At 47.8% G+C, this 137283-nt stretch overlaps 9 protein-coding genes across 12 annotated transcripts; 6 read left to right on the forward strand and 3 right to left on the reverse strand.

Moving 5' to 3' along the window:
• Positions 1-5651: 5651 nt before the first annotated feature.
• CAP1 (cyclase associated actin cytoskeleton regulatory protein 1) lies at positions 5652-22271 on the forward strand. Of its 2 annotated transcripts, none has more exons than XM_065421569.1 (13): positions 5652-5708; positions 12661-12786; positions 13305-13405; positions 14134-14211; positions 16140-16283; positions 16366-16451; positions 17599-17704; positions 17826-18003; positions 18715-18905; positions 19140-19263; positions 19374-19456; positions 19990-20133; positions 20889-22271. In XM_065421569.1, the coding sequence occupies exons 2-13, from the start codon at positions 12684-12686 to the stop codon at positions 20970-20972; spliced, it is 1422 nt and encodes a 473-aa protein (XP_065277641.1). In that variant the 5' UTR covers positions 5652-5708; positions 12661-12683; the 3' UTR covers positions 20973-22271. The 2 variants fall into 2 exon arrangements, with proteins under 2 accessions (XP_065277641.1, XP_065277639.1); XM_065421567.1 differs by having other exon boundaries at positions 12674-12786.
• Positions 22272-23571: 1300 nt separating this feature from the next.
• Positions 23572-34127, reverse strand: PPT1 (palmitoyl-protein thioesterase 1). The gene is made up of 9 exons (XM_065421663.1): positions 34007-34127; positions 31712-31821; positions 30048-30175; positions 29508-29578; positions 28324-28426; positions 28129-28219; positions 27311-27409; positions 26303-26374; positions 23572-24119 (listed from the first exon to the last, which is right to left on the reverse strand). Exons 1-9 carry the CDS (start codon positions 34116-34118, stop codon positions 23997-23999), a joined length of 909 nt encoding a protein of 302 aa, XP_065277735.1. The 5' UTR covers positions 34119-34127; the 3' UTR covers positions 23572-23996.
• A 1628-nt stretch (positions 34128-35755) lies between these two features.
• Positions 35756-44957, forward strand: LOC135893663 (sodium-dependent phosphate transport protein 3-like). Its single transcript, XM_065421523.1, has 12 exons — positions 35756-35877; positions 37247-37404; positions 38456-38661; positions 39032-39265; positions 39545-39632; positions 40354-40440; positions 41346-41464; positions 42862-43023; positions 43385-43517; positions 43605-43752; positions 44190-44280; positions 44826-44957. Exons 1-12 carry the CDS (start codon positions 35756-35758, stop codon positions 44955-44957), a joined length of 1680 nt encoding a protein of 559 aa, XP_065277595.1.
• Positions 44958-51237: 6280 nt separating this feature from the next.
• On the reverse strand, positions 51238-55085 carry LOC135893664 (elongation factor 1-alpha, somatic form-like). The gene is made up of 8 exons (XM_065421524.1): positions 54962-55085; positions 54493-54662; positions 53898-54077; positions 53259-53555; positions 52635-52785; positions 51997-52253; positions 51668-51902; positions 51238-51359 (listed from the first exon to the last, which is right to left on the reverse strand). The coding sequence occupies exons 1-8, from the start codon at positions 55083-55085 to the stop codon at positions 51238-51240; spliced, it is 1536 nt and encodes a 511-aa protein (XP_065277596.1).
• On the forward strand, positions 53813-67456 carry LOC135893665 (elongation factor 1-alpha, oocyte form-like). 2 transcript variants are annotated; one of them, XM_065421527.1, is made up of 9 exons: positions 53813-53840; positions 55535-55556; positions 62006-62153; positions 62654-62833; positions 62928-63224; positions 63580-63730; positions 63815-64071; positions 66281-66515; positions 67335-67456. In XM_065421527.1, exons 3-9 carry the CDS (start codon positions 62010-62012, stop codon positions 67454-67456), a joined length of 1386 nt encoding a protein of 461 aa, XP_065277599.1. In that variant the 5' UTR covers positions 53813-53840; positions 55535-55556; positions 62006-62009. The 2 variants fall into 2 exon arrangements, with proteins under 2 accessions (XP_065277599.1, XP_065277598.1); XM_065421526.1 differs by lacking the exons at positions 53813-53840; positions 55535-55556 and adding an exon at positions 59904-59982 and having other exon boundaries at positions 61999-62153.
• A 4956-nt stretch (positions 67457-72412) lies between these two features.
• LOC135893922 (cyclic GMP-AMP synthase-like) lies at positions 72413-77758 on the forward strand. The gene is made up of 6 exons (XM_065421892.1): positions 72413-72728; positions 73890-74167; positions 74400-74631; positions 75078-75332; positions 76064-76160; positions 77302-77758. Exons 1-6 carry the CDS (start codon positions 72413-72415, stop codon positions 77756-77758), a joined length of 1635 nt encoding a protein of 544 aa, XP_065277964.1.
• Positions 77759-79217: 1459 nt separating this feature from the next.
• Positions 79218-86958, forward strand: RPL11 (ribosomal protein L11). The gene is made up of 6 exons (XM_065421660.1): positions 79218-79319; positions 80376-80526; positions 81085-81191; positions 82335-82466; positions 83737-83847; positions 86884-86958. Exons 1-6 carry the CDS (start codon positions 79314-79316, stop codon positions 86911-86913), a joined length of 537 nt encoding a protein of 178 aa, XP_065277732.1. The 5' UTR covers positions 79218-79313; the 3' UTR covers positions 86914-86958.
• Positions 86959-91964: 5006 nt separating this feature from the next.
• Positions 91965-103855, reverse strand: LOC135893899 (kelch-like protein 31). The gene is made up of 3 exons (XM_065421860.1): positions 103747-103855; positions 94719-95937; positions 91965-92697 (listed from the first exon to the last, which is right to left on the reverse strand). The coding sequence occupies exons 1-3, from the start codon at positions 103853-103855 to the stop codon at positions 91965-91967; spliced, it is 2061 nt and encodes a 686-aa protein (XP_065277932.1).
• A 4916-nt stretch (positions 103856-108771) lies between these two features.
• On the forward strand, positions 108772-129259 carry ELOA (elongin A). 2 transcript variants are annotated; one of them, XM_065421669.1, is made up of 11 exons: positions 108772-108928; positions 114887-114943; positions 117830-117948; positions 118847-120062; positions 120644-120758; positions 121367-121522; positions 122224-122321; positions 125315-125495; positions 126081-126192; positions 127010-127161; positions 128818-129259. In XM_065421669.1, exons 1-11 carry the CDS (start codon positions 108857-108859, stop codon positions 128877-128879), a joined length of 2340 nt encoding a protein of 779 aa, XP_065277741.1. In that variant the 5' UTR covers positions 108772-108856; the 3' UTR covers positions 128880-129259. The 2 variants fall into 2 exon arrangements, with proteins under 2 accessions (XP_065277741.1, XP_065277742.1); XM_065421670.1 differs by having other exon boundaries at positions 121370-121522.
• The last annotated feature ends 8024 nt before the right edge of the window (positions 129260-137283 follow it).

Raw genomic sequence — 137283 nt, forward strand, 5'->3', positions numbered from 1 at the left:
AGCTGTAGACCCCAGGGCTGTCCATCTGGAACCATTAAAGTGAGTTAAAAATCTCAAGAGCAAAAATCCATCTGGGGAAGGTTTACATCCCGCCCGTCCCTTGATATTTAAAATGATACCGAAATCAAGAGTGGTCATGATGTTAGATGTAGCCACATGCCACGGCTTGGCAGTCTCCAGTCATTGCTAATGAAAAAGAAGCATCGGAATGTAAATGGAGGTGCCTCTGAGACAGGGGTGGGCAAACTTTCTGGCCTGAGGGCCGCATCTGGGTATGGAAATTGTATGGTGGGCCATGAATGCCCGGTGGGGGAGGGGGACTCTATGGGGTGTAGCATGGGGGGGCTCTAGAAGGGATGTTACTGAGGTGGGGGGGGGCTCTACAGGGTGGTACTGGGGATTCCTAGGGGCCCTGCCAGCAGTGACACCAAGGCTGTCATACCAGGCACCGTCACAGGCACAGGCACCCTAGTTCGGATGGGTGTGGCCCCTGGGTGGTTTCGAGGCTCTCGAGGGTGGGGCCGTAGGAGACCGGGAGGGGATTGGGCGCGCTGCCACATGGGGGGAGCTGCCACGGAGGGGCGGGTTTCCAATCCTGCAAACAGCGCAGTGAAGTCGCGCCTGTGCAGTGTGGCTCTGCATGCCAGAAGATGGTGCTCATCAAGGGAATTGTGAGTCGGGGAGTGCCAGGCAGGTGGAGCGAGGCAAGCCCCCCCAACCCCGCTCACCAGCGGGAGCTCGAGAGCCGGATAAAAACGTCTGATGGGCCGTAGTTTGCCCATCCCTGCTCTGAGATGATAGTCTGGGGTGGTGACTGGAGGTAGAAGACAGTCTGTTCTGGATGCAGCTCAGAATAAAATCCTTGTTAACCTTTGGCTGGTTGGAGTAAGAGTCAGGCCTGTTAGCACATCAGACCATGTCAATAAGGGTCTGGCTACACTGCAGCTGGGAGCGCACCTCCCAGCATGGGACCTGGGTAGACAGACACGTGCTTGGGCCATTTGACCATGATTTGGTCATACATATGTTTGAAAAGGTTTCTTAGAGTAGATCTACATTGCAGCTGGGAGCATGCCTCCCAGCCTACATCCATGCTGCTATTTTTAGTGCATTAGCTGGAACAGAGCTACCACTTCTCTCTACCTGGGCTGGGAGGCTCGTATGACCAAACCATGGTCAAATGACCTTGGCATGTGACTTGGAGTAATGCATTCCCCAGTTCTAGGTCCAGCTCTTACCCAATGGGGCATTCTGGGTAAGTCAATCACCCTGGGTCATTTTCCCTAACTGCAAATGTGGGGCCTACTTCAGTGCCTGTTGAGAGGATTAGCTAGTTTGTGAAGTGCTCTGGGAGTGAAGATGTAATGGAATACCGCACTTAATACAAGGCAATAAAGTGCTTTGAAGGTGTGATAAGGGCTATTGCTTTAGCAAGGCCCTATCCACAATAAACTCAAGCTAGTTACAATTATATTGGAAAATGATCTGTCAGGCCCAGTTCTGCTCCCAGTATGGGCAGAGCTTTCGACTTGATGTTACCTAACAACTAGGTTTTTCCAAGACAAAGGAGCAACTGATAGTTAGCCAAGATACTAGTCAAGGCAGAAAGGATATAGCAGAAATAGAAGAGGTGTGGAGAAGAGCAATTACAATGATTAGAGGCATGGGGGAGGGGCTACCAGATGAGAACTAACAAACCCAAGGAGGCTTTGGTTCAGAGCAGAGACAAGCGAGATGAAAGGTAAGAAAGGTGAACACAATAGAGAATGGTGACAAGTGCTCCTACTCCTCCTGCCCTATTGTAGCAGCAAAAGAGGGGCGCTCAGTGACATTAAAATGCAAGCAATTAAAAGGGAATAAAAGGAAACTCATTTTTAAAATACAATCTCAGATTAATCTGTGGGTCAATCTTGCTGCTGCAGGATATTATTGACTTTAGCAGGACTGAGAAAAGGGTATGGATAAGAGCAGTATCTACAAGCACGATGGTTAGGATAGAAATGACCATCTATCCTGATGCTTCAGGACATGTGATGATAACCAGCTAAGGTCAGGAAGAAATCTCCCCCTCCCCAAAATGGGATAGAATAGGGATAATGCAACAACTAGCCAGCTGCATTACGGGGAAGGGGATTCACTGTCTCAAAACTTTGGGCGTTAGCCAATGCTGGAGATAGGATATTGCACTACATAGACTATTGGTCTGGTCTGTTGGCACTGAGATACTCTGGTGAGGGATGAATTAGTTTAGATCAGACCAGTTAGACAGACAGACAAATATGGGTGGTGAATAGGTGGCAATTCCTATTTTTAGGGACCAGCCAGGGAGCTATTAAAAGGCTAAGATTTACCACGTAGAAACTAGCCTTTGTTCCACCCTTATTATTCATTGGTAGTAGCAATTCTTGGGTGGCTGCACAGAGTGAACCGGAGTCACCGGACCCACCAGTCATAAACAAAAGTTACTGCAAGCCATTAACACCAATCTGCAGTAATCACCCAGTGTCCAGTCACGCCAAAGTACCTGAAAGCCAGCTTCCCATACCCTCTCTCCTTGCTCTACGGGCCTTACCTGGCTCCACTTTCCCAGTTCCTTTCTTTCTACCGGAGCTGCTTGCTTGGATGGTAGGGGATCTGTGCTGTCAGGACAATTTCCTCTGTCTTCACATCAGAAGCATGGCTGCCCCTTAGCTAAAATTTTCCTCTGTCCTTTGCTGCTGTGACTAACCACCCTGCTCAACTCTAGAAGTGATGGCACTTCAGTGCTAGGAGGGAAGGATTCCTAGCTCTATGATTTGTAAAATGCTTTGAAAAGAGAACCCCTATGGAAATGTAAGTTATTATTAATTATTATTATTGGAGGCTCTCAGCTTCCAATTCCTATTTGTGTCAGGCTAATTGGTCCCCTATGGAAATGCCTTCCCACTCTGCAAACAGAGGAGGGATAAGCAGCAGGGAGCAGATAAACAAAGATAAGGTTTTAGTGCAAATCTTCAGCCGTTAAAGGTGGGGAAAGAGAAGTAGAGAAAATGCATCAGACAGCAGCAGGGTCATCCCCGTGTAAAAGGCTTTTAAAAAAAATAGTGTGTGAAGTGAGCTGTGCAAGGTGGCTCGCACGACAGCTCTGGAGAATGAACACCTCTTTATTCATCAGACAGGTACAGCGTGGGCAGCTGCAGTGAAATCTCCCCCTCCCCCCACATGGACCTCAACTCTGACTGCAAAGAAAGACCTCTAGGGATGAGAGGGGAGTTCAAATTCCATGTCCTGATTAGTCTTCAGACTTTCTGCTGAGACTGCCAACAAGGGACCCCAGACATGCCAGATGTGAAGGGGCCAAGTGGAATCTGAACCGCTGTCCCACTAGGCAGGGCCGGCTCCAGCATTTCTGCCAAGAAAAAAAAAAGCCGCGATTGGCGGCGGCAGTTCAGCGGCAGGTCCTTCGCTCCTAGAGGGAGTGAGGGACCTGCTGCCCCCGAATTGCCGCAGGTGCCGCCCCTCTCCCTTGGCCGCCCCAAGCACCTGCTTGTTAAGCTGGTGCCTGGAGCCGGCCCTGCCACTAGGATCAGGACTGAGTCCCTCCCCCAACTCATTTCACATGGCCGCCAAACAGAAACAGGTTTTGGTCTCTACCGAGCTGGGCTGGATTTAAACTGGCAACCTAGAGAAAGGCTCCGATCCTCATTCTCACTCCCCAGGGTTGTCACTTCAGGAAGTCAGGTCTGAAATACATCACTAGATGTCAGTATAATCACATTGACAGGACACACATACTGTCAATCCCTTAATTCATAGGAATAAAACAAATCTAACCCCCCTGCTTCCCCCACCCCCACTCAAGCGTCCTGGAGGCCGAGCACTGATGTCCAGTCCAATTTAGGAGCTCTGAGCGAGCATTACGGCTGCTACTTTACAGTTTCCACTCTGCTGGGAGGCTACTGCACCAGACGTTACCATCTATGGTAACAAAGAGCAGAGGACAGGAAGCGGTGGTAAAGTCAGCAGATCTCACTGGGTTTTCTCCTCCTTCCCCTCCCGTCAATGTGTCCCAGTGGTGTGATGCTGGATATTTTTCCCCTCATGCACAAGAATGAGGCTTAAAAAACTGTTCCATCTCCTCCTCTAAAGCCTTGACTTGAAGAAGCAGCTGGGAATGTATTGCAGAAGGGCAATACTCAGACAGAGCAGGTTGCAGGGGATGAGTAGGGCAAACTCCCCTGTTCTATTCCTGACTCATTTTGTGATTTCACTTGACCTCTCTGACTCAGTTTCCCCATCTATAAAGCAGGAATAACTATTTATCCTCCCTTGGAGATCCTCAGCTGAAAGGTGTTCTAGAAGTTCCATGTGTGATTAATTACAATAGTGCCACTAGCATGTATAGCACTTTACAGCTACAAGAATAAAGGAGACTTGTAGGGAGCACAGGGGCTGCCTCCCACGGGAAAATATTTCACAATTATCAGACATTTGGTGTAATGCAATGCATTCCAAAGGCCAAAAGTATTTGCTCGGCAGAAGTATAATTATGAGCAAGCAATAAAAGGCATCTCTGGTAGGGAAGATTTAGCTGCACCCAGAGAAGGGGAATGAACCCCAGGGACAAGCAAACCCCCATGCTCTCCCCCCCACCATCAATGTGGGGGAGCAGAGGCTCATTAAGGTAACACATATGGTAATAATAAAGAGCTTCTCCGGGTTTCCCACCACTGTCCCTGAATTTGCTTCAGACTAAGCTCAGCTCACCGGGTGACTTTCACTTGCCTAGGTCCGTGAGTTCCACCTGTAATAGGACTTGTAATAGCTGCTTTTGGCCTGAGATAGGTTAGGAAATGACTTCCCTCCCCAGGCACAGGTGGTTAGGAGGACACCTTTTGTCATTATCATCAAGGGTCTTTCTAGGCATTTCCTAGCACAGCTGGGCCTGTCCCTGCACCCTGAAGAGCTGCCCCAGGCAAGGGTGCAGCTAATTTGATAGCAAACTCTTCAGCGACTGTCTCTTATACTATGTTTGTACAACTCACAACACAATGCAGCCCCAATCTCAGTTTGCACCTAGGCACTACCACAGTAAGTATGATGGAGGGGGAACACCTATGCTGTTCCTTCCACAGCCTTCCAGGGTCCATCCTTCAGCTTCTCACCCTGAGTCTGAACTGGCAGTGTTTTCCCTAGGAGCCTCCCCAGGCAGGGGCATCCCAAACATCACTGCCTGAAGGTCCCCAGCCTAAGACCCCCTCTCCCTGCTCAGACTCCATGGCTGGGGGCAGGTGGGCCAATTTACAGCTCAGACCCCATCCCCTGGAAGGTCCCACACTATAGTCCCCCAGCTCAGACCCCACCACCTGGGGAGCCCCAGCCTGTAGCCCCCGCAGCTCAGATCCCACCCCCTGTGGGGCCCCAGCCTGTAGCCCCCCAGCTCATACCCCACCTTCTGGGGGTCCCATGCTATAGCTCCACGCCCTGGGGGCTTAGTCTATAACCCCCACCCCCTCCTCCTTGAATGGGCGTGGTAACCCCGCCGACCACGCCCCATCTCATTGGCCAATCCCGAGCCGCCGTCCCGGAGAGGGGCGTGGCACTCCTCCGGCCCGCCCCCGTGCGTAGTTCCGGTGAGGCTGGAGGCCGGAAGTGGAGGGCGGGGCGGCGCGGGGGCTGCTGGGCGGTGTCTCCAGGCGGAAGCGGAGGGAGCAGCGAGCGGAGCAGAGGTGAGTGAGGGAGCGGCAGGGCGGGGGGGGACCCGCCCGGGCAGGGCGCGCGGCCGCTGGAAGCCAGGGGCAGCCGAGAGCCCCCGCTGCCCGGCCCGATGGGGGGAGGCCTCGCGGGGGTTAAAGCCCCCCACAGCCTGGGGCACTCGGCTGCCCTGGCTCCGGCAGGAGCCGGCCTCGGGCTCTCCTGGCGCCCTGCCCTGGAGCTGGGGCAGGGCTCCGGCAAGGGCCGGCCTCGGGCTCTCCTGGCGCCCGCAGCGTGAGCAGCCGGGCTGCGGGCGGCAGGGGTGCCCGGGGGGGGAGAGCTCCATGGGGGGTGCCTGAGAGTGGGTGTGGGAGCAGCCCCCCCCCCAGGTCCAGGGCGGGGGGAGGTGATGCCGGAGGGTGGATGTGGGAGCAGGGCTGCACCCAGGTCTATGGTAGGGAAGGGGGGTGTGGGAGAAGCCCCCCCCCCCCGGTCTATGGCGACGGGGGGGGAGGGAGATGCCTGAGGGTGGATGTGGGAGCAGGGCTGCCCCCAGGTCTATGGTGGGGAAGGGAAGGGGTGTGTGGGAGAAGCCCCCCCCCAGGTCTATGGCGACGGGGTGGGGGGGATGCCTGAGGGTGGATGTGGGAACAGGGCTGCCCCCAGGTCTATGGTGGGGAAGGGAAGGGGGGTGTGGGAGCAGGGCTGCTCCCAGGTCCAGGGCGGGGGGGAGGGGGATGCCTGAAGGTGGGTGTGGGAGCGGGGCTGTCCCCCAGGCCTATAGTGGGTGTGGGAGCAGGGCTGCCTGCCAGGTCCATGGGGGGGGAAGCGGGTGTGTGGGAGCAGGGCTGCTCCCAGGTGCATGGCAGGGGAAGGTGACTGAAGGAGTGTGGGAGCAGGGCCGCCCCAGCTCCATGTGGGGGGGGGGAGACAAGGAGATCAGGACTTTCTGTCCCAAACCAAATAACTGTCTCTGAGGTGCTTCTCTGAGCGGATTCTTTTAGCCACACGTTAAGAATTGATGAAGTTTCATTGGGAATATCATTTTAGGGGAAATACTTCTGTTTAGTCATCACATGAGCTGCTTTCTCTGAATAAAAGGGTTTGCATGGAAGTGGGAGAGCAGTTGTGTGTGTGAAATCTGCTACTCTAGAAACAAAACAAAGTTAAACAGGGTCACTTAACTATTCAATAAGCAATAAATATTCATATGTGCACTTCTCTTGCTATGGTCAGTTTAATAAAGACTCTTACTTACAGATGTCATCCATTAAGACAGGAAAAGAGGTTTGAGCTTCTCTGACAACTTCCTGCCCTAATGGTTGGCAGTAAGCAACACTTCTGTTGTCAATAAAATAAACGGTCTGAGCTTAACAGGAAGAGTGCATCCTTTTGATTGTTACTGAAATAAGTAGATCCAAATACTTCGCAGGGGAGTTGCTAAATTCGTGTGTATTCTTAAAGCATTTTTCAGTCCTCAGATGGAAGGCTTACTATACCAGTGTAAAGTGCGCTGCAGAGCTCTAACGTAGGTCTGATTTCCTCCATTTAGCACTGTTCTATGAATTGAAGTAGGAGAAAATGTAAGTAATGGTGAAAAAATCCTATGGTGAAAATCTTGTGTGAAATCTGGCTCAAAATCTAGAAAGTGGTGATCCCACTCTGCCCCCCCCCCCCATGCTTGATTTCACTTTAGTTCTTCTGAATGCCAGTTCTTCACTATTGACCTATAGTCATTAAACTAAAAGATGAATAGCCATGTGAAATACCCAGCTTTCTGCAGATGTGTAGTGTGATAGATTGATGTATTAGAAAGCAAACCAGAGGTGTAGACTAAAGAGATTGGCATCTCCTGAATGACTCATTCAGACAGGAGAGGTGAACTTTAGCACTGTGTCCAATTTCCAACTACAGTACTGCATATGTCCTTTAGTACTGCAGTGCCAAAAGAATTTTCCTTTATTAAAGGACAGGCCAGCTACATCAAACCACTGGTACCTCTCTACATGTCACTCTGATGTTCCCTTTCTCTTGTTCTCTGTACTGCTGTTTTCTCCTCTCACCCTTCCATTTCACTATGAAATTGATATTATCTTAGTTTTAACTTTCCTGATCAAAATGCAACTGATCATGTCTTCACTATGCTGCTCCACTGTCACATAAAATTGGAGCAGTGGCTCTTCTGTGCTAAAACACAGGATTTGTCATGCCAGCTTCTGGTACCATGCTAGAAGTTGCCAACATCTGGATTAGAGACACATGAGAGTGAAGGATTGGATTGTAGGAAATTAACCTTGGAAAAGCACTCTGTCCTGTTGTAACAAAAGTTAACATTCTTCTCTCAGAAAATCAAATGGGAGAAAAGTTAAAATGGATCTTTGTGTGATCTTGGGGACTCTAGAATACTTCTCAGCTTCTAAGGAGCCCTTTGTGTTATGGTTTATCAGCTTTAGACAAAGCAACTCTACCCAAGGAAGCCTATTCAGAACTCCTTCACTCCTGGATCCATGACACACCGCAGAGTACAATCTCAAACTAGCTTAAATGTTGAGGTTCCAAATTATTTGTAGGATTAGGTGTAGGTTACATACTCCGATTTTAAAAAGAGGGAATCTGTGCTAGACTATTCACCCTGACAGGAAACGTAGCAAGGTACTTGACAAGTGCAAACAAATGCCAGGTAATTCTAGTGAACAAAGATTACTTCAGAGTCACTTCACTCTATTAACACAATTTCTTTCTACTAAGTTTATTTGGCACTTTTTACCTAGGTAAAACTTCTAGTGACTTCAGTGGACGTTGTTACTCAGGAGTGCTGAATAGGGTCCAAATAGGTGGTTGACTTTATCTGTTGTATCTAACAGAATATCATTATGGGATAACTTTCTAAATCAGAAATAAAAAGTTGTCATTCTGAGATATAGGCCCTAAATATCTTCATTTCAGAACCAATGTCAAAAAAGTATTTAGACTAGAGAACCTTGGGTCTTGGCAGCCATCAGGGACTAGCAGTAGCAGTGTATTCACTGCTAGCCCTGGCAACTCCCAAGATGCGTCAGACCCTAAATCAGTCACTCTGATTACTGTTTTGCTCTCCTTCAAGTAAAGCCTGACTCAAATGGTGTCCTGAACAGCTAGATAGAAACATCTTCTTAAGCTTTTAGAAGATACAAATCTCGGAAATAGTATGAAACCTCTCAGGAGGTCAGCTGAGAGTGTCAATTTAAAGTCTTGTATTTTCTCAACTTAATTGTCCCATTTTAGCTCCTCGGGACTGTGGAAACAGGAAGTACTCATAATGCTGTTGGCAACATGAGGCTCACAATGTCTCATACTTTTCAAAAAGTGAATCTGAACAGAGGTTCACATCTCTTTACTTGCATCTGAAGAAGTGAGGTTCTTACCCACGAAAGCTTATGCTCCCAATACTTCTGTTAGTCTTAAAGGTGCCACAGGACCCTCTGTTGCTTTTTAGAGGTTCACATCTAACTCTAAGCTGTGGGGGACTATTGAGAGGTTATAAAACTAACATTCAGTTGTACTGAAAAAATGATTAAACTAGATGACGACAACATTAAAGTCTCATATCTTGACCAGCCAAGCTAGAAGTACTTCCACAAACCAATACAGATTATATCCGGACCTGTTAACCAGACCAAGACCAGTGCTTAGTAAAGTTATCAGAGAGACTGTCAATCCCTGACTGACGCTTCCTAAAATAGAAAACTCCCTCCAGTGCAGTATTGTTTTCCTTGGATTAATTAGCAGTTATATCTCTTATTGTTTTGAGTCCTGTACAAGGCAGATTGCTAGGTATAGTTGGAAGGCCTGTGTCTGTGCCAGGGTGTGTTGACCTTCAGGCCCTGAGAAAATTATCTTAATTAATGTTGGCGAGTAGCTTAAAACCAAAAATATTTTCAGATATTCTGGAGGTGAATTGATCTCTCGGCCAGAATAAAATGCGTGGAGGTTCAACAGGAGTTCTTAACTGGCCTAATAGAGCTAAAACTAGTTATAGTTGGTTCTTGAAGACTTGACTTGTAACTATTCACAGAAAAACAACATCTGAAAAACTTCCCATGTAAACAAGATGTAAACCTAAATCCTGGAATATAGCTCCAATGTTGGAGTCTCCTCTGAACATCAAACTCTTGGTTATCCGAAGGGCTAGCCCTGATGTTTGACTTAAGATTTCAGTTCAGAAAGACTTTGAAGTTATCCAGGACACACAGATTGCAGTGGACAAAAATTATCTCTAATGTCCAAGATAGTGGAATCTGTTATTTGTTTGTATCTCATTGCATTAAAGAACTTTAGAGAACCAAGTTAATCTATAAATCGTGGATTCTATAATTACATTTTGTTTCAGCATTTCATGTTATATTAGATGACTGCTCAACCAGTGCAATAGTACAGTCTTTTTTTCCCCTCAGAGTTCTAGTGTTTGGTTTGCAGATTCTATTCTTATCAACATCAGTATGATTCTTGTCTGTATAATGAGATGTCTCTTTATTTAAATAGCACCCTTGATGCAATTTACATCTGGAGGGTAGAAGACAGTGTGCAGCAAGAAGAGTGAGCTATGCTAGGTAGTTCTGGTGAAGGCTGGCTGAAGTGTAGCAGGCTCCTTCCGGAGGTCACATCGCCAGCAATTGTCACTTGGTGCAGTGGCAGGAGAATCAAAGTGATTACTTTATAAGCTGTGTCCTAATGCAGAGGGTACCCATGTCTATCGCCACGAGAAGATGAAATTAATTCACCATCTGTTATGCGGTGCTAGGTTCACAGAAGTGACCTCAAATGCCATGCATGTAGGGTTTTCCTGACACGGGCTACAAGCTGCCCAAGAAGATTCTGACAGATCAGTGGTGGGAATGAGGGAGTCCATCTGAAGTTCTGGGGGAACTTTAATAACATCGCTCTGGTTTCAGCAGCTCGCCTGGGAGGGATGTTGTGCATTCTGCTGTGTACAGGCCTGCAACATGTTGAATTCCTCAGGGTTGGAAACTGCCCTCCATCTGGGCTCTTTCATGTTATTCATAATCCCTATCTGAAATGCAGACGGAGACTCAGGGTAACGGGTCTGATCAGATTAGAGCCCCATATGGACTGGAGTAGGGTTCAGTGGTGCAGAATGGCAGCTTTGTCTGCTTGCTGTTCTGTAAACCTGAGATCCTTTTGGAAACATGCTTCATTAAAACATGTATGGAACTCGCTTCCCTTAGTTTCTGGAGTGCAGCATCCACAACTGATGGCAGATTTGGGGGGGTTATTTTTGTTCCTTCTGGAATACAGGGTGGGAGGGGAGGGGTCAAGAGCTGCAGCTTCTTTGTACAGAGTGGGATTCATGTGTACCTGGGGTCTCCTGCTGAGGTGGAGCACTGCGCTCCTGTGCTTGGTATCCTGCATCCTAGGAAATAGAAGAGAGTTAATCATGAATGTAGGCAGCATGATCAACATCACACACGCGCCTCAAACTTCTCTAACTCTTTCTTGCTGTAACTTGTCTAGTAGCTGCTGATCACCTTTCTGTAGTGAACTAGAGGAGATGCTGTTCCAAAGAGGAAATTGCTCTCTTCCTCTCTGAAGTTGAGTAAACACGCTAGGGTGGAACATTGCATCAGACTCCCCCCCCCCCCCCCCATACTCCACCCCCATCCCGTCCTCCTTTCTCCAGTGTTTCAGTGGGTCTTCTGCTGATTCTTCAACGAATGGAGGGATGAGTGACCTTGTTTTTCCTAGTGACATCACTGTTCCTTGTGACTAATGCTGGATCTGGCCTGCATCATCCATGGGACAGGGGAAAATAAACATTTTATAGCACAACTAGGGAGGCTTGCAAACAAAAAGCAAAATTGGTTAAAATCCAAGTCTGATTTATGAGGCAGATCTATTCTCAGCTTTTTAAATATAGCCGAACAAATCTAGTTTCCCTTTTGAGTATGTTCGCGCCAGTGACTGAAGGTGAAATTCTTCCTGTTAAGGTTCTGAGCTCTGGAGGCCGTCTGCAGTAAAAGGAAGTTGTGTGTTCAGGCTGCCATCGTGATTCATGCTTCAAAATGTCTTAATGTATGGTGATAAGATGGAAGTGTGTGGCTAGCTGGTTGCTGACCCCTCCCTGCATTCCCTTTGCGTTAGTGTTCAGAGGGTGAATTCTGAAGCTCTCTGGTGCTGAGCAGGGCAGGAAAGTTTTATTATACTTCTCCAAATGAGAAGCTTAAACGACTTGTGTGCCTAAATCGCCCTGGTCCATCGCTGGGAGACTAGTTCCCTCAGTATAGATACAACAGCATATAGATAGAAAGTATTAACAGGGGACACATTGTTTCAGAAGCAGCTTGGTATTCTTCTCTTGTGCAGCTGCTTGTCTTGGCATGTGCCAGAGCATGTCTTGGTTTAGCATGCTAATTCCGTGGGTTGAGACATTGCTGGAGTCTTGGAATTCAGGGGTGGGTGTGGCCACCTCAAATGTATTTGCGGAATCAAAACCACCGAATCTTATCTGCAATTAACTCTTCCTAGCGAAGCCGTTATACGTGTAGAAAAAGAACCGACCCTTTGATAGCAATCATACAAGAAGTCAGTTATGGTCATAATCAGAGCTGTGGTCAGTTTTCCTGTAGTCTATAAAATTCTAGGCAGGGTCTTACACCTCACCTACCGCCATGGTATCTGAGCACTTACAACAAAATATCTGGAAGTTCTCCTTGTCCGTCTAGCATGGATGTGCTATGAATTACTATGCAGTAGACACTATTTGGTAATTATGGATTGGCCAATGGAGCCCTCTGGCAGCTGGGCTATCAAAAGAGTTATCTGAACAATGGGTAAGCGTGCTACGGAGTCTAAAATGCCTAAACTGGATGATGTGAGGCTAGAATAAGATTCCCCGTCTGATTGGGGAATGACTAACATTCAGAATGCTAAGTAAGCCCATCAGCCTATTGAGCATTCCGTTGATGTGTGCGAGGAGCTAATTGTGAGTAGTCTCTCTCTGCAGGTGGTGAGCAATGACTGAGATGCAAAGCTTGGTTGAGCGGTTGGAGAAGGCTGTGGGTCGCTTGGAAGCTGTGTCCCAAAGCCCTGGCATGTATGGAGATGGCTCTTCCAAAGGTAGGGACCCTCTGCTGCAAATCCCTGTATCAATACTGGACACATTGCATGGTTGATGTTGATTGTACTGGACACTGAAAGTACCGATTCTGGAAGGCAGATGCTCTGCAGAGCCTGCAAGCTGATGTTGTGTAAGCCTGAATAGCTGTACCAGGAGGGGAAGTGAGTTTCACGCAGATAACATGGTGACATACACACAAATGCAGGGGGGGGGGCAGTGGTTACTGTACTGTTAAAACAAGAACTTCCTGCGGGTGCAGTACTTCCCTTGTCTCCTTACAGCCAAGCTACTTCTTTCTTACGCAAAGGTACATTTAGACCAGCATCCACCTGCATGCTTGAGGATCAGCAGCCGCCGCCACCATATATACGCTCTGACTTGCACAATCCTACTCACAAAGTGCTCTGCAAAACTTCAGTGTAAGGAGGGTGGCAGCATTTGCTGAAAATACTCCCAAATGCTTCCAGTCTGAGTCCATCTGCTCCCCTTAACGCTGCGCCCTGTTCTGTTTCCGCAGGAATAGCTGCGTATGTGCAAGCTTTCGACACTCTCCTGGCTGGTCCAGTAGCAGAATATATGAAGATCAGCAAAGACATTGGTGGCGACGTTCAGAAACATGTAAGGATTTCGCTTCCTTTTCCCATGTTGTAAATATATGGCTGACCACTACTCTAGACTTTTAAGGGCTGAGTAAGAGAAGTTGTTGAGCTTTGCCTCCCTTTCCCCACTCCCTAGAGCAAAGCACTAATCTTGGAGGATTCAACACAGATGTAGGTCCCTGGATAACCCACAGGAGATCTCCATCTACCTCTCTATTGTGTATCCCTCTAAGTGGGAACAGAACTGCCCCGTTTCAGTGTTGGTAAATTTTTGTCTATCCTGACTCATCAATTTCTATTGAACGTCTCTCCAAAAACAGGGAGAGATTAAAACCAGACCAGATGGCCCAGAATCAGCTGTCTTCACAACCAAACCATGCAAGGGAGGCCAAAAAGATGGACTGGCCCCTGTAAATACTCCTGATATCTACATGTAGTTACATTGTTCTGTCTAGCTATGTTCTGTGGCCCCCATTACCATAGTATTTGACCACCTCACAATCTATTATATATTTATCTTTTCAATGCCCCATTAGGTAGGGAGCACTATTATCCGCATTTTACAAATGGGAACTAAAACCATGAGAGGCCAAGTGACTTGCCCGGGGTCACTCAGGACATCTGTGATGGAGCAGGGAATTGAACTCTCATCTCCTGAATCCCAGGCTAGCACACTGACCACTGGAGCTTCCTTTTTGTCTGTGTAAACAATATGTAACTGTTTTTTTCCCCCCCCTTCCTTATAAGGCTGAAATGGTCCATACAGGCCTGACAACTGAGAGGGTTCTCCTGGTGACAGCATCACAATGTCAGCAGCCATCAGCGGTAAGTCTGGAGAATCCTAACAAAGGTCACTCAGAGCTGCATAGGTCTTGGCTAATTGGGAGGAAAACAGCGAAAGCTGAGGAATCTGGGCCCTTAAAATTGCTCCTCAAGAAACCTATCTGGAGTGGAGGTGACTCCTTTGTCCATGAGTTCACACTCTTCTGATCAGAATAGCGTGTGCAGAGTCTAGTTCCAGAAACTGACTCAAGACTCACTGAAACTAGTAGAAAATGTTGAGTATTTTATGGATTTGCCGTAACTACCTAAAGCTTGTACAATGCACAGGTGGCTCCTTCTCATACCTGACAGCCGGTACTTGGCTCATATTTCACTTGGCATCAATACTAGATGCAGTTCCTATTTGTTAAGCCACGAATTACAGAACAGAACCTGTGAGATGGCAGCGGCACTGGGAATCGAGCAGACAATACTTAGCATTATACGGTGTTTGTAAGTCCTCAAAGCACTACACGAAGATTCTTACCTAGGTAGCATAGGTGTCTGGCTCGATGCTGTGATACCTGAATAATGGCTAGAGTCTTAAGGTCAGTTTTCCTTAGTAAGCAGATCAACAGTTCCCCCCATGCTGCAGCTTCTCTGCCTGGGAGGGGAGTCTGATCCTGCATGCTTTGGTTTTCTTCTACTTCGACTTCTCTAGTGATATGTTATGCACCTTTGCCCGTCCTTGCAATGTCCCAGTGGGAGAACTACCACCTCTGCTAAAGCTACTTCAGGATGTCAGAATTTCTGTGCTGCTTTCCCTTTCATTGCAAAGTAGAGTATCGCAGTTCAGCTTCAGGGTTCTGTTTCCCTCTTAAACCAGACTGCCTAGGACACAGAAGTCTGCATAGAAGGCCTTCAGCCCAGGAACCCATTTACCAATTCAACAGATCTGAGACAAGTAAGCCTTGTTTAGAGTGGCTTACTCGTAGCCTTTAATTCCTAGATAGCTTTTTGTAAAGGACGTCTAGTCAATTCTGGAGCAGGCACGCCCTTGTTTCAGATGCCAAATACTTAAATTCTCTAAAGCTTGTTTACTCAAGCATACCCTTACCCGATCATGGCTCTCGATCAGAGCTTCCCAAACAGTAGCCAGGAGTACTTGCTGGTGGTCCGAGAGAGTTAGCTGTCCTCCTTTCCATCTGCAACTGAGCAGATAGGAAAGAACAACAAAATGAAGCGCGCAAACAGACTCTTCTTAAAGACACAACACTCTTTGCACTTAAAGAGCTTTAAAAAAAATCTGCCTATATTCTACTCCGTATATATCGCTGCTGACCCAGTGAGAGGTATGATCACAAATGGAAAGGAGGTTGTCCATGAGACCATCTCCGATATGGTTCATGCTCTTAACGTTTGTCCTCTAGTAGAACAGACCAAACCAAATGACCTGGGAAAGCTGCTTCTGAGCAACTGATCTCCTATGTCCAAATCTCTGAGTAGACACCGCAGAGCAAGACACTTAGTGAATATTTAAGCATAAAAAAAAAATTGAGTTGAATTCACAGAAGTAACTTGATTTAAAGTCCAACTCTCTTTCTCTTTAACTCACCCTGTCAAGTTTAGATACTGGAGCGACTTGGTTTGTAATGAACCTGTAACGTGTGCCCGAAAACCAAGACAGCAAAGCAATTTGAAAGGCATCTGAATACTACAGAATCTCTAAAAGGCTATTCCTGTCTTCATTATTGATGAGATTTGTCTCAAAGTGCCTCTTGGCTTCTGCGTTAGTCACAATTTCTGGCCTACTTCCATAGCACTAGTCCAACACAAAACTCTGACTTCGCTACAGGAGAGCGTGGGTGGGGGCTGTAACTGGAACACCGGCAGTACAAAGCTTGTACAAGAGCTGTAGTTTAGGCTTGTGCCAGCTGGATTCCATCTAAGAATGGCTCTCTGTTTGCCACCCATCCCCTTCTGTGTCGCAGAATAACTTCTCAACGCTACTGAAACCCATTTCAGAGCAAATCCAGGTGGTGCAGAACTTCCGGGAGAAAAATCGTGGCAGCAAACTGTTCAATCACCTATCCGCTGTCAGTGAGAGCATCCCGGCGCTGGGCTGGATGGCTATGGTAAGGTCCTTGGGGTGGGGTGGGGGAGGCTGGGATTGCTGCTGCAACAGGCCCTGGTTCTAATATGTTGTGTCTTCTCTAGGCCCCAAAGCCTGGCCCCTACGTAAAGGAAATGACGGATGCGGCCATGTTTTACACCAACCGGGTCCTCAAGGAATACAAGGATGTGTAGGTTCAGCTTCGCTCTGCAAAGCGGGAGGGATGCAGACAGCTGAATACTGAAATTTCAGTTCCTTGATCTAACTGTGGAGGGGCATGTGGCCCCCCCTAGCACGCAGTCCTGAAGGATTAAGATAATAAAATACCTTGGTTCCAGAGATCAGCATCTGCTGGTCTGGTCTGGTATTGCACCTTACTAATGCACCATTTAACCTGAGAGAACCCTGCCTGCTTCAGCCAAGTCACTTAAAGTTAAACAATACCTAGTTCTTACGTACGAGTCTTTCATCAGTAGACCACAAAGTGTTTCACAGTCTTGAATGTAGTTATCCTCCCAACGCCCCTGTGAGGCAGTGCTGTTATCCCTATTGTACAGATGGGGAACTGAGGCACAGAGACTAAGTGGCTTGCCGGAGGTCACACATACTGTCTGTAGCAGAGCAGCGAATTGAAGCTGAGTCTCCCAAGTCCTAGCTAGTGCCCTATCCCCTTCATTGGTCTCCAGAATGCGGAAATCAGACAGCTGTGAACAAAGCCCTAATGCAAGCTGAACCAGCAAGAACGATGACATCTCTGAAGCCTTGCCTAGTACACTTAATACCACTCCTTTCCTTTAGCAGTGGCAGGGTGTGTTTAATACACCTCAGCTTCAGAAACAGCTCCATTCCCATAAATATATTGACTTTGACAGGTTTTCTTAGATTTATGATATTGGGCAAATCGATGGTAGCAAGTGCATTGGCATCCCTCGTGTGTCCACTCCATCCAGTAACCCTCTTGGCTTTTTTCCCCTACGCAGTAAGACATCTTTCCAATATGTTCTGCCAATTCAGCATCACCCAGTAGGGTTTAGTTTGTTGCAGGTGTTTTGTTCTGCAGTCTGTGGACCTCTGACTAGGTGCGGAGGGCTAGCATTCAACAGTAACTGGCTTACTGACCCGAACGCCCCACTGTCTAATTGCGCACAGTAGCCCTCAGGGCTGGGGATTGTAGCCGTTTGCTCTCTCCTTGCATTGGTGTTGCTACTCAGCTCCAAATAATCTTTGCAAGCTAGGGGACAGGGAAACTTAAGGATCCAGTTACAGCCACATGGCTTCAGATCTTTCTTAGAGAATCACTTGCACTACTTAGCTTGTCTTGATCTTTGTCCCCTTAGAGATAGGAAACATGTGGACTGGGTGAAAGCTTATCTGAATATCTGGGCAGAGCTGCAGACATACATCAAAGAGTATCACACCACTGGGCTGACCTGGAGCAAAACGGTGAGTGCTGACTGTATGTTGGCAATCAATACTTCATAACCTGGGGAATCTAATGTTACGGGGACTGTTGCAGCAAGTAGTGATCACACAAGTTTAACTCCCTCTCGGGCATCTCTTACAGGGTCCTATAGCAAAAGAGGTGGGCAATGCACCTGCAGCACCCCCAACTGGTGCTGCTCCTCCACCACCTGGTCCTCCCCCCCCTCCTGCTCCAGGCCCCACAAACTCCGGTTCAGATGACTCTGTTTCCCGCTCAGCGCTGTTTGACCAGATCAATCAGGGAGAAGGCATTACCTCTGGTAAGGAAACTGGGCAACTGAAGGCTGGTGGTGGGCAGCCATTTGGCTAGTAGGTCAACGAAAGAAAACATTCTAGGTTAAGTCTGCATGGGGTTCTGGGTCACTTATCTGCAAACCCTAAAAAGCTACCTCTGGGATGCAGGAAGAGTTCTCTTACTTAATAGCGTTCCCAGGATGAATGGGCTTGGACTGCTCAGAACATCAGATATACAAAAGAGCATGGTTAGGCTATTGTAGTTTAAAAACTAGCTGGGAGGTGGGGGAGGAGACTTTTGCATGTACAAACCTGCACACAAATTACCATTTGCATGTTCAATGACCCAGTGAAACGTGGGTGAAACAAAACTCATGAAAACTTGGTCCTAGATTTACCTCTTCCCTACAGAGAGTGGAACAGCTGTGGAATACTGGCTCTAGTTCTAAACATAACACTTTAAATCTAGCTCTCAATCTCATATCATTAAATGCTAAAAGCACTTAACTTTCTTCCAGGTCCCTTTCTTCATAGCAATCATTCATGTTGCCCAGTTCAGTGTAGATTATAAACTCTTGAAGCAGAGAACTTGTTTTATGGGTCCTCAAAGATTTCAGCAGACTGCTGTTGTAATAGCTGCTGACTTCTGGTACTTGTTAAACTTGGATCTTGCGCACCTAGTAACTTAGCATTAGCCAACCAAATGATGTCTGGAGTAACAGTGGTTTCTCTTGTAGCCCTGAAACATGTTTCAGATGATATGAAGACTCACAAGAACCCAGGGCTGAAGAATCAAGGTGGCCCTGTCCGAACAGGACCCAAACCATTCACCGCTCCCAAACCCGCCTGTGCAGCTAACCCACCCAAAAAATCATTCCCAAAGAAGGAACCGGCGATGCTAGAGCTGGAGGGCAAGAAGTGGAGAGTGGTGAGTGTCCATGTGACAGCCCAGACTGGCTGCTAGAGTGATGGGAATTCAATAGCAGAAGATGGCCCACAAACATCTTTCCTTTGAAATAACTAGAAGGTGTCAGCTTGAAGGAACAAGCCCTCTCTGCAGCCTTGTGAATTCTTCAGAGGAGAGGTGACATGACACCTCCACACTTCACTCTGTAGCTCTTTAGGGAAACAAGAGTAACTGGTATTTGTCACCCCTTTTCAGGAAAACCAGGAGAAGGCCTCCAACCTGGTGATCAGTGACACAGAGCTGAAGCAGGTAGCATATATTTACAACTGCACGAACAGTACACTCCAAATCAAGGGCAAAATCAATTCCATCACAGTGGGTAAGTGCTGTGGTCCAAATGGGCTGGCCTTCTGTATGCTGGCACATCAAAGGGCTGGATCTGGAATGGGGGGTTGTAGCTCTATGAGCTCTTTTCTTTCTCCCCTGCAGATAACTGTAAGAAGCTAGGTCTGGTGTTTGATGATGTGGTGGGCATCGTGGAGATCATAAACTGCAGGGACATTAAAGTTCAGGTAACTACCCACAACCCTCCTTCTGACTGACTGCATAGAACTCTGCCCTGCGTTGTGCGGTGGTGCCTTTACAGGTTCACTTTGCAGGACACAATCTAACGAAGCCTCTCTAGAAAACACATCAAACTCCTTCCATGCAGGGGTTTTCAAACCGCACTGGATCAAGCTGTCTAAGCTGGGTTGCAGAATGGAAAACAAACTCCTCATACTGAGCATAGATTCTGGATGGATTAGCCACCCTAAGGAAGGCAGTGTAATCTAGTTGCTAAAGCAAGGGGCTGAGGGTAGGAGTCTGTTCTAATTTCTATCCCACCATTCGATTTGTGGTGATGGGCAAGTTGCTCAACCTCCATTAGCCTTTCATCTGACCTTCTGTGGAACAAAGTTAATACTTGCTTCCCTCCAGAGATATGGTAGAGTTCAGTGTAGAAGACTTAATCCCTGGAGGATAATGTAAAACAATGAACTATAGTGGTTCCCTGGGATAAGCGGATGCTACTGTAATCACCTCCCTGCTGTGTTTTCCTCACTAGGTAATGGGTAAAGTGCCAACAATTTCCATCAACAAGACAGATGGATGCCACGTGTATCTGAGCAAGAGCTCCCTAGAATGTGAGATTGTCAGTGCCAAGTCTTCAGAGATGAACGTCCTCATCCCCACAGAGAGTGGTGACTTTGTAAGTGTTTCCTCTTCCCGAAATGAGTGGGGAGAGCTGTGAGGGGCGGAGTGAACAGAGGGGCGGGGCTTGTTTAATGACAGGAATCAGAGCGATTAAGAAGCATGGCATCGCTTCAGGTCACATCTTGTTCCATTGTCTTACTGAGACAAAAACTAATCCCTCCCAGGGAAGGATGTTCATTGAAGGACCTGCCAATAGAGCCCTTCTCTGATAGCTAGATACTGCCCCAGATTCCACCCTTTACATGATGGATTCTTGAAACCCATCAAACTTAAGATGTAGGTGTCTTCCCTTGATCTGTCTTCTCTGAAGCCAAATTCACAAGCTCCGAACCAGATGGCGCTCGCTATGAAGACACTGTTGTTGGAAGTAACGCTTGACCCTCCTAGGTCCAGTGGGGAATGAAATGTGGCTATGGTAACAAAGTGTGATATTAACTTTAGACTTCTTCAGTTTAATCTTCTAGAAAAAGCTGTGACTTGCTAAATGTAGCATCTACTCACCAAACCAGTTCTTGATCTTTATTTGGAATTTAAATCAAATTTTGTCCGTCCTTTCTGCCCGTGTCCCAAATGACATGTCTGCAGTGCTCAAAACACTACAGAGCAATACGGAAAGGGGGGTAGTAGCTTCCTAGCGCAGTGCAAATGATTCTTTGTCTGCCACTAGGTTTGTCAGGCTAGGCGGGACAGGAATAGTCTCGTCTTTCATATAAACCAGACTTTTCACTACAGATTTCTTTCACTCTCCAGAACGAGTTCCCTATCCCTGAACAGTTCAAGTCCCTGTGGAACGGGCAGAAGCTGGTTACCAGCGTGACGGAAATTGCTGGCTAAGCAGAATGGCATTGGGACTTGTGCCTCCCCTTGCCCTGGCTGTGGGACAAATCTGCTTTCAGACGATTCTCTTAGATTTCCTGTACCTTTCTGCTCTCAAACTGCTTCTCTGTCTTCTACCTGAGAGACACAGCTACATGCCTTCGCTGAAATACCTCGGGCTGGGCTTTGGTGTAGGGTGGCGGGTCAGTTGATCATCTGCATCTATCAGCAGGAAGGTGCATCACCCCCCTCCTTGTCAGATCTAACCTCACCAATCAATCACGTCTGACTTCTGGCGAACTTCAGAGCCAGGATGGGTGGTTGGCTTTCAGATTGTTCCATGGGTTTGGTATTGTGATATCTTCAGACAAATTGTTCATGTGGGAAAGGAATGTTGTCCGTCTTTGAATTGACATAATGGTGTCCTTATCAGGGTCCATCGTTCCCAGCTTGGTAAGTTGAGCTGGCAGGTGTGTTTCAGGAAGGTACTGGGAGCTGCTACTAACTCCAGCTGTGTGTACTAATCAGTCAGTGGCATTACAAGATGTGGGGAATGGCTTTGCTGGACCAAAGGCTGAGGACTGGGCGTGTAGCATTCCACCTTAAGTTTCCTTTTCAACGCTCCTATTTGCTCTTTGTAATTCTCTGTGCCATGATGGGGAGCTTTGCAGTAAACAGGTGCCACGGAAGACTGCATTGGAGTAAATGATCTACTCTGCTGTCTGTCCAGGGTTAGAAGCTGAAGTGTCCACTTCCCTATGAGCCCTTCTCCAAAAGGGATCTTCACCCAAGGGGTTCCTTCTAAGCAGCTGAACTCAAGTTCAGTCTTCCAAGACAGTTCTTCTGAACCTGTCTCTCCTTCCTAGCGAGGGATGCTTCTTCATTCCCAATTCAGTATTTGTTTTGTAAACAAGAGTTCGACTAAGTCAGTTCCATTGGTCATCCTCACTCATGCTTAGTTACTATAGAATGTGAAACTGTTCTCAGCCTCTCCCCTTCCCCTGTTGCTTGGCTCTTTACTCTGCTGGAGGCTTGCAGCCTCTTTTCCAGGGCCTGCATTGACCCTAAAGGGAGCTGCACATGCTTGCCCTTCGTTTCCCCCTGTCTCTGGTGACATCCGCATATCTAACTGCATTTCCTCTGTACATTGTCAATGGTTTTTTCTCTAGGATGAAACTCACAAAATATGCAAATTTTTTTTATTTTGAGACTGTCCTGTAACTTGTACTCATCTTCTCCTGAGGCTTGTGGAAAAAACTTTTCTTATGTACTTAAAATTATACAGAAGATAGAATAAAGTTCATGCCAACCTGCTCATTACACTAGCCCTTGTTTGCTGTTCAGAAGGGATATACTGGAGTGCAGCTAGGAAACTTCTTGTTGCTAAAAACATACCTCAGGTTGTTGAGAATGCGGATTGACACCCCCACTGCCACCCCCTGCTGCTCAATGGGCTCTATGTTAGTGGATAGATCAGAATTGTGTGTGGGTGCAAAGCTTATTGCAGGACCAGCCACTAAATGGAAAGCACTGACACGCCTAGTACTACTTTCCTTTTTTCAAACTCCTACTGCTAGCTCCCTTGCTGAGGAAGGGAATCTGTCACTGTTAGGGCAGTAAGAGAGGTTATCCCGTAGTTCATTAGGCAGCTGTAAAACATTCTTTATTAAAGAGAATCAACATTGAACCAGTGCAAAACAGTAGCTAGCCAGCCGACAACTCTCAAAAAGCTTTTAATAACCATTGAAAACTTAATCCATAACCCACTCCCTCAAATGAGCCAGCACCCCTTCCCGCAGCTGTAATGCTGTCTTCTCCCCTGTTTCTACAAACATGCGTCCTTAAATCTAAGTGGTGGTCCTCACTCTATGGGCCTTATCTAAACTAGTTATGCTTGTTAGTATTAACCTAAGTATCCTGACAGAGGGATAGGAATGTGGTGAGAACATAGCTCTGTTAAAACTGAGACTACCCAGTCTCAAATGGCTCAGCTGTTAAACTATACCAGTGGTTTTCAAACTTTGGGTCATGACCTAGTACTGGGTTGCCTTGCTCAGCACCCAGGGACCCTGGCAGCCAGCCAGTAAAAATTAGCAGTCCCTACCTGTTCTGAGTCTGACACCACACTGCGCCCCGGAAGCAGCCAGCAGCAGGTCCAGCTCTTAGGCAGGGGGGCTACAGGGCTCCGTGTGCTGCCCCCACCCTGAGCACCAGCTCTGGACTCCCAATGGCTAGGAACCGACCAATGGGAGCTGGGGGGGGGGGGCGGTGCCTGCGGGCAAGAGCTCTGTGGAGCCTCTTGCATGCCTCCACCTAGGAGCCGGACCTGCTGCTGGCCGCTTTTGGGGCGCAGCACGGTCCATGGTGCCAGGACAGATGGGAAGCCTGCCTCTGCACCCCAGCTGCGCCACTGACCACCTCCTGCACTCCCAACTCCCTGCCCCAGCCCAGAGCCCCCTCCCATACCCTGAACCCCTCATTCCCATCCCCAACCCACAGCCCTCACCCCCACACCCCAACCCTCTTCCCCAGCCTTGAGCCCCCCTCACACCCCAAACCCCTCATCCCCAGCTCTGTTGGGTCACGGGCATCAACAATTTTCTTCAACTGGGTCGCCAGAGAAGACGTTTGAAAACCACTGAACTATGCTCCAGCAAGTGACTGGTGCAGTTACATTAGCTTCTTTGAAAACCATACAAAACTTGCTAACACAGAAACCTAGTCTGGGTTGGGACCATATGCTACACCATAATAGCATATTAAATTTAAACCTACTAAAATTTAATCCGTGCCACTTCTAATGCACTCTGACAACAACCAGCAGACTAGTATGCCCTTAAGTACTTGGTTAGCCCTCGAACCATGCTGCAGCAGCTTTGTATGGGGGGACGTGCTGTTATGCAGTAAGTGGCAGCTTAGTTTGTTAGCTACAGCAATTGGATCCAAGCTAGAACTTAACAGGGTGACTTCCTCCGCCTTGTATCAGGAGCTTGGTCTAAAGGAAGTCGCCTTTTCTTGTCAGGCTGCTGACACAGATCGACTTCAGTGTAGGAAGGGGATGATGTTTGTATAAAACCACTCTTCAGAAAAGCGAAGGTGATCTGCTGCCACAGACAGGAATACCAGCTTTCCTGCCTTGTCCATCTGCTGCAGCCCCAGCTGATCCTACAAGAGAAGAAGACCAGCATGAAAGTAGGCTACCAGAGATGCTTTAATAACTTTCCAAAGCACCTTAGTCCCATTGACTTTCATGGGGACTTAGGTGGTGGTTTGCAGTGTTGTAGCCATGTTGGTCCCAGGATAGTAGAGAGAGTAGGTGGATGAGGTAATATCTTTTATTGGAGCAGTTTCTGCTGGTGAAAGGGACAAGCTTTTGAGCTACACAAAGCTGAAGAAGAGCTCTGTGTAGCTCAAAAGCTTCTTTCTTTCACCAGCAGAAGTTGGTCCAATAAAAGATATTACCACATGCATCTTGTCTCTCTAATGGGGACTTAAGTTCAGATTGGTTCAGTGTAGCTAGAGTGCCTCCCATTTAACTTTTGGAGGAAAAGATTGCGATACAGAAATACAAGAGCAGGGATGACCAAACTTACTGATCTTCTGAGCCGCATACGACAATCTTCAGAAGTTTGAGAGCTGGGGGTGCACCTGCCGGAGCTCAGGGCTTCAGCCCCACTCCTGCTGAAGGCCCAAGGCCCCCCGCCTTGCTGGGCAGAAGCCCCTATCCCACCACCCTGCTGCAAGGCAGAGGTCCCGAGCTCCCCCTGCCCCAGTCCGGCAGGTGGAGAATGTGGGGCTCTGGGAGCCACACTTTAACTGTAAAAGTGTCGTATGCAACTCGCAAACCATGGTTTGGCCACCCCTGTACAAGAGTAACAGCAGATAACAGACCCATGCCCTCCTGTCCTTGACTCTTTAATTCTAACACCAAAATTATCTACAACTAGTGTGGATCCCACCGTATCTTCCATTAGGATCTACTCTTTACTATTTTCTCACTTCCGGGCATTGATTATTTACAAGAGTTCCCCTTGTCTCTTTCTGGAATTCAAGTGCTGTCCCTGGCCCCCCATCATCATTGCCAAGCAGGGGAGCCCTTTACTATAGTCTGCAACAGAACAGACCAATGTTTTGTTGAGAATAGGTGTGGGTCAGTTACAACAGCCCTTGGAGTTCAGGCTGTATGGAAATAGCCCTTTCCTTTGCGTGGGGGAATTAGATGGCATAATGCAACTGCCCTGCTGGGAAAATGGTGCATGGGCTGCTGTGAGAAGCATGAGCTTTCAACGGCTTATTTAAAAAGAAGGGAACTGTATAAGTGCAATGAAAGCTGGACTAGGACGGGCCCCAGGAACCAGGTCTTCCCCGCTTCAAAACTACCTGCTAGGTTGAGAATGCAGTGCTATTTTATCAAGGGCTCTCACAACATTCCCTGCGTCCTGTTGTGAAGGCCATGGGCCAAGTTCATGGGTTGCTGCAGTGAAGCATTCATTCATTTCCCACACTTAAAGGATCTCACACCCAAAGGGAGAGGCAACCCAGCTGGCCAATGTGTGCATGAGGCTGTAATCAGCTGGTAGTATGTGTGCCACTTTTAGATCGGTTTTTAACTTCAATGGAGTTACTCCTGACTTAGAGCAGTGTAAACAAGATCAGCATTAAGCACACTGCACATATTGGTAGCCTAGCCATTTTAAGATGGTGTAGGCTGAAGAAATTGTGCAAGCCATACCCAGTGAAATATGAATACCAGGGACTCTCTAAAATAAATAAATAAACCCTCATCTGGTGCAACCTAGCTTGTTCCAAAGGCCTAATTTTGCTCCATAGAAGTACTTTTCAGCTAAGTTATCTCCAGCAGAGACTGGAGGAGAAAGGCTAGGTCAGGGTGCTGGCCTATAATTCAGAAGACCGGAGTTCAATTCCCTGCTCTGACACAGATTTCTGTGGGACCCTGAGGTACTGAGGCTCCTCAGTTCCCTATCTGTTCAATGGGGGAAACAGTACTTGGGAGGATAAGCGCATCTTTCTTGTGGTTAATCAGCAGATCCAGCCTTTTCCTTCCATGGGAACTAAGTTCAGAAACAAAATGCGATCTCTTTTATATGAGAGAGAGAGAAGCTAGATGGTGGAACCCTGCCAAGATTCCTGGGGAGAGCTTAAGCTACTTACAGTGGAGACATAGGGTTGCCAACCCTCCATGATTGTCCTGGAGTCTCCAGGAATTAAAGATTAATCTTTAATTAAAGACGAGATGTCATGTGATGAAACCTCCAGAAATATGTCCAACCAAAATTGGCAACCATAGGGAGACAGGAGATTCTTCCATAGAAGATCCAGCTCTTTACCTTTGTGTACAGCGAGGTCTCCTGCAGGGGGATGGTCTCCTTGGCTTGCCCACTTCTATAATATCCAAACCACTACAGAAGAAAAACAAGGAGACAACAGGGCTGTTGTAGAAACGAGCTTATTCTGCATCTCACCACTGAGGCCTATTGCTGGACAGAATGTTCCTCTGACTGAGGAAGAGATGGAGCTCCTTGCCCCCACTTGAATCCACCAATGACTTCTTCAGATTGAATAAACCCCAGAGAGCCCTGCTATCAAAGGGCAGGACAGAAACTTTAACATCTGAAGAACCCTTGATTTACAAAACCAGTTAAAGTTTGAGGGCCAATACTGTCCTTACCTAGCATCTCATAGATAACGGCAACTCTTCAGAGCATGAAATGCTCATCCTTAGGCTTACACTGCCAACATAAATGATCAGGTTCTGTACATTCCAAGACCAACACCTTGTGTCTGACCCCTAAACGAACACTATTCTTTCAGAGTCATGGTAGGGTGAAGTTAAAGGTGCTAGAACAAGGTTCACTGCAACCCTCATCTGTGCTTAATCTGATACAAGGCAGTCTTAATCTAGACCATGATGTATTTGAGCAACTTTCCTTCCACCATAGCTATCCAAGGCCGTTATCGCCAGTCAGGTTGTCTGAGCTCCACACAATGGTTCTAACAGATTTGGATCATCACAGGGACTTTTTGGTGCAAGGATCCTGTCTGAAGAATTTCTCTCCCTGAGGATGTCTGCCAGAGACCACCTATAGCCACCTACAAGGTTTGGAGCATCTTGACCGCACCAAGACCATTTGCCCTTCCCTTTTCTGATTTTCTTTTGCCCAATTTATTTGTGAAACTGGCTGGACCTACATTAGTGGATCCAATTTTGGTTACTGCATCCTGGATTTGTATTCAAAGTTGGGCACCATTCATAAAACTAGACAATGACAAAGACATGAGCAAGTGAAAGCTCCCGTCTCACTGCCTTATCCCAAGCACCTCGAGGAGTTGCTCACCTCTGAGGCTGGAGGGTCTACCATCGAGTCATTGAGAAATTTCACCATCACAAACTTTTTCAAAGCCATCAAGTTTTTCTTGTAGGTCTCGTTGATGCCCTGGGAAAGATGTCAGAACAAAAACGACGGAATCTTGTCAGAAATAAGGCAGTCTGGAGTCTCACTGAGATGGGGGCAGCAGATGACACGCTTGTCACACACTGAAGCTGGACTGTGGCTCTCAGCACGCCAGGCTCCTGACCCTGCCACCGCAGTGCCTGCCTCCCTCCCCGTCAGGGAAAGGACAGCCCATGATCTCAGCTTGGGCTAGGGCTAGTCAGGGCAGATGCACAAGACAACACTAGGAATGCATGACTGGGAATCCAGAACCCCCACATTCTAATCCCAGCACTGACACCAACTTCCTATGATGATGTCACTTATCCCCATTTCACAGATGGGGAACCCACCCACCCCCACCTCACAGGGAGTTTGTGGGGATTAACTGGTTACTTCAATCTGCTTTGAAAATGGAGAGCTATACAAATCTTGATTCTTATTACACAGAAGAAGGCGGTCACCACTCTGCTGCCATGCTGTGGAGCAGCAATTGTGCAGAGAGCCACAAGCAAAAATATCTGCAAGAGCACTGGGAACTGTACCAGACACACCGGGACGAAGGGTGCTACCTTTTGGCCATCCCTACACCACAAGGGAAAGAACCACTAAAGAGTTAAACCTGAAAGACCCCAGCCATGAAAACAACAAAGGGAAGAAAATCTCAGCCATCCCAAATAACAAGCCAGGCTCAGAGCTCTAAGCATGGCATCTGCCCTTACCTTCTCCTGATTGATGTCTGCCAGGAAGATGCTGTTTTTCCGGTACTCATCTTCCTTCACGGGGTCATGCCAGTATTCTGCCTGCACTAGGCTGGATGAGAGAGAGAATAAAGCTCACACTGGAAACACACAGGCCAAAGGAGTATCTCACCTCAGCCTTTGCAGTCTGCATGGTCCCCCGCCGAACATACTCACCGCTCCTGAATCACCTTCGTGTAGACGCCAAGGTCCAGCATCTTTCGGAGCCAGTCACAGATGCGGGACTTCTCCCCGGGACAGCGTGGAAAGCCAAACACACCTGGGGCAGCAAGTTGTGCATCTCTAGTCAATGGTCAGCACTGAAAGCCACTGAATTGCAAGCACAAATGAAGAACCACCTCCTCCTGACACAGCAACTGGAATTACTCCAAGGAATCCAGCTGTCTCTAATCCTATAATCCCATTACAGACAGCCTGCCCCCAAGGCACTATTACATGGAGAGAACTCAATGTTGTTTAGCTGACCAGCAGAGGGCATCATTGTAGAGAAGATGGTCATACAGATAAATGGAAAGGCCTCCTAGCTCTTTAGTGACCTGAAGCTGCACTATTGTTCCTGGCAGCATATTGTGCAGAGTGCACTAAACAGAGACTCACGCCATGGGGCTGCCACCAGTTCCCTTGGGAGATTACTCCTGTCTTGGAGCTCTCACTGGCAGAAGTTTTCCTTGGTATTTAGCCATTTTCCTGTCTTGAATTTCATCCCCTTATCACTCATTTTACCTCCTTGAGCCACCCTGAATAATAATTCTCCCTCCGTGGAGTTTAATACTTCAAATGCTGATAGCTTCAGGTCCCTGTCACCCAATCACTATTTGGCCAATCGCAATAAGTTTAGTTTTGTGGGAGCTTCTACACCAGATCAGGCTATTGCTCTCTGCAGTCCAGTATCTGCTCTAACAATAGCCAATCGACGATGCTTCTGACATAGGTAGAAGGGAGCGACCTGGCTAATTGGATAGTCACATACATTGGGAAGATTCCTTCCTGACCCCTGAAGTGGCCAGTTTGCATCCTGAAGAATGACATTTGTCTGTCCCTATTTTAGCTTGGAACTACTTTAATAGGTTCACTGACAGACATTAATCCTAACTCAAGATCAGCCCAGAACACAACAAGCACTCGCCTAGTGATCAAATCCATTCAGGAGACAGGCAAAAGTATCCAGTTATTTTATTTCAAATGAAAGTAGGTCAAAAAGAGGCTTTCTGTGGGGGGCCTTTGGGAGCAGGGGAAGAGGGGTTGTTTTATCCCACCAGCAGCTCCCCCTCCATTCGCTACATGCAGGTTTAGGAAGCAGGGATGACACAGAGGACTCTAGAAACCAAAGAGGGAGTTACCTTGGTGCTGCCCCCCAATGGAAATCAAATTGAACATTGGAGGAGAAGGACATCTCTGTGCCACCGCCCTCCTGGGGAAAAGAGAAAGGGTTTAGCTTCCCCCTCCTATACAGATGCTAGGATGTTTGTATATAGCACTTTAAATAACCGTATTCAAGCTCTGCCTGCGACCAGCTTTAAATTAGTTACTTAGGGACTTTTGAAATGTTATCCAAAGTCCCATCAATGGGACTTGCGTGCTTTTGAAAATATTGCCCTTAACGGCTCTGTGCCTCGGTTTCCCCATCTGAAGAAATCTTATCTGTGTTACAAAGGTGTTGTGAAGGTTAGTTTATAATTGTACAGTTCTTAGAAAGACTCCTACGAATAAAGCATTTTAAAATAAATGTATCCTCGTGCCCAGAGAACACTTATTTACATTTTATTTTGAACCCTATGGGAAGGTGTTGGGGAGAGAGGGAGATTCCCACCTGAACTTCTGTAACCTAAAACATTTGCCCAAAAATAAATAAATTAAATTAAATCCAACTGTAAACTTACAGGAACTGGCCTCCCTGGGAGAATCCCATAGAATTGTAGCCTCCTTGCAAGCGAGGGTCCTTAGCGAGTTTGTCACAAACCTGCATCACTTGTTTGTTCACATTCATGAAGTAGCTGTTCTCCATATCCTGGGGAATAAGCCAGAGAAACAGATGGGCAAATTATCTTTGCAATGGGCTAATAGGTTAGTTTTAATCTTCTTGTTCTTCATAGGGACTAAGATTTCTCCTTAAATTCCATGAGTTATAGGTAGGCCCCAATTTTACGAGACTCCCTTTGTGAACTCCCAGCCCAACCGTAAGCCGTCATATTTCCCCTGCCTTTATTAAAGTTTGGATCCTCCCTGGACTTCCACAAAGCCAAGGTTTACCTGCACCCTCTATGAATCCAGGTAACAGGACAAGTCACCCATTATTGTGATAGCTATTACTAGAACTACACTCTAATACATAGCTAGTAATGTAAGCCTCTTGGCCATATATAGCACAGTCAACAATACAGGTGCAGGAGCCAGGCTATATCTTTGTTACACTAGTAAAACACAATATAAAAATGAGAGTTTAAATAAAAACATGCGCTTAGCTTAATAAACAGGAAGGGACAAATATCTCCCTTAAAAAGCATGGGACCTCATCACATAGTTAATAGCTGTAGAGCAGGGGTGGGCAAACTTTTTGGCCCGAGGGCCACATCTGGGTATAGAAATGGTATGGCGGGTCATGAATGCTCACAAAATTGGGGCTAGGGTGCAGGAGGGGGTGAGGGCTCTGGGGTGGGGCCAGAAATGAGGAGTTCAAGGTGTGGGAGGGGGCTCCAGGCTAGGGCAGGGGGTGTGGGGGGTGAGGGCTCTGGCTGGGAGTGCAGGCTCTGGGGCGGGGCGGGGCTGGTGGGGTTTGGGGTGCAGGAGAGTGCTCCAGGCTGGGACCGAGGGGTTTGGAGGGCAGGAGGGGGATCAGGGTTGGGGCATGGAGGGGTGGCTCAGGGGTGCAGGCTGCTCCCGGAAGCAACAGTATGTCCCCCGTCCGGCTCTTACACAGAGGCATAGCCAGGCAGCTCTGCTGCGCATTGCCCTGTCCGCAGGTGCTGCCTTTGCAGCTCCCATTGGCCACGGTTCCCGGCCAATGGGAGCTGCAGGGGCAGCACTTGGGGCAGGGGCAGCATGTGGAGCGGAGTCCCCTGGCTGCCCCATGCATAGGAGTTGGAGGGGGCACATGCCTCTGCTTCTGGGAGCCGCGCAGAGTGGCCCCAACCCTGCTCCCCAGCTGGAGCGGGACAAGCCCCAGACCCCACTCCCCAGCGGGAGCTCAAGGGCCGGATTAAAACGTCTGGCGGGCTGGATGCGGCCCGCAGTTAGCCCACCCCTGCTGTAGAGGTTTCAAAACACTAATCAGTGGGTTTGGGTATGAATCCAATTTGAATCAGGGATTTGTCACATCCCTAGTTTTCTTCAACATGTGATTAACTAGACTTAGTCAGTTTCTCCAAGACAAAGATGTTTGATACAGTAAAAAGGTAATAGTGAAAGCTCTGTCTGTGTCTTTATGGATCTACGTCAAAAGCAGAGACTGTAAATTATTTACAGCACCTTTAAGAGTGCACAGTGATCACTAACCAGAAATACTCAATGAAAGCAGAAGCTTTACATAGGATAACTGTGACTTTACCTCTACCGCGTTGTTTCCAATCTGTAGCGACAGAACGTAAATTCCTGGTATTTTGTTTTCCACTATTTTTTTAATGTATCCTAAGCTTCCAGGGTTACAGCAGCTGTCTCCTGCAAAAAGGATAAGGGAAATTTTCATCAAATATCATAAAACCATCGCACACTCGATGGCTGAGGTGCTGAATACCAAACTTCCAACCTCACCAGGGAAAGCAGCATGCATTTTGTCAAGTGTCAAAGCAGCAAATTTTCACGCTCATTGCACAAAGCCGCCTCTGTAAATGAACCATTTGAATGCACTTCCTGGTTCCAGCTCACGGTGGCCTCCTTTCACTTTCTTGCTAATAAGTTCATGACATTGATTTAGACTATCAAAATATTAAAGCCAGCATGGACGCTGAATTCTCACCCAGCCTTCCAGGCCTTTCCCTTATTCCCATCCTTACGGAAATTCTTTGCTGCAATGCTTTCCATTTTGACTGAACTACCATTTGAATACAAAACAGTCTACACACAATGCTACAGAGGTTCAGTACCCCGCTCCCACAGGAATATCTTATTTGTGGTATCTTTGGCCCAGACACTTCCAGAGGCGTAGTCTAGTGGTGCAAGCTTAGGCCTGGGAGCCAGGAACTCCTACATATGAATTGAGTGTGGCAGAATTCAATTTTTGTATATATAATTTTGACCAATGTCATTGTTTATGTTTAAGATTTTTTTAGCTCTTTATTCATTTAAATGTTCACAGTTGTGCAAAATTATGGGGGGGAGAAAACTGGAGACGGTCAATCAGTTAATGACAGACATTGAGATTCCGAAGTTAAAGCTTTATAACCATTAAAACCAAGTGTCAACATGTCAAAATATACCAGATAAATACCCTTAAATCTCTAACAAGTTCCAAAGCAGCATTTTTCTTACTTTGTCTATCTGTAAATTTTAGTTCTCATTTATGGAAATATTTTTTGTCAGTTTTTGTGCATACAGTGAAATAGGTGGCTACCAACACTTACCAATACAAATCTAATCCTTCCAAACCTAATTTCTGTCCAGGCTCTTACACTGCCTTTCTTTAAGGCCTTGAGCAAGGCTTTCTGTGCCCAAGTCTCCCTGTAAACAGGGCTAATATCTAGACAAGGGTGTTGTGAGGATTACTTACTGTTTGTAAAAGCAATAAGCATTATTACTATTATTAGGTTGAACTATCCTTTACAACGCTTATCATCTCAGGTAATAAGAAAAAATGGAGGCAACATGATCAAATGGAGAGGGCATTGGACTGGGAGTCTGGATTCCCCAACTCTACCAGAGACCTGCCTCAGTTTTGCCATCTGAAAAGTGGGGATAATGATATTTGTAAACGACCTATCAAGGTGTTTATTTAAAATCCTGCCAGTGCTACAAAACATAACCACGTTAAAACTGGTTTGTGAAACTGCAGGCAAAAAGAAAGCACATGACAACATTACTGGATCACAACCATGTTTAAATGTGATTCATAATGTAGACAGGGCCTAAAATCGAAGATAACTGAGTAGGGAACTCTCCCAAAGGGTGCTGGGCATCAGAGTAGTTCAACTCTTTAGAAGTCACCTTGATCCTTCATTCGCAGTCCAACTTCCCACACATCTATCACTACTTCGCTTTCTTCCATCCCCATTTCACAAGGAATGGGTGTTGCCTGCACTGTGGTATCACCCTTCTGGCAGTTAAATGAGAGTCACGTGATGAATGTGGGTTGTTTTTTTTTATTCCAGACAATCTGAAAGGTGGCCAAAAGTGAAGTCACTAGGGCAGAGAGCACAGCTGCTTGTTTGGACCTGTGCGCACACTGGCTAATAACCTGCTTTCCACCCTCCCCATGTAAGATCCCATGATCTCTCAAGGCAAGCACGCTCTGCACACAGGCACCGTCTCTAACCCAGCAGCTGGGATTAGGGAAGCAAGAGATCCAGCAGGGAAGTAGTAAAAAGCACCGCAGAGAACGACAAAGGCTGCACTGCACAGGAGGCTCGTAGTGCACGGAAACACCGCTTCCGCCCCCAGCTTCCTCTCTGGGGGCGGGAAGGGGGAATAAGAGCGGGGAGGCTGGTCAGACAAGGGCCCCCAGGCCCTCCCTTTGCAGTCCTGGGGCTGAGAGCATCAGCCTGACCCCCCACCCCTGCAGCCCTTGGCGGGGCAGCAACAGACCTATAACCCGCCCTCAGCCCTGCAGCGCCCCCTTCCCAACCCGCCCCCCGCTGCACCGGGGGGGGGGGTAGCACCAGCCTCGCGGCGGCCCCGCCCCAGCGCTCACCCATCCCGTGCCACATGACCAGGGGCACCGGGCCCGCGCGCTGCCCCGAGCAGCGCCCGCCGACCAGCAGGCAGGTGAGCAGCGCCACCGGCACGAGCCTGAGCGTCGCCATCTTGGATTGTCACATGACCCGGCAGCAGGTGGGCGGGGCTCTGGGGCCGGAAGTGGGCGGGGCAGCTGGGAGGAGGCTGGTTGTGGAGGGGCGCCCTGGACTGGGGGGGGATATAATAGAGCCGGGGGGCTGCAGGGGTCACAGGGGATCATGGGAGGAAAGGGGAGATGATGGAGCCATGGGGGGAGGGAGCTGGAGGGATGGAGGGGTAATGGGGGTCAGAGGGTGATAGATCCATGGGGAGAGGGGGCTGCAAGGGGTCACAGGGGTTGATGGGGCAGTGGGAGCCAGAGGGGTGATAGAGCCGTGGGGAGAGGGGGCTGCAGAAGTCACCGGGGATGATGGAGCCATGAGGGGAGGGAGCTGCAGGGGTCGTGGGGGTCAGAGGGTGATAGAGCCATGGGGAAAGGGGGCTGCAGGGGTCACAGGGGATCATGGGAGGAAAGGGGAGATGATGGAGCCATTGGGGAGGGGCTGCAGGGATGATGGGGCAATGGGGGTCAGAGGGTGATAGAGCCATGGGAGGAGGGGGCTGCAAGGGGTCATGGGTTGATGGGGCAGTGGGAGCCAGTGGGGTGATAGAGCCATGGGGAAGGGGGCTACAGAAGTAACCGGGGATGATGAGGGGAGTTGGGGGATGATAGAGCCATGGGGAGAGGGGGCTGCAGTGACCATGGGGGCAGGGGCTGTCCTCAGTGTGATTTGACAGCAAGATAAGGGAAAGTGCCTTTTGATTTCAGAGTGATGTATCACCAGGAGAAGAGGGGCAGGTCAGTACCAGGGTGAATAGACACATACCCACACCCCTGAGACTGTTCAGCCCCTGCCCAAGGGAGGGCACATACAGATGAGTAAAAAGGCCGCTGAGGGATTGCTGGGATTCCAGCCCTAATGCAGACCAGGCCCCTCGTCCCATTGCATGTCCCTGCCCAACCCCAACGCTATCTCCACTTCTGTAAGAGCCTGAATCCCCTATTGAGTTAGACTTACGTTTATTAAAACTGCCTCTCCCCGGCTGCCAGTGCCCTGCAAACCCATTAGAAACACGCTAGCAGCCAGTCATCTGCAAGAGGGAGCTTCTTGTGCATCATAAGTTGGGTGATTGACGGGGTTCCAATCAGCTACACCTGTACAAATACACTAGCAGCCCTGGGGTTGCTCAAGCGTCACTGAGAGCAGCGTGTGGCCAGCAGAGTCCCTGCTAGTCATCACAGTAAGTAGATATGACTGAATACATGCAGTTCTAATGAAGAAGGTCCCATTTTCACATAGTCTGTGTTCACACTTAAAGGCTACTTATATGTGTGTGTAGACAGGAAGAGTTCTAGGAGAACCCAAGACTGGCCAACAAATTTAGCTGTAAAGTACCACAATGGTAGGCAGAGACAGCCTCCCTCTGTGGCCTTGGGCATATCACTTAATTTCTCCTCCACTAAATCTGGGATAATAGGTACCCCATAGGGCTGTTCCTGGTCTTAGCTAATGGTGGTGAAACACTGTTTCATCATCACTGTTTTTAGCCATCCATCTCCAATTTACTAACAGTTTAAATCTAAAATGATTTTAAAAACCAGGTGTCAGTGGCCTACTAAGGAGTTAAATAGCACAGCTGGTGTTTGCCAAACTTATTTTGTCACATGGCTTGCCTCTCACGTGACTCACTCTTTGTTCCCAATCTGAATTCGTGGCATCCCTGCAGGAATGAGTTCCCCCACCCTGTATTGAAAAACAAGAGGAGGTTTCTGCTTCTGCTTCATCTGTGAGTTGATTGTTTGGATTTGATTGCTAGAGAAGTTGCAGTTAATTCAGAAAATCAGCGCCAATCTGCTTCACTTTGGGGTGGGGGGAAGCTGCCCAGTTATGTAGTTGTAGGTGGAATTTTAGTCTGGGAGGGTTCTCTCTTTGTCACGACAATTCTCTGCTCCTAGCACATCTTACTTATCTACAGGGATCCTAGTTTTCCCTGATTAAAAAAACCAAAATTCTCTGATAAAAAACCATAAAAATCCGTGTTTTCCCGCTATTAAAATGAAATACTGAACTTTAGCTTCCCTAACCACAATATATATATATATATATATATATATATATATATATATATATATAGGTATCAGTTGAACGCAATGTTTTATTGATATATTTACAATATTTTAGCTGACAAATTGAGCCTTGCTGCCCAGGGCTGACAGCCGGAGTCCTGCCCACTCTCCTGATTATCCAACTTTTTGATTACCCGATTTGGCCCCAGGCTCAATTAGATCTAGGGTGACCAGATGTCCCGATTTTATAGGGACAGTCCCGATATTTGAGGCTTTTTCTTATATAGGCTCCTATTACCCTCCCACCCCGTCCCGATTTTTCACACTTGCTGTCTGGTCACCCTAATTAGATCAGATAATCGGGGTTCCCACTCTATATGTTTTTATTTTTTCACAAAATGTAAAAGCTAAAGATTCTCTGTTAAAGCACACATTCCATGTCTTTTTCTGTGGCAAATGGATTTCTAGGATCCCTGCTTATTGGGGGGAGGGATAGCTCAGCGGTTTGAGCATTGGCCTGCCTTGTGAGTTCAATCCTTGAGGGGGCCATTTAGGGATCTGGGGCAAAAATCTGTCTGGGGATTGATCCTGCTTTGAGCAGAGGGTTGGACTAGATGACCTCCTGAGGTCCCTTCCAACCCTGACATTCTATGATTCTATCTCTATGTGTCAAAGAATGTTTCAGCTTGGCAGCTGCCCTCTGGAACAAGCGTTAGTTTACAGTATACAGAGTGTGGGTGCAGCGGGAGGCTATTCTCTGAGCAGTGAGGAATATCTGCAGTAAGGAATAGCATCCAGCCATGCTGAAAATAGGGCTCTCTATCTCACTGGGAGGCTGTGACGATCAAAGGCAAAAATAGGAAGGACCACACAAGACTGGGCCTAGAAGTTGATTTATATCGTTGTAAATCACATTGTTCTTAAAATGTGTCCCATCTGCACTAGACAGGTAGTATTCATATTCCACAATCCTGCAGCGGTCCCACGATGGGGCTTATTGCATTGTAGGAAGAACTACAGGAGGTCGGTAGCGAGGAGATGGTCCCCGTGCCTTTGGTTCACTCATGTCTAAGACTCTTCGTGTTCCAGAAGTTGTGGAGACGCTCCCGGGAGGAGGACTAGGTGTCAGCTTTGCTTACAGGAGAGAATGCAGCAAAGTGCTGAGAACGCGGAGACAGAGGCCTGCCTAGAGTCGGATCAGGAAGATGCTACCCCTCTGCTCAACCAGCAGTTATCACTTGGGAAAGGTAAATCTACTCGAGGGTAACGAGAGGTGTGATGTAGTGCTCTGAACATGGGACTGGGACCCAGGAACTTCCGAGTTCTAATTCTGGCTCTGACTCTTGGGCAAGTCACGTCCCCTCTCTGTGCCTCAGTTTCGCCCTGTATAATGGGGATGGTAAAGCTCAGCACCCTCCCAAGGGGCTTGTGAGGATTAATCAGTGCTGGTAAAGTGGATTATTAGTGTGGGAGGGAACCCTCTCCTGAAAGGACACGGTCCCCTCTGTGCTCAGGAATGTGTGTGCTCCCTCCTGAACTGCTCTTGGGTTTCTTCAGGAGCTGGGTAGATAAAGTAGGGATGCCAGATCAGTGCCAAACAGAAAAGAGAATGGCTGGGACTTGGACCAGTTCTCAGCACTGACCCTGAAGTAATTCTCTACTTCAACAAGAGTCCTGGCCCTGACCTGGCTGGCCTGCTCTGGAGACAGCAAAGGGGAAATTCTCTCCCATCTCACTGGGTGGGGGATGTATGTGTAATGATGCTGGGTGACTGCAGAGTGAGGTTTCAGGAGGTTTGGTCTGGCCAGAGATGCCCTGGGGTAAAGCTGTGTGGGCAGTGGGGTCTGGACGGCCCTGTCCAAGGTGTAAGACTCTGAGGAGAATGGTTTGTGGTTGAAATAAGAAGACTGTTGGTGCTACCTGGAGACATAGGTGCAGGAAGTAGGAGTGCCCAGATTTTGCTCTGCTGCTGGCCCGGGGTCCTGCTTGGCCACCAGCCCCAGGGTCCCGGCAGCTGGCCTCGCACCCACCCTTAGCTGTGGCCCCAGCCTTCGCCTCCTTACCCCTGTCCATGTCCCCGCCTCCCAGAGCCACAGCCCTGCTCCCGGCCCCAGCTCTAGGGGGCAGTGAGGGCGCGGACAGGCGTAAGAGGGGTGCGGCTCAGCACCCCCACTCCAAAAACTGTTCCAGTGCCACTGCCTGGAGATCCCTCGCAGCCAGGGGTGAGGGGGCACCTCCAGGGTTAGTCTGCAGCCTACCTGACCGTCTCTGGCTTGTTCTGGTTGTTCTCCACCCCAGGCCTCTGCTCAGCTCGCTACAGCCTGGCTCTCATCCTGCATTTCTCCCTCTTCATGGTGTATTCACTCCGGGTCAATCTCAGTATCGCCATCGTAGCCATGACGAACGGCACCAACCCGGGCAGCCTGCCCAATATCTCCACGGACGTGTGTCCCAATCGCTCCCACGCTCAGCCCAATGACTCCCACCGAGAATTTGCCCAAGAAGTAAGTGTAAAGGCAGGGCCAGATCCTTTCACCAGCAACTTGGCTCTACCCCTTGGCTTTGCACTGTGGACCAACTCGGCAGCAATGAGGCGCTGTTCAGAGAGGAGCTTTGGGGCTGTATCCACTGCACGCGTGTTTAAACGAAGGAGCCAGTGTAATACGAAGGAGCCAGTGTAATTAGGAGAGTGCTGGTCACCTGACTGGTGACAGGTCTGTGCACACAAGCCACTTACCCCTTCCTGGAGGAGTCCAGGCCTGTGAGAATGGTTCTCCCTTGGGCTGGGTTTTAAAGCTGCTGCAGTGTCCCCTCAAGGGACAGTCCTCGGTTTTGTCTCCCCCGTTTGATGCAAGCAAGTTCTGTCTCCTCCAGGCCCCCGTGTACGACTGGAGCGCTAAGACCCAGGGCGTCATCCTCAGTGCCTTCTTCTACGGCTACCTCTTCACCCAGCTCCTCGGCGGATACTGGTCGGGAATGTTCGGAGGGAAGCTAGTGTTGGGCTGCGGGCTGCTCTCTACCTCGGCTCTCACCCTTCTCGTGCCGCTGGCAGCTAGCCTGGGAGCAGCGTACCTCATTGGGCTGCAGGCACTGCTGGGCATGGCAGAGGTAGGGCCTTCCCTTTCGAGCTCTTGACTCTCAGCGGCTTGTGGGTTTATGTGTGCAGCCCCCTCTGTATGCATGGCATTGCAGAAGAAGTTAACAAGTCAGGATTCCGCCCCAAAGAGCTTACAAGCAAGGGATGATGACAAACCAAAGTCGGGGGAAGGGTGGAGCAAGGGTCATAGCAGTGAAAGATCATGAGGTCTGCCAATGCTTTCCCCAGGTATCGCTCCCAAAGCTCCCGCTCCCCTCTGTGCTCACGCACTCCTGTGTTTTCCTTGGCAGGGGGTGATATTTCCAGCCCAATACACGCTTTGGGCAAAATGGGCTCCCCCCTTGGAACGCAGCAGGCTCATGAACCTCGCTGAAGCTGGTAAGAGCAAGTGACTCTCTTTGCTGCCAAACCAACTTTCCCTGTAGTCCCAGCCCCCCGTCCTTCTGTGTAAAGGAGAGATCTCTTGATGCTGCCTTTTCTTCCGCCACACTCCAGACAAGCAGCTCCACTTACAAGTTGCAGAAACCTTCAGATTCTAGACCAAAGGTCCTTCATGAAGAAATGTTGGCTGCACATCTCTCTCTACTGCTATTTCTCCCTTTCCTACACAATATTCCACACTCTTCATCCTTTATCTCCTCCTCCTTTATCCCCTCTACCTTCTCTTCCACCCTGTCTTCTCAGTTCTGGATTACATAAGAACATAAGAACGGCCGTACTCAGACCAAAGGTCCATCTAGCCCAGTATCCTGTCTACCGACAGTGGCCAGTGCCAGGTGCCCCAGAGGGAGTGAACCTAACAGGTAATCATCAAATGATCTCTCTGCTGCCATCCATCTCCACCCTCTGACAAACAGAGTCTAGGGACACCATTCCTTGCCCATCCTGGCTAATAGCCATTGATGGACTTAACCTCCATGAATTTATCCAGTTCTCTTTTAAACCCTGTTATAGCCCTAGCCTTCACAAGCCTAGGCTTGATATGGCAGGAAGAGTTACTATAGGATAGTGTGGGGTAAGCACTGGGAAGCCCAGGTCATCTTCTGTGGCCACCACTGTATCACCCCTCGCTGTGAACTCCTCTTCATCTGCTCCTTAGGATGCACTTTTGGGACCTTCATCACCTTCCCTGCAGCTGGGATCATCTGCCAGTACCTGGGGTGGCCTTACAGCTTCTTCATCTTTGGTGAGTAGCTGTGGTTTCCACTGTAGCAGATTCACTGGCAAGTTAAGCCACACAAGAGCGAAGCGTATGAAGGTTTTTTCGTTGCCTCGATGTGAGGAGTCAGGGCTCTCAATCCAGTTGCTAATATAGAAATGTCCCCCTTCAGAGAGACCACCATCGCGATCGGCATCTCCAGCCAGAAGGGCTGGACTTCCCTCTTCCTCCTTCAGCTCATGATGGAGGTCTGTTGGCTGGGCGGTATGGAGGAGGCTTGTGTTGCTGCTGCCCAAGTTGTGTCTACTCTGTGGATGAGAGCTCTCAGGGCTGTCGGGTTGACATCTTTCATTTTAAAGTCTAAAAGTATAGGCATCAATAAGGTACAGAATGTGTTAGTCGGCAGAGCCCCTCCAGTGGCCTTGAACAGGAAGGAGTGTTCCCCCACCTCAGTGGTCTCTGTCTCTCTGTCGATGGCATTTGCAATGCACCATCATATTGAGGGGTCTGTGACTGGGCAGATTTCCCACTCCCCCCTTCACACAGCACACACATATAGAGGGGCAGTGCCCCAAATTCTCCCCCGTCCAGCACTTCCTTCCTTCTCACACTAAGGAAAGCCAGACATGAACCACAGCCTGAGCTGTTTGGTGTTAAGGCAAAAACTCCTGCCTCAACTACCTAATTCCTCCTTCCCCCAAGTGGGGGGGACAAACCCTTTTATACCGTGGATTGGCACTAAAGGGCCCCACCTGGTCTGTCTGCCAGCATGAGTCAGCAGAACAAACCTGCCCCTCCCTTCAAGACCCTCATACCTGACAGTCTGTCACAGAGCTGCAGTGTCTTGCCTGCCCATCTCCGTTGGTATCTACCCACCTGTGCTGCCGTAAGATCCGAGACAGGAGCCATTGAACTGTTCCCCTTCTCCATAGGTGGCATTGGCTGCGTTTGGTGTGTGTTCTGGTTCCTTCTCGTCTATGAAGATCCTGCATGTCACCCTCGTATTAGTACTGGCGAGAAGGAGTACATTGTGTCATCACTGGCCAATCAGGTTCTTTGAAAGCCTTTTAACTCTGACCTAGTTTTCCCCGTATTCCCACCTGTGAAAGTAGAATGAATTATATTGTAAAAATAGAATGGATTAAAGAAATGCTGTATGTACCTTTAAGCAGAAATAAGGAATGCTGAAATACAGGTGTCAGGAAAAGGAACATTAAGGCATAAACAATGAGTCCACTTAAGCTAATGGTGAAACATCAGCTGGAGATCTGTAAAAGTTAGTAAGAAAATTGAATATGTATGTCTAGCCTCGGGTAAACTTGTCAGTTCTGCTTTCTTAGGACTCACAGTTTGTCACACCTTTGAACAGAGCTTGGGACAATGAGACCTTCTCCAAGTGAGCCCATCTTCAGGGTTCCGCTGGGTGTGTTATTTACAGAGCAGTGCAAACGTCTGTGGCAGAAGAGGGCCCTGTCCCAAGGAGCTTACAGATTAGCTCAGACATCGATATAGAGGATACATCAGAGAAGAGATCAATGGGAAGGGGCTAAAGTCAGGGCCAGGGAAGAGACCGGCCTGCCTGTGGTTCATGAAACGTGCATTTTAAGGAGGAATTTGTCGTAGCCAAAGGAGGTCTCTTGGCATCTGAACTGGGGGAGGCAGCTCCATGTGATGGGAGACTGGAAGCCATATGGGAGGAGATGAAGCTTGGGAGAAATAGAGGGAGCAGTGGGAGGAGTCAGAGGCAATGGGAGATGTAGGCCGGGGCTGGGTTGTGCAGGAAATCTGAGGTGAGGGCAAGGAGCTTGAATTTGAGGCAGAGGGGTCTGAGGAGGAGGGTGATGGTAAGAATTGTAGGAGAAGAAGGTTCCCTAAGCTGTGGTGTTTTGGACTGAGTGCCGGAGTGTGCACAGGTGAGCTGAGAGATGCCCAAGGCACGGATAGAGCATCAGCTGCAGGGATGAAGAGGGAAGGTTGCATCCTTGAGGAAAAGGCACAAGGATTTATCAGGGCTGGATGTGAGGGGAGAAGAGGGCAGAGAGGCTCAAGGGAGCCACAGGATGAGTTGGATCACGGACCGTCACAGGAGGGGAATGGGCCTAAGAGGAAGGACGAGAAGTTTTGATACATTGAGCAAAATTCAGCCCTGACATTCGCCTGTACAACTCTACCGACTGCACCTGGAGCCCAGCGCTCTGACGTGAGCTCGGCCTGTTGGATTTGAGGTGTCTGTGGCAGGTCTGGGAAATGTCAGATGGGAGACTGCACAACTGGGAGAGTTGAGGGATTACAGGGGGATCCAGGAGTCAACACAGAGCAGGCAGCTAAAACTCTGGGAGGAGGTGGTGAGACCAGGGAGAGACTAGACCACCTGCCTATGGGACATTGACAGAGCCAGGAGGAAAAGGAGCCCGCAAAAGAGGCACTAACTGGTGCCTTTCCTTCAAGGGCAGCTCTCATGGACGCTCCCTTCCACTCCTGGCCATGATGAAATCGCTGCCTCTTTGGGCCATCGCAGTCGCCTATTTCTGCAATGACTGGCTGTTCTACACGCTGCTGACGTCAATGCCAACGTACATGAGTGACGTGCTCCACTTTGACATCAGAGAGGTGAGCTCTGCCGTGGTGCCCCATCGCTCACCGCCGGGCCGCTCTGTCTCCTGAATGGGGCCATCCAGAGGGATAAAAGTTGATGCTAACCAATTCCGAAAGGCCTGTTAAACCTCAGGCTTCAGGGCTTAGGCCAGTTTCCGACTACTAGGGGTGGGGAGGTTTCTTTCACCTTCCTCCAAAGCAGCCGGTTGGTGCTAGCCGCTGTCAGAGACAGGATACGGGGCTAGATGAACCTCAGGTCCAATCCAGTCTGGCAGTCCCTACAGTCCCTCTGAGCACATCCAGCCAGATCTGGTGGTGGGGGGGTCCCTCTCGCTGCTCTGTGCAGAATGGCAAGTCTCTTACCTTCTCTCTACAGAATGGGCTTCTCTCTGCACTTCCTTACGTTGGGAACTGGCTGGGTACCATCGTGTCAGGGCTGCTGGCAGACTTCCTCCTGTCCAAGCACATGTTCAGCACAGCAACGGTTCGGAAGCTCTTCTCGGTGCTGGGTAAGGACAGGTGCCTCCTGCCTCCAGGTTCTTTCAACAAACCTTCGCCCGGTCAGCCACATAACCCATGTCCCCTTCTCTCCCTAGGGATGATGCTCCCAGCCGTCTCCCTGGTGGCCGTGTCCTACGTCGGCTGCGATTACACGGCAGCTGTGGTCTTTCTGACATTGTCCGTGACCGTAATCAGCATGTGTGGGGCTGGCTTCAACATTAACCAGATCGACATTGCTCCCAGGTGAGACCACCAGGCCTTCCTCCTATCTCCTGCTCCGATTGGCTCCAGGGCCCAACATGTTGGCCCATATCATGTCCATCACCCCAGCCCTCAACTACTTCAGCTGCCTTTTGCTTCTTCTCTCCTGGATCTTCTGCAGCTGGTGGCATCTGAAGCCAGACAGGCAAAACCAAGGCACAGAAGCGCAGGCTCAGAGCCAATTATAGCAGTGGGTAAAGGCTCTTACTGTCTGTCAAGAGGGCAGGCAGGGACCAAGCTGAGGCGCCACTGCTAGCTGGTGGACTCTGTTACGTGTATAACAAGTTTATTCCGGTGGCACTTGCTCTCTTTGAAGCTCTCCAGGAGGTTGGGGGAGAGGGAATTGAAACCTAATTTTCTCTCTTCTTGCAAGTCCCTCTTTGCCTTGCTCAGGAAATTTTCCCTTCCCTTCTCCCCAGATACGCTGGGTTTCTGCTGGGAGTCACAAACACCTTCGGAACGGTCTCAGGAATAATTGCTCCCACTGCAGTTGGGATCCTCACCAGCCAGGTAATTCAGGGCTTCTCTGGATGGCCGTATTGGAGGCTCTTTCTCCTAACACAAAAATATGCAGAAAAGAAAGTGGAGTTGAATACAGCAGATTGGCCCAAGAATGGTTTCTGTGCACTGAATCAAAACATAGCCCTGGCTAAGCTCTTGAAACCCACGTGTGCTAGGCAGCATCCACATTGCCAAATGTGTCCAACAAGTACCTAAGTCATGGAGAAGAAGCTCTTATGATCCAAGAAGTAGGGACTCCTCCCGACATGGGCTTCCAACCTGGATCTACTTACAGCTGGCGGGGGGCGGGGAGACTGCTGGAGAATGGGACAATAGGGACAGCTTGGTCCCAGTGATGACAGAGCCGCTTGAATTCAGCGTAGCAAGCAAGGAATTCCCAATCAGAATCTGAGGAGTTAAATCTACAGCTAGACAGGGAACTGGTACAGCAAGTCTTTAGCTGAATGAAAGCTGGGGTTCAAGCCCCAGGTGCTCTCCTGTGGCGATAAGAGGGAATGGAGATACTAATTACCCCTTGTTTGGTACCCCCCCAGGACCTCCTGACTGGCTGGAGGAATGTCTTCTTCGTGTCAGCGGCCCTAAATCTCTTTGGCCTGCTGTTCTATGTAGCCTTTGGCAGTGGAACTATCCAGGACTGGGCTAGAGAGGACACTGCTCTCCAATGAAATGCCAAGGCATGCTGCCAGGAGAAGAATATGTAACCAAGGCAGGAGGTGGAAAACACCCTAGTGAACATAGATTAGTCAAGAAATCCCACTTCTCGTTCCAGCACTGGATACCCGAATAACGAGCCATTTGTTTTCCCAACCCGCACACCCAACTCTTGAATCTCTGCCCTTTTCTCACATCCTTCCTCAGCCTTCGCTTGACCCAAAGCACCATTGGAATGCATGTGTGTGCGCAATAGATTTGGGAGGTAGTGTGTCCTAGTGGATAAATCAGTGGCTTGCAGCTCAGACCTGGGTTCTGTTCCCAGCTCTGCCTCTGGCCTGCTGAGTGACCTTGGGGAAGTTACTGTCCCTCTCTGTGCCTCAGTTTCCCTCATCTGTAAAATGGGGCTAATGACACTACCCTCCTCTGTAGAGTGCTTTGAGATCAGTTGATGAAAAGTGCGGGGTATCATTAGGCATTAGGTATATATGGGTGCCTGAGTTCCAGTCTGGGGGAGGGTGAAGGCTTTGGCTTCAGGCTCTGGCCAGGTTAATAGGGAATGTACAGAAGTGAGGTATTTTAGAGTGTGACTAGCCATAATGGGCCATCCAGCGGAAGAGGTGGAGGTGGAGGAGCATTCATGTATTTGACCACAAATTGGATGGTCCTCTGCAATCTAGCAGGCCCTACCTAAGGACATTAAGCCCTACTGGAATAACAGCTGCTAGGTCCTTGTTCAGTGATTATACCAGCTGATCTGTAATAGCTACAAGTGGTTGTAGCAGGGAGAATGCCCCTTTAACGGCTCGGAGGTGGGGGGCAAGTCAGCACTCTTCAGTTAGCCCTGCTACACCTGTGCCAGGTGTGGGAGGGACTTAAAACGAGGAAAGCCTAGCAGCTGAGGTCTGGAACTGACTGAGGCCTGCCAGAGGCCCTTGGCTGGAAGGTGGACCAGGAGCTGGGGTTAGACTGGCTGTTGCTGCTGGGACCCCACCTATAAAGAGCCAAAGATTCTTTTGATGTTGTTTTTGGATGAGGCCAAAGGGGCTTGGTAGGAAGGCCAGGTCACATCTACAACAGGAGAAGGCCAAAGATCTTGTGGGGAAATCAAGGCAAAGTGGCTGTGATGCCCCACTACCTTAGGAGGGGTGCTCTGCAATGGTGAGTCTTGTCCGGGGGACTCTTACGTGAGCCTGTCTTCTGCTAAATGAAGCACTCCTGGATTAGCTGCCTGCACTTTGCAGTGGATAAGGGGGGGAGGCGGAAATGTTGATAACCCTGCCCCTAGAAGGGAGAATATGTGACAGTCTGTGTCAAGAGGTAAGGCCTAGCTCATTTAGCTGATCCTCACTGCAGAAAATGAGTATCTCGTTTACCCGTGCCTTACTCTGAGAACACTGCCTCATACATTGCCTTTAAACCTGGTTTGAAGCTTAATCTCTGCTTTTTCTAGATTTACTTAATCCAGCACAGTTGAGTGATGGCTTGTAGCAAAAGCTGCAGTTTAAGATTCATCGGGAAGTTATAATTAGATTGAAGCTGGGGTAAGTGACCGAATTTCCCTTTTTGAAAGAGCTGGTTTTGTTTTTTTGAAACCTAGTAGGGAATGTCAATTTAAAAAAAATAAAAATCAGAAGAGAATGCAAAGTCTTCACTTGTCCCCCTCCATAGAGGCGTTTGAGTAGGTTGCTAGACTGCTCAGGGCATGAGTGAGCTTTGAGGTTTCTTCTAGTTTTACAATCCCTTTGCTGGAGTTCCAGCCAAATTTATGTTTAGCCCTCTGGCTTGGAATTCTGACTTCCAGTTTCTGTAGTTAGAATGTGAGCCCTGGAAATAAAGTTCAGATTTTATTTACACCAGAAATGGTTAGACAGATCATCATGGAAATGTTTTATTCACACCAAAAAGGTCAGGAAACCCCACACGTCCAGCCCAAACCCCAGAGTGAAAGTCCCATTCCCTGTGGATGCTCTTCCAGTGTGTTTTTTACTGCTCATGAGCCAGTCCTGGATAAGCGAGTCCAGACAGAGCTGTGATCAGACAGCTTTGGGCACTCGCTGTTGTTGGTACCTCTGAGCAAGCTGGCAGGTGGAGAATTCACTTCTTAGTAGCCTTCACTGCCGACTTTGTGACCTCGGCAGGATCACCAACCTTCTTGACAGCCTTGTCTGCCTCACGTCACAAACAGCAAAGCGACCTGCCAGAAGAGGAACGCCGTTAGACTGGACAGGCGTTCTAGGTCATGCACTGACTGCAGTGTTTGGAATAACAGCTTGAAGTAAGTGTTTTGCTACCTATGCTATGGAAACTTTGAGGCTTGAGGGGGCCGTCTGAAAAGTTATTTGCAGAAGTAGATGGAGAAATGATCCCTTACTGGTTACCTTCCCCCTGCACTATAAACAGGAAATCTTTGCATTCCTACAACCAAATACTAGTATTAAAGTTTTTAAAAAGAGAAAGTAATCAAGAGATTTTACCAAGAGGTGGGTACTCTGAGAAACTCTCCACACACATGGGTTTGCCAGGGATCATCGGAATGAAGGCAGCATCTCCAGACTTGGAGTTATAGTCACATCACGAGTGAGTTGGGGTTAAATTCATATTTCAGTGCCATCCTCCAAATGGGGACGTGGCTGCATCCAGCCCTCCCTGCTCTCCTGCACTGAGAGGATATGAGCCTGATCCAGATCTTTATTCATGCAAATAGTCCATTGGCTTTATGGGATCGGATGGTGCCTGGACACTGGATCTAGTTGTTGTTGTAGGATGTATTGGGTACATGGACCACATTTATGTTTCAGTAAATCAAAGTAAACAAGTAGTAAAAATCAGGATCTTGGATAGGGCATCCAGGTGCCACCATAAAACCAATAACAGACCTAGGATCATGGGAGAAATAGCTGCCTGGGCGATTGGGAATGGAGATTGACATTGTGCATAGAAATGTCTAAGGATTCGGGGTCTCCCTGTGGGGCTCTGGAGTCCCCTTGTCGCTTGCAGAATTGAAGTTTAATTCAGGAAAGAAGGATTTTCTCCCCCTTGGAGAAAGGGGGAGAAGGTCCCCTCAGCCTGTAACTGAGTTTGCTGGGAGCGGAAAACAAAACAATAGCACCTTTTAAATGATGCTGTTGAGGTTTGAGTTCACACCCCCATTGAAGTGAACAGCCCCATTCAACTCAATGGGGCATGACTGCAAAGAGCCCCATTTCAACAGTTAACTCTTTCATGCTGCTGATCACCTTGGCTTGGCTGAAGCAGCCAGCTAATGTGTTTTTCCAGTGCAGGGGCTTGCTCCATGTACAGGGCTGCAAGGGTTAAATGTATAATCCTTGCCTGGTGTGAGATGGGTGATTTTTGGGGGACTGGCTGTCACATGGAACTGAACCATTCCTGATAGAATAAGTGTCCTGATTCCCAGCCAGTATCAAAATATGTGTCCCTATTGTAATATTATTATTAGCTGGTTGTCTGGCCAGTTCCCACCCCAGCTCCACCCTCTGCAGGAGATCAGAACTGTCTCTAAACTCTAGGGCTTGGCCCATCTCTATGCACAATGGAAACTAGTAGGTGTGCAAATTTCTCCCCAGCCCCCCTTTCACTTGGTTCTGCCACCGTCCCTCCAGTCCTGACCTAAAGACTCCTGCCCCACGTCCGGCTATGCAATTCATTTCTGGCCTACAGCACCCAGCTCTTCCAATACCCCCCTATCCTGATCTGTACCATCTCTTACTATTGCAGTCTGACCCCTCCCATCTTCTGCCACTGCACCCCCAATCCCACCCTCTAGCACCTACTGCTGTCCCAATCCTAGTTCTGTGTACATGGCTTTGACAGGAGAGCCAGCAAGTCAGACCTCTACGAGCAGCTGGAGCCAGGGCCACCGGGACCAACCTCCTTGTGCTTTGTGCAACCCCTGTGTTTTCAGGAGGCATTTGTAAAAGCCAATGGAGGTCCTGTTGGTATGGGAGACACAGGAGACGCCTGTGGGTGTTGATTGTGGTGTGAGACAATCCCCGCTAATCCTGTACTGAAATGATGGGCTCGAGGCAAAAAATTATTGGGTGGAATTCTCCGGCCTGTGTACACAGGAGGTCAGACTAGATGATCGCAATTGTCCCTTCTGGCCTGGGAGTCTAGGTATCTACAACTCCTCGATCAGGCACTGTGTCGAGGGACAATATACCCCCTAAACCATGCTGCTGCAGGAAGGGATTGCTTCAAAAATAACTTTCACATTTTAAAGAGGCAGGGAATTAAATACCAGCCTGCGTGACACTGCCTTGTGCCTCAGCACTTCAGAGACTTACCCCTGGGCTGGAGACCATTCAAAGCCATCAGGGCAGGTCTTTTCTTGACCCTGATGCTATGCTCCAACTGAGAGAAGCTGCAGGATTATCCCCCTCCCCTCTCACTAGAGAGGAGGCTGGTTGTGACCCCCTGAAAGCTGCTCATCACCCCCAGGTTGAGAACTCAGGCCCCTAAGGGAAAGGTGTGACGATTATACCCTGTAACCACTGCGAGACTGGTAATGGTCCTACCAGAGTCATGGGTGCTGGAAGAAGGCAAATGGCCTCTGGGTGGGGGCAGGGGGGATTCTTAACCCAATTGCTCCTCCCCCGCTGTGAGAAATTAAGTTTTAGAAAGAGGAGGGATGGCAGTTATCCAGGCACTCGGCTCTGAGAGGGCCCTGTACAGCTTAATGGGGTGAAAATCACAAATACCTGCAGCGCTGCACTATTTGAAGCCCAGTGCTTAAAATTAACTGTCCCCTGAGCCCCAGTGCTTGTCTAGCCCCTCTACTGCCACAGAAATGGTCAGCTGGCCAGTTAGCCCTCCAGTGAGGAATAACCTCTCAGTGGTGCCCTAGTACATGTGGACTTTTAGCTGGGAACAGAGTAAAGCCCAGGGCCAAGATTTTTCAAGTGACTCCAGAGGCTGCATGTCCTACTCGAGGCACAGGAAAGAAGCCAGATTTTCAGCACTTTCTGAAAGTCCGTCCCCTTTGACTTGAGCCGAATTAAGCACTCAGAAGACAGAGGCCTCCACAGTCACTTTTGATGATCTTAGCCCAAAAGTTTATGTTCAGAGCACACCCCACTGACCCGCAGCATTATTGGAGGAGCTGCCAATGCCTTGCCATGCCAATAAATTGACTGGCATTCCTCAAGGGAAGCTAAGAGTGTATGTATCCCAGCCCTCTACCCACTCCCTTCCTGGAACAGCAGGTCTAGAAACTTTAGGTAGCAGACAGCACTGCATTTGCCACTCACTGTGTTAGGCCTGACCCCACTAGCAATCATAGTTGAACCTTGAGTATTTTTTTATAGAGCTATTTAACTATACCTGTTAGTATAACTCACTCACAGAGAGTGTGGCAGCTTAGGTTTCCTGAGTAAGTCACTAAAACTTTACTCTTTCCTTCATAATAGACTAACCTCTTTCCTTTGAGGTTGTAACCATGTAAACTCTGCCTCCCTCTTTTCAGGGAGGCTCAGTGTTGGTCACTGCTGTAGACTGATGCCACACCTTACCTGTGATTCATTTCTCTGTGGAAGTTAGAGGCGCTTTTATAATGCTTGAGAGGCTATGGAATAGGTATGAGTTGGAGAAACAGCTTAGTTCTAAGAGAACTAACAGGCACACTTAGCATCTCGCTGAAGAGTTTTGACATCTGTCACCCACTCTGTCAGTTTAGCCTTACATCTTTAACGTTTATTAGAAGAGTGGCTAAGGGCTAATCAAGAATGGGGCCCTCCTGGGCCAATTAGTGATCAAACATAGTAGACAGTCAGTCCCAGGGTGTTGACAAGCAGGGAGACTGGAACTTGGCCTAAGAGGTTGTGAATTGTGTTGAATCTTTAACATGGACTAGAACAGATTAGACTGCAAAGCAGCCCTGGCCGTTGGTTGTCAGCCATCTGCTTGACACAAGAACCAGATTGGTAGGCTGCTTTGAAGACAAGCGTAGTGCTTACTCCTTACATTACACTCTGCATGCAGAGAGCGACTCCCAGCTGAATCAGACCAAACCACTAAAGCAGAAATCCTCATTTATTCACACCACCAGGGAGCAAGTCAAGGGAAAAAAAAAAAACCCACACGTGCAGCCCAATAAACAAGAGAAAAAGAGTCCTATCAGCTTCCTTTCCTTTGGAAGCTCTTCCAGTGTGTTTTACTGCTAAGGAGCCAGTCCTGGATAAGTGAGTCCAGACATTGATCTGTGATTGTGGGGGGCTGGGCACCCACTGTTGGTGTCTCTGAGCACGCTGGCCCGTGGCGACGTTGGAGGAGAATTCACTTCTTACTGGCCTTCACTGCCGACTTGGTGACTTTGGCAGTTCCACCAGCCTTCTTCTCAACAGCCTTGATCACCCCCACAGCCACCGTCTGCCTCATGTCACGAACAGCAAAGCGACCTGCCGGAGAAGGAACACCAGTTAGACCAAGACAAGGACAGAGTAGGAGACTTCCCGGATATTGGGAGGAGTTTCTATGCTAGTGACTGGAGTTTGGTTTGTGGAATAATGCCTTGCAGAAGCATTTTATTACTCAAGCTAGTGAAGGGGTAGGTATAAGTTTACCTCCGTTGCTATGGAGAGCAGCTATCTAAAAGCTGAATCCTAGCATTAGTCTTCTTAAAACAGAGTTGCAGTGTTAGGACATGTTCAGACAGACACTCATCAAGAGCCAGACTTGGACCAATACAAGGAATATGAAATCTTACCAAGAGGTGGGTACTCTGAGAAGCTCTCCACACACATGGGTTTGCCAGGAATCATCTGCACAATGGCAGCATCCCCAGACTTCAGTGCCTTGGGATTGTCCTCCAGCTTCTTGCCAGACCTGCGGTCGATCTTCTCCTTCAGCTCCGCAAACTTGCAGGCGATGTGAGCAGTGTGGCAATCCAGCACTGGGGAGTAGCCAGCGGCGATCTGGCCAGGGTGGTTCAGGATGATGACCTGCAGAGAAAGAAAGGGGGGGGGGGATTCAAAATCACATTTCAAGGAGACTGGTGGGCAGCAATAGGGACTTTACAGATCCCTAATCACTAACCTGAGAGGTGAAGCTGCCGGCCTCCATGGGAGGGTCGTTCTTGCTGTCTCCGGCCACGTTCCCACGCCGGATGTCTTTCACAGACACGTTCTTCACGTTGAACCCAACGTTGTCACCCGGCAGCGCCTCTGCCAGAGCCTCGTGGTGCATTTCTACTGACTTCACCTCCGTGGTGACATTGGCGGGGGCAAAAGTCACAACCATGCCGGCCTTCATGAAGCCAGTCTCCACGCGGCCCACTGGGACCGTTCCGATACCTGGGGAGACACGTACTGGTCAGTTTGGTGTTAATGAGCTAGAACAAGGTTACTTGGGGAGAGGAAGGAATTGGAGATGCAACAAGCAGAGATCACCAGCTCTTTGCTTCAGCATCCTCTGTCCAGAGGTCCTATTCAGCCTTTTGGCCATTAAGGGGAAATACAGCAATCTTGTCAGCCCAGCATTGCCAAGAGAGGGTGTGACTGAGTCTCCATCCCAGACATTCAGTAGGGAGGTATCCCCGGTCCACGTGAGCTGCAGTTTAGGTGGAATTACATCACCTAAAATGGCAGCCACCATTTTACATGTTCCTTTTTGGGGAGAGTTCTATTGTCCCAGCGCTGCTGGGAAACACTCCCCCCCCCCCCCTCCCCACTCACCACCGATCTTGTAGACATCCTGCAGGGGCAGGCGGAGGGGTTTGTTGATGGGGCGGGAAGGAGGGATAATGGAATCCAGGGCTTCCAGTAGTGTTGTACCAGAAACGTTGCCTTCCTTCCTCGTAATGCTCCAGCCTTTGAACCAAGGCATCTGCAAGGTATGTGTATGGGGGGAGAGGAGATTATTGTAATTGACAGCTGATGATTCACTTGCAGAGCTTGGGTGAACTTGGCAACAGGTCCCAAGTACTCCAGTTCCTACAGATTCTCTTTCCTCCCCCCCAAAAAAGTTTAAACTAAGCAGAGGTGTATTCCTTGAGCTGTGTGGGAATGAACAAGAAACAGATCTAAGCTTAGCCTCCTTCAAGCCATGTAGGGGGCCTGCACTTTTAAGTGAAATCCTAGCTCAAGGCAGTGAGATAATGACAGTTCAATTTAGAGAAGCTCAGAGGGCCAGTGTCTTACTGCAACCCGGAGCCCAGCAGTAGTAACTTTAAGCTGAACTCATTTCAGTTTACAAACCACCCACTCTCGCCAGCAGTAAGCCAATGCCCACCCCATTCCCCCAGAAGTCTCCACACCTCCCTACCAGAGGGGCCATGTAGAAACAGGCAGGCTACTCACATTGGCGCTGGCCTCCAGCATGTTGTCCCCATGCCAGCCAGAGATAGGCACGAATGCCACAGAGGCTGGGTTGTAGCCGATCTTCTTGATGTAGGTGCTCACTTCCTTGGTGATCTCCTGGTAGCGCTTGCCGCTGTAAGGGGGCTCTGTGGAGTCCATCTTGTTCACCCCAACGATGAGCTGCTTCACCCCCAGCGTGTAGGCCAGCAGGGCATGCTCCCGGGTCTGCCCGTTCTTAGAGATGCCAGCTTCAAACTCTCCCACACCAGCCGCCACAATCAGCACCGCACAGTCAGCCTGGAGAGGGAAATGAGCCATGAGAACAAGTTCATACTGGGAACGAGGGGACCAGTAGGGATGTGACAGACCTAGGTACTCTACAGATAAAGGAGATCCTCTTTCCCCCCCACCCCCCACCCCAAAAAAAACCCAGTTTTCCTCAGGAGGGACTAGCAGCCCTTCCCTATATAGGCCACACCTACAGCCCAATGCATCTAGTGGCAATGTTATTCCTTGCAATGCTAAGGTCACAAGACTAGTTTGCAGTTAAATTATGGCTTTATTGGGATGCCACAAAGCATAGCCGCAAACCCAATATAATCAAACTCTTCACAGGGGTTTGCCTGCCCCAGCCTATACCTGCGAGGTGCCGGTGATCATGTTCTTGATGAAGTCTCGGTGGCCAGGGGCATCGATGATGGTGATGTAGTACTTGGTGGTCTCGAACTTCCACAGGGAGATGTCAATGGTGATCCCACGCTCCCGCTCAGCCTTCAGCTTATCCAGCACCCAGGCATATTTGAAGGAGCCCTTCCCCATCTGCGTGGAAGGAGACGGACACCAGTTAGAGCGGTGCAGGCCCACTGCCATTGGAGAAACAGGCACAAGCCAGGGAGAATCCCTCCCAGCCGGGCGTGAAATGCAGGAGGGGGGTGTGAATATTTGAAGCAGATTCTTGGAAGGAGACGCCTGCCCCAGCGGTGCCTATTCACGGTACAGGGAACCCAGAGGTCGGCGAATGGTCCCTGCTCTACAGTAGGTGGGGGGCAGGCATAGGGCAGTGTTTACCCCCCACCCCATTGTAAGCTCCTAGCATTAAAGGGTTACACTGCAGCCTGTGAAAGGGCCCGATTCCCCAACCCCCACAGGGCCCAACACCTTTGGGGAGGTCAAGGGGGCCCTAGAGGCCGCTGGGGTCATGGGGGGGGTGCAGGTGAGTCAGAAATGCCCCCACCTCGGCCGCCTCCTTCTCGAACTTCTCGATGGTTCGCTTGTCGATGCCCCCGCACTTGTAGATGAGGTGCCCGGTGGTGGTGGATTTCCCCGAGTCCACGTGGCCGATCACCACGATGTTGATGTGGGTTTTCTCTTTGCCCATGGTGCCGGTGGGAGCGCGAGCGGGACCTGCAGGACAGACCCCCGGGGCAGAGTTACCGCAGAGCGATTCACGCTGAGCCGCTCCGGTGTGACTCCGGAGTAACAAGCCAGCGTCACACGGGGGCAAACACAGCAGAGCACGCCCTGCAGCCAGACACATTGTTAGGGGCTCCGATCCCCCGGGCCAGAACCGGAGCCCAGCCCTCCCGCTTCATTCACACCAGCCAATTCGGATCGAGCGATCGCTCCCAGCCCACCCCCTAGCGAGCTGCCTTAGAGCAGTGCGGATTGTGCGCCCCCGAGAGCCCCCCGAAAACCCCGCTCACCTCCAGTCACGTTCCCCTGATCTGTCTCCAAACAGCGGCCCCCAATCCGGCCGCCTGGGGCTTTTAAAGAGCCCGCGGGGGAGGAGCCGAGCGCCCGGCCCGGAGCCGCAGAAAGCGGCCCCATTGAGGCGGCCTCGCCCCACCCGTTGAGAGGGATTGATTCAATTAGACTCCAGTACCTGGCCGGGCCCCTGCGGCGGGGGGCACTACAGGCAGGGATCCTCCTCCCCCCGCCCCCTCACATAACTGGGCGGTTCTGGGGCAGAACCGGACCCCTTCCCAGCACCCCCCTTCCCCAGGCTCTGGGGGAATCGGGCTCTCGGAGCTGCAGGGCTTGGGCCCCTGTCTGCAGAGCCAAACCCGGGGAGGGTTTGGCAGGTGTGTAAACTCCCCCCCCCCTTCCTATCCACCTGGCCCTGGCAATGACCCTCCAGCCCTGCCGAAGTCAGCCCTGCTCTTCCTCTGCTGCCCCAACCCATCTCTGGCTAGTCCAGCTCTTGGGGACGTCCCCGTCCCCCCCCCCTCCACTCACAGCTCTGCCAATGCTCCCCCACTCATGACCCCCACCAGCAGCTGCAAGTCCAGTGCTGGCCCAGTTCCCGCTCCCCATGGCTCTGCTCTGCTGGTGCACACTCCTCTCCACTTGCAGGACCCCTGCCCTTGCTGTTCACTCCTGGGCTTTGCTAATGCCTCCCAGTTTCACAGACCAGACCTGCCCTGGACCCTGCTTTTTGTAGCCTTGGGCTTCCCCATGCACCGCTGTGCCCCTCCTCACCCCCAGGACCCCTTCTGTGCTAAGCCTGGATTCAAATGCTGAACACAACAGCCAGTCCTGGCTCTATTGTGCGGTTTGGGGTTGGCTTCTTTCCCTCTCCTGGCCATGGAGCAGTGTTCACACCATAAGTAACTTATGATCAAATTCATATTTGAACTCCATCCTCCAGAGGGATACAGGTCTCTGTACCTGCACTCCCTGCTCCCATGGAAAGACAGAGGCCCAGGGTCTCCACTGAGCTCAATGGGAGATAGGAATTTAAATGCCTTGAAAGATCTGGGCCAGGGGTATTAAAACACAATCACATTAGTAGAAACAAACCCAAGAAAAAATACCTCTCTGTCGATGGGAAACATTTACTTGAGTGATAGGAAATCATGGAAAGAATATGAAACAAAGAGATAGGCCTGAGCTGAAATCCCACAGCTAATTCCCCTGTATTTTAGGGATATTCAAATACAAATGAATTGCAATCTCTGCAACAAGCTGGAACCAAAAGTCCAGAAGCCAATAGCCCTTAAGCGTGAGGAAGTTCAGAATTGGGCCTAGATGTGAAGTTTGTACATCAATCCCTTTCTGAATGTTAGGTGGGCTGGAATATCTGGTTAGTTCAGGCTTGGTTGGTTTTCTCACTATACTGGGTACAATCAAGGCCATCAGGCCGAGCCTGCTTCTGTTAAAGTCAATGGCAAAATTCCTGTTGATCTCATGGGATCAGGAATGGGGCCTGCACCTTGGACATTGATCCCACTACCTAATTGCTACTTTACAAGGAGGCAACGTTTACAAACCGCGGTTCCGCCTCTTAGGCAACATAGTCTGTATTTAGGCACCTGATTATATTGGCCTGATTTTCAGAGATCTGGGCACTCAAAGCTCTGGTAAATAATAGTAATTAATATCTAGTTCTTATAGCACGTTTCATCCATAGATCTCAAAGCACTTTGCAAAGGAGATCAGTACCATTACCTCCCCCCAATTACAGATGGGGAAACTGAGGCCCAACGCAAGGTAATGACTTGTCTAAGGTCACCCAACAGGCTAGTGTAACAGTCTGTATCCACTAGGCAACCCTGTCTCCATTGTGTACTGTGGGGGCTGTTGGTACTCAGTGACTCTGACCTTCAGGAATTCAGGCTTAAACATATTGCCCTACATGCGAGTGAGCCCAGAACACTGGGCGAGCGTGTCAAAAAAATCAACCAGACTAAACCAAGAGTAAAATCTCCGAACACTGACACTTTTCAGAAGAGATTCCTTTCCCCTCCCACCCAGCACATTGTGCCTCTGGAAGAATTAACGGCAAGAAAGAGGCATTTTATTTAATTTCTTCAGCCTAGTTTCCTTTTTAGATTTGTTTTATTCCCAGAGCTACAGTGGGGAGTGAGAGAAAAGGCTGGCTCAGGGGCTGGAAATGAGCAGATGCTGGAATATGCGTGTCTAGGATCGCCCCACAACCTAAGGCTTCAGGATCTCCACGTGGAGTTTTGGGGTCTTCTCCCCCCCCCCCCCCAATGTTTTCTGGAGAATCCAAGTTTCAAAAAGAAAACAAAGGTCCCTTCAGCCTGTGATTGAGCCAGAGGTCTTGGAAGACACTCAGAGAAGTGTGAAATGCCCCATTCACCTCAACTGGGTATGAACTTTCTCACCTAAATAGCATCATCCAGAAGTGGCAGCAGAGTTAACTCCTTCCCTGCTGGTCACCTAGCTAATGTGCAGCTCCAGGGTGAGTATATTCCTGCCTAATGCATTTTTCTATGGAAAGGCTGCAAGGTGCAAAGCTGTAAGTGCCTGGCTGTTCCATGAGCGATTTGATTTTGGGGATTTCAGCATGGCACTGCCCCTTGCTCCTCCCCAGGGGACAGCAAAGCCCTAGTTTTGTGCAGGGGGGGTGTTCCCTAGCCAATATTAAACCACTATTGCTCCATTGTTTACGCTATTAACAGGCTATCTAGCCAGTCTCCCCCACTCCCCCCTGCTCCGAGTCCCCCCTCTGCACACACACCCTCTTTTTGCCTCACAGTATCTCAGATCCCAGCTGGGTGGGACCTAACCTTTGGGTCAGTGGTTTGAGTCTGGCTCAGGGCAGTGGCAGCCATAAACTTTGTGGCTGTACAGTGACTGTAGAATGGGTTCTGTGAAATGTGCTGTCCGGGGGTCTCGGTACATTTCTCAGCAGACAGGGACCCGTATCGCAGTTCGCCTCCTCCCTCTTCAGAGTGGCCAATGACTGAATGGGCCATGGAGAGGAAAAGATGATCGGGTGCCTGGGATTCGCCAGACCCTGCTCTGCCACAGAACTCCTGTGTGACCTTGGGCAAGTCACATCGTTTCTCGCTGCCTCAGTTCCCCGCCTGTACAATGGCATGACAGCAGTTCTCAGATACTACAAAAATGGGAGCCATACAAGTGCCTAATATAGATGGCTAGAGGCCAAGCCTGAAGTGTGGGGAAGCTTGCCTGGCCATTGCTCTGCCTGTGCTGGAGATAAACAGAGGACTTCAATCTCTGCTCCTAATTTTACAGGGGTATATGGTAAAGGATACATGCAGGGCCCTAGTCAGTCTCCTCCCCATCTCTGACCTGGCCCCTCACTTCCCCCGCTGTCAGTGGCAATGTGGGCTGGCCGTGTGTCTCCTTGGATGCAGAGGGCCATGTGCAACAGCACAGTTCAGCTGTCTTGCCACTAGTTCCAGAGGGCTGCACTTCTGGCCCCAGCTCTGCCTTCACTTTCAAATCAAAGAGTGGGGTTGGGTGATCTGAAGAGATGACTCCTCACACCCACCAATACGCCTCCGAGAGGAGAATGGCAGGGGGGCTGTGCACTGTGGTTGATGGTGCTGGAATAGACATTGGAGTGAATTCACGTCACATGGATGTTGCTCGGTGATGCTTGGAGATCTCATTTAAATGGCTTCAGGTTTATGACCCAAGGGGTTAAAAGCCACAGCACTTCCTTGGCCAGGGAGTGCCTGCAAAGTGACTGTGGGCAGGGGCTGGTTCATTTTAACAAGGCTTTGTTCATGAGTGGTGGGGAGGGGTGCATGCAGGGTTGTGAAAAGGCCCCATTTAACACACCTGAGCAAGGAATGGGCTCTATTTTAAGCTGCTCTCCCCCTTTGATGCGATTAGAGAGTTTATCAGCCCTTCTCTTGCTTCCCCACTGCCACTAGCAACCACTCTCCCCTGTCTCTCTCAAGCAGACCACTGGAGCCCCACTGCAATGTCTCTCTCTGATGTATAGCAATTTCCAGAGAGAGAGAGAGAGAGAGAGAGAGTGTGTGTGTGTGTGTGAGAGAGAGAGAGAGAGAGACGTAGGGAAGAGATTAATCTTCCCCCAGCAACTCCAGGCTTTGGGATACCCCCTGCAGCGCTACTAGAGTATATTTACCCACACTGGAAGTTGGCCAGGACACCAGGGTTAAAAATGGGGGAAAGTTTTCATCCATAGATCTCAAAGCACTTTAAAAAGGTGGTCAATATCTTTATTCCAGTGTTACAGATGGGGAAAACGAGGCACAGAGAAGCGGTGACTTGCCCAACCAGGCCCCTCATTCTCTTTCTTTCCATATGGGATCACTTCTCCCAAACTCACAACCACCCAGTCCAAAATGAGGCACTGTAAGTGGCAATATATCTAGCATTTGCCCCCACTTGTTTAACGTCTCATTCAAACGATGGCAATTTAGCGATTGTTTTAGTACTTTCTTAAAGGGAAGAGCACCCCCTACTGGAACACCGGCACCTCTGTGTTCATAGAAGGTTTCCTATCCATATACAGAGCACACACCTCTCTGCTGAGCAGTTATAAAATCTGTGACAAGTCTAGCCAAAGGGGAAATAGCTGCAAGCTAATAGCACCTCTGGAGCCTGTTATAAGTGGTCGGTAATAAAGCAAGCCTGTTCTCTGGAGTAACACTATGGTATGTTTCCTAACACTGCTTGGCAACTGATTTCAGTGTTATGTGTCTGCCAATGACTATGAAAAAGTGTCTGCCTAACACAATGAGTGCTAAGGGACTAAACTTAATTTCCCTGTATCTGTCTCTTTCACAGCTAGCCTCAGATCACACTGGGTCCTACATGAAGCAGAGGCCTTCGTACTTCCTGCCAAGATCATGAAAACTACACTACCTCCACTGAGGGCCCTGGAGAACTGAGGACCCCATGGAACAGCAGCTGGCTGTGTTAGTAGTGATGCTCATGCAGTACAAAGCTCAGCGAGTTAGGGCCCAGATCCTCAAAGGTATTTAGATGGCTCATGGCTATTAGGAGTGAGGCACCTAAATACCTTTGTGAATCTGAGCCTAGGTGTGTCTGTGTTTATTGTTATTCTATAGCCTTTATTAGTCTGAGTTTATTTATGATCATGGCTAACTACTTATAGATCTTTGCATATGTAGAATGGGAAAGACATGCCAAGCCATTACAAAGAATCCCTGGCCTGAAGTCAAAGGCCCCAGTCCTGCAGCCCTTATTCACAAGAAGCCCACTGGCCTTGACCCTGCAAGCTGCTCCATTCAAGCAGACACTCCAGCACCCCTAGGGAACAGCTTTCAGAAGCAGGTTCACGGGGCTTCTCAAATAAGTAAGAACTGAAATAGGGGGGCCCTCTGCATAGGCAGGCCCCTGTGAAGACCCAATAAAGTCAATGGCACCCTCTGGGATGCATGGATGAGTTTGCAGGATCAGGGTCTGAAGCTATTTATTACACCCCATTCTTTCTCAATTGATTTATCTCTGTTGATTTCTTCACCTATCTGAGTCCTTAATGGCCTGTTATTATTCTGGAATATTCTTTATTATTATAATTTATTTGTATTTATTTATATAACCATAGCTATTTACTATTCTTCCTCATTTTCTCATCCTCTCTCTTTATTACCCTATATTGATTAGACCCCATTATGTATCTTTCTCTGGCTTTACAGATGAGTCAGGCTCTGTTGATTTCAGCCCTGACTGTGCTCCCATTAGCCTTTATCTCCGTTAATTGGTATTCATCCCTCTACTGATCGTTTATTCCCCTCTCAGCCCCTCCCCAGACCCGGGGCCCCCTGCTGGCTCCCTAGCACCCTGACAGTAGGTGAAGGGAGGGACTTACTTTGCCTTGTTTATCCCTTCCACGTGTTTCTCTCCATGTGGCTCCAAGGGGGCGTAGCTAACCAGCCCGGAGTCAATGATTGGTGCTGGGCATTCGGAAGGGGCGTGGTCAGGTTGGTCCCCCGCTCCCGGGCCAGGTTTAAATGGACTGGGAGGGGCGGCCTGAGTAGCGTAGCTGCTGTTCTCCCTGGGCTGTGACCCAGGTAAGTACCAGCCCTGTAGGGTGTGTCTCTCTGCTGTGCTTGGGGTTCATAGCTGGGCTTGTCTGTGTCCAGTTCTGAGCTCTCCTGGGCTTTTCCCTTCTCCATGGGCTAGAGATGGGAGATTTCCACCCTCCCATGGGTGGGGAGGGGGAAGTACCTGCTACGATGCCTCTGGCAGGAGGGTGCTTTCTTCCCAGACCTAGTAGTCAGTCTGGGCTAGGAACAGGCTAATTGTGGCCTGACACCTGCTCGTTGACTTCCTGAGTGAGGGACTACAGCTGTTCCCTTCACCCCTCCCCTCTTAGCTCTCCTGTACTGGCACAGCCCAGAGCTCAGCCAGGGGCCCTCCCACAATGATGCAGGTGCTGTGAATTGGGCTGAAGGGCAGTCACAGGAGGCTACTGTTCTTGCATGATCACTTGCTAGATGGCATTCTGGGCTGGCTACTTGGCAGCAGTTCAGAGGGCCTGGTTGCTGCTGGGTAGGGTGACCAGATGTTCTGATTTTATAGGGACAGTCCTGATTTTGGCGTCTTTTTTCTTATATAGGCTTCTATTACACCCCACACACACCCACTCTGTCCTGATTTTTTCACACTTGCTGTCTGGTCACCCTACTGCTGGGTGTGTGTATGTGTGTGATAAAACGTCCTCCAGGAGCTGTCTTGTAGCTAACAATGCTAATGCTCAGGCAGCCTGGTCAGTGACCAAAAATCTCCTAGCCTAATTGCCTCTGGTACCTATGTTTGTGGGGACCAGTGACCTCCAAGCAACTCTGCTCACTCTACCTTCCCTGTTCATTTAGAAACCTGGTCCCCAATTAAACCTGTACTTGGCAATAAACCTACATCCTTACTAGCTTGAGGTAGCTCTGGGTGGGACAGAGCTGAGCATGGTCCTGGGGGGAGAGGGGCTGTGTGGGGGCAGGGAGCCTGTCTAAAACCCTCTCTGTCATAGAAACCAGCACCATGGGGAAAGAGAAAATCCACATCAACATCGTGGTGATCGGCCATGTGGACTCTGGGAAATCCACCACCACCGGGCACCTCATCTACAAGTGTGGGGGCATCGACAAGAGAACCATTGAGAAGTTCGAGAAGGAGGCGGCTGAGGTTGGGACAATGGTGCCAAGCAGACTGGCTCAGGAGTGCCTTTAACTCCCACTATGGGGTTGTGTGGAGTTGCTGTCAGATGTGTGGCTCGGTTACTGCATAAGTTGTGACTCTTAAAGCCATGAAATCTAAACCTCTGAGTTTGGGGATGGGGGGGGCACATCTGCCGCTCCAAGGCCCTGTCTACACTAAGGAAGCTTGCATCAGTTAACTATTCTGATAGAGACACACTTAGGGTAAATGTGTCTCTAACATTCCCTTTTGCAAGGCCCCTGCCACCAAATTCTATAACTATCAATGGAATCATTGACTGTAGACTGGGGAGGGGTCTGACACCAATTGTTTGTTAATGGCCGTTCTAAAACCCACTGGAATCCCACTTGTAAACAGCACCCCAGTTAAAGCAATCTTATGTTGAGGGGGAGATGGGAGCTGTTCCCTAGTGACTACTTGTGTCCACCCCTAACCACCTAGTGTAACTGGTGCCCCCTCCCTCACAGATAGGTAAGGGATCCTTCAAATACGCCTGGGTGCTGGATAAGCTGAAGGCCGAGCGGGAGCGTGGAATCACCATTGACATCTCCCTGTGGAAGTTCGAGACCACCAAGTACTACATCACCATCATCGATGCCCCTGGCCACAGAGACTTCATCAAGAACATGATCACCGGCACCTCTCAGGTACGGACTGGCCCTACTCAGGCTGAAGGTGATGAGGTGCCTAAGCAGCTAGATCTGTGGCATGCTCTTATACTGTGTCCCCTTCCTACCCCAGGCTGACTGTGCGGTGCTGATTGTGGCAGCTGGTGTGGGAGAGTTTGAAGCTGGCATCTCTAAGAATGGGCAGACCCGGGAGCATGCCCTGCTGGCCTACACGCTGGGGGTGAAGCAGCTCATTGTTGGGGTGAACAAAATGGACTCCACAGAGCCCCCTTACAGTGGCAAGCGCTACCAGGAGATCACCAAGGAAGTGAGCACCTACATCAAGAAGATTGGCTACAACCCAGCGTCTGTAGTTTTCGTGCCCATCTCTGGCTGGCATGGGGACAACATGCTGGAGGCCAGCGCCAAAGTAAGTAGCATCCCTGTTTCTGCATGCCTCATGGAGGCCAGATCTGAGTGCCAGGATGGAATGAGGGGCTGGGGAAGCTGCACCGAATCTATAGGCATGGGAGAATGGATGGGGGAACCCCACTTTCAGGCAGGGATCTAAGTGGAACATGGTTGGGATCTGGGGGCTCACATAGCTTTATTTCTTCAGGGTACATTCAATATTAACTTCCAGACTTTCTCTTCTCCCCCCCCCTCCCACCCCCCCCCCCCTTGGGAGAGGCAGTTTAGAGCAGGGTGGGCACAAATACCGCCTAGGAGACACCTGGCACTCTCAGGCCCTGCCTAGCTTCAGTCTTGCCTCCTGTCTGTTGTAGATGCCTTGGTTCAAAGGGTGGAAGATCACTAGGAAGGATGGGAATGCTGCAGGCACCACTCTCATGGAAGCTCTCGATTCCATTATCCCTCCTTCCCGCCCAATTAACAAGCCACTCCGTCTGCCCCTGCAGGATGTCTACAAGATTGGCGGTGAGTGTGGGAGGGAGGCGCTCACTGGGCATGGTAGCTCCTTGTCTAGGCCACCCAACTGATGCCACTGTCTCTGTTCCCCAGGCATCGGAACGGTCCCAGTGGGCCGCGTGGAGACTGGCTTCATGAAGGCCGGCATGGTTGTGACTTTTGCCCCCACCAACATTACCACGGAGGTGAAGTCGGTGGAAATGCACCATGAGGCTCTGGCAGAGGCGCTGCCGGGTGACAACATTGGGTTCAACGTGAAGAACGTGTCTGTGAAAGACATCCGGCGTGGGAACGTGGCCGGAGACAGCAAGAACGACCCTCCCATGGAGGCCGGCAGCTTCACCTCTCAGGTCAGGGATGTGAAAACAACAGGACTTAAGTGATTTGGAGTCAGTCCTGGGTGGAAGGCCGTAGGAGGCTGTACCTCATGCTAGGCCAGTCTGCAAAGAAGCACTGCGGTTTCCAAGGCTACCATATGCCTGTACAATTGCTTCAGCCACTCGATTCGCATGGAGGTGTCTGCCATGGCAGCTGAGTGGAAGAGAGGACAAACTGCTCTCCCAGCCTGCACAAGAGTAATTGGTGCCATGCCCTTGGGTCAAATTAGCAAGTCTGGGGCTAATCCCCCTGCCCACTTTTCCTGTGAACTGAAAAGGGAAGGTGGGTGGTTTGGTTTTGTGTGTATCTCTTGCCCCTAAGTTTATTCTCTTCCACCCTGCCCTGCAGGGCCTTGCACCAGTAACCACATAACCACTAGCTCTCCTTCCCACCCCATATCCATTTTGCCACTATATCATTGGTGCCATTAGTCTTGTAGTGCCAGCACACCTTCATGGCAGGAGGCTTCTGAACAATGGCGTTCTACCTGTAGCTGCTAAAGGTAGTCCAAGAACCATCTGAAGTTAGCTAGAGCTATTACTGGCAACTGCTCTCCCTCTAACACTGTTCTCTGCATGGTGGCTACCCCTAACAAACAGATTGCTTTGAGAGAAACACCTGGAGAAGGCCTGCTGTGACAGCCGGTCATGTTAAGAACGGTTACTGTATGACCCATAGACTTTAAGGTCAGAAGGGACCAATATGATCGTCTAGTCTGATCTCCTGCACAACGCAGGACACAGAATCTCACCCACCCACTCCTGCAGCCAGGGCCGGCTCCAGGGTTTTGGCTGCCCCAAGCAGCCAAAAAAAAAAAAGTCGCGATCTGCGGCAGCAATTCGGCGGGAGGTCCTTCGCTCGGAGTGGGAGTGAAGGGACCGTCCGCCGAATTGCCGCCGAATACCTGGACATGCCGCCCCTCTCCAGAGCGGCTGCCCCAAGCACCTGCTTGCCAGGCTGGTGCCTGGAGCCAGCCCTGCCTGCAACAAACCCCTAACCTATGTCTGAGCTACTGAAGTCCTCAAATCATGGGTTTAAAGACTTCAAGGTGCAGAGAATCCTCCAGCAAGTGACCCGTGCCCCATGCTGCAGAGGAAGGCAACCCCTCCCCCCCCCCCCCGGGCCTCTGCCAATCTGCCCTAGAGGAAAATTCCTTCCTGACACCAAATACGGTGATCAGCTAAACCCTGAGCATGTGGGCAAGACTCTTCAGCCAGACACCCAGGAAAGAATTCTCTGTAGTAACTCAGATCCCATCCTGTCACAGGGCACTGGGCATATTTACGGCTAATAGACAAAGTTCAATTAATTGCCAAAATTAGGCTATTCATCGTACCATCCCCTCCATAAACTTATCAAGCTTAGACTTGAAGCCAGATATGTCTTGCCCCCACGGCTTCCCTTGGAAGGCTGTTCAGAACTTCACTCCTCTGGTGGTTCGAAACCTTCATCTAATTTCAAGTCAAAAACTGGCCATCAGGAAGTTATATCCATTTGTTATATCCACATTTGTATTGAGCTTAAATAATTCCTCTCCCTCCCTGGTATTTATCCCTCTGATATGAGATCTATATCTATATAAAATCTGCCTTCTTTAGCTTAGGCTAAACAAGCCAAGCTCCTTGAGTCTCCTTTCGTAAGACAGGTTTTCCATTCCTCGGATCATCCTAGTAGCCCTTCTCTGTACCTGTTCCAGTTTGAATTCATCCTTCTTAAACATGGGAGACCAGAACTGCACACAGTATTCCAGATGAGGTCTCACCAGTGCCTTGTAGAACAGTACTAACACTTCCTTATCTCTACTGGAAATACCTCGCCTAATGCATCCCAAGACCGCATTAGCTTTTTATCTATTCCTCTCCAATTGTACCGGGTGGATTGTAACCTTTTCTGGACAGGGCCAAGCTTCTCACAGTTCAAGTTTGCTACCACTAGGCAATGTGGATATTATTCTTCTCAGCCCTGGGAAGCTAGATGGTGCCTGTGCCAACAGAACTAGACCTGCAAAAATCAAGGTGAATTGGTCCTGTCACTTAACTACACCAGATTCTAAGATGGCTTCTAAAAAGCTTAATCCTGATGGGAGGGCTATGCAGGGATCTAAGGGCTTCCCCAAGAACAAATAAGCAGGAGAATGTTCTGCTGCTCATTCAGGCTTCCTAACCATCTCCTCCCATGCAGGTCATCATCCTGAACCACCCGGGCAAGATCGCCGCTGGCTACTCCCCAGTGCTGGATTGCCACACTGCTCACATCGCCTGCAAGTTTGCGGAGCTGAAAGAGAAGATCGACCGCAGGTCTGGCAAGAAGCTGGAGGACAATCCCAAGGCACTGAAGTCTGGGGATGCTGCCATTGTGCAGATGATTCCTGGCAAACCAATGTGTGTGGAGAGCTTCTCGGAGTACCCACCTCTTGGTAAGACTATAATGGATGGGGTAAAGTAGGTACTGCCCTCTAGCACTGGTACATCCGCCTTAGAACCAGGTAACTAACTTGCTATGACCAATCTAGATCACAGGGCACTTACTATTGCTAGTGTCTAATCTACTTGAACTAAGCTGGGCCCTGGCTCTGCAGGGAACAATAGCGGCCAGTAAAAGTGCTGGCCTCTGACTCCATGGGAATCTGTTGGGGAAAACCAGCATAACACAAGAACTAGGGGGTCACCAAATGAAATTAATAGACAGCAGGTTAAAACAAAAAAGCATGTGTGGTGTTTGTGGGTTTTTTATTCTCCCCCCCCCCCCCCCCCCCCAGCGCACAGTCAACCTGTGGAACTCTTTTGCCAGATGGTGTTGTGAAGGCCAAGACTATAACAGAGTTCAAAAAGAACTAGATAACCATTGATAGACTGATCCTCTATGATATTGGCAGGGATGGTGTCCCTAGCCTCTGTTTGCCAGAAGCTGGGAATGGGTGACGGGATGGATCATTTGATTGCCTGTTCTGTTCATTCTCTCTGGGTCACCTGGCATTGGCCACTGTCGGAAGACAGGATTCTGATCTAGATGGACCTTTGGTCTGACCCAGTATGGCTGTTCTTAGCATATGCCCCCCAACCTAGGGCTAAATCATCAGAGGCTAGACTAGGCCCTGCTGTAGCTGAAAACTTTCTAGTCCTGTCCCAGAGCTGAGTGCTAGAGTAAAGAATTGTTGGCAACCTGTGTCGAAAAAAGCCCCATAGGCTCAATGGGCAAAAGAAAACCACCGCCTAATGCTCCTCTCCTCTGGCAGGTCGCTTTGCTGTTCGTGACATGAGACAGACGGTGGCTGTGGGTGTGATCAAGGGGGTAGAGAAGAAAGCCAGTGCAGTTGCCAAAGTCACCAAATCAGCTGTGAAGGCCAGTAAGAAATGAAGACTGGACAGCACCAAAACCCAACAGGCAAAATCACCGTCTGGACTTACTTGTACAGCACAGATCACTGAGCCTCAGCAAATGGCACTGGCAGAGCCATGGGTGGGATGGGTCTGCCTGACCCCTTGCACTTTAACTTTTCTAACTGTCCTCACTGAATAAACTGCCCATTAAAAAATGACCATGGCTTTGTCTGTCTGTAACCACGTCCTCTGGAGGGCGTGCTGGGGTGATCTGTCAGCCCTCTTGGCATGTCAGGAGCCAGGATTGGGTGGAGAGGCCCCATAACTACAAACCAGTGCTGGAGGGGCAATAGATCCTGTCAACTCTCCCATGGAATAGGGGGTAGAAAAATACTGCCCCCGCACTACCATTCAGCCAGCAAGTAGAATGTCTTGGCTTCAGCCTTCTCACCCAGAAATACCTGGACCGCGTGGTTCCAAGTGGCAGTTTGAAGGGGGCAGTTGGTGGGCGCTGGCGCAAGCAGTAGCAGGGCTCTAGTAGAGGAAGAGCAGCATCAGATGCTCACAAGCACGACTGATGAGAGGTAGGGCAGGAGGGGAGGGAAAGCACAAAGCTGGAGAAACACCATCAAGAGACCCTGAGCCTCTCCTGGTATTGTGGGTTAGAATTGCTCGGAGTCCTTGGTGGAGAAAACCCTTCAGAGGAGACCCCCTGCCTGTGAGGACATGTGGGCTGGAAAATGGGGGTGGGGGGGGTTCAAGTTAGGGCAGTGGTTCCCAAACTTTAACAACCTGTGAACCCCTTTCACTAAAATGTCAAGTCTCGTGAACCCCCTCCTAAAAATGAATATTTCTAGGTGATTTTCTCCTTTACCTGAATATAAATTATAAAAGCAGTGATCTTGGACATTTGTTTTTATGACATGCTTATTACACACTATTTAGTATTATTTATCATTACAGTATTTTTATTACATTATGAAAACAGCAACACTCTTCCAAGATCTCTTTTGTAGCTTGTATTGCTTTGAATAAGCCTGTTCTAAGACAAGGCTCCTATGTTTCATCAAGGAGCATCAGATGTGAAACAGCATGAAGGTATTTAAGAAACCAACTCAGAGTTCAGCCTACACAAGCGTTCAGGTCTTGAGCAGTCTAGGCAAACAATGCACATTACAACAAAGCTTAAACTTGTTCTTCATAATAATTTTAAAAACAATACTGTCTAGTTAATTTTAAAAACAGCAAAAAAATCCACCTCCCTTTCCATTTCTTATAAGAAGTCTTGAAGTTTAAATCTCCTCAATGCGATAGATAGGCTTGCTTTGATCTGTTTAGCTCTTGGAAGTCCAGGGGCTCCAGGCTGCTGTCCTTATGCTGCCCACGGTCCCTAGGGATAGCTCTGTCTGCCATCAGGGAATTTTTCCCCAAGAACCCCCTGTAACATTTCGTGAACCCTCAGGGGTTCACAAACCCCAGTTTGGGAACCACTGAGTTAGGGTGAGGCACCCTCGGTGCCAGTCACTACCCCCTCCAAGCTGGATGCTTAACCTGGAGCCCCTAGCTGGTGCTTGTGACGGGAGGGTAATGAAAGAGGCTGTTAAAACAAAAGCAATAATATCTTGGCTGGCATAGGTCACTGGGCTCCAAATGACAAGCCTGTGATGAGAGGAACTGATGCTAGAGTGTGGGCTTTCTCAAGGGGGGATTTTCCAACAGGGAGGGGTTAGCAGAAGATGGCCAAAGACTGGCTGTTTGATCCTAAGAGACCTGAGTTACCTTCTAGGTATGGGTCACTCTCCTCTGGCAGGAGGTGGCTCTATCCACTCACCTTAGACTGATCATGTCACCCCTTCGCCTTCTGCTAAGTATCTACTACATATTCATTTTTCCCTGTCATGAGCTCTTCAATCTAGCAGAGAAAGATAGACCACAATCCAAGGGCTGGAAGCTGAATCTAAACAAATTCAGCCTGGAAGGCGTACATCTCTAGCAGTGAGGGCAACTCACCATTGGAACAACTTACCCAGGGTCATGGTGGATTATCTATCACTGACCACTTTTCAATCAAGATCTGCTTTTGGAATTATTTTGGGACAGGTCTCTGGCCCATGTTACACAGGAGGTCAGACTAGAAGATCACAATGGTCTCTTCTGGCCTTGGAGTCTATGCATCTACTCACAGCATAAAATGGGTTTGTGGTGTCTAGATCTAGTACTGCTAGTTAAAATGGTGCCATGGCTCCTTCTAAGCCATGTTTTAAGGTTCTTTATGGCCTCTTTCCCCTTGAGATACTTCCCTCATTTGTTGCCTCCTATCTTGGGTCACTCCAGCAGGAACAGAAATGATAGCAACATGCCTTTATTAAATGCCACAAATTCTCACTCCCATGGGTGATGCTGGCCCTTGCTAAGGAGCTCTCTAGGTCTGAGGTTCCAGTCCAGGCTCAGTGCATAACCTCAAGTGAAGTGGGGGAGCAGTCCCTCTCATAGAGAAGTGACACAGAGGGCCACTCTAGAGCTAGCAATTCTGGATTTTTGGGAGCCAGGTATCTGTAGCCTAGGACCCCTGCCAGCAGAAACCTCCCCCACCTGTGGACTTCTGAGGGGTAGACCAAATGTCCCTGTGTGCATGGGATAGCTTCTGTAACTGGTAGGAAGAGCTGAAGATACCTCAAGGCAGAACTTGCCTCATGTCTTCTAATCTGAAAGTCCTCCTGCTCCCAACTCTCTCGGGATGCTAGGTGAAAATGAGGACAACCTGTGTTCTCTTGAGGGTTACTCCTCTCTGGCATGAGGACACTTGCATAGGTTTGTACAGGGAACCAAATGCATGGAAAGGCTCCAGCTTAGTCTGTCCGATTTTGACTGTCCCTCTAACAACTAAATGGCCCCACTGGCTGCTTTTCTTCCTGAGGCAGGAAGAAATTCAGGACAATAAATTAGCCGGCTGTGACTGAGAATTTATTAATGACTCCAGAGACAAAGGTAGTAGCTGAGAATTTTTTTTTAAAAAAGTGACACTAGTTGCAGCTGGTCTCTGAAAAGAGCAATCCTACACGAGGGTGGGCCAAAGGCAGCCCTGCTGGAACTCAGTCAATGGAGTTCCACCACGGCTGGGGCTGGGCCCTGTCTGGACAGATGGCTATGAAATTATTAATCCAATTGCTTCAACTGACTGCTAATGAGCAATCTAGCGCTGAAACAAACCCATCTGCGTCCTCAGGCTGGAAGGCCAGGTCTACAGTAGAAACTTTTGCCAGTGTAATAGTGTCCGTTAAGAGGGGTGATGCTTTGACATATTAATGCTGGCAAAAAGCCCCCAGTCTATATGCAGTTATACCGGCAAAAAAAGAAAAGTTCTTTTGCCAATGTAGCTTATTCTGTTCAGGGAACTTTCTGCTATAAGCATGTTTGTACTAGAAAACCCTTTCTAGTGTAGACTAGGCTGAACTCTATGGTTCTCTTACAAAAGACTGTCCCATGGATGAAATAGGACAGCAATGCCCTAGGATGTGTCCCCAAGTCAGAAACTCCAGCTTTCTGCTGATCCTGCTAGAAATCTAGCCCTGACAAGAAGCAGCTGCCTGTTGAAAGCAATGTAGGGGCCCCCTGGAATGGTCTTGTAGATGAGTCCAATGCACCACTGAATGCTCTCCTTAAGAGACAGATGAGACCCCTGGGCACGTGAGGGCTGAGATGTGCCCTCTGGCCAGGAAAGGTGCTGGATGAGGTCTCTGTGATTGGCTGGATCTCAGCTGGAGAAGGTGAAAAGGTTATAGCTCCACTACCCTGCCTAGGCGGTGTATGACATGGGAGCAAGGAGGAGTGAACTGGTATTAAAGAATGGAAGAGCAGGCACTCTTCATGATTCCCACGGGCAAGCAGGTGTGTCAGAGCTGGGAAGAAGGGAGGATGCCAGTGGTCATCCAACAATTACAGCAGATCCCCTTGTCAGCCAGGGGTCCTCTTACGGATCAGCATCCAAGCCCCACATTGTTTGGGTGTCAAATTATGCCATTCAGCAGGCCACTAGGAGACCACAGTGTGATGCTGATTTTCTGCAAGCCACAACGCTCAGTCCGTTCACTGGATGTGGGAGGCATTTATCTGCCCGGCTTGCGCCTCAAAGGTCTTGTCCCCCTTCTGACCATCCTATGGTTTTGCTATGTGCACGTGTCCACCTGTACAGCCCACACTGAAATATTTAACAATGACCCCAAGGTGCCCCTGTATCGTGGACTTGGCCTGTCCCCTAACCTGTTCTCTTGGCCAGGTCACGTGATCATTTCCTGTGACTTTGCTATCAGGGGGCAGCATGTGAGAGCTGCCTGGGTTTGAAGGCTGCTTTGTATCTTTGCTTCCCCTAGCCAGGACAGAAAGCCATTTCCCTAACAGCGTAGAGACTGAGGCAGCACATTTGGAACCCAGGAGCTCCTTGAGGTCTAGGTCCTGTTCTGCCACTGCCTTGCTGGGTGGCCTTGGGCAAGTCTCTTCACCTCTCTGGCTGGCTGGTTCCCAGGCTCCAAGGCGGGGCTAATAATGTATCTGTGTCACAGGCTGCTGGGAGGATCCCCCGGTTAATGTCTGTACAGCTCTTTAAAGATAAGCATGGTGGAAATGCTAATTGTTGCCATGAGTAGGATGCAGTGAGGCAATTCTCTTGCTGGCTGCTTTGGGTTCCCTTTGCCCATTTCCTAAGAGGAAAATGAAATGAACACGTTGCTTCTTGGCCCTGCACAGGGCCGGCTCCAGGCACCAGCGGAGGAAGCACGTGCCTGGGGCGGCAGTTCGGGTGGCTTTTTTTTTTTTTTGCTTGGGGCGGTGAAAATGGTAGAGCCGGCCCTGGCCCTGCATTATTATTTTTTTTATGACTAAGGGCAGCATCCCTCTCTCCTGACACAGAGGTGGCTGAGGGGGGGATCGGAAAAGAAACCTGGAATCACAATAAACACCTGGATTCTCTTTGAATCTCATAGGGTCCAAATGCAAGATGGCAGGCCCGACTCTAAGTGCAAGCTCTCCGCCCCTCAATGTTACGCCTGCCAAGAACCGTAGGGTATGGAAGGGTCTTCAGAGGAAGGGCAGAGCCGGCAGAAGCAAAGAGCCAGGAGACACAGGGGGAACAGCCAGCCAGCGAGCCCTGTCCCCATTGGAAGCAGCAGAATCTTCAAACCTCAGAGCGAGGAAGCAGTGGAACCTAGACACTTTAGGCTCCCATCCTCCAGAGACCTCCCAGCAGCTCCAGAGCCTTGGCACCCACAGCAGGTGGAAGGTGGAGCTGGACAAGCTCCACAGGGAAGCTGCAGGTCAGGGAATCTCTATTGGACCTTCACTGTTTGTAAATGGCCATTCAGAAATGCTCCAGGCTTCACTGTTTTTCAGTTTGATGATCTCACAGCATGTGGTGGGGTAGCTAGATGACATGGGTTATTGTCCTCCCCTCTCCCCACTCTTTGGGATTCGAGGGAATTGGGTGGGTGAGTCGGCTGTGGGACCCCAAATTAGGGGCCCCGCATCTTTCCCATATTGGACTTTTAAAAGTGCAAGCATTTGGATGATTAAGAATAGCACCTGCACTTACACTAATTCAGCTAAAAGTTTTCCAGGCCAATGATCCTCAGGCTTCAGGGTATAAACTGCTCACCGGCTGAGGTCAGGAGGAAATTACCTTCTGTGGTAAAATACTGCACAATAGCTGAGTCTACGGTAGGTGGGAATGGAGTGATGCTTTTTTGGAAGTATCTACTGTCAGAGACAGGGTACTGGGTTAGATGTCCCCCACCCCCATAATACGGTAATCCCTAAATTCCTGATGAATCCAGCACTATGGGAGGAGAGTGTCCTATTACGTCAAAGCCATGGACCTTCTCCTTGTCATTAGCAGTGTCCTGTAAGTGCGCTAGGCACTGCAGCCGCAATGAAGGTGGATATCAGCCATGCCAGCATGGCTTCTTTTATGATTGGTCTGAATTAACAGAGGTGCAGCATCTCGCAGTACAAAACACACACATCAGCCTTCCCTTAGACTGAGATAAAGGCATCTCTGACCCTGTTTACTCCAGCTGACCTCACAGATCTGATCTCATTTTACTCCTCTTTCCCGCTCCCTCTGCTCAGCCAACTCCCGCTGTTCCTTTTCGCAATCTTCCCACTGACCGCACGAGAGCCTTCTCCTCTGCATTACCCGCTGTCTGGAACTGCTTCTCCACGTCTCCAACTCCTCCATCACATTTCAAGTCTCCTTTCTCTTTCACTCCTTAATTTCTCTTTCTGCCAAAATCGTTTACGACAGTTTGTAAGACTGATGCTGCACAAAACGAGGCCCAGCTCCTCCCCCTATTGGAGTTTAGCAAGGGAAGAAGGATCGGGACCTAAACTTGCATTGGAGAAGCAGTAGCAGCATGGTTTGATATGGAGGAAGCTGGCTGAAGTGCCAGGGATCTCTCATCTCTAATGTTTCCCTTTAGGAGACCTGGGGCAGGTCTATTCCCAAGATGCCTCCGCTGATCTGAGTGAGAAACCAGGGACCTCAGCTGCAATGCGAACCTTTCAAGACTGGAAGAAAGACAACCTCACCCGGATTAAAGAGAGGGCAAAGTCCCTCCACCTGAAACAGCTGGATGTGGCCAACGCAGTCGATCTTCTCCATGCCTTCTTCCACCAGTTCTTTAGCTACCTGAATGAGTGTCCCGAGAGACCCTACTTCAGGGATGTGAGAGAACTGATGTCGGGGAGCAGCTACAAGGTAACAAGGAGAGGGAGGGTAGGCGGTGGGAGCAGTCAGAGCCTTCTAGGGCGACAGCAGCAGGGAAAAGGGGAGGTAGGCGGTCATTAGAGAGTTTGGATCAGGGAGGGAATTAAAGCAGGAAGGAGGGGTGAGAAGGGATGGGATCAAGGGGATGAGTGGAGGAAAGGAGAAGGGGGGATTCGCCTGAAAAGAATTCAGCAGCATCTCCAGTAGGAGACTCTGTCTACAGCTCTTGCACCCGAATAAGTTTGACGTGCTGCTGAGCCTGCCGATTCCAGATTATATTCAGTACGCTGAGGTGGAGGGGTACGATGGGCTCTTCTACACCCTGACTCTGCTGAGAAAGTCCCGCAGCTTTCCAGCCGCCTTCCTGCTGGAGGATGGGCAGACTGTGTCCCCAGGGAGCATCATGGCGGAGTTCCGGCAGCACTTGGATCAGTTCATCAAAGTGTTCTACTCAGGTGAGTGTCCCCGTGCTGGGGCTACCTGGATCCCCCCTTCCATCCTGACCTGTGACATCTCCTGCTCTTCCAGGCCTGAGTCATTCTTAAAATAGCAGCAGCTGCAGCGTAGCTCAGATAGGGGCTAGACTGAGACCCGCAAGCTCATTTTCACGTGATCTCAAGTAGGATTTGAACCCAGGTCGCCAGAGGTGAAAGGCCGAGGTATTAGGTCCTTGAGGTCGGGATCCTTCACACTACACAGAGTTGAGTGAGCTGGACTCCATCTCCTGGGGAAAGCTGTGGGTTCCCCACTAGGAGTCCTTCCCTAAGGGATTTGGTTGAGTTTCTGGTCGGTTTGGTTTCTTTGGCTGACATTGATCTAAACACAAACAAGCCCCTTGATGAATTACTGCCTCTTTCTAAGCTCTCCCATTGGTCTGTCCACTGTCTGTCTGGTGTCTCAGTGCCTTTTCCTGGATGGCAGATGAGGCTGGAGAGGAAAAAGCAGAACAGCCCAGCGGTGCCCCTAGTGATGGTGGACAACCGAGGTGACACATTCATGTCTATTGACCTGGTCCTTGCTCTGGAGATCTCTGGCCAATGGCCCAGTTCAGATGACGAAGGGATAGACGTCAAGCAGCTGTTGGGGGAGAAGGAGCCATATCTGAGGAAGACCCTCTATTTTATTGCTAAACAGGCCCCTGGTCAAGATAACAAAGGTAACTCACTCACCACAGCATGTTCTCCTGGGAAAGTGCTTAGGGATTGAGTTGTCAGGCTGAGGCCTGGAGAAGGGTGTAGTAGTGTGCAGAGCTGGGACAATGAACACCCCCTCAGGGGAAGGAACCCACACAGCCCACAGGGCCAATGCCCCCTCCTCTCTTTTCATAGCACTGCCAAAGCTGCCCCCACGTTCTCTGTATCCCACTGTGGTAAATGCACTGGCCTTAAGCTAGTCTCCCAGAAGAAAAGCTGCAGAGTCAGCAGATAGTATCTCTAGCCTCTGGTGGGGTATGCTGTGCTGAGACAGGGCTTGTGTGTTCTGGAGACCTCGGTGGAGCCCATACATAACATGTATTGAGGGGAATGATGTCTCCCCCTTTTCCCTTCAGTTCAAGTCCTCGACCTAGAGCTACCCCACAAGGGAGCAGGAGGTGTTCCCAGGAGAGTGGCAGGCATGGGAGGAGAGGGGGGACTCCGAACTGGGGAGGGGTAGTGCAGGGAAGAGTGAAGAAGCCCTGGGAACCAGAGAGGGATGAGGGTGAGCCAGTGGCCTGGGGCTGTTTTATGAGCTTCACAGTTAGGGGTGACTTCTCAGGCAACACTGGAACCAAAAATACATTACAAATGATCCTATTTCCACATCACCTGCACAGTGTCCTCTGCTGCCCTGGCTTCTGTGCCCAGCTGAGGGAGGTGTAGGCTGACACCGGGGTTGCTGTTATTTCAGAGACCTGGAAAATGTCTTTCTCTCATGTGGAAAAGGAGATTTTGAAAAGCCACACCAGCACCCGGTCCCGGAAGTGTCAGACGACCACGTGCCGCAGGTACGTGCATGTGCCAAACCACTGCCACACCAAGTATGTCTGCAAGTCTGGAAAGCCAGGGCTGGGCCAGAGGTCTTTGTATCCCCCGGCCCGGGTCGAGACAGGCCAGACTAGCATCAGTGCTGTAACTTCATGTTTTGTTGGACATAATTTACTTTCTTTGCCCTGGAAACCCTGACTTGAACCTGGACCCTCTTTTGTTAAGCACTTTGAGATCCTTGCATAGAAGGTGCTATGGAAATGTAAAGCATTGATTGCTATCAGCTGGGAGTCTGAGTGTCTAGAGCACAGGGCTGGGAATCTAGACTCCTGGATTCTATTCCTCACTCTGCCACTGGCTCACTGTGGAGCCTTGGGCAAGTCACAGCACCAGTCTGTGCCTCAGTTCCCCCCCCCCCCACACACACACACTCATAAAATGGGGGCAATGATCCTGATTTGTGGGAAGTGCTTTGGGATCCTCAGCCGGAAGGTGCAAACGAAGTATAAAGTATTATTAATGAACACGATGATGCATTTGAGTATATTCATTTCCCTTTAGAGCTAGCCAGGCGTGATCCATGCTCAACCTCTATCGAAAGTAAAATAGCTGAGACTTTAATAGTGATTTAAAAACAACAACAAACAACAACTACGGCGCTAATAAGACCTATACTGAAATCAATACTCTGTCACTTGCTTCAGCTGCATTACCTCCCCTCTTCTCCATGCAGACCTCATTAATTAGAGCCCAATCCTCCAAACACTATTACTGAGTGTAATGCTTACTTTTCTGAGTAATCCCATCTGTCAATGAGACTGCTCACGGTATGCCTGGCAGTAAGCATTTGCAAGATTGGGCCCATTGATTGTCAGCTCTCTAGGGCAGGGACCTTGGGATAGATTCTGCTCTCAGTTACACCTGCATAAATCCAATGTTGCTATATTTAACTTCATTGACTTACTCTGTCGGAGCAGCATTTGTCCCCTTTTTTTTACATTCTTGTAGGTCAACTGCCTACCACGCTGTGGCCCCCAGGCCCTTACTTAGGCAAAATTCCCACTGAGGTCACAGCCTGAATTAAAACAGTAAGGAGCTTGGGATTTGACCCAATAGTAACAGAAATTGCTAATGCCAAGAATGTGGCTTTCCCCTCTCTAGGCCAGAATGTCTGCAGATGCTGGAGAGTCTTTTGGGAGCCCTGAAGACAGAGCACCCCTTGGAACTGGCTCCTTTGAGTTCCTACCACGCTGAGACTTCTTTCTTTCACACGCTGCTGGAATGGAAGCAGGACCAGGATGGGAGCTCCTCCAGCGTTGCTCACTGTTTTGAAAGGGTCCGGGCCAATTTCATTCGGCAGGTGGCAACCGCTCATCTGCCTCATTTTTTCATTCCCAAATGCAACCTGTTTGGCACCAAATTCTTTCCGCCCAATAACTTGAAGTTTCTGCTGGAGTGCTTAAGAGAGAAGCAAAAAAAGAAGCAGTCAACCACTGTGTCCCGAAAGAAGAAGGTCGCAGCCCCGCCACTGCTGGCTGCTGCTATGAGCTGGCCTCTAATGATCACTGTGGGTCTGATGGTTCTGGTGTCGATTGGACTCTCCCACTTTGGGTCATAAAGATTCTGAGCGTTTACCTTTCCATTTGTAAGGACTGAAGGAGTCTGCTGGGACGTTAATTGTTAGTGAGGGTGGCAGGAGGGGGCCTAGGAGCTGCACAATCTACCACATTGCAGGACCCAGTTATAACACCGCTGTTCCTCAGACATGATAAAAACACACTCTGTAACGTAGCTAGGATCAAAGGGTGTTTAAACTGTGTGCCTGAATCACGCACCTGAACTTTGCAGGGATCTAGCCGGGTTCAGGAGTATGGTAATAACACGATTCCATCCTGTCTATGCTACAAGACCAAACCATGTTTTAACTGTGCTGTAACGCAGTCCTGCAATGTGGGCGCTTTGGATAGCTTAGCTACGCTCTAAATAAATCTGCTTGCCGATGAATCCAATACAGTATATTATTTTAAAACACAATAAGCAGATGTTGCTTAGTGTGTTCTGTCCTCCCCGAGGTAGGTCTTGTCTACACTTACAGTGCTGTGGCACCGGTGCAGCTGCATTGCTGCGTGAAGACACTACCTACGCCGACGGGAAAGCTTCTCCCATCAGCGTAGGTACTCCCCCTCCCCAAGAGGCGGTAGCTATGTCCATGGGAGAAGCTCTCCCGTAGCACTGTCTACATCTGGATTTCAGCTGGAATAACTGCGTCGCTCAGGGGTGTGGCTTTGTAGTGTAGAGCAGGGCTTACTAGTCTACACCCAAAATTCACCAGCAGCATTTCTCCAAGTCTCTGCCACTCCCTGTCCAGCTGCTGGTACTGTGGAATCACCAAATCTCATAACCCAGCCTCGACAGGATTTGAAACACGAAGCTGGCATTTTATGCACTAGCCGACACTCTCTTTAGTCACAAAAGCTGAAAAGTATTTTAGCCACCCTATTTTTTCCACATCAGTAACAGAAATATTGAGAATGAATCCAGAACGGGTGTGTGATGTAATGTAAAGGGCTCTTTGTCAGGCTGATGTTTGGCCTCTGATGTTTGGCCTTTCTTGGCCGGGCTGTGCTGTCATGCTCCCAGCCCAGCACCTGTGTCATTTCTCTCGATCTGTCCTGAAGGTTTTCCTTGTAATTTCCTGAAAATGAAAAATAAAAATGGAAACAAAAGTTTGAAATGTTCCACCCTGAGTTGCCTGGATGATGTCAAGACAACAATGATACTGTTCTCTCCAGTAATCTACCTGTGCTTGTATCACGCCGATTGCCACCCACTACCTGTCAAGGATTTAAAAGTAACAACAACACTCTCTCTCTTCCTGCCCGGGCTGTAGGGGGAACGGCCTATGAGTTTGGAGAGTGTGTTGTGTTTAAGTCAGTGCCCATCGCAGAAGTGCCTGGGATCAACCAGCCCTGGGCTGAGGCTCCGGCTAAGTTTAGGGGCGGAGAGGGGAGCTGCTCAGAGCCGGGTGCAGGGCCGCCCTCCGGCCGCAGGGGGCAGCAGCTGCCCCTCAGCCTGGGCGTCTCTCCCGCCTGCCGCCTCTATGGGGCAGCCGGCCCGGGCTGCCGAATAAGATCCCGTTCCGGAGCTCTCGCGATCTCTTCCACGCCTCCATCATGGCGGTGAGTAGCCGCGGTCCGCAGGAACGGGCCGGGGGAGGCTTGTCAATCCGCCGCCATCCTCCCCCGGCCGGGGCTGACCGGGCCGGGCGCCTGCCCAGGCGGGTGGGAGAAGGTCTGTGGGTTCCCGAGCGGCCGGGGTGGGGAGGTTCCGGAGTCTCCCCCGCTTGAGAGGCCGCTGGGTTCCCTGGTTGGTTCTGGTCCCCCCTCCCCTGGCAGGCAGGAGGCTCGTGGAGCTGCGCGGGCCCCTTCCCCCGGGGGCTGAGGGGGTCTCTTCCCCGGTGCCTCGCCCCGTCGGGGTGAAGCCCCTTCTACTCTTCCGCCGGGCCAGGTGCCCCGAAACCTGTCCCCCTCCTTCGGAGTCTCGGACCCTCCTTGCTAGGGAGCCTGGGACTGACAGCCCCCTGCCATGCAGTGGGTACCTCAATGGCGGGGCGCCCTGCCTCAGAGCTTGGGCCTGAACCCCCTCCGCCCCCCATCTTCCCTCCTTGCTGGGCTTGGTGCCCTTACCTGCTCTGGCCATCCCTAGGGTTAAACCCTCACGTTCCCCTTCCCATGGGCTGTGATCTGCTCCCCATCCACGGCGCTATGGTCTGAATCCCTGCCCTCCCCTTCGCAGCCTTGTAGGGGGGCTCAGGGCTGCCCCATACCCCCCTTCTTGCCCTGCAGCTCGCATGCCTGCTTTGAACACTGGCCCTGCAGTTCCAAGGCCCGCACCAAGCTCTGTGAGGTGGTTGCATATGCACAAATGAATAGGAAGTAATGGGCACTGCCTAGTACAGAATACTGCGTACACTTCCCTCGCCCCCTGGATCGGAGTGTGTGGGGAGCACATATAGGATGGAAGGGTGTCAGGAAAGTGACCGCTCCCCTTGCATAGGACTTGCAGCTGTGCTCTGTGGTATGTTGCCCTTCTAAATGCCTATACCACTATATTAAAAACGACTAGTCCTATCCGCCTCCCAGGATGCTATAGCACTGCCCACTGACTGGCACCTTGTGTATGCTGAGTTAGGGGGAGGCTTGTCTCTATCAGCTGTATATATTTTCTCTCGACAGCACGATCAGGGTGAGAAGGAGAACCCCATGCGCGAGCTGCGCATCCGCAAACTCTGTCTCAATATTTGTGTTGGGGAAAGTGGTGACAGACTCACCCGGGCAGCCAAAGTGCTGGAGCAGCTCACAGGCCAGACTCCTGTCTTCTCAAAGGGTAAGTCGTTGTTTCAGTGGGGGAAACGGAATCATTCAGTGCGAAGTGCAGCAAGCGAGATCCCATCTTGTAACAGTTAGTGACACTTTATTAGAGGTTGGGGAAACCATTTTTGGTGCCACCGAATGGAAAAAAGCAGTTTCATCTTCTGGTTTCTGAAGGCAATGCCTTCAGACATAATTACTGCTTCACCTTCTTAAAGCTTGAGTAGTACCACTGGCTGAAGTGTGCCATCCCTAGGGTTTATCCCTCCAGGTCAGGGGAGAGGTATGTGGGGAGGATGGGATAGAGAAGCCTGCGTTATCAGTGCCTGTTATGTGAATAAAGGCCTTAAATGTCCAATACTGGCAATCTTCCCCCGTCTACCACTGCATACAATTCTCTATTAAATTGTAACTTTTAGTATTGCCCTTTCCTCCCCCTAAATGTGGTGTCAAAAACCATGTTGGAGCTTTTTTGCTTCAGCCTTACTAAAGCAAGAAACATGTTCCAGTCTGACTGAAAGCCATTGGAATAGCCCCGTGAGAGCAACTGATTGTGTGGGTTTGTCTCCCGCAGCTCGATACACTGTCAGATCCTTTGGAATCAGGAGAAATGAAAAGATTGCTGTTCACTGCACGGTTCGTGGGGCCAAAGCAGAGGAGATTCTGGAGAAAGGGTTGAAGGTGAGAATCTTGACTGCTCTAGCTGTTCATGTGGCTTGTTAAAAGCTTGCATGAACTTGAAGTTAGTGTAAACAAAATAATCTGCATTTAACAGCACTTTAAAGTTGTTGATTTACACTGTTCCCATGTATGGTCATTAGTTTCTCCCTTGTCAAAAAACCCTTAAACGCACGTGGGAGCGGAAAGTCACTTATCGATTTGCAGAAGAATTTTTTTTTTAAACTTCAGGACGTACTGTTTAAGTGATGCTGTATCAAACTGGAATTTGAAAAACTAGCCTTAAAAGAATAATTTAGTTGTGTGTTCCTCTAAGGGTATGTCTGCATTGCAGTCAGAGGTGTGACTGCAGTATCTATAGACGTAGCTAGAACAAAGCTAGCTCTGGTATCTCAAATAGCAATGAACATGCAGTACCATGGGCTGTACAAACGCACCTGCTAGTGTACGTACTGGTGCTCAGGGTTCCAGGTGGGCTTGTCACCTGGACTACTATTGTTGTTCAAACTAGCTAGCTCAAAGCTAGCTTGGGTATATCTACGAGTGCTGCAGTCGCATCTCTGATTGCAGTGTAGACATACCCTGAATTTGTTAGGACAGAGTTGGTGCAGGTACCTCTGCATCCTTGGAGAGCTCAGACTGTGCTCAAGGTGCAAGGTCTCAGATGGGTTTGTGAAGTCTTTGTAGACAATGTCGTTCGTATCTGTCCATATCACCTGCACTATTAGATGTTAAAAGATCTAAACTGTGCATATATAGAGTAACAATACAGACATAGACATTTAGTAGTTTCTTATGATGTAGGATTTCTGCTGTTTTCTGTAAGTGTTTGTAATTAATCATTGCAGTTTGCATGAAGTGTCCTGGCTTTAAAAGTGATCAGGGAGCTTACTAGGACTCTAGACTTCATTAGGCACTTGCTGGCAGCTAAGATTCTTAGCTCTGTGTGTGCAATCTGGGCAGCCCTCTGTGACGCCACCTTTGTTGCTGTGACTGTCAGATGGGTCAAGATGCCCGAATCTTCTGTATAAGAACCCATCACTAGGAGCTGTTTGGTTCCCAAGTGGATCCTGTCGCAACTCAGTGGAAAAAGCAGGACTTTGTTTAGAAAGACATAGAATGTAACTGGCTCTAAATGGGTTTCAGGTGCGAGAATATGAGTTGAGGAAAAACAACTTTTCAGACACTGGGAACTTTGGCTTTGGAATCCAGGAGCACATTGATCTGGGAATTAAATACGATCCCAGCATTGGCATCTATGGCCTGGACTTCTATGTGGTATGTATGCTCTACTTCCTTATCTCTGACAGCTTTGTCCCAATGCTAGAGAGGTGCCCCAGAATAGCAGAAAGGTGTGGGCCACTGGGAGAGTCAGAACTGTCTTAAATGTCCGTATGCTGGGGAGGGAGGTGGATAAGTGAGGTTTTTAACTAGGTCCAGCTCTCTGCTTACAAAAAGGACACTACACTCCTTGGGATCAGCCAAATCAGCCAGGACATAACTTAGTAGCCAGTAGCAGAGAATGTTTTACTCTAGGTTTCATTGAGACTAGATGCTCTGCTTAGGTGGGTATAGAGTAGGAAGAGCCACTGGCATTTAACATGAAACATATTTGCCAAATCCTGTCCGAAGATGAATAAAACTCACAAAGTTGCTGGTGTGCTAGAGATGGTGACGTTGGAGAGGAACAGCTGAGCTGAATTTTGCTTGATCTTCATGGCAACTTTGCTCTTCAAACAGTGTAATAAAGAGTGTCTGGCACATCTGAAGGTGCAGCTCCACAGGCCTGGGGATCCGTGAGAATTTAGGCAGGCTGGCTTCGAGTATCCACTAGGCTGTGTATTTTGTATTCTAAAACTTGAGTTCACCCCTTGGCTTCATTGTATTGCCCATGTGCTAATATATAAAGACCAGTTCTTCCCTCAGTAGGAAGTCGCTCTGGTCCCTCCGTGGCTGAAGCACAGTGCAGAGAACAAGGCCATCACAAACCTCCTCACCTTAAGTGTGACGTTCCCCTTTTCTACAGAACAGGCACCACAAGGGCGGTAGCAGTGCCAGCATGTTCCTTTTACACCACTCTCCAAATATGCTTCAGCAGTGACCTAGAGGGAGCACCACTTTAGCCAGGTGTTTACTGGGGGGGGGAGTGAACTAAAGCATATTGGCATATTTAAAAACATCATTTTTCCTAGTTAAGATGAGTCCTTAGAGTGAGACGGTAACTAAGTCTCCAGGGCTAATTCTTTGGTTCCTCTGCTGAGACTGTGCCAGCATAATGGCGTATGGGACTTGCTGTCCACTAAGAACTGATCTCATCAAGTCACTTCACAGAGGTTACCGAATACCATCACAGTGGTAACTTTTGCTCTCCTTTGGGACCAGTGGCCTACAGGTACAGTTGCCATTAGAGGGTCTTGCATGCTTTTTAGTGCAGACAACAAAACAAATGTCACTCCGATGGAGAGTCTTTCTCTCCATATGATGAGGCTTGAAAAAGATTCTTGAACTGCATCTTCAGATAATAAAAAGTGCTGTCTGTCTACTCCAGGTTCTGGGCAGGCCGGGCTTCAGCATTGCTGACAAGAAACGCAAAACTGGCTCCATTGGAGCCAAGCACAGAATTGGGAAGGAGGAGGCCATGCGTTGGTTCCAGCAGAAGGTAAGCTCCAACCCCATTTTCATGTCCGTCAGGCTATTCAGCGGCCTAGTGAGAGACCTCAAATACAGCCTGCTCACTCTTGCTGATCCAATCTGTGATCTTCTAGTGAAAAGTGCTGACACACCCACTGAGCTGTGATGTGAGCATCTCATTAGCATGGGATTTTGAAGAGAGCAGAAGCATCTCTGAAGTGAAGGGTTTTCACTCCTTAGCTTTCCTCCTTTTGTGGTGGAAACCTGAAGCATAAAGAACTGCGCCTGGACTGCAAGAAAGCTCCTCCTAAGCAAATCTGCTTATAAAGCATTTAAGCAGGGGATTGTTGAAGGCTAGTCCTTGGCGCAGGTTTCACAGCAGTCTGGTGAATTCCAGAAGTAGAATACTGTTCTACTAGTCCCTGTTCCCTAAGATGTTTTGCTATCTCCACAATCTGGGTGTGTGGTGGGGGGAGAAGGGGGGTGGCAGCAGCAGAGTACCAAGATCCCCAGGTAGACAACTACAAATCTGACCCTGGGGATTGCAAATCTGCGGCAGTAGACACACTCAAAGGAAACAGCAAATTAGATGGGCTACAGTTGGGTCAGTCCCAATATCCCGATTCCCGTGGACTGCTGGTCCCACTTCCCAGGCTCTTACCGTATCAGAGGAGCAGCTTCTGTGACTACTGCTGCGAAAGAAATATGTATACAAGGCAGGTGAGGAGGTGTGTTGTGCAGTGAATAGAATCTGTCCTGCTGGCTGGTCTGTATATAGTAGAGTAATGCCGTTCACTTCTTTTTTAATTGTTTAAAACAATTCTACAAAATGGGGGTCGAAGTTCAATTTCTCGCTTACATTTCTGTGGTTGGGATAGGCCCCATGGCATGTAGACTCTGTTCCACATGTTGGGTGGCCTAGGCCGAAAGTTATTGAACCCTGACTTCTAGTTCCAGGGACTAGGCCCAAGGATTCATGTAATAGATGTGACCTGCAAAGGGGAAAACTGCTTTGTTTTTTTCCCACTAGAGAAGTGTGCTGCCTTTTTCGTGAGCAGTGTTGGGTCTTCCCTGTCCTTGCTGAGGGAGTAGAACTGTTATGCTTGATGTCTCCAATTGAGCAGGCAGGATTTCTAGTCACTGTCTAAATATTGTGAGGTTCTTACCCACGAAAGCTTATGCTCCCAATACTTCTGTTAGTCTTAAAGGTGCCACAGGACCCTCTGTTGCTTTTGTCTAAATATTGTGGGTTTTGTTAGTAACTCCTGGCAAACGCTTGTGAGCAAAGCTTCATAGGAGTTTCAACATTCCATTGAGGCGTGAACTCTAGCAAACCCAGGAAGTCTAGACGTGATGCTTGTAAAGCAGCCTAAAGGCCTCTCGAGAAACCTCTTGTGCTGTCTTTATCCACCATAAAGAGGCAGAAAGGCTTCCAAATCCAGTTCTGTCGTTGTGCAGGTCACCTTTAACTTACCCTACAACAGGGATTCTCAAACTTCACTGCACTGTGACCCCATTCTGACAACCAAAATCACTACACAATCCCAGGAGCGGGGACTGAAGCCTGAGCCTGCCCGGGAGGGAGGGGGGCAAAGCCCAAGCCCCACTGCCCTGTGCAAGGGGACCAAAACTGAAGCCCAAGAGCTTCAGCCCCAGGCAGAGTGCCTGTAACCTGAGCCCCGCCACCCAGGGCTGGGGCCCTTGGGCCCCAGCAACTCTAAGCCAGCCCTGGGGACCCCATTAAAATGAGGTCACGACCCACTTTGGGGTCATGACCCACAGTTTGAGAACCGCTGCCCTACAACATGCTGTCCTCTAATGGATTCATTCTCACTGAGCTGTGGGCAAACAAGACCACCTACCTGGTTTACAAACTATTGGGCACGTTTTGAATGTCTTTGACCCGAAGTATCTAGACCATGGTAGAAGCAAGTTCAGCAATTCGGCAGAGTTGTACTTTAAAGACTGCCTGTAAGCCTGGACAGACTCACAAGCCAGGACTGTCTAAATGAAACCTCAACACTAGAATTCACTTCCATGTCCATTTTCTCATGACAGGTTTATTAATAAACAAGATGCAGAAAGGTTCAATAATGTGATATATTTGGTAATGGAGACCTTTCTGCAGCTGGAAAGGGAAAGAACAAACCTCCTTTCACCATCATGTAGGTCTCATTAGCCCTTTTCTAGCTGCTCTGGAGAGACCCATTCCTGAATTTCCCTGACCCCTGGAAGATCTTCTGTGTACTGCCCCTGTTAAGAGGCGTGTGGCCTTCTCTGACTACCTGTAAGGCCACGTGCTTGCCCATTCCTGAGCATGTCTCCTGTGACTACAGCTTCCAGTTACAAGAGCTGTAACATGCACACTGGGATGCTCACATGTGCCCCAAAGCCCAGTGACCTGTTATGAACCCAGTCAGATTAAATCTTTTTCTCAGTGAGGAGAGGGGACTTCCTCATCTAATTAACACTTCATATCATTGAGATTGAATCCCCCTTATTACCAGATCCTGAGCTCTTCGCTTGGGCAAAACCTCCTTCTATTGAAATTTATAGTAATTTTGTGGGAGTAAGCATTTGCAGGGTCAGCCTCCTACAACGTTCCTGCCGCTAAAGCTAAGGTGCAAAGAGTAAGTCCTTCAGAGAGACTAGTTTTCACTTGTTCAGAGGTTGTTTTACTTCCTGGTTTGCTCTGCTGCCAAGTCTGGCTTGCAAACAGAATTCTAGGCAGTCCAGTTTTTTTTAAAGCCTTTCATTGGAAATGCATTCCTGGGAATATCTTTCTGTGCACTTTAGCGTTTGTAAAAAGCTTCATTTTAACAACCTAAGTCTTTTGGGTCAAACTGATCTGACCGATCACTATTAAAGGAACACTAAAAAACAGAAAACAAGATGGAAAGTTAGTTTCCATGTTCACTTTGCAGACTGTAAATTTGGATGATTGGAGTCTTACTCTAAGTCACATCTGTGACCTGAAATAAGTGGTGACTCCAGTCTCCTCCTTGGCACAACCACAGCTCTGACTGGCCCTGATTTCTGACACTCCCTTTTCTCTCTCTTGCAGTACGATGGCATCATCCTTCCTGGCAAATGAGCAGTTCCAGTTACCAAAATGCTAATAAAATTTTCTAACATTTAACTTCCTGTTGTGCATTTTGTGGCTGGCTCCTCGCCCCTCCTCACCATAAGCTGCTGGAACTTGAAGCCGATCAAACTGGAGAGGAGAGCAGACCCCCCACTGGTGCGGATGCATTGTGCAGCAGAGATGGCCAGTCAGTGCTGTGCTCGTGGAATGGGAATTCCTGTCCATAAGGAGCAGATGGTAGAACCACGGTGTGAATGAAGAGAACTCCCCTCCATTTCTGTGCTGGCCAAGAGGGGAAGCTACGGATAAAATTTAAAACCTAGTTCCATGGGCAGAGGATGGGCAACTAGACAATGTGAAAGTAGAACTAGAGCAAGATTTGTGAAGCATTTAGGGACTGAGCTATAGCTCCAAGTAGGGACAAAATAAAATCTAACCTACATGATCTGATTCCAAAAGACCTCCCAGCATGTGCTGTTGAGGTTAGTGCCACTTGGGACTCTCGACCACTGGATGAAACCATGAATTGTTTCTCTGCTCATGGACCAAAACATCCATTTCAATACAAAGGCAATGGGGAGATCAAATGAGACGTGGTGGATTTGCCTCTGTCCAAAGTGGCAAGAACGCAAGTGGTAGGGACTAAAGGTGGCTGAGGCTATAATATATTCTATAATTAATATATTCTTAACTGGGACTCTGATTAGAGGAGCTAGTACATCCCCTATCAAGTGCTTATAAGCCCCACAAAAGGGGTGGCTAAGAGCTTGCTCTCTCGATCTGTTTGCTAACTGTTGTGCACTCAGTCGAGAACCAGCATCCGATGCTGTTAGTTACCACCAGAGGGTGCTGAAGATCCAGACAAAGAAATAGCTGGAGCTTATTTCAGCTGGTCTGAGAATCCAGCATCCCTCACCTGGTGCACAGGTTCTGGAATAGAATCTAGGGGTTCTGCCTTGTACTCATGCACCAGGCAACCTGTTTTTGGTATTCTGAGAGCCCCAGATAAAATGTTCTATATGCTTGGCAAGAGCGATTACTCTTATATGGGCTTTAAAATGTTGTACAAATATTTAGGAGGAAAGAATCCTCAGTGTCTCAAATGGGTGTTTTGGCCAGTTTTTTTTTTTTCTTCTCTCCAGTGTACTGGGAATATAACAGCCTCTCAGTACAGTAATGCATGTACCAGACAAGTTACTCCTTGAGGTGTTAATCTTTTATTCTATTTCATAGATACCGTTCTCTTCAAGACAATGCAGTTCAGACAGGTAGAGTCAAACACTCCCTGATGCCTATTTGCAGCTTCTCTGTACCCATAACAAATTCTTTCCCAGCTCTAGTGCCCCCGAAACAGTGAATAGCTCACAAATGAGGCAAACGCTTGACTCGGACTCCCGGGCACCACTTGCTCTGTACTACTGGTAACTAATACATTGGCTCGATGCTTATCAAATACATTGGCTTGACGCCCATCAGATCCTTTGGAAGATTGTCTTTCTACGTATCCTGGAAAGCATTGTCGTCAGTGTTCTAACTAGTGAACTGAGCCAATGCTGGCAGCAACAGAGTTGTGAAAGGAAAAATGTGGAGTGGCTCGTTTGGTTGATAGAGAAACAAACGTATGGTAAGTGCTTTAGCTGTTCTTCAAGTGTAAATTCCACTGAAAACCCATCAGAGGCACCTGCACCATCTGGCAGCTAGGGTTGAAAAAATGACCAAGTGCAGTTAAATTTACTATTCTGCGTGTCTATCTTGGCTGTCCCTTCCCTGACCCTCTGTGTCATTTAATACAGCAGCAATCCCTTAAAGGGCTGGCCAGGGTTTAGGAGTGTAATGTGGTTCATTGAACATGGTTTCAGCCTGCCTGAACAAACAAGACCAAACTTAGAATGGCTGGCGCAGAGACGTTTGCTGGCTGCCCCATGGGTTGTATGGTTGTATAGACAGGACCCAAGACTCGGGGCTAGTCTACACTGAAAACTTACATCAGCATGTGTGTGTCTCAAGGGTGTGAAAAATCTACACACCAAGGGCAGGTCCACACTGGGGCGGGGGATCGATATAGGAAACGCAACTTCAGCTACGAGAATAGCGTAGCTGAAGTCGACGTTTCCTATATCGAACTAAATTTAATTACTTCGGGTCCACGCGGCGCAGGCAGGCTCCCCCGTCGACAGCGCTTCCTCCTCTCGGCGAGCAGGAGTTCCGCAGTCGACGGGGGAGTGCTTCTGGGATCGATCTATCGCGTCCAGATGAGACGCGATAAATCGATCCCAGAAGATCGATCTCTACCCGCCGAATTGGGCGGGTAGTGTGGACCAGCCCCAAGAGACAGTGAAGCTGACCTAACCCTTGGTGTAGACGGTGCTAGGTTGATAGAAGAATTCTTCTGTCGACCTAGCTACTGCCTCTTAGGGAGGTGGATTAACTACAGTGATGGGAGAAGCCCTTCTGTCACTGTAGCGAGTGTCTACACTGAAGCACTGCAGCTGTTCTGCTGTACCATTTTAAGTAGAGACATGGGGCTTGTCTACAATAGAAATGCTACAGTGGCACAGCAGCAGTGCTTCGGTGTAGACACAACCTAGGCCGATGGGACATTCTCTGTCGGCGGAAGTAATCCACTTCCCTGAGAGGCAGTAGCTAAATCTACAGGATGATCCACGTCCTAGACCGGGGCCAGGAAATAGGCATCAATCTCGTCTCAGTGCTGCTGCATGTCACACCTTAATTACTGTTCCAGTGCTCCACTTGCACTACTCAAAGTGCTACTTAATAGAAGGAGGGTGGAAAGTTGCCTCTCTCTCTCCAGCTTACAGCTCTTCTAATTGCATTGCAGCTCTCTGGTAGGCAGCATGGCTTAATGGACTATGGGGCTATTACAGTTCTAGTAGGGGGTGAATTCTGTGCTTTTAACTGAAATGTGACAGCTCTACCAAGGAGTTAGCACAGTACAGCCCTTTAAACCACACCCTGCCCCCTCATTCCCAAACACATTCACAATATACAGACCCTCTCATCCAACAATGCAAACTTCTCGTCCATTAAATTCTCCCCCCGTGCCATTGTCCTACCCAAATGTTTCTTCCTTTTGATTTTTAAGAACTCCACTTTATTTGTATGTTTTCTTTTGTTGTTTGTTTTTCTTGTACCCAGCTCTGGTACAGTCTATACTGCAACCAGATTGGTGATCAAAATCCTCCTTTCCTTCCTGGATGCTTCAGTGCCTCATGCCCTGCTTAGCAGCTGTGGTTTGGAGTTAAAGTGACGGGCGTTCATAGGCACCTTGACACACAGCCTGAAATGCAGACAGTCCATCAAACGCTTCCCTAGAGCTCAAAACTTGCCTTGATAGAACAAGGAGATTTGAGGACACCGTGGAATAACTCCAAACTGAAATGACAGAGTTGGTGCAGTGGCATTCTAACCTTAACTCTGACCCTGACAAAGCAAAAAAAAAAAACCCCACTCCTAAAAATGACAGGTTGAAAGAAGGGGAGGAAACCCTATTTACCTTTTAGCTGTGTTAGGGGGTGACATGAGTTGCAGGGCTGCTTGCTGGGAGGAGAGGGGTGGCAATTTGCATTTCTATGGCATCTTCCAGCTGAAGATCTCCAACTGCTTTCCGGGGGAGGGTCGTTCTTCCCACGATCCCCCTTTTACGGAAGGGGAAACAGGAGGAGGAGAGTGAAGTGACTGGCCCAAAGTCACTCACTGAGTCCCAACAGCAGTTACATTTCCTGACTGCCAACTGTAACTACGGAACCACCTTGTCTCCTTGTTACATCCTGCAGCATGAAGGAATTAAGCCATTGTCTACAGCTAAAAGGTGCCTTGTACGGGGGTTTCACGTCAATCCGAAATGCCGCTACCTAAAGAATTAGCTGTCTTCCCTTATCCATAATGTTGGGAATAAATTTGGTTAAACAATGACCAGATTTGGGAAACTTCTCTTCTGACATCAGACTGTCTGCAATGAGCCAGACCATGTTCCTGGCAAACCTGAAGCTCTAGTTGAAGCCGGTGAGGGGCGGCGGGGCTTTGCCTGCCCTGTGTTGATTCACATACTCTGATCATTACCTGATACCGTCAGCAGGATCTGGATGCGCTGACCCATTGTCAGATCTCACTGGCTTCCCTGGTTAGATGGGAGACAAAACCAGGGCGAGAATGGAAAGAATCTGGCAACCCTGGCAGTATGCATAGGGACTCTATTGTTCTCTCTCTATTGTCTTGCTAGGGCTTGGCTTGCTTGAGGGTGATGGGGTTGCTTGTGATTGGGTTGATCTGCAGTCCATAGGGGGGAGGTGTGTGAGAGGATGGAGTCTACCCATGTCACTGAAAGGAATATGGGCTTTTCTGGCCACACGGGGATGTTCCATGTGCCACCCACCCTGCCCTGTGGTGCAGGAGAAAACCCTGCAGTGGCTTCACGGACCAGTCAATCGCAGGAACAACGGCTAGCTGGGTAACACTGGGGTTAGACGTTAAGGTTGCTTTGCCAGTGGTGGCCGCAGCTCTCGGCCACCTAATTGGTCAGATAAGGACTCACCCCCACCAGCCACACATCATTCCCCAGCTAACTGCAGTGCAGGTGGGCTGGAGAAGAGATGGGAGGCCTCTGACTTGAGGAGGGAGGGGATCAGACATAGAGATGAGCAGAGACAATGCTAAAGCTGAGCATGTCCATAAGGCTTCTTAGCTTTGAAGTGCTTCCTCCCAGTGGCGGTCAGTGTCATTTTACCCATGGTGTAGGGGGGCTAGTGACCTGCCTAAGGCCATAGAGGGCTTTCGTTTCACAGCTGGAATAAGAATCCAGGCATTTCTAGCTCCCAGGGCCCTGTGCTAACCATTAGATTGTATGTCAAAGATCGCCAAACACTGCTCTAACCGCTAGATCGTGCTGCTCCACAGGCTCTCCTACCGCTGTGAAACGAGCCATTGCTTAGTTCCCAGGTCTCGGTGCTTTCTGATCTCAGCTCCCCTGCAATCTGAGGCAAGGTTTGAGCTCTGTCTGCGTCCCCAGCTGCAGGCGGAAATGCTAGCCCCCGGCTCCTCCATTAGATGCTGACCGCTGCCGATGCCGCTGAGCTAGTCCTGGATCCCTTGCTGCCTTGGTGCGGGAGGGTGATGGTGCAGCAGGACACACCCACGGTGGCCTCGGGGAGATCCTCCTCCTCTGCCCATTCGTTCAGCTCCGGGTTGTAGCTCTGCACACACTTCTGGTATTTCTTCCCACTCTCATTCCAGCCACCCACTAGGCAGATGCGCCCGTCGAGGATCGTTACCCCGGCCGTGCTGACCCCAGTGGGCACGGGCGCCACATAGCTCCACTGGCCTGTGTCAGGATTGTAGCACTCCACGGGGATCACATCCACCCGCTCACCTCGGGGGCCCAGCTGGCTGCCCCCTAGGACGTACGCACGATCAGCCCAGGTGGCAGCGCAGTGCCAGCCCCGGGGGGTGCTGAGCCCAGCCCGGTCTCTCCAGGTGTCTGTGCTGGGCTCATAGCTGCACACGGTGCGCGAGTAACAGTTGTTGACGTAGCCCCCGGTGACTAGGATCTTGCCGTCGATGACCGTGCTGGCGTGGCAGCAGCGAGGGATCTCCATGCCGGCCTTGCTCTGCCAGCTGTTGGTGGAAGGGATGTAGCAGTCGATGGAGGCCAGGACCCCCTCGGCGTTGCGCCCGCCGATGGCGTAGAGGAGACCATTGTAGGCGCTCAGACTGAAGTGAGTCCTCTTGTGCAGCATGCTGGCCAAGTGCAGCCAGGCGTTGAAGCGAGCATCATACCTGCGGAGAGAAGGAAGAGCTGTTACCTAGCCCCTGATCCCATGCTGCGGAGGGCTGCTCTGAACCTGCCCTGGGGACATATGATCTCTCCCTTCTACCCCTGCTTGACAACGACAAGTTACTGATCTTCGTGCATCTCTCAAGCCACAGATCCTACATCACATCCCCCTCGTGCCCCTGCAGCGCAAAGCTGAGCACATGTTGCAAGGCAAACTGCTGCCGTGCGAACCTGAGCCCCCGCAGGCAGATGGCATTGCTGTTACTGTACCCGGAAAGCAATCCCAGGGGCAGTCTGGCAATGCCAGAAATGCTGAATAAGATACAGGCTAGAAATAGAAAGGAGGAGACCTGACGGGTGGAATCCTGAGGCCTTTCTCAGCTGCAGGAAAAATACATGGTGCAGGGGCCGTCCCCTGTTTTATTGACTTTTGAATGAATTCAGTGGTCGTGAATGGCCTGGGCCAGGCAGGCTCTGAACATGCTGCTTGCCCTGCAGTGTATCCCCTGTGTATTCCTGACCTAGGCTAACCTGCCCTCCCAATCCTGAGCCCCAAAAGCTTCTAGCACTGTATCTTGACCTATAAGAAGCCCTTCCAAGCCAATCCTTAGACCTATTCTATTCTAGAGGGGTTCTTCTGTCCTCATCCCTGTAGTATTTGAAAGCCTGATAGTAGTGCATGAAGACATGATTGACATCTGTCCCGTGAGGGGGTTCTTTCTCACATTCTCTCCCTGGCAGAGGCTAGCAACTGGTCCTAACTCTGTGATGGTTTGGTGATCTGGGGACAATGTCTCAGAGGGATTAGACTGAGACCAATAAACTCATGTCAGGAAGGCAAACTTGAACACAGATTTCTGGGAGGCAAAATGCTATTAACTGTGCTGGTTTTCCTTCGTAGCATCCACGTTCTTTATTCTGAATCCCTGGGTGCAAGCCCAACCCCAACTGTGTGTCTGGATTTTCAACAACATTCTCCACTTGGTGTTGCCAGGGTTACAGTTCTCCTCTGTTAATAATAATCCCCGCACAGTCCCATGACATGTTTCATAAGAACTTTCCAGAAACCCAAACCCTCCACTTAAGCTATGCAACGAAGAAGAAAGAAAGAAGACAAACAATAGAAATTATACAGAGGGTGAATTTAGTTTTTTTTTAAGCTAATTCTGCCAAACTCGGAATCAGCTAAAGAATGGAAACTGATAATTTATATATAGATTTGAGCAATCTCTAGCCAGAATAGAAAAGATAACCTTGAAGGGCCACAAAAAGGCAGAGAAATTACATGAAAGCTGCTCTTGCTTTCTGGACCTGTATCATTAACTGTCTGACTAAATAACGGATGTTCTTATTATTTATTTGTATTATGGTAGAGCCTGGAGGCTTCAGCTGAGATCAGGGCCCCAGTTGTGCTAGGAACTGTACATACACAAGTAAGAGACGTTCCCTGCACCACAGAGCTTACAATCTAAGTAGGTAAGACAGACAAAGGGTGGGAGGAAAAACAGAGGCAATGTGACTCGGCCAAGTCACACAGCAGATCAATGGCAGAGCTGGGGATAGATTTCAGGTCTTTTGTCACCCACTCCAGTGCCCACTCTTCTGGTTTACACTGCTTCTCTGATGGGATAGTCCTTAACGTAGCAGTATTTCACTCTATCTGCTCTTGGAGCTATGTGTGTATAATAGATATTTCTGATTGGTTTAGCCTGTATTTTCCTCCTGCTCATTTATCCTTGTGAAAAATATCCTCAGAAAAAATGATGACAGAATATGCTGTTGCTTAATGCGTGTAATCCTATCTGTCCCTAAGGGCCAGGCCCAAAGCTTATAACAACCTATTACTCATGCACAGCAAAAGGAGTTCTCCTTTAGCTTATGTGATAGAGGCCTGCATTTGAGATCTCAGGTTCAAACCCCATTGATGATTGTGGCAGGTACGTATGCAGCCACAGGCTTGTAAACTGAGTACTTGAAATGCACTCTCATGGGAACTGTCTTGCCTTGAGGAAATTCTTGTTACCTGCACAGACTGTTGACTGCATGCTTAGCCTGGTTCCTAGCATCGTTTTGATCTTCCCCTCCTGCCACATAGAGGAACCCATCCATCACAATGACACACTGGTTGAAACTTTTTGCTGGCATCTCAGCCATCTTGTTCCAGTTTCCATCTGGGTCCCTGTAGCTAATCTCTCTGCTAAGAGCTTTCTCGGTCAAAGCTGGACGGCCACCAACTGTGACTAGCACCCTTTGGCCTCCACGGATTTTGGTTCTTCTGGACTGAAGGGTATTTTGCTGGTAAGGGAGCAGATGGTAATTCATAGCCTCCACCAGCAGCCTGTGGCACTCAGGATCTTGCATCATCCGTGGTACTGGTTGCACATGGTTGACCAAATCGGGAGCTGATATGGTGCCAAATCTAATGTTGCTCAGGAGGTTGGCAGCATATGTGACTCGCTTAGGGTCAAACTCGAGCCATTTCATGGCAATCTGGAAGGCAATGACCTCATTTGGGATCTGCAGACCATCATCAATCAGCAGCTCCTTCAGCTGGTCAAAGGTGAGTTTCATGAACTGCTCAGTCTCCGAGAACTCCAGGAAGTTTTCCTGGATGAACTTTCGAGTGGCGTCCTTGGTCTGGTTGAGGTTGTACGTCCCCGAGATGTTGGCGATATACATGCAGTTCTCTACGTTTATCTCCTGAATGAGGAAGTCACTGCACATGTTGAGCAAAGCACGCATTTGTAGGCGGCTGGCAGTTGAGATGGTGCTGCCAATGGTGTACAGGGAGAGATTCAGCTTACCGGTGTAGGCGTAAGTGATAACGGTGGTCAAGCCCAGAGGGGAGACATCGTTGAGTTCTACTTGTGGCAAGTTGGGATCTCTCTTCAGCAGGCTGTGGAAATACTCGCTGCATGAAGCCATGACGAGCTTATGGACATCGAAGGACTTGGTTTTGGTGGCAATGGTGAGGTCACAGAGGAACTGCTTTTGGCGCATTTGACTCATCTCCTCCAGCAGGCTGCCTCCATGGTTGGGGTTCCTGACCTCTGTGGCAGTGCAGCGGAAGCCATTGGAGACATTTTCATACAGACCATTCAAGTGGTTGAGGTGATCGATATCCAGCAAAGTGTCCTCCACCATCACATGGGCCGGGGGATCCTCGCCCTTGTCCACTTTGTTCTTCTTGGGATTTTTCTTCTTGGGTGCCATCTCAGTGGAGGTTGGCGACAGATGGTGATCTACAGAGACAGGAAAAGTTAGAAGACACTGTATCAAGAGGTACTGTAGATGTCTTGCTATGTAAGACATATCGCTAAGCAATGGCTATACTACAGGAATAGGCAAAGGGTGGAGCTGGTTAGAAATTTTTGTCAGAACAATTTTCCATCAGAAAATTCCATTTTGGTGAGAAAAATTTCTTCCTCAAAATCATATAGATTTTGACAAAAAAATTGAGGGGAAAAATTGAAAACATTGATTAGACATGTTCAGAATGAAAAGATTTGATGTTTCATTTCAAACTGACTTTTTTGTTTAGACATTTACTTTATTTTACATACAAGAAATTTTTAAAAATCTTTTAAAAGGGTTGAAATGTAAATGAAATGTTTAGATTGACCCAAAACAAAAACAACAATTGGGAATTTTGTTTCATGAAAAATTTCAAAATCTCGACATTTTCGGGGGGGGACATAAAATCCATTTTGCGACCAGCTCTAGTGAGGGCACATGGGGCCTGATCCAAAGCTCTTGAAGTCAGTGGAAAGACTCCCTTTGGATAAGGAAGCGGAATGGAAACATCTCATCAGCTTTTGACCTACCTCTAGTGGATTGAGGCCTGGGGCCAGGGCTGGCCTTACCATGAGGCGAACTGAGGCGGCCGCCTCAGGTGCCAGACTGGGGGGGGGGGGGGCGCCACTAGGACCCAGAGTGTAGAAAATTGTGTCTGCTGCTGGTGCATATGTATTCTCTCTGCTCTAGATGCAGGGCCGGCTCCAGCTTTTTTGCCGCCCCAAGCGGCGAAGGGGAAAAAAAAAAAGAACCCGATTGAGCTGCCGCCGGAGACGACGAGAGGGAGTGAAGGACCATTGCCGCCAAAGACCTAGACGTGCCACCCCAATAACTGACGGAGTGCCGCCCCTTTCTATTGGCCGCCCCAGGCACCTGATTCCTTTGCTGGTGCCTGGAGCTGGCCCTGTCTAGATGCACAGAGATGGTGGAGTGCTGTGCTGGAGGAAGGAGGTGGAGTGCTGTGCTGGAGGGCACAAGAGACATAACAGACAGGCAGGAGAAAAGGTGAGAGGGAATAACAGAAAGCAGCAGGAGCTGCAAGGAGAGAGAGGAGGAGGAGTCTCTTATGTACCTGTCTAGCACCCCCAGGAGCCTGGACTGATTAACACCAGCTTCTCAGGGAGCTTCCTGTTTCCTGCTGCTTCCCTGAACCCACTTGAGGAGAACAGGAGTAGTAGGAGCCAGTTAGGCCCTTAAGACGCTGATATCTTCCCTCACTCAGGCCCTGCTACCAGCCTGCTTATTTGTCCCCTTCAATTGAGTGTGGAGAGCCACTATAGCTGGTACAGAACAGCAGTCATGAGTGAAAGAAGAAAACGCCCCTCTGGGGCAGCATTCAGAAAAAAAAAGAAAGCAAAGGAAGCTTTTCTATCTAAGCAGGAAGGAGCTCTCCCAAGATACACAGACACAAATGTTCACGGTGAGCCTTCCGGCCCCAGCGAGGATGTGAGTGGCTAAATCCTTGAGCTTTTTTTGTCCCGTGCAGTTCTCATTCATTGAACTTGGTGGTGAGTGATGCAGCATCAGCTTCTAGTGAGGCTGCTGAATTTTTTAATGTAATTCAAAGCATCTATGTATTTTTCTCTGCATCAACTCATCGATGGCAAATTTTGAAGCAACATCTGGGAACATCCTCTCTGACACTGAAACCACTGAGTGCCACACGATGGGAAAGTCGAGTGGAGGCGATAAAGCCTATCAAACACCAAATTGGGAAGATAGATGATGCCATAGTTGCCAGTATGGAGGATGCTATGACAGGAACTGTTCCTGGGAGAACAGTGGCAGAGGGAAATGGAATCACCAGAAACATACATAACTTCAAATTTCTGTGTGTCTTAGTGTTGTGGCATGACATACTGTTTGAAATAAATGTTGTAAGCAAGAGACTCCAAGGTGTTGACCTTGATATATCTGGAGCAATGGAACTACTGGATAAAGCAGAGTCATACCTACAGTCTTACCGGTCAGATGAGGGATTTCAAACCGTTCTGAAGAGTGCACAGAAGTTGGCAGAGGAACTTCACACTGAAGCTATTTTCCCACCCATTCAAGAATACAAGAGTCACCGAAGAAGAAGACATTTTGATTCTGAGGCACGGGATAATCCCATAAGAGACCCCCAAACAACAATTAAAAGTTGAATCCTTTAACCGGGTGCTAGATTGTGCAATACAGTCAGTTGAAGAACGTTTCATGCAGCTCAAGGAACACAGCAGTATATTTGGGATGTTGTATGATATTCCAAAACTCCTCACTATACCTGAAGAAGACCTACACCAGCAATGCAGGGCACTAGAGACAGTGTTGACACATGATGACATGCGCGATATTGATGCGATTGATTTAGGTGATGAACTGAAAGCTCTTTCAAGATACATTTCAGCAGGATCAACTCCAAAGGCTGTTCTGGAATATATGTGCACAAATAAGATGACCACCCTCTTTCCAAATGCTTTTGTTGCTCTATGCATACTTCTAACATTTTCTGTAACAGTTACCAGTGGAGAACGCAGATTCTCCAAGCTGAAGTTAATAAAAACACATCTACGCTCCACAATGACACAGGAGAAGCTGGTCGGCCTTGCAACCATTTCAATAGAGCATGAGCTGGCCCATACTATGGACCTTCAGAAAGCAGTTCAAATCTTTGCGACCAAGAAGGCACGGAAAGCCCACTTTGATTATTCAAACAGATAAAAATGCCAGTGTTTACTATGCAGACAAGAAAAGTTACATTTGCTGTTCAGGCGTTTGAAAGTTAAGTGTTACTTAAAATTTTTGAACAAGGCATTTTAAGTTGTTAGTTCTCCATTATTGGGGTAGGTAGCAGAGCAGTACCATGAGAGGAGTAGAACAGGAAGAAGGCAGAATTGAGACCTTTCAAAATTTTGGCCCAAGTGAGGGGGTGTGGGGGCTGGGGCGTCATTTGAGCTCCCCACCTCAGGTGCCAAAATGTTGTGGGCTGGCCCTGCCTGAGGCTGGGAGTCAGGACACCTGGGCTCCACTCCCAACTCTGCCACTGATTTCCTGACCTAAGGCAAGTCACTTAGGCCTACATCTTCAACTAATTTTGAGTGCCTCAGGTTTCGGGAGCCTAACTTGAAACATCAAGGCCCAAATGTTCAAAATGGCCAGTAATTTTGAATGCCCAGCCTTGGGCAAATTGGGCTTGATTTTGAGAGGCGCTGAGCACCCACAGCTCGCAGTAGAGTTGTGGATCCGCAGCACCAATGAAAATTACTTCCAAGGTGTCTCCATCCGGACACCCAAAATCAGTGGCCACTTTTGAAAACTAAGGCCTTATCCCCCTGTTCCTCCATGTCTCCCTTTACAAAATAGGGTAATAATATTTAAGTACCTCACAGGGTTGAGAAACTTAATAAATATTTCTAACCCACTGTGAATGCTTTGGGTAGAAGATGCTACAGCAGAGAAGTCCATAGTCTCATTAGCCCAGGCCTTTCGAGATATTTAGACACCTAACTCCCATTGATTTAGGACATAAATAGCGTTGAGGATTTTGATCTTTATTCCTGTTCTAAATTAAATGCTGGGATAGACTTTAAACACACCCTGTGGACACCGAAGGAACATTTGGAAGCCACTTTTATTCTGCGTTAGTAGTAATGAATTGGCCATCTACAGTAGAAAAACAGTGGGGCTAGGGGACTAGATTATAACAGGGAGTGTTTTGATAAGACCAACCTGTTACCACACATTTCCTTGACTAAAGTAATTTTTAGAATATAGGCCAAAGCAAAACAAACAAACAAAACCCAAACCCTGTGAATTGTTCCCAGACAAAATTTAACTTGCACGCCAGTTAGAGACCCTGCAGTACCCTGGCTATTTCTGTCCAGCTCCTACTCGGTGAGCAGAGAGAGACCCATATGCTTGGGTTACAGATGTGTTACAGGCCAGAAATAGCTGCAGCATCTATGTCTCACACATACCTCAGGGCTGTTTATTACACTTAGACATAAGATCAGGTTTCTGGAGGGTTGAGCAATCGGGTTATATTTAGAACTGGGGAGATGGATGCTAACTATCGTTCCAGACAGTCAGGGATTCGACTCACATTTAGCACATAAACAGAGAGGGAAAAGTTTAGTGAAAGCCTCTGCTGAGAAAGATAACATGGAACTGCGACAGGGTATTATTGTTGCATTTCCTAACCTGCTGCTCTCCTGTGCCAACCACTGGGTCAGGAGGAGGGGACCAATGTGAGGCAGATGGAGCTTTCTGACTGTTCTTGTGCCTGGCTGCATGTTCCCTTTAGGACATATGTAGAGGCTAGTCGGGAAGCAGGGGAAAGGTGCTGTGTGCCTAGTTCATGAATCCCTGGCGTGGTAATGCTGGGAAGGGGGGCGGGGGCTGCAGGGATGGGATGCCTCTTTAAGGTGAACAGAGGAAAGTGATTTGCATGGTGCTTACATCTAATCAAATCTGGGTTTAAAAGAGTTCAGCCATTTAAGTGATCCTGCTGCAAAACTATAATCAGAGAAATAACGGTAGTGTGCGCTTCTTCCACTGTTGTGTCCACGTGGATAGAGAATCCAGTCGGGCTCTGCTACTCACCTGCTTCTTTCAGTCCAAACCCAAAGGGTGAAATTCTGGCCCCCATGGAACTAAACGGGAGTTTTGCCATTGACTTCAGGATTAGTCCCAAGGTGAAGAGCATTTTCATTCACCTCTAAGTAGTAAGAGATTGACCCCAGCTGATATTCTCGTTTCATTTTGTTACTGTCAAAATGTTTCGATAAGGTAAAAACATTTAGTTTCCACTTTATCGTTTCAATTCATTTGACTTTTAGTAAAAATTAATTTTAATATTATATCATTTTATATACAGTATATTCTATTTAATCACATATATATAATAGTTACATTATATTATAATGTTTCAACTTTGTCTAACTAAAACAGTTTTACTTCTCAAAACAAAACGTTCTGATGGTTCCAAATTGAAATTTTTCAGAATTTCTGTTCCATGGGAACTGTTGACATTTCAGCTTTTCGTTCTGATTCAATGAAAACACATTTCAAAATGTTGGCATTTCCCATGGAGCAAAAGTCCGTTTTCTAACCAACTTTACTCAGCTCCTTACAGCATCAGTACCTTTGCCCCTATGGTACAGGGAAGGTATGCCTCTCTGCTGCATAAACAAAGGACAGAGCATCCAGATTTCACTTGGAGTTAACTTGAATTTCCTGCCTCTTGTATTTTGTGTCTCAAGTTCAGCATGACTAACACCCAGTTTGGAGTCTGTAGCTATTATGACATGCAGCTGGTGTAAAATGGTGTAATCCAGTGGAATAAATGTAGCTATGCTGATTCACTGCAGCTGAGGATCTGTCCCTATCATTTCAGCTTCCTTGTAGTAAAGGAGTTTTGTAGTGTTTCTGGTTTTAAGGGTTCTGTTCCATAGCAGTGGCTAAATTCCAAGTGCAAGACATTTCTAAGGTGAGAGTTCTTAATAATAACAATATTAAAAAAAATCCTTCCTGGATATTTTGTATCTCTGGGTCTGTCTTTTATGCTGTACATTCTTTGGGGCAGGGACTGCCTTCACTTTTGACTTTTATACAGGGACAAGCACATTATCTGCACTAACAAATCATCATAACTGCCCTCCCCAGCAAAGGCACTGTTTAGATTCCTGGTTGACAGTCTCAGCAGGAGGCCAAGGAATTAATTAGTGTCTCACCTCTATAGGTGATCACCCCAGGTCAGAGTGGAGGAAGCTTGCACTCTTATGTTCTGTTTAGGGTCTTATGCCCATCACTGTGGTATTTGAGTACCTGCTGTGGACAGCATGGTCACCACATGTGCTATTCCTCCCCTGTGTGTAGACAGGACTGCAGTACCCGAGGCTGTGAATCTGACCCCCTTCACCAATACTAAATTCAATAACTTAAATAAATAAATGCAATTGATTTGAAACTGGATGCTAGAGGTTAACCCTGTGAAGGGCCTGGCCTAGATCAACACTGCTGCAGTGCATGACAGAATGGGGGCATTGCATGAAGAGGCCACTACGGAGGCTGGAGCCTGGACCTATGCATCCACTGCAAACCCACCTAGATGACTGGCAGGCCACAGCAGCATGATATTTGCCCATTTTCCTGACCCTCATTTTAAACTCAGACTCCTGGAGGAAGAGCTGGTCTCACTGGACTCCCAAGGGCCAGATTTTCCCACAACTGGGCCCAGGTTTTCCAAAGAGCTCAGCATCCAACTGGGTCTTTAGAAAATCGAACCCCAGAAGTCTTGCTGATCCCTTGTGTGTATAGTATGAGTATTGCTTGCTTGCATGCTATCTCTCTCTCTCTCACATTGATTATGCTCCTTTGGACTGTCTGAGTAGCTAAATAAATAAATAACTAGATACATACATGACTGCACCCCATATGTTGGTATATTAACCTGTATTTCATCCCTGGTGCAACTCCATTGACTTCATTGAGTTTTGATTTATTTTTCATATATATATGTTGCATTTTATTTAAATGAGAGGGAGAATGAGCTTTACCAGCTGTGGGAACTGACCTGGTTTCTGTCATTCTATAATCTCCCATGTATCAGGATATCTCTAACAAAGTGTTTCATTGACATATCTGTTTTGGTGTCTCAGGGCTTGTCTACACTGCAAAGTTATTCCAGAACAAGTTAGGGTGTGAATTTAGCACCATAACTATTCCAGAATAAGAGTGTTCACACAGTGAGTTATTCCGGAATAGCTATAGTGGAACAGTTATTTGAGAAAAGCTATGCCTGTCAATTTCCCCATGTGGACAAGCCCTTCGTCCCAGAGTCCAAAACTCTCAAGACCTAACCTGTGTCCTGATAGGATATTTCTGAGTTACATTAAACTTTACAGAGCTAAAGTGAAGCTGGGATTTTCAAAGGACCCTGAAGGACTTTGAGCAACAGCTTCTACTAAATTTCAGCAAGGTGGGGCCCCTCACTCCCTTGTCTTTGAAAAATCCCAGTTTAAAAGACTGGGTCAATGTTGCTCAGGTGTCCAACTGCAAAAGGGAAGAGCAACCTTTTTAAAATACAGTTAATTCAGAACAGGACAGCTTTACTGTTTCTGGTCAGATTATTACTGAGATTATTTTAAAAGGAATATTTTTCTTACAGACTAATCCCTGGCTACGTGAAGCTCGAATGGCCTGATTAGATTTAAAAGGGCACCGATAGAAAATGAAGTAAAGATATTTTATTTTATTTTTAAATCAGTAATCCCTCCACTCAAAATTTTGCTAACCTAATCTCTGTACCAGTATAAGGAGCTGACTAAGAGCATTACCAGGTTAACAGCAAAGATTCACCTGTAGTTGGTTAATATACTCTTCCTCCCCCTTAGGTATTTTGTTTGGATTATTTTCCTTGGTGTCTGATCAAATTGCCCGTGTCACTGTCAACTAGTATTAATACCACCGAGCTGTGTTTCAGCGTGGTCTAATAACACAAAACAATGTGATTTACAAAATAAACATACTTTCCTGGCAAACTATTTGGAAGTCAAAACTCCAGGTTTAATTTAAATGCCAATAAATTGTCTTGACCCACTTTTTAAACCCCCACCACCACCACAGGGACACATTCCCTGTGCTATTCTTTGCCATCTGCAATCAAATTAAACATTTCAAATGACCCACACAAGAAAATCTCTCTGTAAATATTGAACTTGAAAGGGCAAATATTGGCTTTCCGGATCCATTCAGACGAAGTTCTCTCTGCTCCTTACCTTGGTGGTAAAACGGGTTAGTCCAATGGGGACTGTGGCCAGGGCAGAGGCTCTGTGCTCTGCACATCAAGAGACATTGAGAGACCCTCAAACTTTCCAAATGAAACATTCTACCCACCCCTCCCCCAACCCTGCTAGGCCAGCTGACTGTTCTTATCACCTTAGCATTTACAGCAGCCTTCTGGTGGTGACAGCTGTCCTCAGCACAGGCCTGAGAGACCTGGCTAGAGTCAGGAAGAGGGGGAGCTCAGTTCCAGCCAAGTTCAGCATGACAGTGGCTGCCAGAATCTAGAGGTAGCAAATAAACTGGATGTGCTTCCAAACAAGTTCAGAGTGTTCTCTAATCTGCCACCTACCATGAGTGAAAGTGAGTGGCGGTGACTCCAAAAGGGACTGATCAAGGGCAGAGGCCATTTGAGGACAGGGGAAGGAGGAGGACGGCTCCTCAGTGGTGTGCCTCTGATTTGCACCATCTGAGAATCTGGCCCAATAATCTCATAGACAGACTAGCAGGAACGGAATAAACAAATCACAGTTTGCATCAGGGTGGTGGACATGAACTGTGACTTGGACTATTAACATTATTATGAATTATTATTGATAATAACAGTATCTAGGAGCCCCAGTCATGAGCCAGGACGCCATTGTATGCAGTGCAAACACAGACCAAAAAGACAGCCCCTGAGCCAGCGAGGTTACAAATCTAATTAAAACTGGCTTTTGGCAACTCTTTAAAAAGCTGCTTTTCACATGTGTTTGCACCAGCCACGTTTGGATGCTTAAAACAAATTGGAAAAGAGGCTGAAATTTGTTTCCAGATTCAAACAGAGAGTTCAAAGACCATTTTTATGCTATTTTCTTAGCTCTAGGGATGAGTGTTTTATCTGTTAGAGTTTATAATGTCCCTTTGAAGCCCAGGCTGTTCTGGGTTGAAATTCAGCCCTGTGATTCAGGCATGAGGCCTATGTATCACTAAAATCCTACTTAAGCCCTGTTTTGAGACTTCAAGTGGGACATATGCAAAGGCATTGTCCTTTGCACAGGAGTGAATCTGACCCCCTTAAATGAATGAGGTAAATGAGCAACAGAATTAGTGCCCAGGGATTCTTCAGAACCGTTTTCCAATGATCAGACCTTCTCTTAATCATTGGATGGTATCAACTATTGTCAAGAATATTCATACTAAGGGGTATTTATATTATTCCTCCAATGTCATTATTTTTCTCACCATATTCCACCATAACGCCCAACTACAGCAGCGGGAACCGAATTTACCTATTGGTATGTTACATTGCCCAGTGTTTCGACTTCTGAGCAAAGATTTACCTCAATATAGTCTGCTCATTGGATTATGACTATGTTTCTGGCATTCTAAATCTGGTGACAATCTAAGACAATGTAGTGGTGGATTTAGTTGTGGTAATGTATATGAACCAGAGCAAAGCAGCAGTGATAGGTGCTACGGCAGTGGCATGACAATGCTAGGCCAGCAGTGAATTTTGAGGTGAAAGACCGGGATGGTTGAAAGGCAGAAAGTATCAGCTTTCCCTTTCTAAATGCATTTCTTTTTGGTCATGCTTTGTGTAACTTGGACCATCACTTGGTTGTTAAATCCAGTGTGAGGTCATTTATAACCATCTTATTTCACGTTATTGTTTGCAATATAAAGGAAGCTTGAAAACACAGTTTTTGACAGCTTGTGTCCTTTTTTCTATTTTCCATTTTTCCAACTACTTTCTTCCCTGTGTTTTAGTGGAGCTAAAAGTAACGTGGTTGTTTTAACAATTTCATTGTACTCATCCCAGCACTATGCACTTCAGGGACTAGTATGTGTTAAATTGCTGTGCAGTAGCGAATAGAGAGAGAGTAAAAGTCCCATAGGAACAGTAGCTTTTTTATCTACTTTGTAGAAGCGTGAATTAAATCAAAAGGTAACGTTTAGAATTGTGAGGGCTTTCTTGGGCAATTAGAATAATTTCAAGACTGGTGGGATCTGCCTTTTAATAAGATACCTGAAAATGCTGCATAGGCCCAGCGCAGAGCTCAGCAAAGAATTTACACTCTTCTGCAAAGTCTAAACAGTGGCAAAGGGGCCTGGAATTCTCTTGGAAATGACCTTAGCATCATTATGAGCTTGAGAACTGTAAGAAATCTTGAATACAGCCTGGGTGGATGCTGTTAAAAGCATTAAGAAAATCTACATTGTTAGCTGAAAATTGAGTGCTGTGTACAGCGCACATGCAGTGCCATAAGTAACTTGAGACATTGTAGAATAGGGTCTTCTCTTTCAATACGTATAATGAACATTGATATGTACAATACTAGCAAATGAATACCTATACATTATGGAGTCGGGTGTGCCTGGCTCCTAGAGTTGCCTATTTTGGTTGGACGTATTCCTGGAGGTTTCATCACATGACATAAGCTTTAATTAAAGATTAATCCAGGGTTCGGCAACCTTTCAGAAGTGGTGTGACGAGTCTTCATTTATTCACTCTAATTTAAGGTTTCGCGTGCCAGTAATACATGTTAACGTTTTTAGAAGGTCTCTTTCTATAAATCTATAATATATAACTAAATTATTGTTGTATGTAAAGTAAAAAAGGTTTTTAAAATGTTTAAGAAGCTTCATTTAAAATTAAATTAAAATGCAGAGCCCCCCGGACCGGTGGCCAGGACCCGGGAAGTGTGAGGGCCACTGAAAATCAGCTCGCGTGCCATGCCATAGGTTGCCTACCCCTGGATTAATCTTTAATTCCTGGAGGGTCCAGGACAATCCTGGAGGGTTGGCAACCCTACTAACTCCCATTGAGGATCTGGGTCTCAGTGGTTGCAGCTCATAGATTCATAGATTCTAGGACTGGAAGGGACCTCGAGAGGTCATCGAGTCCAGTCCCCTGCCCGCATGGCAGGACCAAATACTGTCTAGATCATCCCTGATAGACATTTATCTAACCTACTCTTAAATATCTCCAGAGATGAAGATTCCACAACCTCCCTAGGCAATTTATTCCAGTGTTTAACCACCCTGACAGTTAGGAACTTTTTCCTAATGTCCAACCTAGACCTCCCTTGCTGCAGTTTAAGCCCATTGCTTCTTGTTCTATCCTTAGAGGCTAAGGTGAACAAGTTTTCTCCCTCCTCCTTATGACACCCTTTTAGAGGAGGGAGAAAACTTGTTCACCTTAGCAATTGTTAAGATTGAATTCCATTTTGTACTTAAAGCAGGGATCAACTTGTTTTGTATAAAAACCACAATGTATTCTCCCCAGTCTTACAGTATGTACTTTATGAGTGCGGAATTATTTCTGTGAGAATTTACAAGTCAGTAATGTTATTAGTTTAAGAGTTAAAATTAATTAAAATATGTTTTGTTAAGAAATGTTACATCTGTGTCAGACTTTTCTTTGTCCTGAATGATCTTAACAATGGAATAAAGCACACTCTTCAAACTTGTCATATAGTTAAGATTATCCGAAATCTTGAGCATAGGCTGTACTTGAAGAAATTAAGTGTGTAATTAAGATACTTTATTAATGATTATTAACACCATGAGGGAAATATGAAAAAAATGAATTTGCTTTTAAAATCCCTTAATTGTAAATTGTACCATTCATGGGGTCATTATTAGGCTGAGTTAAATTTGTTAACTGTGTATTATGCCTTAACTGTGTATTTCTGACCTTAACATGTTTAGAGTTTTTTTAAGTGTAACCTTAACTCTGAATTTCATGGGTTTTAAAATTTTGATTTTGAGATAATTCCAACCTATTTTTACTCTTTAGCTATTGATACGTAGTCTTAACCCTGGCTCCTTCTTAGCATAGGTTTTTGTCTGGGAATATAATTGCTGGACCAGAGCAGTAATACGTGTAATCCTAGAACAACCTGCTGCCCAATATGTGTAATTCTGGGTCTGAGCATCGATACATACAATGACAGGATTGGGCTGAATAGTTCTAATTCTGTGATTGTTCCCTGGCTACCTATAATTCTGTAACTGGCACCCAATGCTATTGATATATCTATGTAATTAGGTTTAGAGGGATTAGATTTTTATCAGTAAATGTTGGTAAATGTCAATTTCACCATACACACACAAATTGATGAAAAACTATTTCTATTGATAATAATTCCAATGTACAGGTAGGCCAAGTAAGAAAAAATGCTGTTTGAGAGCTTATTAGCGTTTGAGTTCAGGATCTTTACTTTGTGTATTTTGACACACGATGTTAACACTTTGTGTTTTAACAGTTATAAAGTTTCAACTTGTTGAATCTCAGCACCGACTGTCAGGAAATAATTACTATCTGATATTCCTTCCCCGCCCCTCCCAAATTTCCCACAAATGTGAAAATTTAAATAGATTAAAATCTAATTAAAATGTTTAAAAATGAGTATTGACGCTCTCTGTCAAAATGATGAAAACAATTGAAGTCTGCCAAGCCTGTATGTAGTGATCCCTGTGCCTGCCGAGCCATGGGGACGGGGTCATTATGAGACATTACACAACCCCCCCGTCTCCACCTCTCCCCAGACTGTGTGTGTGTGGGGGGAACCACATTATCAGGAATAACTCGCAGGGGGTCCCTGGGTGCCACCGTGTAGTGGTGCCATGGCAACTCAGTCTCTGACATGGCACGGGGCAGCAGTGCAGATATGGGCCTCCTGGTGCCCCAGTCGATACGGGTATGAGGGATGGCACCTGTCTTTATAGTCCCCAGTGAACTCAGTTGGGTTTGAGAGGGAGCCACTGAAAAAACCAGTAGAAAGGGGGTAGCTGGCTCTCAGTGGCCCATGATGGTAGACAAGCCTCTTGCCAGCAACCAAGATGGCGGTTGCCCCGAAGCACAGACGCTTCTTGCCAATATCCAAGATGGCAGCGGCTCCTTTCAATACAGAAGCTTATTGCCAGTATCCAAAATGGCGGCTGACCCCTCTCGGCGCAGTAGCTTCCTTGCCAGCACCCAGGATGGCGACTGGCTGTTGACCAGACGTCTGGTTTCCGTTTCCTGCCAGGAACGAAGATGGCGGCGGGGGACGGGGAAGCTCAGTGTTGTCGGTGGGCGGTGAAGCCGTTTCCGCCACGGAGGCCTCTCCAGCAGTAAAAATGGCGGAATCGGTGTTGGAAGTTGTGGGGAAGCTGCAGTCGCGACTCTCGGGCAGTTCGGAACCCAAGAAGGTAACGGCGCCGACGGGAGGGGGCAGTGTGGGCAGGAGGCGGGCTGGGGGGCTGCGAGCGCCAGGGCCCCCTCCGGCGGGTGTCGGGACGGCAGGGCACGGGTCCCCCGCGAATACCCCGAACTGAGGCGAACCCAGGGGAGTGAGGGGCCGTCCGAGGGCCACTGCCAGTCAGAGAATCCAGGAGCGGGAGGGTTGGGGGGCCCTTCCAAGGGCCACGGGGCAAAGGGGGGTCAGGGATCCAGAAGAGGGAGGGTTGGGGGGGCATTCCAAGGGTCACTGGGGGCAGGGATCCAGGGGAGGGACAGTTTCTGAGCTCTCCTCTAAGGGCTGCTGTGAGGGTAGAAGGCGGGCTGGGGTCCCATTCCAGGGCCCCAGGGGATCAATGGAGGTCCACCTTCCTGGGTCCCAGGCTGGGATGTGGGGAGAAGGGGTCTAGAGAAGGGGGCTGTCTCAGCTCCTGAGAAGACTTCTGGGGGAGCTATAGGGAATATATGGGGAGGGGGGCCAGGAGAGGCTCTAGCAGAGGGGGCTATGGAAGAGGAACTGACTGAGAGGAGTTGGGTCTGGGGGATATCGCAGTGGGGGCGGTCCTGCTGGGGATGACCCTTCTGTGGGCTACATGTGTTTGAATGCACAAGTGGTTTAGTATGTGCCAAGCAGTGGGGAAGTTGTAGCTGCGCTCCTGAGTATGCTTGCAATATTTTTAAGGGGTCCATATCCAGGCCCTAACCAGATAAATAGGATCTGGAGACACCTGGGCCCCTAACTTGCGTCCTACAAAAAGACTCTTAAAAACAAGGAATACATTCAATAGGATTTCAGAATGGACTCCGAGGGGAATATCTGCCCCTCTAGGATGGGTTATTCTGTGTGTGTGGCTGTTTTTTATGTCAAGATATGGACTGTAGTTAGTGAAACAAATAACATAGATCTGGTGAGGGAGCTTGTTTCTGGAAGGTACAGCTGGTCCTTCCCCAGTTATGCTGAGAGTTATGGTGGAAACCCATCATTCCTAATGTAATATTCTGGGTGTGATTATAGTGAAAGGCAACGGTAAACCAAAGCTTTGGCTGTTCGGCTGATGCTGCTCAGGGGAATTTAAAGCAATTTCATTTAAGCCATGGTGGGCTCTGCTTTCTAGAGAGTTGTGGCCTGAACTGGAAGCCTAGAGCTCCTGGGTTCTAATTCTGGCTCTGACTTGGAGACTCCCTCTCTGTTCTCTGGCAAGTTGTTTAGCCTGTGTAGCTTTGTCTCCACTAGGAAAATTATGTTGCAGACATCCATTGTCAGCAACAGTTGGGGAACTCAGTTCACTCTGATCTGTCCTTGCAGTTAAACTGTGTTTAGCACCAATTCAGCTGTACCCATTGCTGGCTCCCATTGTCAACAGTTGATAATTCCTGCTATAGACAAGGCTTCTGTGCCTCTTCTCCACCTGTAAATGCAGGACTCTGACTGACCCTGTGTACTGGCACCTCACTTATGCTGTTACCTTGTTCTCCAGAATCCAAGTTTTCATTGTGGGGGGGCAGGATCAGGGTGGGGGAAATCTCTGTCTGTTATTGTGGAAATGCATGCACTTGGTTCATGGTTTTTATGTTTTCTGCATCTGCAAAACCTAAACCAGTAAGTGCTGGTCTACACACAATTTTTGCACTGGGAGAATTAAATCTCCTTTTAAACTAATTAGTTCAAGAAACTGAGTAAAACAGCCTTAACTCTGAGAGAAATGAACTGTCCCACTCATCTCCGAGTGCTAACTCAGATGCTCAAGGATAGCTGATACTGAGACTTGAAGGTTTAACTATTTCACTGCTCATCAAATCATGTCAGAAAGGAGAGGTAAGTTTATACTATGAAGATCTACACAATCTACTGTGTGTGACAACTCATTTTGGCATTGCAAGGTATTACTCATGGTCGTTATGGGTTAGATCTCTTTTTGTGCACATGCATCAGTGAGAAAACTGCATTTTTAAGGGGTTTATTTTCTTGTTGTTTCTGTCTGGAGTTAACATGCGATACACTTTTCATAGCACTCATAGTTTCAGGGTGTTAGTAACATTAATCCTCAAAACACCTTTCTGAGAGTATTATCTCCATTTTACAAATCGGGAAACTGAGACATCGTTGTCCAGCTCAAAGTTTTTTGGACCATTTTCTGAAACATCTGGTTACTGGCTGGTGGCCCAGCTTATCTATAATATGGGAATAATAATGTTTATCCGCTTTTGTAAAGTGCTCTGAGTTCTACTCCTGAAAAGTGCTAAGTATTAATATTATTTTTGGGACAATCTCAGAGTGCTGGCACGGAGCGCTCTGTGGGAGACTTTGGATGCTGTTGTCATGGGTTGGAAGCAATCATATTTTCCAGTGGAAGGGGTGAAAACTCTAAAATAGTTAGACTGGAGCTGTATTGTGTACTTTGTGTCACTTCAAAACTGCTTGTTTTCTGCTGAAAGGAGAGAAGGGAACATACAAGCAACATAAAATGTTGTTGAAGAGAATGGGACCAGGATATGCTGCAATAATCTGAAATATACTTGCCTCGTTAGCATTGCAATGGTCTAGTTATTTAAAAAACATTTAAAAAGGAAAATGAGCAGTTCAATTAAAATAAACAATATGGTGCTTCACAGTACTACTTCATAGGTGGGTACCTGCTAGATTAGGCTCAAGTTTATTAAGCAAATAATCCAAAAGCTTTGTTTAAACATTCTCCACACGTTTTCAACAGCAGTGTTGTGGTAGGGCATGAGACTTGGGAAGTGAAACTCTTTTTGTTTTGTTTTGTGGTACCTAAAGGCCACAATTGTGCTGTAAAAACACACCTGAATATGGTGTCCCTGCTCCAGAGGTCTTGCAGTCTGTCCATTCTCCTTGGACAGTGATAAATAAGCAAATAATATGTATATAGTGATCAGTGAGTTAGACTATTACAGACAACCATTTTAGCAACCTAAGGCTTGGCCTACACTGGAAAGTTTTATGTTGGCATAGCTACATCGATCAGGGCTGTCGGGGAAAAACACACCCTGTCAGTCATAGCTATGCTGACAATCACCCCCATGATAGATGCTGCTGTGTCATGAAAGAGGGTTTCCGTCGACAGAGCTAACTTCAAGGAAGTGGTGTTCCTATACCAACAGATAAACCCGTTGTGTTGGCGTAGGCTTCGTCTGCACTATTGGGCTATGTCAGTATTGTGGACGTACCCTAAGGTGCTGTTGGCGACAGAAGTAACCAAAAGAAAGTCTTGTGTCTGACAGTGTTCATTTAAAAGTTCGCAACTCGTCCAGAAAACCTGCTGAATTACAGATTATGAAAACAGCATGTAATGTATATTTATATATGCACACATTGAAAGCTTAGTGAAATGAACACTGCCTTGATGGGCAAAGAGGGATGTGATTCAATTGTTATATCGATTCGTGTTAGCTTAGCATGATTGAAAAGCCCTCAAATCTTAACACAGGAGTCTTTCCAAGCATGTTAAACTAACTTGATTGAAAAATGCACCCTTCCTGCTCATCAAGACAGGGCCCTAAAAGCTACAAATAACCAAGGAGTGAGAGGAATTGCTTAGGATGCTGCAAGAAAGTATAATTAGAAAACTTGGAGTAAATATAAAGGGAAAACTTCCTAATCGTGGGATCTTTTAGGTTTCTGAATAGTCTCCCCATGAAAGTGGTGGATGTTCCATTGCCTGAGAGGTTTGAATTTAGATAGGCCAAACCCCTAGGAAATGTACAATGGGGAACAATCCTAAATGTCCAAGCAATTGTCTGAATGGTTCCAGTATCTCTCCATCTATAATTTGCTATGATTCCTTAACTGAGATTGGTGTCTTAGGGCTTGTCTACACTTACATATTATAGCGCTCTAACTTGCTGGCTCAGGGGTGTGAAAAATCACCCCCTGAGCGCAGCAAGTCTGAGTGTTTCCGCAGCAGCGCTTTGAAGTTTCCAGTGTAGATGTACCCTTAGTTGACACTGCAATTGAACAGGTCCTTCTCAGCAGGTGCCCTCTGATGTAGACCTTAAGGCAGTGGTGGGCAACCTGCGGCCCATGGGCCGCACGCAGCCCGTCAGGGTAATCTGCTGGCAGGCCACCAGACAGTTTTTTACATTTGCACGGCTGCCCGCAGCTCCCAGTGGCCGCAGTTCACCATTCCCGGCCAATGGGATCTGAGGGAAGTGGCGTGGGCCACAGGGACATGCTGGCTGCCGCTTCCTGCAAGTTGTCCACCACTGCCTTAAGGAATGCAGAACTCATTCCAATGGGAGATGCATTCCTCATGTCGTACTCAAACTGTCAAGATGGCAGCTTCCTATCTGATTTATTTGGGACCCTTTTAAAAATATTGTCTTCTCTGTAACTAGATGGAGTGATTAGAGTTACACTTGTTACATTGCCGTGATCTACAAGAGGGCTGGTTACTGTTCTTGGTTGCACTTATTTCTAGGCCATCAAATGTGAGATGCAAACTTGACCTGCCGTGTTGGTGCCCAGTTTTGTCAGAGATCCTTGTGTGGAGCAGCAACAGACGGCTCAGTAGGCCCTTGTTTCCCCAAACTATCTGTTGAGGAGTATCATGGTAATAGAGCTGGGGTGAAGGAAGAAGGAACATTGTTACTCAACAGTAGCATCTGCTACTTAATTAGCAGCAACCTAAACGATCTGAAAGGAGTGCAGGTCACCTTTCTTGTCCATATCTTGGGAGAGAAGATGATTGGTCTCCTTGATGTAAATCCTCCTATCAGTCAAAAATGGAGGTATAGCTTCCATCCCAATGCTTGATATCCAGGCTCCAGACCTCATGATCCGATGGGATTCCTTCACCTGCATGTATACACTGGGTGGGGTTGCAGGTAGGGTGAATTTAAGAATCAGTTAATTATTGTTGGAGCGCATGTGGGATAATTCAGTGTCCCCTTCAGTATTTCAGAACAACAGTGCTAAAAAGCCATGGTTGGTTTAAATACTTTGAGGCCAACAGAAAAATTAACCTTCAACCATGGTAACTAAACCTTAAATGAAACATGGAGAAGTGGTGATCAGCCCTCTGCAGTGAGCAGAAGCCATCCCATTAGTTCTTTAGGATAGATGAACTCCTGCCTTCCTTATGTTAAGTTTTGTAAAGTCAAAGCATCTTTCAAATATATGTCAAAACACATTTTGTTCAATGATCACTGTATAACTTTTATAATCTGGCATTGGAAGGATACTTCTAATGGCTGAGGTTAGTAGAATGTCTAATTACACCCCAAAATTAACGTTAATTTTAAAGGTAAGTGCTTCTGGGTCATGGATGTTGTCATATTTTGTGTTTGTATGGCACACAACACAACTGAGCGCTGAGCTATGATGGGAGTGTATAGGTGCTATGATCGTGCCTCAATTTTAGATGCTGAACACTGAGACTTTTGAAAGGGGCCTGATTCTTGGAGGGGGGTGCTCAGGCACGTTTTTAAAGTGCCCTTTAAGAGATCTCAAGGTGGGCATCAAAAATCACTAGACACTTCTGAAAATGCTGGCCCTGGGTTTTGTATCAAGCCCTTTTACAAACTTGCAGTGTGACTCTAGATAATATAATTGGTGCCTCCGTTCCGCATGAGTAAAATGGAGAGAAGACTTCACAGAAGTGTTAAGGCTTAATGCACTTTGAGAGTCTCAAATGACAGCAGTGCAAATTACCCAGTGCTGCTGTCTTGCTGACTTCCCCTCTCTTTCTGCAACAAAACGTTACATTTCTTTGAATCAGTCCTCTACATGTTCACCACCTTAGTAGCTTGATCTGAAGTCAGATAACAGCTGCTTGTGGATATGAGTTAAGAGACGTTTGCTGCTCAGACATCTCGAACAAGCTCCCATACAGTGCAGAATTTTCTTCCTTTCTAATCTCAGTATGTGATTAGTATGATAAATCTGAACACTTTCCTTGTTGTCTCTGCAGCTGCTGAAAAGCCTGAAGAGACTTTCTGAGTTGCCTATCACGGTTGACATCCTTGTGGTAAGAACTATAACAATCTTATATTTTTACAGTACCCTTCATGGAACAGAATAACAACATGTCTCCTGAAATTGAAATGTGATCGGGATATTGGGGCTAACACTCAGTTCTTGTAGAAAATGCCATGTAGGGCTTGTCTACACTGGCAATTTACAGCACTGCAACTTTCTCGCTCAGGGGTGTGAAAAAACACCCCGCTGAGCACAGCAAGTTTCAGCGCTGTAAAGTGCCAGTGTAGACAGTGCACCAGCGCTGATAGTTATGCCCCTCGTGGAGGTGGGTTTTTTTAGGGCGCTGGGAGAGCTCTCTCCGAGAGGTCTGCCGCGTCCACGCAAGCCACGTTAAAGCACTGCTGTGGCAGCGCTCTAGCATTGTCAGTTTAGACTAGCCAGTGTAGACTCTAAAGACAAGTGAAGCTGAAATCAGCATCAAATTGGAAACAAGGTGTAAATTGAAAGTGATCAACCGTTGCAATGGATTACCAAGGAATGTGATGAATACTCCATCACCTGGAGTCATTAAATCAAGATTGGATCTCTTTCTAAAACAGATGATCTAGTTCAACCACAAGTTATTGGGCTTGATGCTGGAATCCCTGGGTGGTTTCTATTGGCCTGTACTCAGACTAGATTATCGTGATGGCCTCAAGATCTTAAAATTAGGGCTGTTGATTAATAGCAGTTAACTCACGTGACTAACTTAAAAAAGTTAATCGCAATTAAAAAAAAATTCACGATTAATCGCAGTTTTAATCGCACCGTTAAACAATAGAATACCAATGGAAATTTATTAAATATTTGTGGATGTTTTTCTACATTTTCAAATATATTGATTTCAATAACAATGCAGAATACAAAGTGTAGAGTGCTCACTTTATATTATTTCTATTACAAATATTTGCACTGTAAAAAATGATAAAAGAAATAGTATGTTTCAATTCACCTCATACAAGTACTGTAGTGCAATCTCTTTATTGTGAAAGAGCAACTTACAAATGTATGGTTTTTTGGGGGGGTTTTTTTTTTTTTTGGTTACGTAACTGCACTCAAAACCAAAACAATGTAAAACTTTAGAGCCCACAAGTCCACTCAGTCCTGCTTCTTGTTCAGCCAATCGCTCAGACAAACAAGTTGGTTTACATTTACGGGAGATACTGCTTCCTGCTTCTTATTTACAATGTCACCTGAAAGTGAGAACAGGCGTTTGCATGGCACTTTTGTAGCCGACGTTGCAAGGTATTTACGTGCCAAATATGCTAAACATTCATATGCCCCTTCATGCTTCGGCCACCATTCCATAGGACATGCTTCCATGCTGATGACGCTCATTAAAAAAAATAATGCGTTAATTATAATTTTGACTGAACTCCTTGGGGGAGAATAGTATGTCTCCTGCTCTGTTTTACCCACATTCTGCCATATATTTCATGTTATAGCAGTCTTGGATGATAACTCAGCACATGTTGTTCACTTAAAGAACACTTTCACTGCAGATATGACAAAACGCAAAGAAGATACCAATGTGCGATTTCTAAAGATAGCTACAGCATTTGACCCAAGGTTTAAGAATCTGAAGTGCTTTCCAAAATCTGAGAGGGGCGAACTGCGGAGCATGCTTTCAGAAGTCTTAAAAGAGCAGCACTCCGATGTGGAAACTACAGAACCCGAACCACCAAAAAAGAAAATCAACCTTCTGCTGGTGGCATCTGACTCTGATGATGAAAATGAACATGTGTCCGTCTGCACTGCTTTGGATTGTTATCAAGTAGAACCCGTCATCAGCATGGATGCATGTCCTCTGGAATGGTGGTTGAAACATGAAGGGACATAAGAAGCTTTAGCGCATCTGGCATGTAAATATCTTATGACGCCGGCTACAATGGCACAATGCAAATGCTTGTTCTCACTTTCAGGTGACATTGTAAACAAGAAGAGGGCAGCTATCTCCTGCAAATGAAAACAAACTTGTTTGTCTGAGCGATTGGCTGAACAAGAAGTAGGACTGAGTGGACTTGTAGGCTCTAAAGTTTTACATTGTTTGATTTTTTGAATGCAGTTTTTTTTGTAAGTTCAACTTTCATGATAAAGAGATTGCATTACGGTACTTTTTTTAATCGCTTGAAAGCCCCACTTAAAATCGATAAATATCTGAAAGTGGTCATGACCCTTTTTCCTGTGGCTTATCTGACAGATGACCTCCTAGCACTGTGATGGAACATTCCCGACTCATCACCATCAACTGAATGTGAATTTCTTTCTCCCTACTAAAATATTGAGCACAAGTCTGGTACAACTCCTACCCTAAACAATCAGTTGGTTTGGCCCTCTCTGTTGCACCATGGTGATTTCATCAGCATTCTTGGAATGGTTGATGAGAGTTGCATTCTATGTTCTTAAACACTGACACCTCCTGGAAGAAATTTGAGCGAACCCATTCTGCTTATTGTATATTTTTAAGGGTGTTTGCTTGAAAACAGACTATTTGAGTTTGCATTTGTTTGTTGCTGCTCCCCTCCTGAAGCTATCATTGGAGCTTGGTGGAATTCCAGATCTTTTTATTTAAACCCTTTTAGTTTAAAAAAAAAAGTTTCATAGCAACTCTAACATGGCCTGGTGTGAACTCTTGCTGTGACCGCTCACTTTCTGTTGCCAAATTGGAAGCTGATGATGCAATAGAAGCACACTTTGCCTGTGTATCTGGTACGTTAGGTAGCATTGAAACGGTTAAATTTAGACTAGCTTTCTTGAGGCTGTTAACTTGAAGAGGGTTCTGGGTAACGAAGCGGATCTGGGAGTTTGACTTTGACAAACCTGTTTTTAGATGACCAGTGCTGAGAATGTTGACTGGTTTGCGGAGATCAGCTGATGTCTTGCATCTTTCTTGCAGGAGACTGGTGTTGGGAAGACTGTGAATGGCTTACGGAAACATGAGCTGGTGGGAGACTTTGCCAAGAACTTAGTAGCCAGATGGAAGAAGCTGGTGCCAGTCCCTCAAGAAGTAGAGCGGTAAGCTAGCTTGTCCATTTGTCTCGCTGGATAAGTTGCAGTAAATCTCCCAGTGGAGGTGGTGCTAGATTTCTGTGGCCCTGGAAATAAGGCTAGGCTTCAAAATCATCATAACATCAGCGTGATCACTCTGCATGAGGTGCTTACCTCATTGTGGGGTAAGTTTCCTGCCTACAGTGGCCACAGAATTGCTGACTACTGCAGTTTCAGGTCGGAGTAACGTTTTTCTTTCAGGAAACGGTAGTGTGATGGAGAGAGTGACTCTAGACACCTAGAAAAATGTCTTCACAAAAGCAGGAGACAAACCCTACATCTCACTTCCCTAATGTTGTAACACGAGAGAGGAAGCTATAGGCACAAAGCAGAGTGGAAATCCTCTTTCTGAGAGCCAGTGAAAACAGCTGTTATGAAAACTCAGCCCTTTGGTTAATACTAGCAAGTGTGTTGTAGGAACAGTGCTGTGGCTCCAGGGAGAGGGATTGGCTGATTGAATTGACCTCTTCTGTGGCCTAACGCATGACTCTGTGGTACTAGAGATTGGATTGTAATGGCTGCTGTAGCCCTGTATGCTGGTGTGTGTAATTAGGAGAATGTAGCCCAGTATGGCCCCATGCATTCTTCCTCTGTCTTGAGGCAGCTGCTTTGCTCTCTCCCAGATTGCTGGGAAATCTTCAGTCCCGGTAAGTTAGGGCTTGGAGATTTCTATACTGGAGACGCTACCACTAAAGCCCCGAACGTTGTGCAGGAAAGAATCATCAATGTTTTTACTATGTTCAACCTCCAGATGCTCTTATTCTTCTGTGTACCTGGTTCCCATCCACACTGTCCTCAGGAAGTCGCTCCTTTTATTCTTGTTGATGGATTTTTGTCTAACTATTGGGTTGTCTTTGTCTCTTAGAAATAACATTGATTCAGAAGAACGTGACTGTGAGAGAAGCAGCTCTAGGAAACGGCAGCGAGAGCCTTCCCCAAAAGAGGACGAGGAAGCTGAGCAGGACTACTCGGAAGCATTCCAGCCTTCCTGCAGCCAATCATGTGAGCCAAACTACAGAGAGAAGAAGGCCAAAAGGTATTCAGAGCCTGAGAGAGCCCATGAGGCCATCAGCTATGGCAGCCAGGAGGACAAGGGCTGGGGCAGAGCTTCCCCAGTGCACTCCTCAGATCAGGAATACTCAGACTATGGACACGCTTTGTCACCTGAGCTGAGGGAGAGCCCTGAGGAACTGTACATGGATCACTCTGCCTCTGAGGAACAAGAGGTGGAGCAGACAGTGTTTCATCGGAAAGCTAATAAAGGCCACAGCTTTCAGGACAAGCTGGTGGGAAGCCACGAAAGGAATCCCAGCGAATCCCAAGACAAAGGAAACCTGACTCGGAGCAAAGAGCACAAGTCCTCTCACAAGGAGAAGCAGCGACTGGACACCAAGGGGGAGGTGAGGACCTCTGCCTTTAGCCCAGAAAGACTGCACAAGTCCTCTTTCAAGGAGCAGGTCCGAGAGGCTCCCTCAGCAGGTGGCAGCAAGGAGAAGCTCAGGACTTTAGACGGCACCAAGAGAGAGAAGAACAGAGAAAGTGGGGGCTCCAGGAAAGAAAAGTCACAACCTCACTTGGAGGAGGCTGTTGACAACCATAAGAAGCAAAAACACCGGGACTCTGAGAAAGCCAAACTGGAAAAGTCCAGGCTAAGCCTGGAGATATCCAACGTGGATCGGGAGAAACGGAAGTTAGAGGGTAACTCCTCAAACAGGAGCAAAGAGAAGGGGCTTTCTAGCAGCTTAAAGACTACTGAGGGCAAATCCAAAGCCTCTGACTCAGACAAAAAATCCGTGGGTTTCTCACCGAGTTTTGGGGAGGTGGAAGTGGAGGATGAATATGAGCAGCCTAAAATGTCCTTTGAGTCATACCTCAGCTATGACCAGCCCCAGAAAAAGAAGAAGAAGGTGGTTAAACCCCCTGCTCCTCCAGCCCCTGAGAGAAACAGAGGGCATGGCAAGCAAAATGGGTCTAAAGCCAGTACCAAGAGCTCAGACTCGAGCCGAAAGAATACAAGTCACAAGCAGACAAGCGAGAAAAGGGCAGAGAAGAAGCAATCTGGGACATCCAAACCGAAAAAGGTAAGATCTCAGAGAGTCTGAATATGAACAAACTGTGGCATTGGTAAGTGCCACCTTCCATACCAGGCATGCTCTGCCCTACTTGGCAGGTGCTTAGGATTAATTCATGTCCTCTTTGCCATCTCAGGTCCTGAATTTAGCATAAGGCTGGTGTTCTGTGGGGCTGTGGAACCTGATACGTAGGGATGTCCCATCGGGTACTCCATGGGACCACATTCTGTAATGCCTCCTTCTGAGTGACATTTCTGCTGTTGGGTGAGATTATCCATCCCACACTTGGCTTCTTACTAGGGCCGTTGAGCACAATACTCTGTAGCGTATATAGGTATGAGTGACTCTCATGTTAGTGAATGCGGGGATGCGAGGAGGCTCATGCTTGTGTTCTGTGCTGAAATTGCCTTGGGCTCGTCCACCGATAACATGGACAGGATTGAAATCTCAGTCTGAGGCTATGCCCTGGTGCAGGCTGATCGTCGTCATGTGGGTTATTAAAATGTTTTCAATGAATACATCTACCAGCTTCTGCGCATGTTCTCTCCCTCTTTTATCTCTGTTCAGTTTTGTGCTTTCTCTCCCTCCAGATCCCCATTGATGTGATGCCAACGTTACCAGATATCCCTTTGCCTGCAATTCAGGCCAATTATCGCCCACTTCCCTCTCTCGAGTTGATTACCTTCTCCCAGACAAAGAGGAAAAGTATGTGCTGGTCAGGGGATGGGGCAGAATCTTTGGGACTGGAAGAGTCCTTGGGTGCTTTGTGGGGGTAAGGGAGGAGGGAGAGATTGCTGTGATTAACCCCCGTGTGCAGAATCCAGTATGTCATTTGAATTAAAGCTCCTTGTGATTAACTTAGTGTGACCTCTCTCTAGCCAGCCTCAGTACCAGTGCAAAGCTCAGGGGACGAAAGGCCTTATATACTCAGGGGCCACTGTTCTGCCTCTGGCAGGGACCAATACCTGATCTTTCAGCGGAAGATGACTCCCCTCCTCCCCACTTCGTACATTTTGGGAGGGACAGGGGAGAGTCCTTCCTGACCCTGAAGCAGTTGGCTTATTCTGAAGCATGAGCTTTGATTATCTGTCCTTTGGCGCATGACTCAATTCAGGCACGAGTAAAGGGGTTGCAGTCACATTAGTGGTCAGCTGACCCGCCTACTCATGTGCCTCTGAGCCTGGTGTATTAACCTTGATCTGTCTCAATAATTGCTCAGGACTTGCTCTGCAGTTCAAGATGCTCTTACCGCTCAGGTGAAACCATGATGCTGGTCTTATTTCTTTTCTTTCCCATCTGTCATCTGATCACAGCAGTGTCCTCGCCCATTGAGGAGGGTGAGGCTGGCTTTACAGGACGCAGGCTGAATTCCAAGATGCAAGTGTATTCGGGCTCTAAATCTGCCTACCTCCCCAAGATGATGTCTCTATATGAGCAGTGCATCAGAGTCCTCAACAACAATATTGACTGTGAGTATCACTCCTGCTTTGCTTTAAAGGTGTAATCCTCCACTGTCAGTGTGAGGAGAGTTCTGTGCTTCTGCTGGCCTAGTTCTGAATACCGGTGGAATGCTACTCATAGGTGTCGTGCAGTGAGTTGTTAACTTGCTTTTATATCTCCAGGGAGCACCTGGCTTTGTACACTTTACAGCCATATCACTTAGCAAGCTAAGCAGGAATGGGATAGGCTAATACTAGGATGGGAGACCGCAAAGGAACACTAGTGCTGCAGGAATTGGTAGAGGGTGCTCTGTGTCAGTACTGAACCAATGCCCCAGCTTACTTCTGGGGAGCACTGCACTCTTAGAAATAAGGCGTAGAATTAGGGTCGTGACTAGGAATGTGACAAGTGACCACATATGGTTAAGATTACCCATAGCACTCTTTTGCAGGAATAGAGCTATTGGGCCCAATGACTTGCTCAAATTCTGCTGCCTGTAAATTCTCTCTGCAGCAGGTGGATACAGTATGTTCCCCTTTCCTTCCCTTCCTGTTTTAAACTGCTGTGTAGTATTGCTGTGAGCTATTCAACAGCTGCCATGATCTTCTGCATTTCTGTGGTGGCCGCAATGACCCATGTGTTTATCAGTAAGCTCTGTTAAACACTTTCCCTCAGGCTGAAAGGAGTCAGATAAACATTGTCGGTGTCTCTCTCTCTCGCTCTCCTGTAGCAATCTATGAAGTCGGTGGAGTTCCTTTTTCGGTGTTGGAGCCAGTATTGGAGAGATGCACCCCTAATCAACTGTATCGCATTGAGGAATGTAATCACGTAGGTGTCTCCAACTCAGAGGCAGGAGCTGGGCAGGAGGAGAATGCTGATACTTCCATGCATGCGTAACATTCTGTCTTCACTGGGAGGAGGAGAACGTTCATGAGAAGGCATGGACCATGGCTGAAAGGCTTTGGGAGAGGTCCCCCAACTCTTCATTCTGGCCACAATTTATCTCCTGCCACCGAGCCTTGCTTCCCTATTAGCAGCCAGTATTCCAGGTGTGACCGTGGTGCCTGGAAGGGCCACCCTGCGATTGCTCAATCAGGGCAGACAATCCCCAAAACTGGTGGATTATTCTAATAATTAGATTCACCAAAACAGCTTCTGCAATACCTTACTGGTTACCCAGAAGCCAAAAATACAGCTCCCTTAAAGCAATCCAGCCCTGGGCTTCCACCCGACAGTCAAGTCAAATATGAGGATTACTTAAAATCTTGTTCACCATATATAAAATTGTACCAGTCCCAAGGGATTAGACGTATTGCCCACCAGGTCAATGAGTGTTTCATACTTTACCCAAATACATGCTTACAGCCACTTATTAACTAAACTAAGATTTATTAAAAAGAGAGAGTGATTATGGTTAAAAGATTCATATCTGTATGAATAATGATAAAGTTCTTAGGTCAGTTTCATAGTAGAGATGGTAAGCTGCTGAGTTGCAAAATGTTCTTTCAGAATCAATTCCATTGGTTATATACAACAGGCAGTCCGTGTGCAGAGGCTGTATATATTCTCCCTGAGAAATAGCAGGGTAATCCAGATAGGGCTTCAGCTTCCCAGACTGGCAACTCAAAACCTCCCCTGATAAGGTTCAGGCAGACTTGAGATGACAGGATCAGGCCCCAGAGTTCTTGTATAGATCTCTGACAGGCTGCGCTAGCCTCTTGACATCCGACAGCACAGCAGATATTCCTTGGGTGAAGAATAGGTACTATACATTGTGGCTTTGAAGCAAAACCTATTTCCTATGTATACACAAGTAATTAGTTGCATTCATCAGCATAAGTTAATTATCCATCCAAGCAGTTCATAGACAGTTTGCAACAAACTTCAAAGAGAAATATAGACATGATATTATTACACCCAAGATTCGTCTAAATATTAATATTCCCTTTTGATCTCTAAATTAATAGAACATAGTAACAGACGGGAAGAGAAGTTTATCATCTACCAGTTAATGAGATCACATTGTGAAGTTTCTAACAGATGGATATAGGTAAACACAGACAAATACTATTAATTTACTTCTAATTCTTTGACAATACAAAGTTTTAAACACTCTGGCCTATCTAACATGGCTTTGATAACCATCTACAAGAAATGGCCCTGTTTACCATTTCAATTCTTCTCTAATATGCTCTTAAAGGTTGATCTGGGTCACGTTAGCCTGCTGGTTGCTTAACTCTTTCTGGCTCATTGTCACACCAGGATATCCCACCCCACAGATGAGGTGCTTCTGGCCAGGGGTACTGTTAAAATCAGCCTTGTTTGGGTCCCAGGCTCATCAGCCATCTCCTGTCTCTCTTGAAATCAGTTTTCCCTCAGTGGCAGTGGTTTGCCAGGCTACCTCCCAGCATGGTGCTTACCCTCACTGTGCTAGGAGCATGTGGCTGGCTTCTCAGAGCTGCATGTGAATCCGACAGTGTGCAGTAACACTAACAGCTAGAGGTCCAGAATGCCAGCTGGAGAGTCTTGCTGGTCTGCCTGATAGGGAAAGTGCCTTATGAGGCTGGAAATGTTCTGGTTTTGAACTAAATGCGGCTGGCTGGGTCCCAGGTCTTTGGCAGTGGATTGTCTGGGGAAAATCTTAATTGTTGCTTTGCACTGCAGGAAGCCACTGTTCATAGCACCAGGCCCAGCTGCTGAGTGGGTAATGAGACTGATGGAGCTCCCAGCCCTGGGCGCTGAGCTGGTGTCCCAGATGTCTTTCAGTAGCACCCCTAGCCTGGTCATGGGTTTTTGCATCCCCCACTTCCTTCTAAGTAGTATTGAGGTCCTGCCTCCTTGTTTACTCTGGTTAGGTTAATCTCGGGAGGGGGATTGGTGCTGAACATCCTAACCGCTCCTACGGCGGTGCGTGTTGCTTGCCACGTCTGTTAGTAGAGGGCAACTAACTGCAGCACAGGCAGCTGAGGCTTGAAGATGGATCCACTTGTGCTCATACTAGCATGTGATGGTACCCACTGTCACTCTGAGGGAACCTCTCCAGTGTAAATCAAGGTGAGAGCCAGAGGAAAGAGAAATGCCACCACTTCCTTCTCTTTCCTCTGCCCACCAAAGATAACATGAGAGCAAAATACATTAGCAGCCTGCTTCCCTGCCGCACACCATGATTTCCCACACATAAGAGGGATAGCGAATGCCCTCTGTAAAGACCAGTGGGGGATCTGGCCTGGAACTCATCGTAAGCTAATCACGGTACTTCTGAATCCAGCCGGGAGGAGCGGTTTGCATTAAAGCAGATGCTCTTTCATTTGAGAAGAGCTTAGCCAGTTGTATAGACTCCTCCTTTGCTGTGGCCAAGTTTCCAGCTCTACTTTTTGGAAGGCAACAGGGGGTTTTGACACCGCACCTTTGGGCTAATGCTCTGGCCCTTTGCTGTGCTGAACTTGTGATGTGAAATAGGTAACTGCCCCATAGGGGGAGAATAGGCTTAGGTACTGAGGCTACAGTGAAATTCTGCCCTTTGCCGAAGGTCCCTGCAGTCTGATATTGGCAGGAGGGCAGTGTGACACAGCCCTGTAAACTGGGATGAGCTGAGTGTGATAGGGAACCTAGCTGAACCTCTTGAAAAGAGTCATTCCCTCACTGCGTGATTCATGTAGATGGGACATGCTAGACTTGTGAACTACTTAATAGCACTAGGGGTGATGGTATGTGAAGGGAGGAGGGCCACTAGGTGGCACATGGGTTAAAGGTCTGAGCTTGTGCTCTCCAGAGAGATCCCAGAAAACTGTCTCTGAGGTAACTCGCGGGTCTATCTCCAGGTTTTAATTGAGGACACTGATCAGCTGTGGCACAATCACTGCGTCCGGGACTTCAAGAAGGAGAAGCCAGAAGAGTTTGAGTCCTGGAGGGAGATGTACCTTCGGCTCCACGATGCCCGAGAACAGCGGCTGCTCATGTTAACACAGAACATCCGCTCAGCTCATGCCAACAAACCCAAAGGTAAAGCAGGCACTGGGTGATGCAGGGGCGACGGACTGGTGAATGGGGTGGGTTGTGATTCTTCGTGCTGGAGTGAAAAGAAAGGACTGGCTGTCTAGGAGGCTGGTTCAAATCTGGCCCAGGTTAGAAGTTGTCCCAAATCACTGTTGTCTGAATGATGGTCCCACTTAAATGACTTTGCGGGCCTCAGTTCAGTTCCTAGGAGATTTGTTCCATGGCAAAACAGCCTACTGTCCCTTCCTGCGGGGACATCGGAGATCACAGAGACTGAAATCTTGTTTCGTTCTTAGGGTCGTTCCCCCAGGTTGGGATTGAAGTATATTGATAGGGCACTCCAGGGCTGTTCTGAAATTCTCTGTCCACAGGTCTATCAGTGTGGCCTCTCTCAAGCATGAAGCTCGGTAGCAGAGGGGTACAGGGTCAGGGAGGGAACTCTGCCCCATGTAATGGAGTGAAAGGGTGAGGATGTGGTGGCCGGTGCTTCCACTAGAGAGCATGAAGGTGGACTCGCTGCTTTGTGACAGTGAGTTCAGAGGACCCACTTGTGGCTGGATCCTAAAGGGTGTGTTTTCTCTCCCTCTGCAGGCAGAGTGGCCAAGATGGCATTTGTCAATTCAGCAGCAAAGCCCCCTCGGGATGTGCGGAGGAGACAAGAGAAATTTGGAACTGGAGGAGCTGCTGTACCAGAGAAGATCAAGTGAGTCTTAAACCTCCCCCACCTGTCTGGTCAGGACCTTTCCTTAGGGGGCTGGGCAGTGGGAGAAACCCAGCAGGTTGTCCCTTGAGCACAAAGAATCCCTCCTGTCTTATGGAGGCTGGAGGGACGGGAACAGGAGAAAGGAGATTCCTCCTCCCTTCAGATCCTTCTCTCTGTCACTAAAGGGGAGGGAGAGGTTTGTCAGTCAGTAGCAATCGATGGCATGTGTATAAGTCTAAAAACAATGAACAAGCATCTATCTCACCTGCCAAGCTCTTGAGTTCAAGCTCTCCCAGTTCCCTGGTTTGCTTCAGGAGTAACTTAGGCCATCAGTTCTGGCAGGAGAAACTGGAAACCTGCAGCACAGGCCTGGTCTGGTAATGAACTTCTCAGGTCCTCTCTATCTGTGGAATGTTACTTGGTAGCCATTGAACTTGTAGGAATGCTATACACAATGCTGAGAGTGGCCTGGTCTGATGTTTGAGCACTGGACTAGGAGCCAGTTTTAATCTTGGCTCCTCTACTGACTGACTCTAGCTTTGGGCAAATCACATAATCTCTGTCCCTGTTTCCTAATCTGTGAAATGGGGCTAAATGATCCCCAGTTCGTTGGACAATGAAGATGAATTGTTTGCAACGTAATAAGTGCAATTCAGTCATGTTGCTGTGGAGTTCCACCTCAGATGTGCAGTAAATTGTGCGGTTGGGACAGAGAGAAGAGAGTATCCACTCAGCACCTACCCGCGCATGGCATGGAAATGAATTGGTTCCATCATTGAAGCTGTTGGTATCTCCTCCATATTTCTCTGAATTGCAGGATAAAACCAGTCCTGTTCTCACCCGGTAGAAGTTATGCCCAGTCTGAGGAGGAGCAGTCCTATGATGGGCCCAGCACCAGCAGTGCCCATTCTGGTCCATCCCCAGGCAGCACCACCTCTGGCTATGACCCCAGGAAACCACCAGTGAAGAGTGAGTGATGCAGGCATCACTGTCTGTGCTTGCTAGTTCTAGCTGTTGTTACTATGAGCTTTAACCACTGACTGATCATGCGTGGAAGAGATTGATATAGGGTTAGCAGGGGGCTGACTCAAGAGAGGGGTGTTCCTTTTCCAACCCTCCTGTTAAAGGGAAGGATGGCAAAAATGGGTCAAATTGCTGCAAAGGGTTAGAAATGGTCTTGTGGTGGATGCATTGGATTGGGAATAGAGACTTAGGTTCATTACCCACCTCTGCCATATATTTGCTGGGCAACCTTGGGGGAAGTCAATTTCCCTCCCTCAGTTTCCCAGTCTGTAAAACTGACAATAGCAACCTGTCTCAGAGGGGTCTTGCAAGGATCAATTCTTATATCTTGGGTGTCTGAAATATTCAGCCGTGGCAGGCGCTGTCACTAAACCCGTTAACAAAAATAGGCTGGAATTTAGTCCCAGATTTAAGTGAGGTCTGTTGGATTGTGGTCATGGACTGAGCCCAGCCCTGAGTATGTTCAGCTTAAAATGCAAATCCCGCCACTTTTGTTAATCTTCCCTTGATAACTGCATCACTCTCACGGGTAGCTCACCATGGAGAGGAGGAGGAGGGGGAGAGAAAAGAACTGGCAGAAGGAAAATGCCTGTAAGAGAGCGAGCTGAAAGCCCCCTGGCCACTTCTAGCATTGCTGTACATTTGCTGCTTAGATACCACAGTGATAGGCACCTTAGATTTATGGCCGACAAATGAGGAGGGTAAATGCCTTTCAGAGGTTTGCCGTGTTACCAGTGGAAAGACCTAGTTGACCAGCTGAGGTTCTTGGTCAGTCAGAGCTGACAAGTCTGCTGCTCTTTGGAAAATTCTGAGGGTGGCACATGATTTGAATGTTCCCCAAAATTTAAAGCTGTTCTTCAAAATCCTCTGGCATGCTGGCCAGCCTTTCTTTTAAAGGCAGCACTAAAAGATGCTGATATTGTGCAGTTAGTACGGGGAGGATGGGTGAACCTTGGACTGTATGGCTCCTAGTTAGTTCAATCCCTTTTCCACCATGTTGGGGCCGGGCTTTTCCCAGTGATGGTCAGATCGTGGCATAGCTTCCCAGGAGGCAGTGAAAACCCCATTGCTTGAATTAGAGCCCTGCACAGATTCAAAATTTGTATCCGCATCTGATCTGCAAACATGGTCCGTGGATATAAAGCGGATATCCACAGATTTGCAGGACTCTAACTTGAATCATATAAAACTAGACTGGATAAAGCACCGGGGAATGTATTGTAGGGAGCAATTCTTTACTGGCCTGGGGCTGAAATAGAAGATCCCAATAGGTCTTCTCCATGTAGCTGCCAATTCTATTGGCTGAGACAACGTTGGGTTGTGCTACACCTCTACCCTGATATAACGCTGTTGGGAGCCAAAAAATCTTACTGCGTTATATCGAACTTGCTTTGATCTGCCGGAGCGCACAGCCCTGCCCCCCTGGAGCGCTGCTTTACCGCGTTATATCCGAATTCGTGTTCTATCGAGTCGCGTTATATCGGGGTAGAGGTGTACTTGGATGCCAGTGGGATCATGAGAGATGCAACTAGGTAACCAGTTCTATGTTCTTCTGATTCTTTGTACCACTACTCTTAGGTCTGTTTTTTTCCGTTGTTTCAGAAATTGCACCCATGATGGCAAAGACTATCAAAGCATTCAAAAACAGGTTCTCTCGAAGATAAGCTGCCCAGGAGAGAGATGGGAATTCCTCTCTTGTGGGGGAGTGGCATTGAAGGTGGAGGGAAAGGAAGGCACCCAAGGAGCACCGAGTCCTTTCCTCAACATGCTCCATGGAGGCTGCAGCAGCTGTGAGAGGCTTAAAAAACCTGCACAAGGATGACAGCACACTATTTTTCAAGCCAGCCCTCCAGTCCCTTTCTCTACCTCCCCTGCCTTGCCTCCAATTTCTGTCAAAAACACCATGTTCAGAATTATAAAACCTTCAGAAAATGTGAAGTCTTGGTATCTGCTGAGAAGGGAAGGTCCAGAGACTAATGTTGCTATTTAACCGCTTAATAAATTTACAAAATGGTTTTAATTAATATTTCCCCCAGATATTATGTCACCTCCCCACCCCCACCCCAGTCCTGGTAGAAGGACCCTGCCTCTTTCCCGGTTACTTGAGTTGGAGCCCCTTCCCTCCATGTGGACGCTGTTACAATGGGAGCCTCTTCCTTGATTTCATGCCCACTACATGTCAGCTCCTATCTGGAACAGGTAATGCTGGAGGCCAATCTGCTCACCAGTCCTTCAGCAGGCTGGGTTGGGTCTGAGGCGGCATTCTCCAGTTGTGTATGTTAATGAATCCCAGCTCTCAACCTCTCTGATCAGCTTGTACAGATGCTTAAACTGTTGTGTGGGAATTCTGAGAACTGCTGAGGTCCCTTCTCCCGCTGTTGTTCTCTTCTTCTTCTTCTTCAGCTTATTGGAAAAACACGAGAATTCTTGGGGAGAAATATCACTGTGCCGAAATTGAAATTTTAATCGCTCTTTTGGGTTTTAGATCGGTCTCCAGACTCTGGAAGCCAAAACAATTTTAACAAAACCAGTGAAGGAATTGGTTTTATTTCTTTTAGCAGAAGGAAGCAGCTTTATCTAGTTTCCCAAGCATCACACAGCATTGGAAAGGATTTTCCCAGTCTAAAAGCTGGCACTTAAATCCTGCCTTTTCCCCTGTAAATTATTGCTGGAAAAAGCAAACGCTGTAGTGTTTTTTATTTTTTTTTTTAAGTAAAACCACTTCATGGGGAAAGTGAATCTTGTCTTATGCTGGTGCAAACTCTACAATACAAATTCAAAACACATGGTGCTTGCACCCGATGTCTGAGGGGAAAATCCCAGCTGTGGAAGGGAGGGGTGAGGTTTTACCATTGAGTGAGCAGCTTCTGTTGAAAAGTAACTAGGGGACTTTGGAGCAAAACTCCATCATGAAGGTGGTCATGGGTAAGGATGCTGAGACTGTGACCAGTTAAATGAACAGAATTTCACTGTGGCTGCAGCTGCTTCTGGCACAGTTTCAAGTGAGCGACACTACTAGGGAGTCACTGTAGGTTATAAAATCCTTCTTATGGCCGCCAGTTCAGCACAAGCACTGAATCTCTCTCGACAGATGTGAAAGCAAGTTTACCTGGAGCACTGCTGGCAAAGGTTGGACTGGGTTAGAGCTGGTAGTGCTCTGAGGGAACCTGTCCTGCTGTTGATGGATCAAGCCTAGCCGATGGGCTCTGTCACTGGATCTGGAAATGGAAACTGTCCAGGTCTAAGACCCGTTTGAAGTGCTCCTAAATGCAACTGCTGTCTCTGACTCTGGAGGACATTCTGCTCTCCTTGTAGGAAAGGAGGCAGGGCTGGTTGCTGCTCTTGGTGGTAGCTGCTCAACAGCATGACCATATTTTCTTGACTGGAAAACCCTGAACAAGTGGACTTGGGTGCGTATGCTGGCCTGAGGGAACTTTGCTGTGAAGTATATACCACAGATGACTTGGGGGGAAAAAAACCTTTATGCTTTGGGTTCTGTCTATTTAGGCATTTGAACATCATGGAAGCCCCAATTCTTAATTTTGAAGATCTTGGAAGAGTTTTCTCAGAATCTCGTGTGCCGTAAATTTGTTAAAGTCCCAGACGCTTTAATCATGTTACTGTGCAGCATTTCAGTGTGTATTGTGCTGTAAAATAATGCCTTTTTGCTCTTGCATTTTGCTGTATTTAATTTGCTGTATTTTTAATTAGGTAACAATATATAATCTTCTGCCAACTGTTGTGCTACCATTTATTTCTGTTTTTTACTTGGGGTATGGGGAAAAGGGAAGACTCATCTGTGTCTGGGCCACGGTGGACCCACAGTTAAAGAACCTTGGGTAAATCTGAGAATTATCTCGGGCACCATTAAATTGCTACCTAGCATTATTACAGTTAGCTATCCATGTCTGGACTGTGGGTACTACTTTTAGCTGTGCAGTGAGTATATCCTCCCATTAAAACCAGTTCTCTCTTTGCAGACCCTGCCATCTGTCAGTATTTTAGCCTCGTTTGGTGGATTTGTGGGGAAAGATACAATACAAATATTGTTGCCTCTAATCCCATAATATTTCAATCCACTTTCTCAATGAGGAGCAGATCCTTCTTCACATGAGACCAACACTCATCTCGCCCCTGAAAGATGCTCTTTCTTTTTTTCAGTCAGACACTAAATCTCCCAGGCTGAAAGAATTGGAATGCTTTTTACGGAGGGGGAGGAATTATTTTAGTAAGACACGAACTAAGCCAACTGTAGAGTAAAATTGCTTGCTCAGTTTCCAATCTCTTCCAGCATTCAACATGTTAAACTTGTGCAATTTTCTGTGCTATACTGTGTGGAAAGAAACCATCCAGGCCCCAACACTTTTCTTCACTTCCCTTGAGTGCTTTGGCTGGGTGGGATGAGTGACGTGGGCAGGAGGGAGAGTTATGCTGACTTGCATTTGTACTTTGGTCCCCAACTGTGTATATACAATTTTCTATGTTACTTTTTTGTGGTAACTACGGAGATTAATATTTTAATTAGATAAGTTATATGAAAAGAAAATCATGTCTCAATAAAAGCCAAAACACTGGACAGTGTCTGTCTATTCCTTTCTGGCTCTGGATGATAACTGAACATAATGAAATAGCAAATTAGAAAGTATGATTGTTTGGTATTGCTGATGAGCTGAAGTTTGCTCTTTAATCTGACAGCCCTATTTCCTGTTTGCTTTTCATTCTCAAAAGTCCCTTGTTCTCTAGAGGCTATAGATAGATGGATGGAAACTGAAAAGCTTTGGCAAATAAGTGTGAAATCCTAGGCTTGCAACAGAATCTAAGTGGCTGTCTGTCATGTTTTCAGATCCTTTCCTCTTTATCTGCCACAGCCTGAACCAAGGATCATAAATTGATATTAAAAACACCTTTAAAGCAATATAAGAAAATGGCCTCTCCAGGTGTATGTGGGAATGGCTTGTAAGAGTGGAAGGGACAGAACTATGAGTCTGCCTGTGGCTGCTAAGAAAAGAAACAGACTTCCCCTTGGGAGGGCCTGCTCCTGAACTTATTAGTTACATGACTATTTCTGAGGGAGTGAGCATCTGAGTAGGGTTTGCAGGACTGGGCACGGTCACAGTTCAGGACAACAGCATCTATTTTCCTTCAGTGGTCCAGCAAGGGGCACCCACTGTAGGTTCCCTAGCCATTGCCTCTCTTGGATGGAGATCCGTGTCACCCTGATCAGAAAGGAGAGAATTTCCAGGCTGAACAGTTCCTTGCCTTCAGTGTTATGCCCAGCAAAAAATAGTCTGCCTAAAGCAGCCTGCTTCACTCCTCTCCTCAGAGACCAGTACACAGGGTAATTGCCCTGGTTATATTACCACACAGCTCTTTCTAAGCAAGCCTGTTTTATTAAGGTAAAAGCACTACAGAGAAAACATTACAACCAATAAAAGAACCTACACAGATGCTAATTAGTGTACAAGAGATCCCCCCCCCCCACACACACACACACACAATTCCAGCTGGAGCAGTCCTCCAAACCCCTACATGGGATTTCCTGCGATTTTAAGTTCACCATATGCATTGTTCAGAAGGGGAACCCAATTTTATGGGGCTTCAGTAGGCAAAAATCCTTCCATAAGAATAGGGGCCTTCCAGGGACCAGAGATCCTGTCCCTTTGCTGGATTGGAAAGAAGGCACTGAGTATTAGGGCTTGACTACACTTAAAGCTAAAGCAACACAAACTACTGTAGCGCCTTAGCATAGCCACTACAGTGATGGGAGGGAATCTCCTGTCACTGTAATTAATCCATCTCCCCAGGAGGTGGCAGCTACACCTCTTGGGGAGCTGGATTAATTCTTCCACCGACCTTGTGTTGTCTATACAGTGATCAGGGGTGTGGATTTTTCATACCCCTGAGCCGTGTAGCTGGGTCAGCCTAGCTTTTTAGTATAGACCTGGCTTTAAACTCAGGTTATTTATCCCAAAATCCTTTGTCTGCTGGTCTCAGAGAATCCAGTGTGAACCTTTGAAGAGACTGTGGATTGGTAATCAGCCAGACAATGGATTCCTTCCCCAGGGCAAAGCTTCAAACCTCTGATAACTAGAGGACTTACATTCATATTCCTCCTTCTCCTAAAGAAGTTAGGTACAATGACAATCACACAAACAAATGCATTTTTTATACAATGGACCCAAAATATATTACATTTAATTCAATAAGATTTATCCAGGATATTGTTATATCTGCCACAGGCCTTTACGCTGCAGTTCACGGTAACCATTCTGTAGGGCTGTTACAGATTGAACAACCGAATACACCAAAGTACTGCAGTGTCTCTTTAAAGCAGGGGTGGAGGACACTGAATATATGAAGTAGCTGATTGTCTTTATAGCTGAAAGTGGCTGTTCCATTTGATATCTAGTTCAGCGGTTCTCAACCAGGGGTGCACGGACCCCTAGGGGTATGCACAGGGTCAGATTAAGGTTATGAGGGGGCCTAAGTATGAATTACATGTTGCAAAAAAAATTATGAAGTCATCAAACATTTAGTTACATACATATTTATGTAAAATTAACAAGTTTATTCTACTCTTATGACACTCAATTCTTCAAACAGATACTTCGGAGTAGCATGAGGGATGCTACACTGTCCTTCTCTTAGGCCTCCTTCCTCCTAGGTAGTGGAGTGCTCATCTGTATGAGGATAAACACTGCAGCATTCCCCATCCTGCTCACCTCTTTCAACCTTGTGCTCTCCCCTGGCACAGTGCAAAGCCAAGCCCTGCTGGTGTTTTCCCCAAGCTATGGCCTCTACACCACACACCGCATCTCACTCTGACTGCAGTCTGGGAGGCAGCCAGCTTTTATTATGTCAAAGAAAACCACTTAGGTGTAAAATCCGAGGAAGTAGGAGTGGGGAAATTACATTGGGTGGCGTATTTTAGGCTGTCTTGCTCTGAAAGCTGCCTCCCAGTGTTGCACTGGCTGAGGAGAATGTATTACTGTTTTCACATTGAACCCAAATATTATTTGTGGGATGATACCCAGTTTGTGTAATTAATCTCCCGTGATTCACCACATCAGGCCATTCTGTCACCAAGCTCTTCCACAATTAGAATAATGGAATAGAATCATAGGACTGGAAGGGACCTCGAGAGGTCATCTAGTCCGGTCCCCTGCACTTATGTATTAGCTATTCTAGAATGTGTGATCAGCAGCTCTGACATACGTTTTTTTTAAGCATGAGTTCTGTGTGCACCAGCCCCCTACAGTTTGCATTTGTTTGTTTTACGCTTTCTGTAAGAAAAAGGTAACAGCTAGAAGTGACACACATCTTTAGATGGTTGCCCAGTCATAATATTTAGCACTTCTGTGCTATGTTAGCTCTTCAAAATCACTGTACAAACATTAAACAAACTTCATCTAAAGCCTTTAAGCTTTTGAATGACTAGGAGTTGACAAAACAGAGCTATTTCCTGTTGTGTTCTCTGCCCCGGTGAACAAAAAGCCTTCACTGAAAATCAGCAGCTTAAAAGAACCATTAAGGATCTTTCAAAAGAACAGTCCAACCAAGGCTGCTGTAGTGACACCCTTGTTACAGCAGGTCTGGTGTTTGTTTAAGGCTGGTGTAGAATGAAAGGAGAGCTTCCTGTATGTGTAAATCAAGCAGACCTTGCTTATTTTTGTCCGTAAAGTGCTCAGAGTTTAGGAGAGGAAAGTGGGTGAGATTCTGCTTATACCAGGTATGAAAAAGCAGAAGGGACCAAAATCTATTCTTGTGCAAAAATCTGTTCTCCCTGAAGTCAATAAGGTACACAGGTGTAACTGTCAGCAGGAATTGGCCTGTGTTCTCATTCCCTTCTCAAATCACATTCCAGGCTTACCCAATATTTTCCACTTGGGAAAGAAGTTAGTTTGAGTTGGGGCAGAAAAATGAGGACTAACTTCAGGTTTATTTAGCTTTAAGTTTTTGAAATGAAACTCAAAAGAAATCAAATGTGAGGTACTTTTATGATGGATTGACCTGCTAGAGAACCAGCCTTTAGTCTATTCAGCCAGTCTTTCTATCATAGCCTGCTAAGAAGTGGATTTAATATCCTTGAGGGAGAGGGGAGGGAGAAACCTACAACATTGTGTGTTGAGCTTCCTCCAGTGCTTTTGCAACCCCTTGAAAGTACAAAGATGCGTTGGCCTGTGGAACTAGGCTGAGCATACGTGGTTGCCTGTGTATTCCAGTACAGAAAAATACAAAGAAAAAAATGGGATGGCTTTGATTTTTAGTACAGTTCACTACAGTATTGAACACGGTGCATCATAAATCTGAAGCCCCTTGATGGAAGGTTCTGTAAAAGTTAAAGGGCTGGTATCCAGAATGGGATGGTTTGGTTTGGTTTGCCTACAAATGTGTGGGAATTTGTTCCTTACCCATGGGAGGGGCAATAGTTCTGGCTGGAGCTGGATAGAGTGTGTGCAGGTTCTGTGCAAGCTTCCCACTCTACTGCTCTGGTACTGCCTCTTCCCCCCCGGCACTCACCAGTTGTCCAGAAACAGGACCCAGTACACATAAAAAAGACGGTGATGGGCACTAGGACCCCAGAGGCAGTGTCCTGGAGCTGCCTGCCAGCCTCAGTCGAGGAGAGGGACAGAGGGAGCTTCTTCCCTCCCTGACAGGCAGCTAAACAGAGCTCCAAAGAAATTGGGGGGGATGCCTGCTCAAACTACACCCACGGCTGGCACGGGTTCCCATGGTAACCAGATTTTTAGTGTCCGGTCACCAGTGTTAACCGGATCCCTGGCAGCGTGTTCCTGCAGCGCGGGGAGATGCAGCAGGCTGCCGGCTGAGCTCCTTCCAAGCCACGGGCTGCTTTGCCTTCCCTGCTGGCAGGTGCACTCCAGCAGGGCTGCATGAGCAAGTTCGCTCCCCCCACTCACCGGGCACTGGCCGCAACCCCTGCCTGACAAGTAGGGCCTAAAAAATAGGAGGGCCTAAGGCTATAGTTTTATTAGCCTAATGGTTAATCCAGCCCTGGGTACACAGAGCTCTTCCAGGGGGTACATCAACTCATCTAGATACTTGCCGAGTTTTACAACAGGTTACATAAAAGCACTAGCGAAGTCAGTACAAACTAAAATTTCATACGAGTTGTTTATACTGCTCTATATACTATACACTGAAATGTAAGTACAATATTTATATCCCAACTGATTTAATGTATAATTATATGGTAAAAATGAGAAAGTCAGCACTTTTTCAGTAAGGGTGTGCTGTGACACTTGTATTGTTATGGCTGATTTTGTAAGCAAGTAGTTTTTGAGGATATGCAAAACAAATCAGACTCCTGAAAGTAGTCTGGAAAGGTTGAGAGCCACTGATCTAGTTAACTGAAGTTTGAGAGTGGAAGGACCTGTCTAGCTACAGCACTCCAGGAACAATCTCATTTCAAGCTCTCCCAGAGGAGAGCTGTCAATCGATCCCTGCTGACTGCCTATCCTTATAACTCGTTCTTATCAACCCACATTAAGTTTTCATTATAGCCTAACACTTCCCCTGTGGCTTCATTGCATTTACTGTGACACTTCCACAGAATCTAGGTTGAGCTCTTATCAGTGCTGCTTCTATGTGCACTCCCCCCTTGCCTCCCCAACTACAGCTTTGTTGCCTTCCAGTCTCTCCTGAGGCAAGGGATAATCTTACAGTGAGAGGATGAGAGAGTTTGAGCTCTTTTGAGGTACTTATAACACACACACACACACCTGTCCCACAAATCACAGTTGTCTGAGTGCCTTACAAACACTGACTAAATTTATCCTTGCAGCACTCCTGTAAATAATGTAAGGACGTATACTCCTCATTTACAACATAGGAAGAAAGTGATATCCTGCTGACAAGCTAGGAATGTAACCTGTATTTCCCTCACCCCAATGCCTTAACTGTAAGACTATCCTCCCCTTCTTGACCCCCCACTTGGTAAGGCAACCCCTGTCTTTTCATGTACTGTGTATTTATACCTGCCTACTGTATTTTCCACTCCATACATCTGATGAAGTGAGTTCTAGCCCACGAAAGCTTATGCCCATATAA

The sequence above is a fragment of the Emys orbicularis genome, chromosome 23 (assembly GCF_028017835.1).
Source record: "Emys orbicularis isolate rEmyOrb1 chromosome 23, rEmyOrb1.hap1, whole genome shotgun sequence".
Lineage (NCBI taxonomy): Eukaryota > Metazoa > Chordata > Testudines > Emydidae > Emys > Emys orbicularis.

What these genes read in the sequence shown, in the direction of transcription:
- RPL11 (XM_065421660.1), top strand. An exon ending in GACTCCTGTCTTCTCAAAGG is followed by an intron (nt 80,527 to 81,084) that starts GTAAGTCGTTGT and finishes TGTCTCCCGCAG; the next exon opens with CTCGATACACTGTCAGATCC. An exon ending in TGCGTTGGTTCCAGCAGAAG is followed by an intron (nt 83,848 to 86,883) that starts GTAAGCTCCAAC and finishes TCTCTCTTGCAG; the next exon opens with TACGATGGCATCATCCTTCC.
- ELOA (XM_065421669.1), top strand. Translation starts at nt 108,857, where the DNA reads ATGGCGGAATCGGTGTTGGAAGTTGTGGGGAAGCTGCAGTCGCGACTC. An exon ending in GTCCCTCAAGAAGTAGAGCG is followed by an intron (nt 117,949 to 118,846) that starts GTAAGCTAGCTT and finishes TTTGTCTCTTAG; the next exon opens with AAATAACATTGATTCAGAAG. An exon ending in GCTGTACCAGAGAAGATCAA is followed by an intron (nt 126,193 to 127,009) that starts GTGAGTCTTAAA and finishes TCTGAATTGCAG; the next exon opens with GATAAAACCAGTCCTGTTCT.
- LOC135893665 (XM_065421526.1), top strand. Translation starts at nt 59,904, where the DNA reads ATGGAACAGCAGCTGGCTGTGTTAGTAGTGATGCTCATGCAGTACAAA. An exon ending in TGATCACCGGCACCTCTCAG is followed by an intron (nt 62,834 to 62,927) that starts GTACGGACTGGC and finishes TTCCTACCCCAG; the next exon opens with GCTGACTGTGCGGTGCTGAT. An exon ending in GGATGTCTACAAGATTGGCG is followed by an intron (nt 63,731 to 63,814) that starts GTGAGTGTGGGA and finishes TCTGTTCCCCAG; the next exon opens with GCATCGGAACGGTCCCAGTG.
- CAP1 (XM_065421569.1), top strand. Translation starts at nt 12,684, where the DNA reads ATGACTGAGATGCAAAGCTTGGTTGAGCGGTTGGAGAAGGCTGTGGGT. An exon ending in CGCTGGGCTGGATGGCTATG is followed by an intron (nt 16,284 to 16,365) that starts GTAAGGTCCTTG and finishes TGTCTTCTCTAG; the next exon opens with GCCCCAAAGCCTGGCCCCTA. An exon ending in CCACAGAGAGTGGTGACTTT is followed by an intron (nt 20,134 to 20,888) that starts GTAAGTGTTTCC and finishes TTCACTCTCCAG; the next exon opens with AACGAGTTCCCTATCCCTGA.
- PPT1 (XM_065421663.1), bottom strand. Translation starts at nt 34,118, where the DNA reads ATGGCGACGCTCAGGCTCGTGCCGGTGGCGCTGCTCACCTGCCTGCTG. An exon ending in CATTGGGGGGCAGCACCAAG is followed by an intron (nt 28,427 to 29,507) that starts GTAACTCCCTCT and finishes TTGCTGCCCCAG; the next exon opens with GTGTGTTTGGCTTTCCACGC. An exon ending in AGACCTCGCTGTACACAAAG is followed by an intron (nt 24,120 to 26,302) that starts GTAAAGAGCTGG and finishes CTTCTCTTGTAG; the next exon opens with GATCAGCTGGGGCTGCAGCA.
- LOC135893663 (XM_065421523.1), top strand. Translation starts at nt 35,756, where the DNA reads ATGGCTTGCCTCTCACGTGACTCACTCTTTGTTCCCAATCTGAATTCG. An exon ending in CACTGCTGGGCATGGCAGAG is followed by an intron (nt 39,266 to 39,544) that starts GTAGGGCCTTCC and finishes TTTCCTTGGCAG; the next exon opens with GGGGTGATATTTCCAGCCCA. An exon ending in TGTCATCACTGGCCAATCAG is followed by an intron (nt 41,465 to 42,861) that starts GTTCTTTGAAAG and finishes CTTTCCTTCAAG; the next exon opens with GGCAGCTCTCATGGACGCTC.
- LOC135893664 (XM_065421524.1), bottom strand. Translation starts at nt 55,085, where the DNA reads ATGGGGCCGCTTTCTGCGGCTCCGGGCCGGGCGCTCGGCTCCTCCCCC. An exon ending in TCGAGAAGGAGGCGGCCGAG is followed by an intron (nt 54,078 to 54,492) that starts GTGGGGGCATTT and finishes CCTTCCACGCAG; the next exon opens with ATGGGGAAGGGCTCCTTCAA. An exon ending in CTCAGAGTACCCACCTCTTG is followed by an intron (nt 51,360 to 51,667) that starts GTAAGATTTCAT and finishes CTTCTCCGGCAG; the next exon opens with GTCGCTTTGCTGTTCGTGAC.
- LOC135893922 (XM_065421892.1), top strand. Translation starts at nt 72,413, where the DNA reads ATGGCAGGCCCGACTCTAAGTGCAAGCTCTCCGCCCCTCAATGTTACG. An exon ending in GCTCCACAGGGAAGCTGCAG is followed by an intron (nt 72,729 to 73,889) that starts GTCAGGGAATCT and finishes GTTTCCCTTTAG; the next exon opens with GAGACCTGGGGCAGGTCTAT. An exon ending in CCCTGGTCAAGATAACAAAG is followed by an intron (nt 75,333 to 76,063) that starts GTAACTCACTCA and finishes CTGTTATTTCAG; the next exon opens with AGACCTGGAAAATGTCTTTC.
- LOC135893899 (XM_065421860.1), bottom strand. Translation starts at nt 103,855, where the DNA reads ATGTTTCATTTGGAAAGTTTGAGGGTCTCTCAATGTCTCTTGATGTGC. An exon ending in TAACCCGTTTTACCACCAAG is followed by an intron (nt 95,938 to 103,746) that starts GTAAGGAGCAGA and finishes CTGTCTCTGTAG; the next exon opens with ATCACCATCTGTCGCCAACC. An exon ending in GCAGTCAACAGTCTGTGCAG is followed by an intron (nt 92,698 to 94,718) that starts GTAACAAGAATT and finishes TTCTCTCCGCAG; the next exon opens with GTATGATGCTCGCTTCAACG.